The sequence below is a fragment of the Poecilia mexicana genome, unplaced genomic scaffold (assembly GCF_051168715.1).
Source record: "Poecilia mexicana isolate PSO_F unplaced genomic scaffold, ASM5116871v1 scaffold_14, whole genome shotgun sequence".
Classification (NCBI taxonomy): Eukaryota; Metazoa; Chordata; class Actinopteri; order Cyprinodontiformes; family Poeciliidae; genus Poecilia; species Poecilia mexicana.
In genome coordinates, this window is record NW_028263383.1 from 16,489,923 (window position 1) to 16,614,711 (window position 124,789).

At 40.9% G+C, this 124,789-nt stretch overlaps 4 protein-coding genes across 4 annotated transcripts; 2 read left to right on the forward strand and 2 right to left on the reverse strand.

The window, feature by feature from the left end:
- The first annotated feature begins 2,435 nt into the window (after positions 1 to 2,435).
- ssc4d (scavenger receptor cysteine rich family member with 4 domains) lies at positions 2,436 to 16,253 on the forward strand. Its single transcript, XM_088012277.1, has 10 exons — positions 2,436 to 2,568; positions 5,541 to 5,573; positions 8,425 to 8,463; positions 8,820 to 9,122; positions 9,213 to 9,278; positions 11,092 to 11,406; positions 12,097 to 12,165; positions 12,575 to 12,649; positions 14,112 to 14,426; positions 15,582 to 16,253. The coding sequence occupies exons 1-10, from the start codon at positions 2,436 to 2,438 to the stop codon at positions 16,070 to 16,072; spliced, it is 1,839 nt and encodes a 612-aa protein (XP_087868403.1). The 3' UTR covers positions 16,073 to 16,253.
- Positions 16,254 to 19,794: 3,541 nt separating this feature from the next.
- Positions 19,795 to 34,722, forward strand: ywhag1 (3-monooxygenase/tryptophan 5-monooxygenase activation protein, gamma polypeptide 1). Its single transcript, XM_014989046.2, has 2 exons — positions 19,795 to 20,043; positions 32,483 to 34,722. Exons 1-2 carry the CDS (start codon positions 19,957 to 19,959, stop codon positions 33,137 to 33,139), a joined length of 744 nt encoding a protein of 247 aa, XP_014844532.1. The 5' UTR covers positions 19,795 to 19,956; the 3' UTR covers positions 33,140 to 34,722.
- An 8,339-nt stretch (positions 34,723 to 43,061) lies between these two features.
- On the reverse strand, positions 43,062 to 47,495 carry hspb1 (heat shock protein family B (small) member 1). Its single transcript, XM_014989045.2, has 3 exons — positions 46,997 to 47,495; positions 44,378 to 44,441; positions 43,062 to 43,605 (listed from the first exon to the last, which is right to left on the reverse strand). The coding sequence occupies exons 1-3, from the start codon at positions 47,376 to 47,378 to the stop codon at positions 43,449 to 43,451; spliced, it is 603 nt and encodes a 200-aa protein (XP_014844531.1). The 5' UTR covers positions 47,379 to 47,495; the 3' UTR covers positions 43,062 to 43,448.
- Positions 47,496 to 49,378: 1,883 nt separating this feature from the next.
- srrm3 (serine/arginine repetitive matrix 3) lies at positions 49,379 to 95,158 on the reverse strand. Its single transcript, XM_014989043.2, has 13 exons — positions 92,967 to 95,158; positions 80,225 to 80,326; positions 72,318 to 72,419; positions 71,817 to 71,897; positions 71,417 to 71,485; positions 68,481 to 68,516; positions 68,249 to 68,299; positions 67,325 to 67,432; positions 64,580 to 64,742; positions 55,856 to 56,124; positions 55,003 to 55,254; positions 54,786 to 54,911; positions 49,379 to 51,158 (listed from the first exon to the last, which is right to left on the reverse strand). The coding sequence occupies exons 1-13, from the start codon at positions 93,254 to 93,256 to the stop codon at positions 50,888 to 50,890; spliced, it is 1,920 nt and encodes a 639-aa protein (XP_014844529.2). The 5' UTR covers positions 93,257 to 95,158; the 3' UTR covers positions 49,379 to 50,887.
- Positions 95,159 to 124,789: the final 29,631 nt, after the last annotated feature.

Sequence of the window (124,789 nt, forward strand, 5' to 3'; positions counted from 1 at the left end):
TTGCCTCTCTGTCGGCGACTGTGTGCAGGGATGAGCTGGACCGCACCTCCTGAGAGCTCCACCTGAAACTGGAGATGCTGGGATACCAGTAAAGGGTTAGCTTACATTGTCTTTGTGTCTTTCACGCTCCTCCTGCTTCTTTTAAGCTTAGACAGGTACAGGGCGTTAGGATATTAACATACAATGCTGTGGTATTTATTGTTTTACGTAATCCCTGTCACTGAAGCCAGGTACTTATAGTCATGCAGCCCTAAGGAGATGAAAGACCTAAAACACGTAGTGCTGGATACTGGAGTTCTCTCTTGTGTTTGTAGTTTTTAATATTTTCTGTGGGATTTGTGGATTTAAAAAAACTTCCTGCTGGTTCAGCCCTTTTGATTTTGTTGAGGAGAAGAAACCTATTTTAATCTTCTTTATTTTTCTATTTATTATTTCGGGTCAAGATTAATACTTTTACAACAGGTATGTATTGTTTTTGTAACTTGAATGTAATACAATGAAATTTTGCTCATGAGTCATATTTCTGGAACTGCATTTTCTACACTAAACTTATTTGTCATAAAGTGAAAAAGCCGACCTGGAGTGACACAGTCTAACATGCTCTTTAAACAGCTGTTCAAATTCTGATTTCTTTTTATTTATTTACTTATTTTTTGACAAAAAGAAGAGATTATGAAGGATGTCAGAAACCCAGTTGCTTGATGCGCTGCCAAAGGCACTGATTTTCTGCTCAAAATAAAAGAGGAGATTCTTCCCGTTAACGGTGGCTGGCGTTGTTGTTCGTCGGTCTATCTCAGACATTAGGGGGTATTTTTGTGGGGCCGAGATCTTTCAGCTATTTCTCAGTGCAGGGAAGTGAGAAGGGAGGGGAAGCAGAGCCAACACAAAAGGCAACATTATTCCCCAGCGGATCTGCGCTACATCCCACCATGAATGGAGTATTGAAAAACATAACATTGGGGACAAGATTGTTTTTCATCCCTCATAACTGAACCATTTGTCCCAGAGTTTCGAGTGGTGCGCTCGTACAGTTTCCAAGGGAGGCAGCCTCGGTTCTCGAGCGCCGCGGTGGTGTTAAAATCCCCCACCTCCCGATTGGACGTTCGATGCCTTTGACTGTGTTGCCTTTGGGCTTCTGAACCTCATGTTTTGAGACAGTTACACACTGGATGAACCTGGGTGAAAGCTGTTTGCAGTCCTTTTGCAGCAGCTCCTTTCTACAGACGCTGCTTCCACAGGCTGAAGATAAGCAAAAAGTGCAGTGGCAGAATATTTTAACATCCTCCTCGCTTCTTCCTGCTTTCCGAGACGAGAGGCGCCCCCGCGGTGTCATCGCGGGCCTAAGCGTTTCGGAGGATTCTAGTGACAGATTGCAGGAAGCAGCGTTTATGCCCGACGATGGGGGACCACAGAAAGCAGAAATGTCTTTGTGTGCTACCTAGGCCCGGAATGTCCACTATCTCAAGGGGCCAATATCAAATTCTCCCTTCATCATCCCCTAATACGCATTCCTGGATAAGGTCAGGGGGAATTCTGCACGAGCGGAGAAACAAACAAGCCAGGGCAGGGCGCTGAGTTTTTGTGAATTACAGCGTGTCTCTTGCGGCTGTTCTCAAAGGTCGCTCAGATGTTTGGGTTTTAAAGTGTCCGCAGGTGTTAGCTTTGGCACAAACAGTGGATGTACATCAGACGGCAATAATTGATGGTTCAAACCTAATCAATAAAGTGTGTTGCACTCCATAGTAGATCAGTTGAAAATGTGTATCAGATATATAATTTTTTCCCCCGTTGGATTATCAGACCGCTGCACCCAACTTTAGAGCATCCTCTTGACGTTCTGAGGAAGTCGCTGATGTTACTATCTGACTGATTACTGAGTGATCCCTATGAATCCTGACATTCCCTTTCCGAAGGAAAATCCCCTGGAAAACATGGACAAAGGTATCGGCCTCTGATTGTAACACAAGCCTTCTCCAGCTGCTGGTGTTGCTCAAAACCCCAAACCTCTTCCCCTCCAACCCCCAACCCCATTGGTCAGTGCAACTCTCCCTCCAAATCTGGGTTTGAGGGTGGCCATTTTGTGCACGTTAGTCCTGATTGGATCAGAAGCTGGTGGCTGTAGAGATGCACTCAGAGATCTTTTAATGTTCATAAAGTGATCTCTGGAAATGGCATCTCTTCGAGCGGACTGAAACGACCATCCAAACCCCGCTACATCACAGTGACAACAGCCGCAGGCCGTGCCAGATAAAACAATCCAATACTATAATCAGACCACTCCAAACCAGGACAATAAATACTGATTGTTTTTCAGTTGTAGAAAAGTGTCTGCCACGCTGGAGGCTGTTGCGAGTCTGGAACGCATGCAGCTCTGGACTCTGGGTGCCCCTGATGAGAGTAAACTGAGAGTCTGTAACTGTGTGTGTTGCAGCCAGATGGTGAGTCAGACAGCCATGCGAGGCCAGCGTGGGGCGGAGAGCGAGTGCAGGTGCTGGAACCCGGCCGTTTGGCTCCTGGTGTCCCTGCTGGCTTCCTTTGTGTTGGTGCCGCTCGGCGTGCTGAGACTAGGTAGGTCTGGTGGGGGGCCTGGGGTACTCGGGGTTTATCTAAAAATAACTGGCAGACCTAAAGCTACTTAAATATGTACCAACATGATATGTAATAGAGGTAGCAATATGGTAAAGTATAGTACAACTTGAACATTTGTATTTTGATTTAAACGTCACAGGTGTCTTATGAAATCTTTAAAATGGAAAAGACGTTTTCAGAGAACATTCTTTTCTAAATGATTCACTGTGGTGAAGATTTAAAGAGTCAACACAAAAAAAGCAAATCTCTCCTCTTTTCATGTGTTGTTTGCCTGCAGTGCTGTGAAAAATATTCCCCCCCATTACCGATTTCATCTGTTATTGCCGTTTTATCACGTTTAATTGTTCACATGATCAATAATGAGTTAATTTAATAAAAGATTAAAGCTATCCAGACCAAGCGGAAGTTTTATTAAAACTGAATTTCACCAGTCAGACTATCCGCTGAGATCAACAACCCTGTGTGCTTTCACAGAATCCAGTCGAGTTTCCAGAACCAAATGGGCGTGGCTTACAGCTCACTGAATTCACTTGAGCAAGACATGCGGGGGGTTTCCCCAAAGTGAAATCCCCAAAGAGGCTGGGTTCTATGTTTCAATGCTCTTCCATTGTTTTAAATCCTGCTAATGCTTTGCATATAGGTGCAGTTCTCACATACACCATCCTTTACATGCAATTACACATCAGATTCTGCAGAACAACATATCTCTAAGTTCGTCACTGGAAAATTGTACGGTGCCTTGCTTTGTGCACAATGTGGACTTATGTTGGTTCTGCAGGTGTCTTCACTCTGTACAATATCCCTATGTCACATTTGCTCTGCAATTCCAATGTATACTGGCAACCATGTGAAACTACCAAGTCGCATCAGGGTCGTAGTGTTGGTGTCGGGACCTTAGTTTGATGGCAAACTAATGAATATGCGTAGATCACAAACCAAACAGAGGATAGGGCTAAGGTCATTAAAGTTAATCTGTTTGTAAAGACTTTCAAAAATATTTTATTTGATAGCCTTAGTGAGAGACAATATTCACAAATGGTGAAATCAAGGAAAAGTTGTTAAGTCTCTTAGGAGAGGTCTGCCTAACAAAATTACTCTAAAAGGTCACTGATGACTCTCCACAACTCAATACAACAGTCAATGTTAAATCAGAAACTTAACAGTAAGAAAAGAAACTTGGCAAAACTAGCGTCCAGTTTTGTCAGTCCACTCTGAAATGGATCAAAAACCTCAACAAAACTAAATGGATGTTTTCAAGCAGCCTTGTCAAAGTCTTGCTTTCGTCCGACAGAGAAGCTGTCGTGACGTTAAACAGTCTATTCATCTCCGAAGCCCTGCGATGTGGCCGGCTAAAACGGTTCTTCAAAGAAGAGTTGTTAGTCCAAGGGCGGCGCAGATAGCTATGAAGGGCTGATTTCTTTTCACGAAACTGCCAGACGTGTGTGGGAAGATTATCCTTGGTGATCGATGTCTGATATTAAAATCTGACTATTTGAAATGTGTGTGATTTAAAAAAAAAAGAAAAAGAAAAAGCACAAACAGAAGCAATTTTAACATTTCCCCAACACCATATGCATGTGTATTAACATTTGATTGTGATAACCAATTCCATTAAATTTGATCTGTTGGCAAGAAAATCAGCTTCTCTGAATTCATGTTAATTACTCATGCAATACTTTTAACTACCTGTAGAGGGAGCAGTTTACCACTTATCCTTCCTGGGTCTTGGAGGATGTTTCTACAGGAAATAACTGGACGGATATTTAAGATTTCTTTTGAAGTGAGACTCATGTCTCTGTTAGTGATGGTTGCCTTGACGACGCACGTGTCTTGGTACAGAGTCCTAAATGAATATTGTTTTACACTATATTCATCAAAACAGACCATAATTCACTTGAGCCTAAGCATAATAAGTATATCAACAATCATAATAAAGATGAATTAAATCTAAAGTTAATTATAATTTTTAGATATGAAATTACCCAGGCAACTCAGTACCATGTCAGCTTCAGCTGAGATTATTTGGAAAATATGAGCAGAACTCATGTTTTAAACTTTGTTTGCTGTCAAATCTTAGGAATATATATCCTTGTAAATTACAACATATTTTATTATCACTATTTTTAACATAAAACCTAATAAGCAGAATGTTTTCAAAGGGCAAGGGGGACCAACAAACTCGGGAATCAGCTACAGATAAATTAAAGTGGTGAACCATAAAAAACTAATAATAAAAAATAATAAAAAAATAATTAAAGAAAATAAATAAATGACAGGAATGATCACTGCCCACAGGCCAAAAATGATAAAAACTATGGAAAACAAAAACTGCCACAATTCACTGAATAAATTAAGTTTTTCAAATTTATTTTAATTTGCCATTAATAACTTCAAATTGGAAAAAAAAAGTAGATTATATACACTTCCAAATCTACAGTCTGGTTTAAACATAGAGGTAACATTTCAGCTACACCGTCTCTTTTTTAGTGTAAAGTTAGAGAATTGACGACCACGCTAAATAAAAAATGTTTTGTCTACTACAACATAAAACCACTGCATAATAATAAAAAAAGTTGGTTCCAAGAATCAAGGCCAAAAACTGAAAATGAATGGGACATGTGAGCTGATTATTTGTGAATTTAGGCCGAAAACACACGGCGGAGTCCCTGATAACGCTTCAGGACCGGTTGTACTTACGGGCGAACTCCCTGTAGATGGGAGCCTTTGTGTCTGTGGGTACTGTCTGCCCCCTGCTTTCCTCTCAGACCTGGCCAAAGCCCTGCAGCCGTTTCAAAAGGGAGACACGATCAATGTCACTCTGTGAAACAACCCATGCAGGGGAAAAACAATTTGTTTACATGCGCCAACATCTGCGCCGTCTGGTTTTATCCTATTGCAGAGTCTATAGATGTGAGCCTTGCTGACTTTGTTTTTCTGCTTTGTATTTCCAGGAGGCATGAAGCTAAACAAACGAACTCTAAGCAGTAAGTAACATTCAGTTATTAATTTCTTTCTTTTTTCACAATGCGCAGAATTCAAAATCTCATACAAGAAAGAATACAAGAGGTGAAGAGTAACCAGCATGTGACACCATGAAAGCTTCTGCTTAGCCGTATTAGCACATTGCTCATGCCTTTGTGTCACAAACAAATAAAGGAGGTTGGGAATTGACCTACATAAGAAGTGGTTGTCACACAAAGGTCATCCTGATGTCTTTGTAAAGGTGTTGGAATCTGAGATACTAATCAGCAGTCAGTGGAGTGTCCTCCATCCGAGTTAAGAAACAGCACTTTTAAATGCACTTGAACCAAGTGAATAAGAACATCTTTGTCATTTTTTTTTAAAGTTACTTGTATAAAGGCTTGTATTTAGGATGCATGGTTAGGGTGAAGAGTTAGAAGAGTGAAGAGTTGAAAGGATTATAGTTTTTGGAACCTGAGGTGTCGCCCTCTGCTGACCATTACAAAGTTTTCAGGTCCAAAGGCCTCATGCCATCTGCTTGTTCACAGCAAAAGAAAAAAAAAAAAAAAAGGAGAAAAAAAGGGGAAAAAGTTTAGTAAACATCATTTCTGGGGCTTCATGTGGTTTTTCAGCTCACACAAACAAAAACATAAACATAATATTTGTTTGGCATACTTTCCATGAGCAGTTTTCTTGGTTTTATGGAACATGAGCTTTAAATTAATGCTCCAGAACACCGCAAATCATAGAAAAGAGAAGAACACCGCTCTTTTGTGAAAAAATGTGTAGAAAAAAACAGCTTTCAGTGGTTTTAGTTCTAAGCGTCAGCTAAAATAAAACTGCTCTTCATTTTCATCTGTTGAAATCAGTTAAACTTGTAATGTGATCTTATTCACTACTTTGTCAATTTAAAAATATCTTTATGCCGTACAGCGCAGACTTACCCTGGACTCCATTAGTCAGTGGACTGAAGGGAAATGTATTGAAAACCAGAACAACTTTGACTGTTTTCATTTAAAAAATGACGATGAGGATGTGAAAAACATGACCCAAGTGTGTGGTATTATAAGCAGCTAAAGTACATGTGAGAGTTTATTCGAGATTTGAGTGTTCATGTAGGAAAACTCATAAAAGAGAACTGCCTAATTAAAATTTTACAAAGGATTTTAATTTTAAAGTTATTTATACAATTAATTTGCTTTCCACAGGAAAGACTGGAACTAGACTGTGTACCTGCTTGTCACTTCTATTTTTATTTATTTTTTGATGCATCTAAATATTTTATAACAAGCCAATTTTATTAGCAGAAAAGGGTAGCCTTTGCAAATTAATTTTTTTTTATGTTGATGTCATTATTCCAACCAAGCAACCTGGCAGTTTAAAAAATATCATAATAAATTACTTAATTGTGACCATAATTTTCTGGTTAAATTATCAAAAAACAAAAAAGAAATTCAGGAACAGATCAGAAACAAGGACACTGACATCCATCAGTATGGAAAAGGTCACATTTCTGAGGCTTTGGGAGTCCAAAGCCTCAGAAATGTGGCTGAAGAAACCATATTATCAATAATTAATAATATGGAACAGTACCAGGAAGCATCCAAACTCCCGAATATCTGCAATATTTATTTATCTTCCTAAAATGTGTAGGAACATTTGAAAATATCAATAAAATGTTAAAATTAGGCATTTCCTTAAATTTAGAAAGTCTACATTATTTGTTTCAGTGTTTAGGTAAAACCTATCTGCAGGTTACTGCAAAAGTATTCAAATCTCCTTTAGACAAAGTCATGAAACTTCAAAGACACACCATGCAACAGTGGAACATGGTGGTGGCAGCATCATGCTGTAGGGATGATTCATCAGATTTGATGAGAAGATGGATGATTTTGTTACTTTTATATATACACATATATACTTGTACAGATTTGATGGTAGGGAGAATAAAATAAAAATGTCAGACTCTTGGTGGCACTATAGCAAACATTCCTCGTTTTATGGAGGAAATTGCCGACTTAGCATTTTTTCCATGCCAGTTTAGTTTTATTAAAGATCCTCATTTCAATCTGGAGAGACTCAGATGGAGAAAGAAGGCGATTAAAAGAGTTTAATGACAAAATGAACATGAAAATAAAAAGTCCTTTGGCGTTCAGGCCCCGGCCGGGGACATGGAGCTGGACTTCGATGAGCTCGATGAACATTCCTGATGCAGCATAGGAATGTAGACCCCCCCGGGGGCTGTACTGGTGGCGGCGGTCGGAGGAAGATGAGGCCTGAGAGCCGGGAGCTGAAGGTGGAGATGGAGTGGAGGTGGGTTGATCGCAGCTGGTGAGCAGAGGAGGCTATGGGTGAAGGTCCTTTTGAACTGAAGCCCAAACGATGATTGGCTGGAGCGAGGCTTGGTCCGCGCCGATAGGTCCAGGTTGCAGAGAGGCGGGCGCTGATTGATGAGGCAGGTGCGGCTAGAGTGTTCCAGACTGAACTTCAGTCAAGACTCCATTAGTCTTTACGATAGTAGAGGCTATTCTTCCTGGGGTCCACGCCACAAACATTACAATAAAATCACACTATTACAAACGTTACAAAAAAAAAGGTATCACAAAATACCTTAAAACACACAAAACCTAAAACACATTTCAACAGTTTCAAAGAAAAATATTAGAAACAAAGTAAGAAGAAAACCCTATAAAGGATCAGCGCGACATATTTAATCTTCAGGGCTCGTTCTGAACAGGCTTTCTGCTGTGGTCTTGGTCCGTGTCTAGCGTTACAGGAAATCAGATACAGTAGATAAAGAGGACATTACCTATGGAAGGCCAATAGCCACCCATCAACAAACAACTCAAGATACCCTCTGACTTTTTGTTTCAGGCAACACGATGCAAACCTTCGAGAGGATGCAGTACCAAGGTGAGTGTGAAGTTACTGCCATAAGGGGGGGGGAAAATGCAGTGCGAAAACATTCAATTCCTACCACGGCAGTGTATCGGTGACTTTCTGACTGAGTGCCAGCAAAGCAGAGTACAGCAAATAGAGCAGTGCTTGGGGCTTAAACAAGCTCATTTTCCCAGCTCTCCATTCTCCTAATCCCTAACTTATTTACTACTCCCCTTACTGGTTTACCGTTTCCCTTAATTGCGCAGGGACATTTCGTCTGTACGCACATGTTCTCAAGCAGTCGCGAGTCTCCTCCTTACCTTTAACAATAGAGAGAGAGCAATGTCTTTGGACACAACCAACTGAAAGCATGTGCCGTCTCTTCAAAGTCCAACTGGTGAATGGACGCACCAGGTGCGAGGGCAGAGTCGAGGTGCTCTACAACGGCTCGTGGGGCACGGTGTGCGACGACGACTGGGACATGGTGGACGCCAACATCGTGTGCCGGCAGATGGGATGCGGGGTGGCCGTCGCCGTGGGCAGCAGCTCTCAGTTCGGACAAGGCACGGGACTCATCGCGCTGGATAACGTGGACTGCCGGGGAAACGAGGCAGACCTGAGTCAGTGTCGCAGCCTGGGCTGGGGCGTCCACAACTGTTACCACTATGAGGATGTGGGAGTTACCTGTAGAGGTAAAACTTGTTCAAACCGCTTTTTAAACAAATAATAAATTACATAAGAAGTTATTAAAAATGCTGCCTTGTTTTTTTTTTTTTTTTTAGAACCTGTGCTCTTGGGGGCAAGAGGGTTTGCAGAGCCCACAACACCCACGGTCAAGTCTGGATTACGTAAGAATCATCTGCTCTGATAAAATTGAGATTGGTCTGCTGCTGGACATAAATGTACAAAGTGTGAATTCCTAAAATGAAAATTCATAAAAATGGTTGAAACGGCTCCAGAGAATTTTAATTCAACTTTATTCTGAAAAACGTGGCTATGCTAGCTGAATGTCGCCTGTCCTGGCCACTGTAGGCAAAAATTAGAATATGCAACATCTACTCCCGTCTAAAAGCTGACAGGACAATAACTTGTGTTTCCCGTCTGATTTTCGACTTTCTTCATCAGATGGCCACTTTGAAAATGTATTGATATTGATCAGTTTCTTGCAGCCAGATATGCTGACAGATCCATTTTGTTTCAAACCTTTTTAGTGATTTTGTGCGGACAAAAGGCCATCTGTTGCTTCAGGTCAAAGCATCAGCTTCTGATGAAACAAACTGTACCTGGATTTAATTCTCACTGCACAAATCTGAGCATGTGGGTATTAAGACATCCACAGGTTAGCATAAAGTTAAGGACAGATGGATCACAGTAGCACTTTATAAATAAAAAGCTTCATACCAAACTACAAACCTAAGTGTATTGGCTATAGACCAGTAGTACCTTTTGTGCCATTTACATCTGTAAGTCTGCAAGCATCTTCCTCCATCTGCTTTGGTCAGCTTGAATCTTTTGCCCTTTTTTTCTTTGAGAACTGCCTTGAGTTCAGCCAGCTTGGTTGGAGAGACTCTTTAAGTCTTGGCAAGTTGTTGGTTTCCTTAGTCCACATAATACTGTTTGTTCATCAGTGTTTCTAACAGCTATGTTTACACAGATTAAATTATAGGCTGCATTTAAAGATTAGGTGACTACTGAATGGAGTTGGTTGCATTGGATTTTATTTAGGAGTATCAGAGTAAAGGCAGCTGAACATGAATGCATACAACACTATCCAGATCTTTAGCTGTATAAGATTTAGAAACCCGTGTAAATATTACATGGGTTTTCATTTACTGGTTTGACTTATGAGCCTGATTAATTTGAGTTTTGTGCTCTGGAATAAAAACAACAATAATAATAAAATAAAAATGCCACCTGCTATTTGGATGTTTGTTTTTAAAATGCAGAATCAGGTTTCAATAGACCATAAACGTGGTCTTGTTGACACAAAAGGCATTCGCCGCTAACTCATCACATTTCTTCACAATAAAAGCTAGACATTTTAGAGAAGTATCAGTCACTGGATTTGGACACATTTAGACAACATCAAAAGGCTTTGGGGATTTGGTGCACTGTATCCCTTTGGACTTCCTCGTGGACGCTTCACAACACACCTGTCTCTTCAGTTTCAGATCCTTCTTATTGTTCGCCGGGTTTGCCTTTGTTGTACTGGCCGTGTTGTTTTCTTTTTTACATTCATTCCCAAGAGGATCACGGAAAAGCAGGGCTGAGTCAAATTCGGTGTACAATTGATCATATGACGTAGTTAGCTAATCCTCTGGTGGCCATCATGAAAGCAAGAGTAAGGAGGTCTTCCAGATTTATGGCACTTGCTACACATGAGTATGTCTATTGTCTCTCTGTTTTGTCTGGGAAGAAACGTAAGGTGATAAAGTTAAAGTTTGGTGCAACAGTAGATGCTGAGGTTTTTTTCTTCTTCTTCCGTTCTGCCCTGAGTGTGTTTTGTCTCAGTTTTTTTTGTACCAGTATCTTAGAGTCATCTTCTAAGCTTTCAGACACAAAATCTATCAGTTTGGCGCTTCAGTCGCTCTAGCATAGAGTAAAATGTTCAGTTAGCGACATTACTCTTTATGGTTTCCTCCGTCGTTCTCTTGGTTTTAGGCGATGGCACTGTCCGCTTGGTGAATGGCATGAACTCCTGCCAGGGTCGGGTCGAGATCTACTACCAAGGAAGCTGGGGGACGGTGTGCGACGACGACTGGGGGCTCCGCAACGCCATGGTGGTGTGCCAGCAGCTAGGCTGCGGCAGTGCGGTCTCTGCCCACACCAACTCCTACTTCGGCTACGGCACCGGGCTCATTCTCCTCGACAACGTCAACTGCTACGGCAACGAACAGGAGCTGATGAGGTGCAAGAGCCTGGGCTGGGGAAAGCACAACTGTGGACACCATGAGGACGCCGGGGTCACCTGCACTGGTACGATGCTCTAAGTTATGTTGGACAGTAAAGTTATTCAGATCAGTGCTGGGTAATGCTCTCCAGTGAGACTTTTGTCAGATTATAAATTACCTTTGAAAACAGCAACCATAAGTAGGTATCAACTTTTTATTAAGCCCACATTTCTGCCTTTGAAATGTTTTTATTGGTCTGATGTAATATTCTAATCTTAAATGTTGTGCTTCCATTGAGGGCTGAGATGATTAATCAGATTTATCATGATTAACTGGTAGCTGAAATAATCGTCAGCTGATTTAGTAATCGATTACTTGTTAACTGGAGTATATAGACCTAAAAAAGGGCCATTTTCAGAAAGGACAACATGACTGTACAAAGACATATATATTAATTTTGCATTAAAAGAACTGCCTGTAAATATGTTACCCAGTTGTAGCTTCATCTGGTTAAAATTCTGTAAAAAGGAAAAAAAATAAAAAAAATACCTCATTATGCATCTTTTATTAATTAGTTAATCCAAAAAATAGTCAGACACACTGATGTTAAAATTAAAAGTAAAATAATCGATTACTAAAATAACCGTTAGTTGTACACCGGTATTGTAGTTGAATCCAAACACAAAAATATTTCTCTTGTTATTTATAGTTCAGTAAATACTTTGTGTAATTCTGTCTGTAAAGTAATTACGTCTTTGTTGTCTACATATTCCAGGATCAACTACGGTTCCGCCAGCAGTTACAGAAGTCCGAAGAATCCTCTTGGAAACAACAGGCACCACAGGTAAATATAACATGAACTGTTAATAAACCACCACCAGAGGGAGCCATTTGTCCCTCTTGACTTTAAACGCAAATCATGGCGAGAGGTGCGGATTTATACAAATGTCTCTCTCTCGACTCACAAGAGTTCACTCTTACACATCTGACCGTAAATGTAATAGCATGAATCCATATATTTATATGTTTCAATTCAGACTAATGATTATTAACCATTATTTAAACTAAATATGAAATATAGAATAAGTTTGTAAGCGAGTTAAGCCAGCTGCTATCTTCCAACCATTAAAATTTCAGAGTAGTTTCACTGGATTAGGATCATTAGTAAGCAAAAAACAAAAACGTAAAACAGAGAAAAATAAAAGAATGAATATACTGATCCTGAATAAGTTTTTTTCCTGTCTTTCCTTCAGTCACAGAGAGAATTTCAACTACGAAGCCTACAACAACTACAACAACAACTGTAACCACGACTACCCAAACCAAAGGTAGTTTTCCATTTTATGTTCATTGTCTAAACATCATAAGTTTGTATTGTAAAACCTGCAGGTCATTTTATTGGATCTATAGCCTATGATACATCATATAGTAGTACATAATTGTGAACTGGAAGGAAAATGATAGGTGGTTTACAAATGTTTTGAGGGTGATGTCACTGTATGACATGGTAGTGGCTGCATCACGCTGTGAGGACAGGAGGACAGAAAAAGAGAAACTGGACAGAGTTGATGGGGAGAGGGATGGAGTACATTCATCTAATAGAATGTCCCAGTCAAAATCCAGACCAATGTCAAAGAAGGAAACTGGGGAAAGACAAGAAAACTGCTCTTTGCAGATGTTCTTCATCTAATCTGACTTGTTAAAAAGTTTAAGAGTGTAAATGACGATTGTTGAAAAATTGAAGGGTGTGGATCAGGGCCAGATTTACAAGGATGTGGGCCCATTGGTTAGAACTCGTTTTGGTGCCCTATCACTAACGAAAACATATATATATATATATATATATATATATATATATATATATACAGTATAGATAGCTTTATAGATAAATTTAGATATAGATTTACATCTATCGAAAATTATATATATATAGATATCTTTATCTAAATGTATCTCTCTATATAAAGATATCTATATATCTATCAATCTCTCTCTCTACATATAGATATAACTCTATCTATCTATCTATCTATCTATCTATCTCACATTACATCATTATTGATCATTTTATCATTATGCTACAGTTGCTTGTAATTTACCCAAGATGGATATGGAGATGCAATGAGCTGGTTTCCTATAAGAATGATAGAAATGATAGAAAACTTGCTAACAAAAAGCCTCAGACCTGCAGCCCACAGGCTGTTCTAGACTCTGACCAACAGAAGTGGCTCTTTGGCTCACTGATATGTTAAATGATGAAATATTGCCCTGTTTTTTGTTTCATTGGTTTTAATTTCCCTGGAGGCAGCAATTTATTCACATATATGTACATTTATTATTATAGATACTTTAATTAAAGATGAATTGTACAAGTTTATGTCATTGGGGCGCCGATGACATGTTCGCTTACATCTCAGAAAGTATGTAGTTGTTCCCCTGGTAGGCTTAATATGTCACTTGGCCAGTAACTGTTTTGGGCCCCCCAAAAGATTTATCATAACTTTATTATTTTCACATTTCTATTATTATTTGTTTATAGGCATAAAAATCACAAATTATCATTACAGCTCACCAGACATGGGCATATGATGCTTCTGTAAAGTACAATGTGTGCAAAACATGCATTTAAGAAAAAAAAATGTAAAAATTTGTGGAGCCACCCAAAGATTGAAGCCCTGCGTAGCTGCCCCAGTAAGCCCTTTCTGAACTCTGACCCAGGTGTGAGTACTTTCCCAAAATTACGCAGATCTGTTCTCACACCCGTCTGTCTGTCCGTCTGTCCGCCTCCAGGCAAACCGACCGTCCGTGTGATGAACGGCAACAGCAGCTGCCAGGGTCGCGTGGAAGTCCTCTACAAAACCATCTGGGGGACGGTGTGTGACGACGACTGGGACATGCCCAACGCCAACGTGGTGTGCAGAGCGCTCGGATGTGGTCCGGCCATCGCAGCCAAGACCCAGGCCTTCTTCGGCTACGGTTCAGGCCCCATCCTGCTGGACAACGTGGAGTGCACCGGCACAGAATCCGACCTGTCCCAGTGCTTCCATCTGGGCTGGGGTCAACACAACTGTGGTCATCACGAGGATGCTGGCGTCATCTGTGCACGTAAGACCTCATTCTTGGGATTTCTATCACGTTACGGTAAATCTGGAGACTTTTTTTTGTCTTTGTTGTGAAATTAGCGCCAAAGCTGATAATTTCCACTGAAAGTGCATATTTCCCCATCTACACAATCATTTCTGCCCGCCTTGCTGAGCTGTCCCCCTGTGCTGCATGACTGTAGTTCTCTGAGGAGGAGACGGCACAGAAAGCATTAAAAATAAAAAATAAAGTGAACGAGTCAAGGCGAATCAGCCTCACTGACTGTCTGCAGGCCAAACATGGCTGCTTTACAGAAAAATCAGAAGCACACAGGCTCTTAACATGCTAAACAATCCCTGGCAAGGTATCTACGGCTTTCAGCAGGTCAATTTAAGATTTCTTAAGGTAATGCCATCTTGAATTAAATTTAAGACCGAAAAACTATAAATATAGGGGACGGTTTGGGAAACGTGCTGCATTGCAATCAAGCATAGTAAAAACTGTGAACCATGATGGAGATAAAAACAAAGCTAGCTAGCTAGATGCCGTCTGGAGTCACAGAAAACAATGAAGATGCGACTCAGACATTTGCCTGACAAAAACCTCCCAGGAGGGGAAAACAAAAGTACATTAAATAGTCCTATAATGACAAAAAATTAAGATCTGGAATTGACATATTTAAGGTCAACTTACAGTTTTTAAATTAATTTGACGTTTTACGCCTTAAAATTTAAGGCATTCATTTTGGACACACAAATAAAAAACTTTTTGAGAAAGTGCAGACACCCACGCCTGGTTTTATATTAAATACATTGGGATTACTTTTTGTTTTTGTGTGCAGCACTTTGTGTGCCATATAAAGAAATTTGATGCGATTTGAAACAAAATCTATTTTTGTTTTTTTAAAGAGTCAGCCGTTTAATCTGGCTCTTCTCTCAGCTAGCAAATTGAATGGATACATGCATCAAACTCATTACAGAAACATCTTTTTTCAGAGGAATTACTTCATCCAAGTGGATCTTTGCATCATAATGTTAAAGGCAACCCAAGAGGCAAACAGTTTTCCATTATTGATCTGTGCAGTAATTAGAGGAGAGCGTCTTGCTAATGCATGTGTGACTTGATATTTCCTGTGTACGTCCACTGGGTGAGAGAATCATTCTCTGCTTTTCTCTTCAGCTCCCCCACAGTTGGACCCCTTGTTTTTAATTCCGATCGCACGAGACTTCCGGGTGACTGAACAAACACCAGCAACCACGAAGCCTGCAGAAGGTAGGTACATCTTCAGGTACCTCAAACTAGCATGGATTACAGCTTCGGCGGCGAATCTGAATCGTCTATATCGAACCGTAGGAGCTCTGAGGCTGGTGGACGGCCAGCACCGGTGCGAGGGTCGAGTGGAGTTGTACCTAAACTCGACATGGGGCACGGTGTGCGACGACGCCTGGGACCTTCCCGACGCCCGGGTCGTGTGTCGTTTGGTGGGCTGTGGAGAAGCCACGCATGCATGGGGCGAGGCTCACTTTGGACCTGGCACAGGAACGATCCTTCTGGACAATCTGAAGTGCAGCGGCACGGAGGCCTCCCTGCAGCAGTGCTCCCATATATCTTGGAACGTGCACAACTGCAATCACTCCGAGGACGCCGGTGTGACCTGCTCCCTGTCGTGATCGCAGCGTGACCTCGCTCCCATCTCCAGCTCTGCTTGGACTTGTACACATTATGTAAATACCAACTTTCACGTCGTCGAAGGAGTACACCATGCAATAATATAATATACACAGTAAAGTTATAAATATTAAGCACTTTATAAATATATGATATGAAGCTAAATGTACACATTTCAGCAAAGCTTTTAACTGTTTTTTTGTGCTAATATTTACTATATATGATCCAAGTATTCAAGTAAGTCCATAAGTCTGTTGAAGACATTGAAGGAAGAATAGAGATATGACAAATGTATGATAAAAGTACAAATGAAAGACTTGGTACTGTATGCTATAAACCAGAAAAATACAAAACGCTTTGTCTTGTGAATTTATGAAGTATATATGCAATCTTTGTGTTCTGCACACCCTCATAAATAAATGTAACTAATAATCATTTATATATATATATATATATATATATATAAAAAACAAAAATAAAAAATGTTCTTATTTTTTGGTATGTATATTTGGTCTATTTGTCAATCTTTCAAACACCCGTCACACATGTTCATTGTTGATCAAATGGACAGAGAACAGGGACTCCCATCTATCCAGTTGTACTTTACAGTGGTTTGCTAGTAGGACTGTTCTTCTACCAGCAAATCAGTTGAAGACCGTCTTTGGTTGTATTACCAGGTTACAACCACAACCTTCTGTTATTTTACTAGCATTTCAGGTGTTGGAACAACAAAAAGTAGAAGTAAACTGACAATGACGGGTGGTTGTCCAAAGGTTCGTCCACGCTGGGGACAAATCTCAGAGTATGATGCTGCCATCATCACCACACAACAAGTTTCTTGTGTTCTTGTAAAAAATTGAATAGTTTTCTCTTCATAATGGCTGTCTTCTTGCCAGTTGCTAAAGGCTGCTAAGCTGAACCCGTGGATCTCTGCAGCTCCTCTCCTTTACTTCTCTGATCAACGTTCTGCTCGTCTGGCCTGCCTGGTCTGTATGATGGACATTTTTGGTAAATTTGCACATGTATCAGTAATTTGATCATCAATTAGATTATCGATTGGTTACTTGAGGTCTTCAAAGTTTAGGATGTTTATCTATAACCTAACCCTGTGTTAGACTTCCTCCTTCCTGTCCTCTCTGCTCTGTTCCTTGATGGCGGTTTTTTTTTTTCCACTAATGTTCTCCAACAAACATTTGAGCCCTTCACAAAACATCTGGATTTATACTGAGATTAAATCACACACACTACATAATAACTAGGAGACTTCTAAGGGCAAACAGTTGAACTTTGATTTAAGGGCATCAGTGCAGTTGTCACTCCTTATAGACTTTTGTGGAAAATATAGTTTTTAAAGCATGTCTATTTTTTTTGCACTCAAACTATGCTGGTCTTTCACATAAAAATCCATGGAAAATGTGGAAAAGTTTAAACAATAAAGACATTTTATTTCACCTAAATCTTAGGCTGAAATCTTCAGATTTTACTTTTATCTGCTGTAGTTGTCGGTGAGTGTGGTGTGTTTTAACCACACTTAACGCTGTAAAGTGAACTGGATATTTTAAGTGCATCCAAAAGTAACTGTAAACATTTTTGTAACAATTGATCATTAATATTTTATAGTAGTAACTGTTTCACAAGCTGCAAAAAAATGCATCTGCTGTATTTTAGAAAACTGCAGTGAGCTTCAAAGTTTAAAATGAAGCATCATATACGTTGCAGTAAAGTCTGTACTGTAATCTCAAGCCAGGACAAGAACTGTGTCAAGAGTCACATTAGCAGAACTTTACCAGTCAGCTTGGTTCCCAGTTTACAATAACTGGGACGTAATAATGCTGTGCTATAACATATTCAGACACTTACACTGTCTAACTGCTGTGTTTTAATAGTCTGTGTAGTTTTTACCCAGAAGTTGGAATTTCTAAGTTTGAAGCTGAAAAACGCCCCAAACCTAAAAAGAGCTTCTGAAGTCATAAATGTGAAACTGCAATACGTCAAGGTGCATTCCCAACTGCGTTTACAATTTCAGATTTCCATGTCAGAATTGCCAACAGGAACGGCCCCCAGAATCAGGTCCTTCTACTTCAGAACCTGATTCTGAAGTAGAAGGACCCATTACCTCTAAACGCATTATGGCTGCCATGAGTACAAATCACCTGGATGGCTCCAGCTTGAAACAGTTTTTTTAGGCTTGGACACTTTGTATCTGTACGAATCAGTTTCCCGTCAACGTCCTGTACAACTTCTGGTAGCTAAAGCCTTGCAAAAGTATTTATATAATTTGAACATTTTTAGATTTTGTCAGGTAAAAAAAAACAATTCAGACTAATGTAAAGTGATGGATAATTGTGAAGTTGAAGGAAAATTATTGTGTAGTTTTCCTATTTTTTTAAGACCATAAATCTACAAAGTGTGGCATGCATTTCTATACAGCCCAAACTGACTGCCATGAGGGCTAAAATAATCAAGCTGAATGCACTAGTGAGCCACTTCTCCTCTTCAGTAAAGGCAAAAATTAATGTGACAAGTATTTTATTTATCTTTTCAAACAATAAACTAAATCACGCACTATTGTTTTTCAAACAATCAAAAATAATTAGATTTTTCTAGGAGTTCTGTAAATCAGTTTAGAGCCACAACATAAAGAGAGCGAGGCATTCAGGTTCTTGATATTTTTTTTTCTTTGAGGTTCTGGAGGGTTAATTGTTTTTTATTTTTTAGCTTACGTCTGAGCGTTGCTGGATGTTTGTGGTTCGAACATGCTATAAATTTAAACAGAGCAAAACATAGTTGATTTACAAGACATTTGTCCTGTACTAAACGTTTTTAAAGAGTACTTTAAGAAGATTTTATTTGCCTGTAAAACTTGTCATCCTAAAAGAAATGACTTCCCTGTAGTAGCTTCTGATTAGTTGGGGGAAACTGATTGAGGGGCTTGCCCAGGGTGGCAGCAGGGGTCGCCCCTCCTTGCTCTCTGCTACTCTGTGAATGCTCAGGTGAGTTAGCATGGGCACCAATGATGGAGGGTAAGATTTTTTTTTCCTGTAAAAGTCGTTTCTCAGCCATTTGCACATTGCTGTGAGTACATAAGGATGATTGACAGCAGTAAGACCTTCCTCCTGGCTCTGATTGGTTGTTTCTGGTCAGGTGCCTTTCCCCCACCCACATGGTAATAAAAGCCCAGGTAGAAGGTGAGGAATATCAGTCTTTTCACAGATAATCTGTCTTATATTAAACTGTCACGACATGGTGACAGTTTTAACAAATATGTAAAACAACAACAACAAAAAACAGTTTAATAAAAGTTACATACCGCAGCTCTTGGTCAAAAAAAAAAAAATCGGAACTAACTCTGGTAGGAATAATGACGTCGGGACTGACGTCATTATTCCTACCAGAGTTAAATTCAATTCCCAATCTTTTATGAGGGTTTTAGGGGCTTTGGGTAGTTAGCATCTTTAAGAAATCCAGTCAAGTTTTATTTATTCATTTATTTAACAACGAGTACGGCTGTAAACTATTCATATTCTTCTTCATATCGCAACAGGGGCGTTCATTAGACAAAACCAGGCTTTGCTTTCCTATAACAATAAAACCTGTGCATATTGGTTGGTGAGAAGCGCCTCTGTGGAGGTCTGTACCCCGTTCCTTCGGGTTCAGCTGCCTGGGTCGTTACATCACTCCGTGTGGACACGCCTTTTTGGGTGGTGACACAAGCCAGGGAAAGTGCTCGTGTAGGGGGAGGGGTGTCCCGTCGGCAGGCACACAGACAGCAGGCAGCAGCTGCGGCGACAGCACCCGGCACCGTAACACTGCGTTCAGACATCCACATTACAACTCTCAGCTACGACCATACACGCAGCGGGCAGCACCAAAACCGGCCTCTAAAATGGTAGACCGCGAGCAATTGGTGCAGAAAGCCAGGCTGGCCGAGCAGGCGGAGAGGTATGATGATATGGCAGCTGCCATGAAGTCGGTAAGTAGCCCTCAGCCGTAATGACCTTTCTTCTTTCAGTCCCATTTGGTGCGGTAATTACCGGACACGTCCGAGCCTGGGTGTGTGTGAGTGGGAAACGTCTCAAAGCCGCGGGGCGGCTGACCGAGCTCGCGGGGAACGCAGCCCACCGCGCTCCGGTCTGGCACGCGTTCACCTTACCGGATCAGCCAATCAAAATTGGTGTATGAAACTTATGATCGAAGAGCACATTTATGAGGAAGACTTGCCGCAGAGAGCGGTAAATCACAGCTAAAATCAGATCTGGGAACACATCATATTGAACGGGGCTATAAAGGCCCGTCCCTGTTCTCTCCCCCACCCCCTCCACCTCCACCCCACCCTCTCTCTCTTTCTCTCTGCATATCAGTGATCTGATCCGCTATAATGAGATTAAAATCAGTGATTTTGTGTAAATCTGCGGCTTTTTGTTGGCGCTGAGCTGCGTTGGATTGTGGCTGTCTGAATGCGGACTGTTTGATCTTGGGGCGGTGCCTTTTCCAACAGGATCCTTCACACACACACACACACACACACACACACACACACACACACACACACACACACACACACACACACACACACACACACCCACACACACACACACGGGCAGGCTGGTGTGATTTAAGCGCACTGAAGGAGGAAAAAAGCTCACACTGAGGCAGTGATGTGATCCGATCGGTGTCTGTCCTAATCTATATAAAGATATTTGTCATTGCACAGAAAGGGAATCAAAAGGATCCCATCGAAAGATGCGCATACTGTTGCAGGAGAGGGCGAGCTATAGGTGGTACCATGATTATGCGATGATGTGACATCGTAGGATTCGCTGATGGTCGTGTTCCGGTTTCCACGCGACATAATGAGCCGTCCATTTAGCTAGAAAAGCCACCGTTGTCTTAGCTGGACGGGGCCCGGGCACTCGTTGCCGCTGCGCATTTTGCGCGTAGGGGGAAAAGGGCAATGCAGGCTGAAGGTTGTTCGCAATGGATTTGCGCAGAACACATAGGAACCTGTCAGACGTGGGTGTCGGTGGACCGACGCCTTTTTCGCCAGATTTATCTCAGTGCAGCCCTCCCCCACCCCCCTCGTCCTTCCTCTCCACCACCTATCATAAACGCTGTTTTTTTTTTTTTTTAAAGGATGCTTTGCGGCAGCCGCATCCCTGCGTCCCGGACCTCCTCCTCCTCCTCCAGCAGGTTCCCACACAGAGGCGTGCCGCAGCATCTGCCAGGATGCAGCAGCACAGGCCCGCCAGTGCACCATTTCACATGCAGCTTTTTATCCCAGCTGCTGCTCACCCGTCCCACACCCCCAGCACTGAGTTCACATGGGAGTGCACAAAAAAATAGGAAACTCTGTGCCAAAGCTCTTTTTTTTAAAAAAAAGTAATAGTCACAATAGAGTTCTGCGGGATCCCCAGTTTTATCTGTAGTTAGTGTGCATCATGTTGGAGTATCTAGAGATGGGGACCCTTCTCACCTTTACACAATGAGAGACTAATTTGCAAAACAAGACCGATTTAGAGCAAAGAATGAACAAATATCAGCTGAGGCTTCCAGAAGTCAGACATGAGCTGAAGTCCATGTTGCTTAAAGGACCGGCGGCTCCACCCCTTCCCATTTATGCCGAGTCAGAGGGCCAGAGCTGCCCCTCACCCAGCCAGTCTCTCTGCAGCACAGAGCAACGGGGCGTGTCTCCTGCCTCGCCCATCACTTGAAGGGAATCCCTTGCCACTGCAGCCATGGCAAAAAGCCTCGGTGGCAAAGGAACCAAATAACCAGGTTGGTGGAACATGCTGCACCCTCTGTGCTCTCTGAAGTACGAGGGATTAGGACCAAGCCCTACTAAAATGGGTGAGGATGGGCTGATGTCAGTGCTGGACTTTAACCACTGGCTTTACAAGATCTGGGTGAATTAGATCCGAGATATTTTCCTGCATTGGTAATTGTTCTAGCCAACATTATTGGGTTTTGAGGGCTGTTATTTATTATAACATGCAGCAGTCAGTTTCATAAAGTTAAAAGCTAAAAATTCAGAAGGCACCCTTAAAGGAATAGCAAAGTAAAGTTATGTTAAAAGGTTATAAGAGTTTAATGTCTTGCATACAGTAGATAATATTTTTTTAGTAAAATAGTGCATTCTGTTTGTACCAAAAAGTTACTTTTTCCCAGTTTGAAATAAAACGATAAAGTCCATGAGTCTGGAATTACAATTAGATATAAACTGAGTGTGTAAAACTGAGAAAACTACAATGTCGCCGTATGGCTAAAACTAGTTGTCGGTTTCAAAACCAATCTCGTCCACATAGATCCCGTTCTAGAAATGTTTTTACCACAGAGAACAAAATGTTATTCCCCCTCCAGCCACATGTAAGTGATGGTTAGCATGGAGTATAAGCCTAAAGTCTCCACGTGTTGCGCAACAAGACAACAGATATGCCAAACGACAAAATGCAAACGGAATCGTTTGTGTGGAACGACTATGAAGCTGCGCTTCTTTTCTGTGCAAAACTACTAGACAAATATGTTTTGTACATATGGGGTTGTATGTCAGGTTAGTGGTCAAGCTAATATGTCAGCGATTTAATAAAAAAGGGCGTTTTTGCTGTATTAGTTCACTGACACGGGGCACAAATGGTTGAAAAATGTTCTGTTTCAGAAAAAAAAAACATTCCCATGTGGGCCTATTTTGCTGCTAGCATTTAGCAGTGTAACATTTAGCAAATGCTAGCAACCAGAATATGTGCAACATCGGCATGACTCTCAAATCTGAGCTCTGATTCAGACAGATTAGCTGTTCTGCTCCAGGAGGCTAATGCTAACGACAAGTGTGAGCGACTAGAACCAAAGTAAATCACGACCATCTTACAACAGTTTAACGTCTGAAAGGTCTAACACTATTTTACAAACATTAAAACTGTTGTCATGAATATTATTCTCAGTATATCTCACTTTGTCTTGGGTCTTCTTGAGCTATCTGCTAGCACAATAAGTTAGCTAAAGCAACAAGGTAATAACTAATTTTAAGCTTTTGACAGAAACTCCCTTTAAATTCCACTTTCCGCTAATGAGATTTGATTTTAACACTCAAAACATCACCGTATCACACAAATTATAAAAGAATTAGGCCCCGAGATGCATCAATGACATGATTAAACACTATAATATAATCGGTATAGTGACAACATGTAGTATATTTCCGATATTTCAGCATATCTGGCTGTTTTTTAGGTGCTGCTGTTTGTTACAGTTGCATTGTAGTGATGTGGGGATCAGGTTATCCTGACTGGTACAAATTTCATTTTCTGTTTCAGGTCATACTTACAACTCCAATTTTTACAGATTTTAATTTATTCTAGAACTAAAATCCAGTATTATTATTATCATTACTAAGCTTTAAAGAGTACGAGTTATTGATCACTGAAAAATTGGCTCTGATTTATTGATCGGTGCAGCTCCGTTTCTGCAAATGCGATAAAATCCCCTCTCCATTTCAATGCAGCCTTGCTGAGTCCATTTGACAGTTAATTCATATAAAGAGCTTCCAGTACTACAGTACACATGTCTAAGAAAGCCATTACATCATACAACCCACATGGGCAAAGAGCAGCAGCCCTTTCATGCAACGACAACATACGCTTGTCAGAGCAGAGTTTTAAAGGATTGTTTTCCTCAAGTTGTGCTAAAAGCGTGTCCCTGTGATTGCATCATGTGGCCCCCTCTGTTCATTTAAAGGCTCTTATTAGTTTCCTGCTATTGATCAGTGGTTGCATTCATCACAAGTAGCCAAATCTAGCATAAAAACATACTGTACATTTAGGCAGCTACTGGTGATAAGATTCTGTTTATCTGACAATTACCAGCCCGATCCCAGCGTCCATCCAGTGTTTAACCAACAGTGCTTGAACGCCGTTTTAATGTGCTGACTCCATTAGTTTGCATTTATGCTCGCGCTGCTCCTCTCTCTCACACACACGCCGTGTTGCAGAGCTTTGTCTAAGAAAATGCATGTCCCAGATAGCCAGGACTTCCATCATACCTAATGAGCTGCAGGCATTCTTCTATAGAAGTAAATTCTTTTTTCTGGTGCATTAGAAGATTTATTGAGCTGCATACATTATATAAATGGATATTTAATGTAAGATGAGCTCAGTGTGTTGATTAGGTTTTAGATAAATACACCAATAGATTTGTGCACAGTCAGGCATATTAAGGCCGTAAATCAAGGACAAATATATGTTTTATTGATGCTTTAATTTGCTGCCACGTATAAAATCATACTGTCAGCATTTATAAATATATCTCTGCAGCAGATGTGACTGATCTTCCCAAGTCAACACATATGTAGCGGGTGCTAAAAATACGTCCTTCAGAGCAAGCGGGTGTGAATGTTCAGCATTGTTCAGCATTACAGTCTGATCCATACAGTAGGAGATGACATCAGCTCACAGAGAACTGGGGGTCGTGACCTGTGGCATTTTATTTTCACTCTTAATTATAAAAAAATGGTAGCCATTTAAATTCAACAGAGCATAATTTTGAAAACAAAATATTTTGAGAAAAGCACAGATTATGTTGATACCAAATCGAGTTTTTTTTTTTTTTTAGGGTTCTGAATCTGTTTCCATTTCTAAGGAAAAACAAACTGTTTTATCCAACAAACAGAGCAAAGCTTGACCACAAGTGAACATGATTACTGCAGCGGTACTAGTTCTAAGTCCATCAGAAAATGAAGAAATCACACCGTCTACATTTATTCACCAAAACATTTGTCTTATTTTTTTTACCTATTCAAACTATGTCAAAGAACTTGGCGTTTTGCTTGTTTTAACCGAAAACTAAAGAAAAGTTTGCATCTAATGCAATAAAAATATGCATTTTATGCAGAATTAAAAAGCATTACAGATGCAGCGATCAGATTTTTTTCCAGCTGACACCAAATATTTTCTTTCCTACTCAGAACTACAACATAAAAATAGAAACGAATGTTCTTCAGGTTCTTTAATAGAGGTTCTAATTTAGAACATGAAATGAAAGAATTGCAATATTTTGCCCTTTTATACTTTAAGCATGTGTTTCAAGGCTCTGAATGTAATTAAACTTACAGGTATAAACTTACAGCATGCTGTTGGCTGATGCCATTTTCAATCATATTTTTCTATTTGCTTTATTGAATGAAGGAACAATGGATATATCAATATACCTTCATTTAAAGTCTGACAAAAGTAAGAATCTATTGTCAGAAATCAAATTATTTGTCAATTTAATGTCTTTTAATTAAAATACAACTTCTATAAATTATTCCCCCCCCCCCTAATTCTTACAAAGAACGTTGTTCAAGTTAATAAAAGCATGTCGGCGTTCAGGAAATATCCAACATGCTGCAACAACGTTTTTCCAGTGAATGAAGACGGTGTAGTTAACATTTCCATTACCCTGTTGTCATACATGATCACAATATGAAAACTATAAAAACCAAAACATGAAATAAATATTAAATGGGAGATTCCTTTTCTTTCACAGCTTTGCCTGCCTTCATTTTCTCAGTATAAAGGGCCTATAATCTCTCTGCACTGGTGACGTGTAACTCAGAAGTCTCATTTGGGCTCTGATTGCTTTTGCTACCAGCCATGGCTGTTATTTATGGACCCGTGATAAGAAGCTTGTTTTTTTTTTTTTTTTTGCACTTTTCACAATTTCATTTCATCTCGTATGCAGTAATTCCATCAGCGAGCATCTTTTTCTGATTCCATCCTTCAGTCTGAGGGATGGATGTGTCAGACTTGGAGTTCCTCCTTATAACACAGAACAACTCCGAAGTCTCAGTCTGGTTATAAAAAACAGCCAGTTTCGTCTCAGGAAGTTTCAGAGTGGCTCAGGGATTAGTTTTGACTCATTGGTGAGTCACAAAGTACTATAAAAACACCCACTGTTTCCACCTACATACACACCATCATCAAGTTTATTTGACAAGATGTAACGTCCCAACTTCCATAAGCAGCGGTTTAGCAGCTGCTTATTTTCTCTATTTTTTTTTGTCTTTTCTCGTACACAAACTCAATCACCAAGAGACGCAGTGGAAATAATTGTGGCATCCTCAGGCTTTTCCCTGACACACCTACCCAAACCAATCACATGAGTAGTAACTATAAATATCCCAGTTGATATCTTTTCTTCACCAAGGCATAAATTCTGTACCTTTTTTGTCTGTATTTTCTCTTAATACCATGGAAACTGAAGTGCATCTTGGCCTGACAGTTCAGTTAATTCAGTTCATGTACAAAGAACAATTAAAAATAATTTAATCTCAAGGCACTTACAAAATATATCAGTTCAACTTTTATCTATTTTGTCAAATGGTGAAAATTTCTTATCCAAGGAAGCCCAGCCATTTGGATAGAGGCACTGAATTTGCAGCAATCCCTCATATTGATCAAGCTTGTGGATTAGAAACAAATAATTTCCTTTTAACAGAATGAACCGCATTCTTGTTTTTGTCATCTTCGGCACCTTTCAAACATTCAGAGCTGAACGTATGTGTAGAGGTGTGTTTGTGTTAAGTGGGTGCATGCGTGTGAATTTGCTACCTGGAGGTGCAAAGTCGTTTAGAAGGGTGAGAACAGTAGAAAGCCTGCACTAGTGAGCACCTAATATCAGCAAAGGACTGCAGAAGGCAGCAGACAGACATGAGGCACAACCCAAAAGCCTCCTCACAGAGGTATGTTATCCAAGGAGCAGCAACTCCTGGGTCAAAGAGACACTGAACTAGAGAACTAGAGCACCAAAACTTTATCTTGCACAGTCGCCTTCTTCCAGAACCAAGTCTTCATGGAGGCCTACTACCCATGCAAGGCACCAGCCCATATAATGGTAGCCAGAAGTCAGAAGGACCATGGGAGGGGGCACATTACCACCTCATATGGTGAGCTAACACCAGGGAGATCAATAGGGATCTCCCTGGTGAGAGGGAGGCTCCACCAGAGCCCAGCTTTATCCCCATGTCTCTCTCAGCAGCTCCTGGAGGCAGAGGGGCCCCCAACAGAAATCCATGGCATGGTCAGAGAAACACCACACCAAGGAGGTGCTCCACATTTTTGAAAATATCTTACACATGATCTGAAACTCCAAATTTCTCCCTTCAAAGCAACAAATGCAAAACAACAAAGTAGACATGAATATAGCGTGTAGCAGGGACGCACACTCTCCAGCAAACAGGAACAAGTATCTTGCCTTCCTCTATACCAGTCCACAGGCCTACTCAGGCATTCCTTCCTTTAACGAACAAGCCCTTTTTGTGTCTTATGGTTTGACTCAAACATTAGTTGTAATCACAGGAATAACTACCGTTGCATGTGGTATCATAGCAACAAGGAGCCGGAGAACGCTGTTCTTACCACCGAGCTCTTTGTGGCTGATTCGACTAACCCTATTCACGCCGTCAGTGACGTCAGGTCGTCCCTGGCGCCTTTGTGCTCCGCTGCTTGAAAAGGGGTTTGCAGAGAGGGTTGTCACATCAGGTTAGAGTAGAAGAGGGTGCAGAAGCAATTGAGCAGGGGAAAAAAAAAGGGAATGCATGGAACACAAAGAAGGGGGATCTGTGGGATTGTGGCACGCCTTCATTATGCGGAGAGAAACGTATTTAATGAAAATATAAGGAGGCATGCTTTTAGTGCTACCCCACTTAGGCACTACAGGGCTTGCTCGCACTAAGGGTCATGCAGAGATTTGTAATAGAGGAAGCTATTGATTGTCCTGCCTGGCCTTTGTTTGCATTAGCATGCAGATGTTTGGAAGTTTGACTGGCCAGTGTCGGGATGAGTCACGGCAGAGCAGGCGCGATTGATGATTTGCATGGGTGAACAGAGCTCCATTGTCATCCCGGCACCGCAGCTTCCGTTGGGGCCTTCTGCTCGCCCCACAGCCCTCTGGAACAAAGGCAGCCATGTTTGTACTGATCAGTTGTTCAGGCATTGTTTCCCTGACCTTTGATTCTCCAGAGCTGACCCAAACATGCTGGTTACATTTGCTGCAGGGTAGATAATCAATGGCTCTAACTGCATTTTGATGGGTTGAGGTAAAGAAGTGCTGAGGAGGCGTTTTAGGTAGAACAAATGAAGAGGGGTGAGGAGGACTTTCTCCTTAGTGTTACGCAATTTGTACCTTCTTACTGTTTGCATTTCCTCACACTTTGTGTACAAAGGTCGGCATATTTACAACAGTTGTAATTTTTACAACATCTTAAGAAGTAGCCGCCTTTAGACAAACTAATGTAACCTTCCAGAGCTTTACGAGTATCTCTGTCCGGCAGGCTGTGTAAAAGATTTTTGGAGCAACTTCTAAAGGTCATTAAAATGACTTATTTCACCCAGTTTCTTCTAGCATACATTGACACAATTTTACACTTACAAAGTAGTTTGTTCCTCTCCAGCCCGGTTGGTCTTGTAATGGAGAATGAATGGTAGATTGTTTGCTTTGGCAGATTTAAAAAGAATTACCAGTAAAGATGCAACTAGAAATGACTAATCAGTGGGTTTTAGCTTAAAGTAGTGACCAGGCAATCAGAAACTCAAAAATCTTAACTTTTTCAAATTAGAAAATGAATCTTATAACAGCAGAATGATGCAGGGTTAGAAACCATCCAGGGGTCGGAAGGAACTTCAGTTCTGAGTTCTTCTCATGAACGTATTAGTTCCCTCCAATTATTCTGGCTTTCTCCTGCAAGTTAGCTTCATCTGCTACTCTGAATTGCCTCAGGATATGTGTTTATGATTGCATTTCTCTGTGGTGGACTGGTCATCGTTTCTTTCTGTGTTTAATTTTTGAGAACTGCTTCTCAGGTCATTTAAGCTGCAACTGTTTCAGATCTGCAAGCAACACAGAGTTATAAGTAGAATAAATGTTCTGCACTACAGCCAACTGCGGCAAAAAAAATTAAATGTAATATTTATTACTGTTGTAGAAGGATGTCAGCGGTGTGTACTGTTTTTATTGGTGTTTAAAGACGGTTGATTTTATGATCGACAAAAACGCAGTCATGCTGCACTTCTATTTGTATTTTTTCAGCCATCGTTGCACTGGATAAGTTTAAAATGTTCATTCATCATTGTAGTGATTTAAGTTAAGCTACTAAACGTTTCTATTAGTGTTGGCAATAAAACATATATTGGGATAATGTATGCGACTTACTAAAGATTAGCAATACAGCAAGAACATTTACCATTTACCGATTTACCATTAGATGTGTTCAGTTGTAAAATCATTAATTTATTTTGCTGTAACACTACAGTCACAGGGAGCCGGATACATTTCAACCGTGGTCTGCAGGTGATAAGTGGGGCAACACCCAAGACGGTACCTGGCCCCATCACAGAACCAACAGAAGGAACAGCTGCTTACCCTACACTCACACCTAACCGTGATTTACAATCTCCAGCTGACCTAACAGGAAACCAGGAAAAACCCAGGAAAACCCAGGCATGCGTGGGGAGAACAATCCAACCCGAAATCCAAATGGCGTCAACTCGTGCTCTGCCATCGCACCCTTTTGAATGCTGGAGTAACTTTGAATCGTATTCTCTAAAAAAAACGTTCATTGGGTTTTTGAATTTGTAAGGAGGACTGGTTGAGTTGGTTAAATTGGAAAACTGTTCTGGTCACCAGCTGGTTGGCGACAAAAATTATACAAACAGAAATTATGGGCTCACCATCTGGTGAATATTATTCATATACAAAACAAGACAGAAATAGATTTCATTAGAACAGTGGTTCTGTGCTCTAAAACTGCTGTAAAAAACAGAACTTTGATATGTTTTATCCTCACAAATGTACTTTTACATCTTGTTTAGGTTATTGGTGGACTGTGCCTCCAAGTTGTTTTCCAAAGTGTGTTCTTTTGTTTTCTTGGTTTGCTGTTGAAAAGGAACGATCAGTGAAAGTTGCTCCTTTCTAAAATCAGACAGACTTCTTCGGTTCCTTTGTGCGACTGGAAAGGCAGTGACCGAGTGGAAAAGGTTGCTTGTGGTTTCACCATTCTCACTGATCCCCACCCACCATGCTGCAGCCTTCGCCTCATCATCATCATCATCTGCTCTCTCTCTGCAAGCAGCTTGTGGCCACTATCTCCTTCAGAGATAGAGAGGCTCTCAGAAACACAGCAGATTTTGCAGTTACCATGGAAACTAGATTGCATCACAGCTTGCTCTTTGCCCCCCCACCCAACCCCCTCTTACAATTTAAGCACAACTCAGACTGACAGCTTCTTTATGCATCAAAAAGTCGAAAGAATAGCAGAGGTTGATGGGTGTTGATGAAGGTAAAAGCTTTTGTATGCCGAGAATTTGTTCAGCTGACATGATTAGTCAGATCCGTTTGTATCAAGAGTCACTGTTGTAGCTGATGGAAGAGGGATTACCAGATGCTGTGAGTCTTTCAAGACAAATTATGCTCCTGCTTCCTAAGGGACTCGTGCCCATAAAATGTCACCGCCGCTTCAAGTTGTTCACAGTCATCTTCTAGAAAGACGCTACAGCGCCACCATGTGTTCAGGACACTGCATGAGGATTTCTAAACCCCAAGACAAACCATGTGTGTGGGTTAGTCCTCCTTTTTTGTTGAAATAGTACGAAATATTAAATTGATCATTTTCTAATGTTGAACCACTCGTGGTGACATCACTTTGGAGTAGCTGTTTCGTTGGTTCTGATTGGTTCTTTTATGATTGAGACACTGGAACAATTATTCCCACTGGCTATGGATACTGTACATCTGTAAGGATTTTTTTGCTCTTAGTTATTTTTTACTTTCAGACGGTTGCATAACTATGGTAATTAGGTGTTGTTTTTACAGCTGGGAGCAGCTGATTAGAATATCAAAAGCTCAGATAACACCTGAACTGTGAACCCGTATCCCGTAGAAGTTGAAGAGGAGGGTCCATGGATGCAGAGCAGGACTAAAGAGTAGAGAGAGAAGCAGGAAGTTTAAACCACCTCGTCTATCAATCAACTTTTTACAACTAATGAGATAATCGATTTTTTTCACCTCTGCTTGGAATAAATCTGAGCTCCTTCACTTTTTATACATAACCATTTACAATTCTACATTGTGAACAGTTTACCTTCCAGTGAAAGCATTGTGAAGAGAAGTACCATGTGACTAAAACGGGAAGAAACAACACACTTTATGCTCAGAAAGGGTCTACAATGATGCCCCTGCTGTACGTCCTCAAGGGGGTAAAAAAGGATTAAATCCTCTAGCCGAATACAAGCCGGTCAAAAACCCCAGCAGCAAATAGCCAATCATGTGTTTCCATAAAGGATGATGTCAGATGCAGAGATTGTTGTCATGAGAATAATTTGGCCAAAACAATGTAGTTCATAATTGTGATGTGGAAGGGCAAAATAGATTTTTTTTCTTACAACTAAAAACCATACATGCAAACATCTGCTCTAAAACAATATCTCAAATTTGAAAGAAACAAGGTACCGTTCAACCCATTCATAGTCATAAACTCTAATAATCACACACCATTGTTAAAAGAAAGTCTCATTAGTAGTTTGCCATTAAAACAATGTAAGGTGACTCAGCAAGCATGTGGAAAGATGAGACCCATGTATATTCTCAGCCGTCCAAGTCATGTCTCCTGCAACAAGTTTAAATCAAAGGCAAGTGGACTTTCACTCACCGCTAGGTGTCAAAACGTCTTCAGGGAAAACTGAGGAAAAATTCAGGTTGCCTTTGATTTAAACCTTTGTGTAAGGAAGAGCTCAGTCTTTTTTACCTGGCATACAAAATATTGTTTGGTAGATTTAACAATCCCAAGTCGCCCTGAACACACCATCCATCCCTACAATTAAAGATGGTGGTGGCAACACGTGGACACTCTTCTTTGAAATAGACAGCAAATGGTTGAAATCAAAGCACATAAATATGTGAGAATAAGTAAAAAATAAAGACCTACAGGAATTTGAATCACTTAACTGTAGAACTAGCTTTTATATAGAGAGATTATAACTGATTGTTTTAGTAATTGATTAATCTCATAAAAAAAAAATTCGGCACATTTTACAGATTTTCACGTATCCACTTAATTCCTTATTTGCATGCATGTTTTAATCGGTTTCAAATATTGTATAAAAAAGGCTTCATTCCTATTTTGTTTTTTTGCCTAAAATGCAGTAACAGAATTCCTTTAGTGAATTGGGTAAAACATATCAGACAAAGGTGTAAAATATATATTTTGTACAATTTTGGCTTAATTATTACTCTGAATTTTTTTTTTTCAGCAAATGTTTTTTTTTAGTCCGTACACTGCAATTATCAATTACCTCAATAACTGATTCATCACAATTATTGTTTCAGCTGCATTACAGATATTTTGTCACATTACTCAAAGGTTAACGTCTACATGTTTTTCCTTGCAGGTCACAGAGCTGAACGAGCCGCTCTCCAACGAGGAGAGGAACCTCCTGTCCGTGGCCTACAAGAACGTGGTCGGGGCGAGACGCTCGTCCTGGCGCGTCATCTCCAGCATCGAGCAGAAGACGTCGGCCGACGGCAACGAGAAGAAGATCGAGATGGTGCGGGCCTACCGGGAAAAGATCGAGAAGGAGCTGGAGACGGTCTGCCAGGACGTGCTCAACCTCCTCGACAACTTCCTGATCAAGAACTGCAACGAGACGCAGCACGAGAGCAAAGTCTTCTACCTGAAGATGAAGGGCGACTACTACCGCTACCTGGCCGAGGTCGCCACGGGCGAGAAGAGGGCCGCGGTGGTGGAGTCCTCCGAGAAGTCCTACAGCGAGGCCCACGAGATCAGCAAGGAGCACATGCAGCCCACCCACCCCATCCGCCTGGGCCTGGCCCTCAACTACTCCGTCTTCTACTACGAGATCCAGAACGCCCCCGAGCAGGCGTGCCACCTGGCCAAGACCGCCTTCGACGACGCCATCGCCGAGCTGGACACCCTCAACGAGGACTCCTACAAAGACTCCACTCTCATCATGCAGCTGCTTCGAGACAACTTGACGCTGTGGACGAGCGACCAGCAGGACGATGAGGGAGGCGAGGGCAACAACTAAAGAGTCCAAAACCTCATTCTGCCAAATCAACACAACACGTGCGCTCACAAAATGATGACAAAAATAGTAATTGTTAAAAAGTTCTTAATTTAAACAAGAAAAAACAACAAAAAACAAAACAAACAAAAAGAAAAAAGATGGGAGGGTGGGGGAACATCGGCTACCGTTTTAGCCGACGGTACCGACGTGGCTGCTGTTCTTTATTTTTCCACAATTAAAAGCGAAAAGATCGTAGAAGGAGGGAAGACGTGTTTAGTTTGAGAAATATGCTATGATTACTTAAAAAAAAAAAAAGAGAGAGAGAGAAAAACACCCAAGAGTGAAACTCCTTCCACAACAGCCTCTGCAGCATTTGCTAGAATACCGACTTAGGTCAAAGAGGTTCGTCGTCCATCGCGGTGTGAATAACCGTCATACTCACAACCGCCAGAGACTGATCTAATCATGCAAATGAAGCGGAGCTGTCTTAATGTATTCGAGCGAGAGGGAGGAGTATTCAGAAATTCACTCCTTGATGCTTGAGCAGCAAGAAAACGAAACAAAAAAAAGAAAAAAGAAACGGCGCAAACCTTGAATGTCATGGCCTTGCTTAGTGAGAGAGAGACGGCGAGCGATAGCGAATGAGAGAGCCGACGGGTTCTGGGGAGGAACGTGGCCTCGTTAGGGATGTTAGAGTTTGTGGCGTAACTTCAAAGAAAATGTACCGACATCTTTAGTTGCGCCGCTTCGACGGTGGTTGAGTGAAAAAGCAGGTTATTTCTGCAGTTGAAAACGTAGAAAAAAAAAGGTTTTTGTTTGTTTGCTTTGTGTCAGGTATGTGTCCAGCTCAGTCACATGGTCAGTCATACTGTAACTAAAACTGCAAACTTATACAGTAAAAAAAAAAAAAAAAAAACGTAGTGCAGCTTGTCCCTCTCATGTGCTGATGTGCTTTCTTAAATAAATGACCTGTTTTTGGACACCTAACTCTTATTGTCAGTATTGTCATTACTGTAACATCTTTCGATTGGCTCCTTGTGTTTGTGGGGAAGCGATTTGATCCAGACGAGCAAATCGAAAGAACACTGACTGAAATGTCTGTCTGCAGGTAACGCCGTCTTTTCTACGAATCGACGGGATCTCTGAAAAGTCGCATCCTGAACCACAGACCTAAATAACGAACTAATTTGTGAGCAGAGCACACACGCATTGTTAAAGCGGAAGCTGTACGAGCAGATTTGAGGTTTGTGGATTAAACTTTGTTTTCGGTTTCTTCTTGGTCAAGAAAATGCACTTGCCTACTATACTGTCTCTTCAGTGTGAGATGATAACCGCTCCAATATTCTCCATAAAAAAAAACAATATTGTGCATGCTGGTGATGTATTTATACAGTAGCTTCGATTTATTAACTTATACTGTAGATGTTATGTATTCATATGAACATGGAATTATTAGACATTAATCAGATTATTTTCTATTTATTTCTCTTTTTTGTTGCTATTGTTAGCTAGACCTTCTTTTAATCTGTGTTTTCTTTACTCCATTCGCTGAAGTGCGCTATACCAAAACAGTGATTGTTAACAATAAATTGATCTGTTATGGACATCGCTATGGTGACATGCATTTCTTGGTAAAAAAGGGGGAATTATAGTTCTTACTTACATTCCTTTTAGAGTATGTTTTCAGCTAATTCTGTATATAATAGACTGGAAGATCATTGTAAATGATGATGGGGCAGATGTTGGTAGCATCCTGCATCCATCTCCTATAAGCATACAGAAGTATTTGCAGTAGAAAAGCAGGGGCTTCAGAAATAGTTCTTGTTCATAAATAAAGATATACTTCAGATTTAATATGATTTACAGAGCAAAGCATTAAAGTTGCTTGTAATTTCACTCATAAAAGTCAGAAACCATTTCTTGAAACTCACTTAAAAGTGAAAAAATATGACTGTTTCAATCAGTGATAGCTTTTGAAATGGAGGATATGACTCACCACCCAGAGCTGCATGGGCCAGAGGGGCAGCACAGGGCTAAAATAAAGAGAAATAAAAAAGTTTAGGCAGTTGCACCCAGGATGAACTTTCAATTGCATTGGCATTACCAGTCAGTGGAGAGTGGGAGGCTCCCCAGTGTTGTACACACTGTAAGGAAGTGCATTATGCTGTAGCTGCTTTGTTGCAGCTTTCAGATCTGCTCTAAACCAAGGAGCTGTTTTCATCTTATTTTACAGTGGAGTCCAAACTGCATCTGGTCTTCTTTATTCTAGATAAACCCGAGCCAGAACAACATTCTTGCAAAGCCTGTCTATAGAAATTGCATGTGCAAATTGAGAGACATAACACAAGCACACAAGTTTAGTCTGATTTAAACAGACAAGTAAAAGAAAATACTATGCATGTCAAAAATGTTGTTTCCTCCTAAAATATGGATTCTACATTTACCACCAAGAAAAGGTCTGATTAGTTCAAGAAAGCTTAAAAGAAAATGGTTTCTGTGAGGTTACAGTTCACAGAATATTGCTAGAACAGAATGAAGACTATCATCTTGTCAGTAACTTTTCCTAACTGAAATAATTACAAGGAGAGAACTGCATGGCTGTTCTTTTACAGGTTAGACCAACGAATTCTGAGTGGATGTGAAAATGTTACTTTTCTATTATTGCAGTGATGGAGAAGCTTTTGTCTGTTTTTCTTATATATTGGTACCTGTGTCTTTCCAATATGTATACAATATTCTACTAGAATATTAGTAGAATATTGGTACATTCTACCAATATTTTATTGAAAAATAGTAAAACTCAACAAACCAGTTTGACTGATGGTTTAACTGGTGTATGATAAGGTGTTCAAAGATTAGTGCACAGTAGATTATAAATCTTCCATTCATTTACAGAAACTCTTTGCATTCCCCTTCCCCCCAACCCCCCTCCAATTTACTCCATAATAAATCTTAAAAGGGGCACGTACACATTATTTACCATTTTGGGGAAATGTGCCTTTTATTTCAGTAGAGCAATCCAAATTCTACATGCTGGACCTTTAAATGCCTTAAATATACAAGCTTTTTCTGAGACTTTCTATTCACTCTGCGTTCAAAATACGAGAACGTCCACTGAAGCCATGACTCAGACTATTAACGACTGACAGTTTTTGACTTGTTAAATTAAAGTGACAGAGACAGTGCTGTACAAACCTTATTTCTAAACATTCTCTAATGTTTGAGCTCATTAAATTGAGAGGAATACATTATTTCTTTGTAAAGCCACTAAGAATCAGCACAACAATTAGCACTGGTTTTCCGACTTGCAGCTAAAGCATGCTTGGCTCAGTTGGGAACAAACAGTCTTGTATACCATCTTTCCATCCATTGTCCATGAGGGGCTGCATGCTGGTAGCTAGCAGTAATTGGTTAGCCTCAAAAAGGCTAAAAAAGAAAAACATGATAATAAAGGCTGGCTCTGGAACATCTGGACATTATTGTGACAAGGATTCTTCATAAACCAGTAAAGTTATGGTCAACCCTGAGCATCCTCTGCGTGACACAGAAACGGTCTCTTTAATCAGATCTGCTGTAAAACAGACGGCTACAGCAGCTGCTTTCTAACCATCAGCATCTACAACACTTAGAAGAAAATTGGATAACATGAGTTACAACCTTTAATTTTTCCTCTGGGGTTAATAAAGTATTTTATATGGTGAGAGGCGGTGTACACCCCAGGCAGGTCGTCAGGCAGCACAAATACACACAGGACAAACAACCACGAACGGCAAAGTCATGAGGAATGTAATCAGTTCAATAACATAAAATTATTGAATGCAGTCATGTGTTTTGGGGTGACTTGTTCCTTTTACCCAGCAGTTAATTTGGTTTATCCTTCCTGTTCAGAAGTTTTGTTTGCTTTTATTGACACTAATTTTGTTCCATACATGTTGCCAAGTCCAAGCAGCCAAAAATTTTCAGAGAATCTACATCAAGTAAAGCGTCTTACTAAGAAGTGCACATTAACTTTTGCAGTCCTGTCAGGATAAAACGGGGAAAATATCATTTTGCTTCTTTTTTAACAGTTGAAATGAGGGCAAATTTTTTCATCAAAGGGTGTCAATTTTTATGTCAGTACGGTAAGCAGTTAAAATTACTGTGGAAGAACAGATAATAAAAAAGTCAAACATTTTAACAACAAAAGATTAATTCAGCTACTTAATTTTTCCCCGACATTGCAGACTCTTGATAGATTTCCTTAGAATATATTTTTTTTCCGAAACTAAACATCGGAGCAGATAATTCACCTTCCTCTGAGGAAAACAAATACGTCTTTTCAAACCAGGTAATAGTTCCCTGGAATAAACAGAAGATTGTGTCAGTCAAGAACCGTAATTTGTCAAATTAACTTTTCCACTCAGCGAGGGAGCGGTGATTATTTTAAACGGCTGGTGGACATTAATTGGTCGCAGGGTAATTAGAGCTGCTGCCACGGAGAATAAACGAGATGCCACCTGCTTTTAATCATTACAGCTGCACAGGGGTGCAGATGTCACGCGTTTAATTTGGTCATTGTATGATTAAAATTTATTTATTTAAATCGTCAGGACATGATTTGTTGACAATTGAAGACAGTGAACCAAAGGCAGAGGCGTCGAGTAAATGGCGATATTTATGAAAAACGATGTCACTTACAAAACAGCCAGAAGAACACAAAAAGGACCAGGGTACATGAAGGAACATGACGGGGTTGAACCAGGAGGAATGAAAGCAGGAGAGCTGAATAAATACTAGGAGGTTAAAGGCATTAGCTAACGACCGGAGCTAATTAGCTAATGAGTAGCAGGTGTGAGGGTAGAGAGCGGCACCAGGGGGCGACAGAGAGCATCTAACTGTATTTAAACACAAAAAATAATTAAACATAACCTTATATATAAGAAATGACCGAACTGAAGCTAAGCGGAGGACAGAGCTAATAAAAAAAAAAAAATAAGAATAAGGCTAACAGCTACACGAGATTCTTTTTGCTCACAGTCATCGTTCATAGTTTTGATCATTTATCTGTCACAACAAATTTGAGTCTCGTAAAAATTATGGTCAGGGTTGTCCATCATTTTCTTGATTTATTTGCACGATCGTCTCCAGAGGTTTTATATCTCTGTTCTGCTAAAGCTCGCCTTCCACCTTCTACGAGCATCTTCTTGCCGTCTCTGCACACTCTTTAATAACTCATTAGTGCTCCCCCTGGTGGATCGGTTCTTCCTGTTCAGCACCTCATTTCAATGAGAAACTGTTACAAAACTAGAATATGGAGGTTTGTCGCTCTGCAACTATTAGACTACCAGCTTAGTTTTATTTCTTAAGTCAGAGAACAAGCATCCTAGAAATTACTTGTCCTTCGATTTAGGAGGCAAGATGGAGGCTCAAAGTGTTTTAACTTAAACCTGAGATAATCATATTCACCGTCCCCTTCTTTAGCAGCTTTTTTTAGGTCGTCTGCCACCAGAACTCCAAAACTACTTCTGTGTTTAAGTACAATGTAACTTTCTTCTTTCTCCTTTTATATAATTTTATGGAATAAGTGCAAAGCAAATCCATCCATTCTGGTCATAATAGTATAAAGTTATTCAGTTGGTTGGAACTTTTGCTGGACTCCAAAAATGTTCCTGATTCAGTTTCTTAGAAAAGTGAGCTGGTTAAGATAAGATAATACTGTTTGATAAGTGCTTTTAAAATTCTAATTTAAAAAAGGTATATTTTTTCAACTCTATTCCTTATCCCATTATCTAAATCCATCCATACATACTTTCCATATTTTTTTTATCCATCCATCCACTCGGATTTTACCGATTTGCATTACATTCATGGTAAAATGTAATGCAAAAAACTATAAAACCGGGCAGCTTGAGTCAGAGAAAGTGTGAAATTTTAATTCTAAAATCTGTGAATTGGTTGTGATTCTACTGAATTGCTTTGCGGGATTGTCTAGGTGAGTGGCTTTCTGGTAGGAATAACATTAATGTCAGCTTTAGAGCGCTCCATCACTTCCTGGGTAGGATTTAGCCAGGCACTGGAAGGAGGATTCACACACTTTATGCTTCAGCTGGTGCTTGCCTTAAATTTTTCTCCTCACCAAGTATATAAAAAAAAAGGCAATCACAAAAATTTGAGGAGAATAAAAAAACTCTCCAAAACTTTAAATATCACTGAATTAATCTCAGGTTGACATTAGGCTGCTGGCTATTAAGCTCTCTCTAGTAAGCTTTATATTGGAAGCTCCTCCTATAAGACAAGCTATCATTACTGTTCATTCACCATAATAAAATTACAATCAAAACATGCAGAATATTGGCAGCATCCTATTAGTACTACAATCTTATCAAATTGTCACAATTTGTCTGTATACATCAAGATTACTCTAAGATTCCTAAAATTACTCAAGACTACTACAAGAGTGCAATGACAACTTCTCCAGCACAAAAAATAATAAATTAAATTAAGGTTTTGAAATGGCCTAGTCAAATCCTGAGTTAAAATTATACTTAAATTCTGCCTTGGGTTGACTTTTTCTACATAAAATGGCTGAAATAAATGAATTTCAAAGAGAAGTGTGGCCTGATCTGTACAGATTGATTGCAGACGTTTCTGTGACTCGTTCATAGGTGCATATGAAGGGAGGTCTGTGCTGTTTGCACACTATGCTCTCTGTTGTTACAGAATAACATTTTATAAAAAGCATTTCTGGTTTGGCTGAGTGCAGGAAGTTGGGATCTGAGACGAATCCAATTAGCAACCTTGGATCATCGGTCTGCTTTTTTACACAGAGCACTCCCCCGGTTTACGGCCCGGATGGGTTCTGGATGGATGGGAAACGCCATGAATAATGCAGGCCTGCATTAAAAGCGGGGGGGGGGGGGGGTTGTGACTCACAGAGGAGGAAAGGTTGACATGCAAAGTGGTTTTAGAGTCGGGTGCCTTGTCGTAAGCCAGAGTCTGTCTGGTATTCATGAACTCAGCATAAATCATAAATTATACGATTCTCCGCTGGTAGGTTGATATTTATTATGGCTAATAGAGTCACGCGTTGTGAAAACAGCTGGGGTTGGTCTAATCTTAGCAGATCTGTTGCTCACTACATGTCAAGAGGCATGGAGGGAAAAAAAACAAAAGAAAAAAAATTTTTTTTTTTTTCCTGTGATCTACTCTTTGTAACCAACCAACATGCTGGAAGCTTCGTGCATAGCAGAGCGCTCTATAAATAGATACCCTCTACCCCCTTCCAGCTTTGGAGTCAGGAGTCGAGTTAGTGAGTGCATTAGCGAACAGGCATGCAAAGCGAATAACTGCAAGTCAACGTGGAGGAAGAACAAGAAGTGATGGAAACAACCAATCTAGCGGTGATATCACAGGCTGCAGGTTTTATTTCACTCAGCGCTGCGAGACGGACAGCACAGCTGGCTCCACTCATGCAGCCCCGCATGCGATTCACTGCAACACACAGATCTATGGTAGCTGGTTCTGTCTCACTATATGAGGCCAAAGCATACGGGGCTTCTTCTCTAAAGAACTGCTGCAGAACTGAACCCATCATTTGCGTCAGCATATACGGGCACTGAAAGGCTCCCACTGTTGTTGATCAGAACTTTGACATTTCACTCAGGTTCTGCTTGTTGGTTTGGTGACGATTAAACAGGATATAAATTAGGTCAATAAATTAGAGGAGATAGATGGAAACACAATGCGACCAATTCCTGCCATTCTATCGCTAGTATCTTGTTTGCTCCTCTACAACTTTGTCACAATTTGTTACATTGAAACCACAAACTGAAGTGTATTTTACTAGGATCTAACATGGCAGATCTAAACAACATATACTTGTCCCTGTACAGTTCTGACTTTAGCCAAGATTGTATGCAATTAGGAGTATCGCGAAAATATTTTTTCACCTTCACAAATGCTTGACATGTCCCTAAGAAGTTGCTCTTTGCTAACGGTGGTGCTGTGGAGATTTATTTATTTTTATTTTTCCAAGAAAAGATTGTTCTTGTTAACTAATCCTTTGTTAACAAGAACATCTTCCTGTCGTAAAAAACAAACAAGACTCTGCTTTACATCACATTCATATACCAGGGATGCAGTCATGAATTACTAACTGGGACATTAGAGTCGCTCTCTGATCATCTTGAAGAACGAGAAGGTAATTCAAAAATACTTTAGTTGCATTTACTTTGTTGGAATTGTTAAGCATGCAAAAAAAGTGAAACAAAGACAAAACGTAGTTTTTCTTTCAATAAATGTGCTAAAAGTGACAGATTGTTCATAGAAATAGAATGAGGTTACGCTTCTGCATTAATAGAAACATTTAATTTAAGGCTTTTTACACATCATGGGTGGTGTGAGAAAGCAGAGCGGTGCAGTGCATGAGTCAGTTTTTAACGTTTTTCTCAGAACCGTGATAACCTGAACCAAAGTGAAGTTCCTCTGGAACGAGGAAGTTAGATTTTATGCAGCTGAACCATATATGCATTTGTCACGAACTTTCTTTCAGCTGCATCCATGGTTGGTAAAATCATTTAAGCAGAGAGCAATTCTCCATCAATTATGTATCTCTCTCCCTCTCTCTCTCTCTCTCTCTCAACAGACAGACAGACAATTTATTAATCCCTTCGGGATTTTCCCTCAGGGAAATTGTAAACCCCGTCTCCCACACAGCAAAGATGCATCAAATACTTAAATAATGTTTTTTTTTAGTATTATAACAGCCTGATTCTTTAGTCCCTCTGTTTCTGTTGTACTCCTGTTAGCCCTCCTTCCAGCCTCCAGTGAGGAGTTGAAGAGTTTAGTTGCAGAAGGGACAAAGGACTTCCTCAGTCTGTTGGTCCTGCACTTTGGAGGAAGCAGTCTCCCACTGAACCTGCTGTCCTGACTGCTGCTGACAGTGTGCAGAGGGTGGCTGGTGTTGTCCAGTTTCCAGTTAGTCTCCAGTTTCTGTAACGTTCTCTTCTCTGCCACTCTTGCCAGAGAGTCCAGCTTTGTACCGACCGCTGAGCCCGTCTGATTTGTTTCTCCAGGCTGGAAAGGTCTGACTTAAGAGATGCTTCCACCACAACACTCCACAGCGTATAACAGACTGGTAAAACAACCCCAGCAGCTTTCCACAGATGTTAAATCTCAGCCTCCTCAGGTCAGTACATCCTGGTTCGGGCCTTCTTATAAAGCTGCTTGGTGTTGCTTGTCCAGTCCAGCTTGTTGTCCAGCCACAGGGCAAGATATTTATAGGTCTGCACGACCTCCACCTCCACCCTTCCTATCAGAACTGGTCGTGGACTGCCTCTGACCCTCCTGAAGTCAATGACCAGTTCCTTTGTCTTGGATGTGTTCAGCTGCAGGTTGTTTCTGTGGCACCGGCCACAAAGTCCCTCGCCAGGCTCCTGTACTCTTCTTCGTTGTCTTTGATGCACTCCATGATGGCAGAGTCATCAGCGTACTTCTGAATACGACATATGTATATACAAAGACATTATTCTTATGCTACTGTTATGCTTTAGTGTTTACATCTTTCATGCATTCACAAAATATCTGAAAACGCTGTTTTCCCATTGATTTTGTTTCTTATCTGGAGGTTTTGTTTAAGTAAAAGACCCTAATCTTAAATCTTTCAGAATAAGTAGCTTTCCTGTGAATGCTTCACCGATGTGCGATCGTCTGGAGCAGCCTCACTGACGCTCCGTTATTAAGTCTGTAAAACAACCATCAGGATGCATCTTGCTAGGTCTGAGTCACTCACAGGGCCTGGTTTGTTTCATTGCTCTCTTTTGCATGACTGACCATTGCATGAATAACTCAGTGAGAGGAAACTACAACATCGAGAGGCTTGATGTTTCTGTTACTATTAAACACAGCTCAGTGTGACTGATTAAGCATCGCAGTGAGGACAGAAACAGCCGATGCACAAGAGACCTTGTAGGTTTAACTTTCTTTATTTTCTGGTTCAGTGGCTTAAAAAACAAACAAACAAACACATTTTCAGATAAAAATCGGTTGCTTTCCAACCCAGTGACACAACGTTATTGGCAAGGGACACTATCAAGTGGATTTGAAGATGCAACAAATAAAAGCTAAAATAATCTGTGAACAGGATCAAGCTGAGATGAGTCCTTCGGAGTAGTGTGGTCACAGATGGGAGAGGAAAGCAGGGGCATCCCACAGACCCAATTTGGAAGAAACAGTAAGATCCCCCCCACTTATATTTACAATTACCGGTAGACAAAACTCTTATATAAAAGTGTGTGTGTGTTGCTGAGTCACTGGCATGATGATTGAGAGAGGTCAAGGCCGGCTCTTCTTTCTACTTCTTGGCCACGGCTGCTGAGCTCTCCACGTTTACAGGAATGGTGGTCTCGGAGTACTCCAGGGCCGGCTTGTTGATCGGAGCCTCCACAGTCAGGACGCCCTCAGGGGACAGGGAGGACGTCACCTTCTCAATGTTGGCAGTAGGGGGCAGACTGGAGGGGAGCAAAAAGGACACAGTCAAGTTTTGGGGTCTCAAAAGTACTGAATCTTTTCAAATTTTGCCCCCTTACATCCCAACCTTCAGGGTATTTTGTTTTATTTTATTATTTTTTTTACGGATGAAAATCATGTGGGATTGGTGTCATCCCACTTTATTCTGCTGCCCCTAAATAAAATGCAGAGCTATTAAATACTTTTAGAGGTCAACAACATACAATATTATGCAATCCTGCAAACAAATATCTTTGTCAGAAAACTAACTTTGCAGTACAGTGAACTTTAATCACACCAATAAAGGGCTACAGATACTTCTGCGCGGTACCTATTTAAATCATTTAAAAAGAAATGCAGAGACCTTTGATACAAGAACAACGAGAGCAGTCAACACTTCACTATGCAATATATTAAAAGCAGTATTGTGTTACAGCCTGCAGGTGGCAGCAGAGCTCTGATAAACTATAGATTCGCACAGTCAGGTGTTGTCCGCCAGGAGGCCTGACATCTAATAAATCAGTTATAAACTCGGACAAATCTAAAAGTAGACAGACTTTACAGCAGCAGAGGTTCCTTTTATTTTAACTAAAACGATCAGTCTTTAAAAAAAAAAAACACCCATGAGCTTTGATTTTGTTGTCGGCTTGTTGCTTTATATATTAATTATGTCGTTATTTTAGATTACAAAGTAGAAAAACAACAACCTCGAAACAAAACAGGTTAGTGCTGAATCACCCGGTTCTTAATTACTGATAGTTAAAAGTTACTTACGTGTATTTTCTGGTAAAGCTTCTTGACACAAAACCATGTTCGTCCTTCCTCTCTTCATGCTTGCCTGTGAAACCGACAGCATAATTAGCATTTCGTTAGCTTAATTGTGTATTTTCACCATGTAATTAATGACATTCAAATGGTAAATTCTGTTTAATTTTGCTATTCAGACAGTTTTCCTAGTATTGAATGAAATCTACAAACCATGTCTTCACAAGGAGGGTTGAAGACATAATTAAGGAAATTAGCGTAAGCTGTATCTCCTGTTTTTAAACCATGAATTTATGAGATTAGTGCGACAGCCCTGGTTCTTCTACAGCTGCGAACTTTAAAACTTGGTGATAGAAAGATGTTTTATTGCCTATGTAGCTCTTTTAGTTATATGTCAGTGACCGTACCTAAACTTAACCTTTGGAGTACTCTGGCATTTTCTGGAGTATTCAGGCTGAAGCTAATGGAAGCTAATCGATAACCAATAATTCACTAGCAAATTCTCTCTAAAAAACCGAGTTACTAGGGGACATTTTAGCACGTAAAAGAGGAATAGAAGGAGAAAAAACTACACTTTGAGGGTTTTTGGTGGTGGTAGTGGAGGTTGAATTTAGACTTGCTATTTGTTTTAGTGTCTACACTATGCTAACACATTGTTGTAAGCAGGATTTGATCTCTTAATTAAAGGTCTGTCATAAAAATGATGAAGAAGAAAACGTGAGCTACTGCAATTACATTTTGGTTAGCACTTTTATTTGCTTTGTGTTGAAATGTCACAAAAATATCTACTCCAGTTGGTAAGGCTACAGGCACTGAATAGTTTCTAAGCAGAACTGAAAAGGACCTTTGTCTTGAAAGGTTCTCAAACTGTGGCACCTGCACACCCTTTTGGGTTTTGGGTTACCTTCAGTGGTACTCAGAAATTGTATTGCCAAACATTTACAATTTTTGAATACAAAACTGATTAATTGTTAAAAGGCAAGAAAAGTAATTTAAGAAAAAAACCCTTCAAAAACTGCAGTGGAGAATATTTTGCTAAAACAGGAGCAGACAGGATGCAGAACAGTGTCACAAGCTAATCACTAGCAAAATAGGCTGGTGAATGTGCATTTTTTAAATTTTATGTGTTGAAGCTATGAAACTCACATAGTGCAATCTCTTGAAAAGATTTTGTAACGTCAGAAGAAAGTAAGCAACTTATTAGAGCAGCTTTTGCTATCTTTTTAAATGTGTGGCAGCCATATTGGTTTTTCAGGTCAGCCCAGGTGAGAAACCTTTGACTTTCTTTTGGAAATTAACTTGGGAGGAACTTCCTGTTTTATTTGTCGAATATGGAACATGGAAATGAAATGCAGAATTACACTAAAACAACATTAGAGTAACCTTATACTGCCAGTGGAGGAGATGATGTTTTGGCCTTAATTTCATTTCTGTCAAAAATATATTTACAAAATTAGTACAAGGTCTGAGATTAACTGGTTTAGTCCTTAGCACTCTAAGGAATGTTAGATATGACTATTTTCAATAGTAATATTCATCTCATCTTGTTCATAAAGGCCTTTGCATTGTTATTATTACTATCAGAAGAAGAAAAAGTGGTTTTGACATTGCATGTCTGTCTTTGTTGCTTAAACGCTGCCCCTCTTTCATGTTTGTTTACTGTAAGGAGCAGATAAAGGCTGCTGACCTCAGACTCATATCTTCTCAACAGGACCAAACTGCTTGATATAAACACACAGCTTCAGCTCAGCTTCTTTAGCAGCCATTAGTTGTGAACAGGCCTGCACCAGCTGAGGAGATAATACTTTAGTGTGTGGAAAAACAATTCTAATTAAGCTGATGATGTGAACGTTTAGACATGAGGTGCCAAATTCCCCTCGCATTGAATCACATGCTTTGTTTATCTCTGTTTTCCTGACCCGGTTCAGTGTCTAACACCAGCGAGGCTGGCAGTGAGGGAGTGGGATGGGATCCAGCTGTCCTTTTAAAGTAGCAGAGAGCCGCCATGACTCACAGCTAAGTCGCTTTGCTATGAGGATGGTCCTTTTGGTAATGCCATACCAGCGGCGAAGGGTACAAGGCTTCGGAGATCAAGGTTATTACAGGATCTTACATCAGCTTTCAGTTTGCTTTAGTGTTTTGGGATGATGGAAGGGGAGTGAAAATAGCTTTTTCCATAGCTGACCTGCTTAACTGTCTACCACAAACTGCATATTGTCTATCTATGGGCTTCTATCCCTCATGTCGGGGGGGCAGAATACATCTTGAGACAATATGCTGAGGTGAAATCATGACAGGGTTGGTTAGATATTACAGTTTTGCTCTGCATATCTGTTAGTGGTTGCAAAAGTTTCCTCCCACAAGTTGAACTGTGTGTTGTGATGTATTTAGAAGCATATCGGCCAAAATGCCCCTCCCTTCCATTGGGGCGGGGTGTCCTGAGACAATATCCTGAGTTCTGCTTATCCTGCAACTGGAATCTTATCCCAAGTCTTAAAGGAAAGTATTGTCCTCCTGCAGTTTAACCTCTTGTAATTCTTGCTTTTCCAACTCCTCGCATCTTTCTCTGTGAAGGAAACTTTTAAAACAAACATGCTCAAAAGAAGGAAGGAAGGAACAAGTGCTCACCAGAAATTTCCAAAACGCCGTCCTTGGTCTTCACCACCAGCTCCTCAGGTGAGAAATGGGGGACGTCCAGGGAGATCTTCCAGTTGTCCTGCGTCTGCTTGATCTCGGACATCCCGCTGCTCATCTGCCGGGACAGGGTCCTGGCTTGGTGGGCCATCATGTGGCCCGGGTGGTACATCATGGGGCCATGGGGCATCATGATGTCCGGGCCCATGAGCGATGGTCTCATGTACCCGGGCCAGTGGGTGGTGGGGAACCCAGAGAAGTCCTCGAAGACGGGCGGGAGGCCGAACGCCTGGTCGAAGATGCGGCTGGTTTGGTCCCGGAACGGGTCCCAGCTCGGGGTGCGCTGCAAGGTGAAGGGAATGCGTCTCTCGGCCATGCTGGCTGCGGTCAGTCAGAGGAGGTGTGTCTGCAGACGGAAAGCTCCCAACATGCTCCCTGCCTCTCAGCACAGCACCTTTATACGCTCTGAGATTCCAGCCCCCTGCCGTCAAAACATCCCACCCACTCGAGCCCCACCGGCACACCTCCCCCAAGATGTCTTGGAAAGTGCTGGAACCTCTATTTGTGGCAGACGCAGCATGTAAATAGAATCCAACAGGAGGGCGGTGCGTAGCGTCAGCTGCTGGGGCCTCTGTGGAAATCCTGTGAGTAAACCCCTCCCCTCTCTGTTCTTCTGAAAGAAGCTAGAAAAAGCTGGAGGGAAACGGGATTGTTCTGGGAGGAACTGGATAAGTTTGCATTATTGACTGAGGGACAGAATTTACCTGCATAAACTGCAAATAAATAACAACAATGAAGCCTTTTTAAAGCTAAAATATAAAACATATCAATGGAAAGAAAAAGGAGGGATGCATCGTATTCATTTCCATTGCATTGCTCTACAGACTCAATACACTTTATTCAAAGTTTATGTTGTAAACAAACTCAAAGTAGTGCATAAAAATTCACCTAACAAGTGTTGGTGGAGATGACAGCTTGCGTGTTGCAGTATCTCACACAAGAACTTTATTTTGTCCAACAGAAATCAAGGCTTAAAATCCACCAGTTTACGCCTAACTTTGATAAGTGGAACAATGACAAAATGTAATGTTTGTTTGACAAAATTGACAAATATATGCTGTAAAACTTTAAGAAAACATTTCCCCACTGTGTGTTAACCAGTTCTTCCGGTCAGAATTCTTTGAAAATTGCAAAGAATGACACAGAAGTGGACCCACCCCAACCGCCCTCTCTCAAACCGTGACCTATGACCCAGAGGAGGGTTTGGTAACAGCTTATGGCACTATTACAGGATACGAAGTGATGGCAGCTATGATGACCCACCTCATATCTGTCTCTCCATTCCAGGATACATCTGGAAAAAGTTTATTTTGTCTTGAATGTAGGTTAGTAACGGCCATGAAGAGCTTGTCCTGTGTATTATTACACTCAGATATAAAGAGTTTAATCTATAAACCTGGTAACTGATCCTCATTGGAGCGTTCGACCTGCTCTGGACTGAGGCTTCACAGAACTGTGGGAGGAAGGGATCTCCAGTAGCAGTCAGTCTTTCAGTGGACTGAAGAGGCCTCTGACTGAAGACTGCTGCATTATTACAGTCTCATGAAATGCTAACAGCTCAATTTCTAGGCAGCAGAGACAATATTCTGCAATAGGGACAATATTCATCGTGGATGAAACCATCTGTTGTTGGTAAGATCTACTAATCCTCCTCATTTGCTTTTGCTGCTCCCCTTTAAATATCTTTATGGTTGTTTGGTAAAAAAGCCGGACAGAGAGACGATGGAGTCGGCGATGTGATCCTCACCTTTTATGATCCTTTGATTTGACCTGTTTGAGTTTTTGATCTTTTGTTTTATGTAAACCTGAACATTTTCCCCCCACATTGGGTTTCAAAATGTAATATAATTAAAAACACATTATGTAATAATCGACATGACATGTAATTCGCCAGAAAGCATTGCAAAATACGTTCAGGGATTTTATTACATTTTGCATTGATTTTTACATAATGCACTTTAATGATATTACATTTTGAAGCCCATTTTTATTACATCATAAATAATTCATTTTGAGTTTTTCTAATCACACTTTTCATCCTCAGTACCTTCTTTAGCAGTTTGGGCTTCGGTAGCAGGGATTCCCCACCGTTTCCTTGTCGGACTGCTCTTCAGGCTGAGAATACCTGCATGTTCGCTCACTACCACCAACTAGCATGTGCCACGAAGAAGAGGTAATCAGCATAACGTTATGCCTTGAGAAATGTAAAACAAAAGAGGAAATGCATAACGCAAGAGTTTGATTGATTCCTCATTTGTTTATTACCATGGAGCTCAGTTTATACAATACAAAGAATGATCTGAACAAAAGGGGAAATGATATACTTGACATACCGGTTGGGTTAAGTCTGCTTACACTAAGAGCTGTAAGGATGAGAGGAAAAAGACTCCGCGAATGGAAAGGAAGACTTAAGTGATTGTATCACCGGTTTACTCGCTGTCCTACAGACGATGCTGCAGTTGCCGTTTTGTCATGGTACATCTTCAGTTGACGGACGTAACTAGCCGACCTTCGGGACGGTGTAAATATGACGTGGAGTTTTCTGTTGGGGATCAAAATGCTCCACCAGAGCTCAAACAGGAAGATCGAGCTTCTTCTCTCATTCAGTTGAAGCAAAAAAAAAAAAAAAAAAAAAAGACGGGCCTGGAGTCCAAACAGGCTTGTTGTAGAATAATTCACTAAGCATCCAGTCTGCACTCCCGTTTCAAAGTCAGCCCTCGTTCCCTTGTTTTTTTACTTCATTGCTTTTTGGTCAACCACTTGTATGTAAACCAAAACGGTCTCGTTTGATCACATCCTAATGCATGATCCATCTGCATTAGCGACAAAATGTAGAATAAATTAAACATCAAATAAATAAATAAATAATCCAATAAATAAACATATAAACAGGATAAACTCGAGATGAAAACATACGTGTGCCTGGACATAATCTTGCAGTTTTCCTTTAGAGCAGCCCGAGATAAGGCTACAGAGCACTCGCTGATCTTTGAAGACGAGGTTTCCGCACACACACACACACACACGCACACACACACACACACACACACACACACACACACACACACATACAGATTAGTAGAAAGAACATGGTTACGGGAGGAGAGTAAAAGTACGTAATACACACCTCCCTTCACACACTCAATGGCACCCTTCTCAGTTTGTAAATCCTCTTCCAGGAGAATCTTTTACCGCAGTAACATGCTAAACACACCTGCTTAAGCTAAATGGAATATACAGTGCATAGTTTACAAAGCCAGAACTTATCAGAGTTTAAATCTATACAGGCATATCTATACAATAAAAGTTATAATCATAAAAAAGTTGTTTTTTTGTTCCCTCGTTCATCTGTCAAGTTCTCCTTTGTTCTAACTTTTGTTGATCTCTGCTATTCAATGAGAAGACGGGTTTGAAGGGATGAGCACAGGGGAAAAAAACATCTGGAAGGTTTCCTTTTGGTAGGCTTTGTTTTCTATTTAGCTCCTGTTTGTTTTATTTTTTTAGAATATATGTTTCTCTATATTCACGAAGAATGTGTTTGTTTACCAACTCCCTTCTGGTGGCGGAGGATGAGACGGAAAGTGCTAACTGATGGTGCGATTTGTTCCTTGGGCTCAGTCAATGACTTTTTTTTTTCTTTTGACGTGTGGAAATTGTTTTGTCTGTGTGATACATGATCGGAGACGGTTCGATCCAAACGAATGTGCCGTAATAAAATACATTGTGTCTTTGTTCGGGCTCTGTTCTGGAGACGGTGTTGTCCCTGATGGAGGAGTTTGGACTCTCTGGAGGGAAGACGCGCCACGTCCCTCTGCCTGCCGGCGTTCAGAAGCCCGGGCTGTCGTAGCTGCTGCGGCTGTAGTAGCTGTGGTGGCTGCGGGAGCGGCTCCTGCTTCGGCTCCAGCTCCGGCTGCGGCTTTTGCTGCGACTCCGGCTCCAGTTGCGGCTGCGGCTCCGGCTGTGGCTCTGGCTTCTGGTGCGGCTGTAGCTGCTGTAGCTGCTGTAGCTGCGGCTGCGGCTGGACCGGGACGGGCTGCTGTCGTAGCTCGACGACGACGGACTGGGCCGGTAGTACGGGATCGGCCGCTTCCGAGCGCTGGTGCGGAGGGGAGGAGGGGCGGGGACAGAGACGTCAGACAAAGACAGCAGTGTGACAAGTTAGAATGAGGGAGGTGTTAGGATATTAAGATGATCAGGCTGTTATCTGCGACGTGATGCTTTAGAGACAAGATCAGCAAGTCAAAGTTAGACCCCAGAAGCGGTAAACGAGTGCAATTTCTAGAAGAGATGAGCTTTGTGGGTTATAAAAAGCCGATCATCCACACACTCAGCAGCAGGAAAATGCATCGTGTTAGTTAAAGCTTGAATAGATCGAGTTGTTAATTGATTTCCTGTAAGGTAATCAGCTGTTATCGCCCCAAAGAACCGCCTGTCTGTCTCCATCACCCAAACAGATCAACACCACGGGACGGATAAATGCTACCAAGGGGACACACAACATGTCTGCCCCTCCATTTTATTCCAGCAGAACTGTGGAGTTCATTTTAGTTACAGGTGGAGCATTCACTCCTGACTCAAACGATCCGATCGGAAACTGGAAATGCTGATAACACTTTTCAGTGTGGAAGTTCTTACTGAAGCTTGACGACTTAAAGCGGTCTGTTTTTAAATATCAGGTTCTTTAAGACGCTTTTAGAGTTGTAATAGGGTTGTTGATAGGCTGTTATGTTAAAACAAGGATGAACATAACATTGTTTTTTTTTTTCATTCCAGCTTCAAATTTGTTTTGACAGAAAATGCAGACAGCGTTCTGTATTATCTGGTAAGCACACACACAGTCCAGTTAGTTATGCTAATTGGGCTAGTAGTGCTAACATGTACTAAAGCAGCTTACAATGTCAATTTAGTAATTATTTTGTATTTTTTATAAAATAAAATCTCCTTTTAACTGCACATGTATGATATGATGTCAGGCATTTTCAATAAAATATTTGACTAATTATTGTACTGTCAATAATAACTAAAATAATTACATTTTCAATTAAAGCCAGATTGTTTTTTTTTGTTTGTTGTTTTTATTTATTTATTATATTGTAAATGTAGTTCCTCACAATATTCCAGAAGATCTGAAATATTTAACTGCACAGAATCTTTGGTTGGTGCATATCCGAATTAGACATGGATGTTTGCTGAACAGGGTTCAGACTAACATTCGTTTGCAGTTTATTAATGTGAAAATATTGCAACAAATAGCTAACAGAATGAACTCAGAAGCATTTCCAACTGTTTTTAATTGCCTGTCGTTTTATATTAACTCCTGAGTTTGACAACATTACACATTTATGGGAAAAGTCCAGGCAGTTCTGTGGTTTGAAGGAGTTTATGTCGGGTCAGAAGATTTTAAGAGGAATCATAAAATAAACGTTCAACAGAACCTTCATCTTCTGAGTAAATAGACCTTGATAGCATTTTAATGTTTGCGTCCCTGCGCTGCAGCATTAGTGCGTGATGTCAGTGGGGTGTAGCGTCAGAACCGAACTGTGAGTTTCAGAGATGTGATGAAGAAAAAGAGGAAGGACAAAGAAAAAAAAAATAAAAATACAAGATGAGTCCAGGTTTACTCAGGGGAGCTCTGATGGTTTGATGTTCAGCTGAGCTTCAGGGGTCAGACTAGCAGGGCTCTGCTGCACAGCAACTGTTACCAGGGCAACAAGCCTGCGGCATTTGAATTCAGCAGCATCCCGTTGTCTCCGTGCAAGGACCTTTAGGACTGAAGCAAACATGACAAGGTACACTCATTTCACTCATTAAGTCCGTTAATGCTTTCACATGAACAGGGAGAGAAACAGCAAAGTGGATTTAACAGAAGTGGGGGAATCTTCCTTTCTTCCTGCACAAATAACCGATTACAAGAAACTATACAATAAGTAGGACTTATGAGAATGAACAAAAGAATACTTTAAAGCAGTGGTTCCCAAACTTTTTCTTCTGCACCCCCCCAGTGGTTTCCAAACATTTTCTGCGCCCCCCATTGATTACAAATGGCTGTTTGGTTGAAACGAGGCGTGTGAGGGGGGGGGAGGCGGCATCGACTTCTTTGGGGGCAAAATGAATGTACGTAGCTGAAAATAGACACCAACATCGGTAGCCTACAAGGTACTTGTTAAGCTTAAGGTTCTGTATTGATATTAGCTAGTAATCTTTTAGCTAACATTACCTGCATCCAACAGCTTTACTCAACTCAGTCGGTTAGTTTGGAGGGAAAAACTGTGAAAAGTTCTTTGCGTTTTGCTGCCGTGATTCTAACACAAACCTACGTAGCTCCGCACAGCAGCAGCAGGTCTCCTTCACAGGTGTAAACCCAGCGCGAGCGTCGTAGCGCTCATGTTGCGTTTAAAGGCGGCTCGGAAAAACAGGTTACAACATGTTAACAACGGATTAAACAGTTTTAACTGCTGATAAAAGTGACAGAGGACACAGATATGGGAAGTGTGGAAGCCTCTACTGTATCAAATTGACATAGGAATAACAGAGAGTTGGCCATTCTAAGGTAAAAACCCAGCACATACAGTGTTCATGTTTTGTTTTGTTTTCATCCAGACGGCTTCCTGCGCCCCCCCTGCAATGACACGGCGCCCCCACTATGGGGCGCGCCCCACAGTTTGGGAACCTCTGCTTTAAAGTGAAGAAGAAACCAAACGTATGGCAGATGAAAACTATGCCAAACATGTTTTTCTCAGTAAAAACATTTCTAATGTTCCTATTGGGATTAAATTCACGGCAAATCTCTGCAATCAAATTGAACCAAGAACTCAACATTGATCCATAAATTATGTGTAACAAATTGTAATCACATAGAAAAAATTATAGTACGAATGAGGAAAAGGCATAGAAACCCAAGAAATCAGCTGAAGTCTGTCGGTATTCAGAAACCATTCCTGCTGCTATGTGCAAATCAACATTAGCCAGTTTAATTTTAACTGGTGACCTATGAAAAGTTTTCTCATTACCAAAGTATTACATAGAGTGGTATGTTTGGTGAGGTAAAAGAAAAAACTCCTACTGTTGCAAAACATACTGACCACAGTGGCTACAGCTGCGTTTCTAAACCTCTCAATGCCCCAATCTGCACTGCTGGGAAAACACAGTTTCACCATAAACCGGTGGTCTCAAACCAGAGTTTGTTTTTTTCCCTGATGTGGCATCAGGAAAAAAACTATGCATACATTAAATACATATTTTGGTTCAGTCAGTCCTGAAGCAGTTGGTCTATTTTTTAATTCAGTTCAATTCATTTGTATTTATATAGCGCTAATTCAGAACAAAGGTCGTCTCAAAAAAAAAAATAAAACTTTCAATTCAATCATACTTACATTCTGATTGATCAAATAGCTCAGTATGATAAATTAGGGTCTCAAAGGTTTCTAAGGACCCGTCAGATTGAATCATTCACTCCTCCTGGACATAGTTTACAGTCTTTCCTTTCTATTTGTATAATTAGGCAAGGTGTCTGATCTATGCCATCCATATCCACTAAAGATTAACCTGAAATATTATGTTGAAAAGTCCAAGTTTCCTCCTAATTCCTTTTGCATGGCGTCTCTTGAAGCTGCTGAACACACTGGACATTTTAACACATGAGCAGGACATTTTATTTAACGGCTGTGCATGTTGTTGTTTGATAGAAACCAGGATGTTTACTCTGGTGATAAGAAGGCGTTACCTGGTGATCCTCCGAGCCTCCATGAAGCTGGGCGAATCCCTCCTTCTCTTCCTGATGGGCGAGTAGCTGCGCGAGCGGCGCCGAGCTCGGCTGTCGGTGTCGGAGCGGTTGGCGCTGTCCTTTTCTCTGCATGACAGACAGTCGGCCGTCAGAGCGGCAGCAGCGAAACGAATCTAGACGGCGAGTCCTTGGTCCCGACGGGCCCGCTGGGTCTCACCTGGAGACGTTCTGTCTGCTGTGCGGGGACTTGACCTTGCCGGTGCCCTTGTCTCTGGAGGCCGAGCGCGAGGACGAGCGGCCGCTGCTCCAGGAGCTGCTGCGCTGCCGGATGTTGGCTTTGCTCCGAGACTCGTCGTTCTTCCTACTCGACACGTGTGAGTGGCGTCCCGGAGACACCGACGGGCTCTTGTGGTGCGCCGGACCGCGGTTAGAGCGGTTGTGACGCTTGGAGGAGTGGCCACCTTTTGTCCTGAGGGAAAATGCAACAATTTAATTAATTAATTTTTTTGGGTTTATGAATGTAAATATGTATTCTGTTTTGTTGACTTTTGTGTCTGAAATAAAATCAATAAATCAAATGAAACACACAATCGACACTTTTTAGCCACAATGCAACCAGCAGATCGATCCAAAAATGTAAATGGTTTTTCTCCTTTTTAACTTGTGCATTGTTTTCTTGTAAAAAGCATAAAAAAACAATATATTTACCATAATAAAATGCAAATGAGAAATTTTCCAAAGAAAAAAATAAAGTTACATTTTTGTAGTTTATGTAGTCCCTCATTTATCTTAAATAAAATTAGACATACATTTTCGGGCATATTTTTCACAGAAAATGTCATTTTTCAACCCTTCATTAACAGTTGTTTATGCTGCACGTCCATTCCCCCCCACAGATCTATTCCATTAAGTTGTGAAAGTTTCTATCCTGGATACTTCATTTTAAAATCAAGACAATTAGGAAATTATGAAAATGCATAACTCTGTTCACTTCTTTCCAGAATGCAACAGATTTTAACAACCCTGCGGAAGGAAGGCTGATCAGTGAGAGAAGCGAGAAAACGACTCGCCTTCGCTGATGACGGGACGTCCTCCCTTTGTGAGCGTGCTTGTGCTGGGAGTGGGCCGAGTCGCTGCTGTGATCGGGGGAGTGGGAGCTCCTTCTCTGGCCGCTTCTCCTCCCTGACGTCTGAGTTAAGGAGCTCCCGACAGCTGCAATCTTGCCATCCACACTCCCAGCCTCTTCGGCTTGGTTCCTGCTGGGGGCGCTGTGGAGCTTTTGCTCTTTTAGTAAAGTGGACTGGATGCCTGCAGAGCTTGCATTCAGCAGACGCAGCTTCTGCAGAGAAATTATGACCAACAAAGGAAAAAAAAAGAAGAAGAAGAAAAAAAGAAATAGGACAAAAATAGCATCAGAAAGTTTTCAGGCTGGTGATAAAGAGCTACGGTTTACTTGCCAAAAGAAGGTAAACATCTAAAAGAAAAAAGATCTAGGTTTTCTCCATATGGCTTATAGATAGTCCTCTATGGTGCAGCGCATGCAATACTTGACATGCAAAACCATAATGAGTTGGAAAAAAAATAAATAAGAATCGCAAAAACAAACAAAAGAACTAGGAAGAGAGAGGGAATAAAGAAAAAGTGAACCAAGTAAGTTTTAGAGCAGAGGCAGAAAGTACAGAGCTACAGATTCTGGAGAATAGAAAGAGGACTTCTTCAGTTTTTTTTTTAGTTTTTTTTGTAATGGCTAAAAAAATAAAAATGAAACAAAACAGGAAGAGAAGACAACTTGACGAAACATCACAGAAATGGAAGGAACAAAATAAATATCACAATTATTGAATCAGTTGAATCAGAAAACAAACTGACTGCTACTCAATTTTCTCTGTGTGTTTCCTGAGAACATTTGCTGAGATGTGAACAGCGACCCATTTTCTTTCTTTTTTTTTTTTAATGGTTACTCTTGTTTAACTCCCTTCTGGTTAACATCCACTTACCAATAAAGTGGTATTCCCTCCTTTAGTAGGTAAGGTATGAAGAAAAGGGAAAAGTGGGGCAACATAAGTGCATCATTAGATTCACAAAATGCAAGAGAAAAAGACACAAAACCCTTCCCTGCCAGTGACTCATGAGACAATGCATGGAAATCAAGAGAAAAGAACTGAAAAGCAAAGAGGAGAAACCACAATGTGCAGGGAGTCCCTCACACAGAGCGTAAATCCTCCGGACCCTGGCGCTTTCCTAAAAATCCCGCAGCAGCCGCCTGGTTCAAAGGTGAAATAAGACTCTCTCTCTCTCTCTCTCTCTCTGTCTACAGAGGACCTGAAATGTTTGGACGTTACCTACTTCAGCATCTGGGCTCATGAAGCCCCTTAAACCAGGACTTTAATTCTTACAAAAACAGCCGTCTTTATTTCCAGAGAGCTGCTCCAGCAGAAAGCTGCAGAGCATTTCATCCAAGATTGCTGGAGCTGGCAAACCTCCATTGTAGTGATAGAAGAGTAAAAATGAAACCTTTTTAATTGAAAAGCAGTTCTTAGAATAAAAAAAAAAATTGTTGCAATACACTGTTTACAAGGGTAAGGCTGGTTTTATTACATAAAGTTCTGCAAAAGTATCCAAAGACCTTCCACATTGTGTCATATCACAAACATAAACAGTTTATATTTGCTTTATGCGACAGACTAACACCAAGTAGTGCACATAAAATGATTTTCGGCGGCTGATCAGATCAACATGTTTGTGGTGTTTCCTACATGACTTATTGAAAACTGCTTGTCTGTTTCTCTACTTGCTCTGTTTTTGTAGTTTGAGTAGATGAGCAGGTCTTAGCCAACTTGCCATGTAGTGCAGCATATTACTTTAAAATATTACAAATGCAGAAACGAGCATAATAGTTTGCATGCTTATGTATTTGTCATGTTTTCCTCTTAAATTTCAGGATGACCGCTGTTTTCCAAAATGGCTGCCGTTTTTTAACCTTTTAAAGTAATTATTGGCATAAAAATGTTACCTATTTTCACAACTTGGATAAACTTTATGCAACATTATATGTTTTTGACTTTGGCCGTGATATTCATACAACTTTAAATTAATAAAGTTACTGAGCGACAGTCATCTTCATGGTTAGCATTAGCTTCCACTCATTTCTTATATGTTTAACAGGTTAGCATTAGCAGAGCTACGTTTCTTGTCGGTTAGCTGTGACCACCACTAGTAATATCAACTACTTATTTTAGTGCAAATATATAATATTCTTCACTATAACCATAAAGCAAACAGAGAGCAATAAAATATATTTAATTTATATGGTTCAAAATGTGCATAACCATGTGTCGTTTGGCACCAAACACATTCATTTAGTTCCAGGACAACCACGGTGTCCGTCTTGAAAAGTTGTCTAGCAACAAAAATAACAACATAATTATTTTTTATGGGTCCAATTATGCATAATTTGACACTGAAAGTATTTATCTGTGATAACTGTGGCGGCCATTTTGAATTTTTCAGTGGCTAATTGTTTTTTTTTACTTGCTTTCCCTTCTACTTTACAGTCATACACTATGATATAATACACTGAAGTTTGTGGCTGTAATATGACAAAATGTGGGAAAACTTATTTATTTATTTTCATGTGAACAAACCCATTGAAAGAACCAAAACGAACAAATAACCCATCATGTTAAACCAGTCTGAAAGACATATGTCCAAACTAAAGCACCTATTAGCTGCTGTTTATCCGTGTTACCTTATGAACAATGGTTCTTTCCATCAAACACATCTCGAACTTTCTTCACTAGAAACTCTGATGATGTTTTGGTTGTTTTGGTGTTTGCTAATAATAATAGAGATGCTAATATCAGGCTTCAGCACTGATACCAACGTCAGTTTGTATGTAGCTTGATACTCTGTGAAAGTCAGATCCTGTATTTAAGTACAGATTTCTTTCCTACTGCCATTAATATTATTTTACAGGTAAAATATTCATGTTCATATCACTTACTTAATAACCAGATTGAAATCATCTAGTAACAAAAGACCTTTATCAAATAAAAGTTTAACAAAAATGACATAAATAACTCTTCTTTAAGTAACTGGTGTCCTGAAAACGCCTGTTTTGAATTTGAAGGTTTTGTTCAGAGACAGTATTTGTGTTTGCGGTGCTATGGGGTCACAGCCATTAGACTTTTATTATCTTAATTTTTATTGTCATCACAATAATGCCACAAAATATCGCAATAAAATTCAACCCCACACCCCTGTGAAGATTAATCCCAAACAATACTATGAGTTTTTAAAATAATTTTCTTAAAATGTACTTTGTGGGAAAAAATATTTTACCAACAAGGACTATTATGGCTTTGAAAAAAAAAAAAAAATCTGGAGCTTCTTTAAGGGCTGAAAGCATCAGAGGATCCATAGGGACCAACTAAGAAACACAAACATTAGTTTTGGTCTTTTCAACGGATTTGTTCGTCGGAGGAAACAAAACGTCGATGTCGACATTATCCTTTAAACAGTGTCTCGTGTTTTAAGCTTTCAGCAACAATAAAACCTAGATTAGAGATTCACGAGGGCGCTTAGTAACTACAACTCTTAATGGACTCTGCTATTAAGAAAAAAAAAAGATAGAAAGAGAGCAAACCTCCAAAGTGTGTTTCATATAAAAGCAAATTTAGCAGGATCTTCAGCATGCATTATCAACGGACTGAACAGCTCAGTAAAACTAAAGATAGGACAAAAAGCACCGACTGATTGCTGCAGAAAGAGAAGCCGTTCTCCACGGGAGAGAAGACAACTAAGCGGCGTAGTCAGAAAATATGCAACCACTGGTGATTGTGATGGCGGTCAGAAACTGTCGGAAATAAATAAATAAATAACTAAAAAAATCAATATGGAGGAACTCATAAGACGAATGTACTAACTCACCAACAAACAGAGAAATGCCAGACAAACAGAATGCATTCTACCAAAAACAGAAAGTAAAGTATAGTAAAGCAATGGGACCTGGAAGATAAGAGCGGGATAGTGGACGTCTGGATGAGGTTAAGGAGTAAAGAGAAAAACCAGAGCTCTATGTAATCCAATCTCTCACGAGTCAAATCATAATTGATGAAGTCAGACTGATTTAGTTAGAGATCATTGGTCAACAACAGAAAGAAAGAGGAAGAGAAAGAGAGAGAAACATTGACGTCACTCAGGCTAGGGTGCTTGTCACATTCTCATCTGCATAAAGATCACGTGCGTAGGCAAAGCGTTACCTACCTTCCATTTCAACCAGTGACACGTATGCAATATCAACAAAAAAAAGGAAAGAAAGAAAAAAAGAAAAAAAAAAGGGGAGAAAGGAATGTTCTCCGCAGCGAAATGGGAAAAAGACAATGACCTCTTTTAGTATCACAGCTACATATTTGAGTCCAGAGACTGAGGAGGAATAAAACAAAACAAAAAGTCAAAAGAAAATAGAGGAAAAAAAATAAAATAAAAAAGAAGAATCCAGATGGAATTCAAAAGCAAACTAAAATCAGAAACAAAGAATGAAACTAGAGACTACATGATTTGCTGTCTTTTTCGCTTGTACAAATGCAGCCATATTTGTATCAAAACAGGGGAGGACAGAGGGACAGAGTTAATTAGATTAGTGGAGCGAGGGAGGAGGAGGAGGAGGAGGAGGAGGAGGAGGAGGAGGAGGAGGAGGAGGAGGAGGAGGAGGAGGAGGAGGAGGAGGGCATGCAGAGCTGGCTGATGTGAAAGAGATGTGGGAAGAAAAATAACGAGAGTGAGACGTGAGTCACGCTGGACGCAGATGAACAGGTAGCAGAGGATGAGGAGGAGGAGGAGGAGGAAGTCACTGCTAAGATGGACAAACTAAAGAGTCAGCACATTTCAAAGGGACCCCAGTCACATTTTGGCCCCGGGGGCTCCTCCAGCAGCAGCAGCAGTGAGCCAGATCAGGATGTTTTAGATGCTGGCCCAGCTCCATTACAAAAACCCTTTTTAGCATTTAATATGTTTAAAACTATAAGCAGGACTGCAGCAACAAAGAGCAACATGCTCTCCAAAGCTTACACCTCAAATGGCTTGGGTCCCTTTTCAACATCATCACTCGTGTTAATAAAGGTATTAGATGCCAAAGTTATTTGAGGCTGTGTTGATTTATTTATTTATTTATTGTTGTTTTTTTTTATATATATACTCCTTAATAAGGAGGGAAAACAGAAGTGGCTCCTTTTCAGACCCGTCCGTCCACCAAGCAGGAGGCAGAACGCCGTGGGGAAACGGGGAGAAGCAGGAGCAAACGGGTTGTTAGTCCCTTCGCAAATTAACAGTGTTGTCTTTGAAAACGCGGTGTCATAAAGCACTTCTTAGAAAATTATAAATTATTTGTGAATCTCTGTGGGTTCAGTCTGCTGGTCTGATCAGAAATTAACCCTCTAGTGCCCCCCTGTGGCTGGGAAAGTGTCACACACCCAGCTTCCGTAAGAGGACAATGTGAGGCTCACATTTCATCTACCAAGCTAAAAAAAAAAAGCCAATCTGCTTGCATGTTTCCTGTAAGGTCGTCCTTGATGTGATGTCATATTTCACCAGATTATGGGCTGCATGTCTGCCTGAACCACCAGCTGCAGAGTTTAAACAAAAAGAATCCATTTCGCCTAATGATTCGTCTCATTTCCACTTTGCAAGCATTTCAAAAACATTGTAGCAATAAAACTTATTTTTGTGCATCTACACATCCATCTTTCTATTTACCTTTGGCTCCTATATGTAACCAGTTTTGCACACGTAGACACTGGCACTTTTGCCCGTTCGTTTTTACAAAATGGCTCAAATTTGAAGTCAAACCACTAGTTCTCAGCTGTATTTCAGTCTGGACTTTGACTTTTTTTCCACATCGTTTTCCAACATAACATCCTAAAGAAGACAATGTATCTGTCTTACTTTTGCAAGCGCCTTATGCTGGTTTTCATTTTATTTTAAGTCCTCCAACTGTGTCTATTTGTCAAAAATGAGAAGTTTTCTTTTTCAAAACATCTGATGGTAAAAATGGTTCTTTGCACAGCAAAGGCTTCCGTTACCTGATCGGACCAAATTCTAATAAAATGCGTCAGAAGTTTGTGGTTGCAATGTGACAAAATATGAGAAATTGTCAAGTGTATTTCTTGCTATTTGTTGCAGAATCTCTTATTTGAAAATGTTTTGGGTTTCTCATAAAGGGAGGAGCGACTGATGAGCAGTTCTATTTGTTAGCTGCTTCTCCAAGTTCTGCCTCCTGCATGGTGGGTAGACGGCTCCAAAGGGACACAAACTGTGCTCATAGAGAACCAAAGAATCACACAGCTTCAGAAATAAAAAAAATATTTAAAAGAAAATCAAACATTGGTTAGATGAAGAATCTGTCGTTTCAGTCAGACACTGTAGCTTTTTTTTTTTAAACTCTTCTAACTCTCGGCTGTGTTACATAGTGGCAGCATCAGATTATCTATTAAAGATGCTCCCAGAAAAATCGTGACCAAATCACATGCTCCTCTCTTACTCCATCCCCACTGCTTTAGAGACTTTTCAACGCATGAATTAGAAAGCGACCGGCACCTGCCACCTTTTGGAAACGTGCACACTGAAATGGTGAGGCGCAGTAGCGGTAAGGAGGAGCATGTGCTTAACGCCTGGCGGAGCTGTCGGATGCCTGGAAGAGAAGAGGAACTATCTCCTTTAGAGGAAAGACAACTGCATTGACAAGAAGAAACTATGACACGTACCCAGTTAACCTACTTGATCCAGTTCCAAAGCATATGAGCGCTTTTTACATAGACAAGACAAGAGAGATTTGGGCATTTATTCACGGGCAAATATTATGTAAACCAAGAAGGGGGAAGAAAACATAAAAACAGCAATGAATGAAACAAGCAGAGAGAGGAAGAGGGAGGGCGGGGGGAACAGGGATCAGATGAGACCTTTAAGACACATGCAAGCTGGAGTAGAAAAACGGGGATTTCAGCTCTCAGGACGAAGTGTTTACAGTGCGTGCAGCCAAGTTTAGAGACATTTTCATCAAAGAAATGGTATTTCACAATCAGCTGCTGTTGGATCCCCCCTGCGACTGAGGCCTTTTAAATTCATTCCCACGTCTCCTGGGAGCCCGCTGCAGCTTTAATGATCCGTTTATAGGAGGGAGGTGGTTTTCAGAAATGAACGCAGGAGTTTAGAGTTCATTGGAGGAAACAAACAGGGACCGGTTGTCTGATACGTGACTCTTTACGCTTTAGGAGCATTCTGTGCATATTTGTTTCGTTTCACACAAGCTTTGCATTTACTGTGTCACATCTGAATAGAAAATACAAAATGTATTTTTCCTCCTGCAGATTTCTGCTGTTTCATCATCAGACAAACAAGGTTTGATATCAAAAATTAAAAGTAATCACATATTAACGTCATAAATGATTGAGCAACTATTGCAAACATTCACCACGACGCTTTAGCTCCGTTTCTAAAAGAGTTGGTATGTTGGGCTGCTTCTCTTGTCTCGAACTTTAAACTAAATTCTCATATCTTTCTCATAAAATCAATGACAGAACTCAGCATTCAGAGTAGCTATAACTATTCTCAAGTGTAATGTAGCCATAAGCAATGTTTAAAAAATATTTTGTGCCAATAATTATCAATTTAAAGACCCACTTGTCCACTTTGCCTTCATTTCATACCTATCGTTTTGCTTTTCTTGGTACTTTTAAACAGCAAAGTTTTATCATCTCCTTGTAATTGTTCAGCAATTTGTCTGAAAGCGTATTTCAAATAAAGTGTTAGCCTCACTGCATTTAGAGAAGTTCAAGACTCAGTGCAAAGAGTGTTTATGTCAGCTGATCTGTAGTTACATTTCCTCCATCTCTCCTTGTCCTTCTCTGTCACATAATTTTTTTTTTTTTTTTTTGCACGCTCTCCTTACTCTTTGAGATCTGCATGTTTTATTTAGTATTTATCTGGGTTTGGGTTCCACAGCAGAAGCAGTACCCCTCATGGATGTGTTTGCTGTTCCCTGTAGTAAAAACATCGGTGAAATGATTCATTTAAGAGAGGAAAAAAACTGAGATCTGTCTATAAAAACATATAAACATATAAACCATAAAAATGATTTACTCTCCCATTCTGCATTATCTGTTTTTTTTTTTTGTTTATTTGGAAACAGCGTTGTATTTTCAACCATTAAAATATGACACAGCAAACTTGTTTATTTTCCTCCAATATTTTTAAGACAGCAGCTGCTTAATTTAGAGATTATTATTCACCTGTTTATTTGGTGCAATTCGTTCGTGTTTAAATTTACCATCCAGGGTGTCGTACGCTAGTGTACTGACGAAAAGCACAGGAATCTTCCATCTCTTTGCTCCCCTACTGTGTCACTGGCAGAACACCGACATAGAAACAAACAAACAAAAATAAACCCAAAATCTACCAAAAGAGACAAAAAAATAAAAAATAAAAAAACAACAACATGATGGCAGAAGAGTGAAAGAAACAAAGCAGCAGGAGCAGCAAGTTTCACACATAGGGCCGTCTACATGTCAAAAATATTTGTGTAAATAATCTTCAGACCTTGTTTACATCCCAGAAAAACCTGAGAAAAGTTCACAGCTAAATCTTCCTAATCCTCGCGTCTAGCTGACGAGAGCTGATGTGAACCAACGCGGGAGAGCAAGTCGAGCGCTTTGCAGAGACTGTGGCAGAGACCACTGAAGGTGTGGTGGGTGGAGGTCGGGGTGGGGGAGGGTGGGGTCAAAGTAGAGGAGATTACATACATCATTCCCTTTCTCGCCCTCGGCGTGTGTGAATCTGGCCGCCTTGCCGTTGCGGCTCCGCCGGGTGTGGTCCCCGTTGTGCCACTTGGCGGGATTGTTCGGAGCCGGAGGCGGTGACGCGGCCGACGCCTTCTGCCCGTCCGCCTTGTGCTTGGAGTTCAGTCTGGAAGAGAAAACAAAAATACAGGCTGGTTTACAAACTGCTTTTCACTACTGGACAAAAATATAAATGAATTAAAGCATGTAAAATATTCGGGTGGAGACAATCACAACTACCTGCTTCACAAAATGTCAGGAGTCAGATTTTAGCAGTTGTAGGATTTTTTTTTCTTTCTTATTCTTCTTATTCTTCACTAGTGCCAGACATATGCGTTCGTTTTGACTGTATTTACCCAGAATGCCATGTGCTACAGTTCGCTTCCTACTCTTGGAGCGGTTTCCGGTCCACTTGGCATTCACACATGCAGCAGAGTTTACTTCAACCGAAGTGAGACCTACGTTTTTAGGCAGAGCAGAATTTGCTTGCTTGGGTCCACATCAGAGTTTAATCCACACACCTCCCAACCGGACCGGACTCCAGACCAAGGGCGTAGGTTCGGTCTAAGTTTTGGTGGGGACCTTGGTGGGGACCTTGACAACCCCCCCCACACTCCCCCGAAAGCACAGTGAAATGCCCAAGAGCACCGAACATTTTTGAGAAGGGGGGGGAAACCACATTCAGTGCTGACCTTACTAAACACCGGACTTTACAACAAATGCGTTGCGTGATAGATATCTAACTTATGGGTCCACTCACTGTACTTACAGCCGACGTAGCGAAATAACTTCTAATGTCTGTCCTTTTCTTTTTTGGTGGCGACATGGTCTCGGAGACTCAGAAGGAGACGCGTGTGCCCAGCTAGCCGCCGCCTTTTGCAGCTAATCAAAGAACGTCCGACGATTCAACTGACTCCCCCATCCCCCACTCCCCCCACAGCACCGTTCCGACACGGTCTCGGAGGCTCATAATAAATGTCAAACTAAGAAGCTTCCGTTCCGCGCACCGCCTGTTGCTGCTAATCAAAGATCGTAGATCCACGTTCTTTGAGCCAATATGGCAAAAATTGGTCGGGACTTTTTCATATCCCGTGAATATTGGTCGGGACATGTCCCTACCGTCCCTACCCAAACCTACGCCCATGCTCCAGACACACCAACCAGAGTTCGACTGAAGCGAACCGAACGGGGATGGTGTGAACGCGGCCCGAGAGCTGAATTTTAAAAATACTTATTTCACAAGGTTGCACAGTGAAGCGCAAACTTTCCTAGTGCAAGGTGCAGAAGGTGTTTGAATTTTTTTTGGAAGCATTAACAAAAAACAGTGTGAATGGGTGGTGCAAAAGTACACACTTTCTGAGTCAGAGCATGCAGAAGGGAATGCGGCTTGTCCAAGAGAGGCACAAAGATTTAACAAGCGCTAATCTCAGAACTATAATTAATTAACTCTCTCCTGGTTTGTACATTTTTCCAAAAGGTTACTCAAGTAAATGCAACTGGGTAAATGTAGTTAGTTACCACCCAAGTCTGGTCATGACACAGTGGGATGGAGTGCAGTGGCTGTCAACCCCAGACAAACCGAGGGCCCAGTTTGCATCAGTTCATGTGAAAATAACAGGACATAATGACGGCTCACACCGTGTTTCAAACAAGCAGCACTGAGCATCCAGAGTATGAAGTGTTCTTGCCAGAGGTGTACGGATTTTACCACAGTGTAAGATCGATTATCGAGCGGATTTTAAAAGGCTTTTTGTTGAAATCAAAGAGGTGATCTATGTCAGCTTAAAGCTGGAATTGGAGGCAATGAGAGGCGTTGTTACTGGAAATGAAGGGCAGAAAGGGCTGCTGGAACAGGTTTGCTAATGTTTCTGGAACATCAGAGTGGAATTTCTTTTACCTGACTCATATTTGTGTGGCGTTCAGCTCCAGAACTTCTTGTAATCATAATTATGCAGCTTATCAGTGTGAAATTCTAGCAGTATTTATAAAGAAACTATCGTCCACACACAGACACTATAAAGATCTTAATTGTAAGAGCCTGCTGGCAGACATCAGCTGCTCCACTTATTTAAATGGAGCTTTTAAATTTTAAAACAAGAGATCAAGGAGCTCTGAAAACAATGAAAACAAATAACAGAGAAAACGCTCAGATCGTCAAGCAGTAAAGCTAAAAAAATCCTTAACCTGAAACCGGACTCTTTATTATTGTCAGATAAAGGAGAACTCCAACAAACTTTATTACACTCTAGCAGAGTCAGTAGAAACAGAAAAAAACAGAGGCAAAACTTACTTTGTCACTAAGAGCAGAAAATATTTGAATTAACTTTTGTGAAGGAAATTAAAGCAGAACCTGAGAAAAGGGGAAAAAATGAGACCAAGACATTTTTAATTGGAATACGGTCAAAGAAGAGAGTGAAACACTGAGTCCAACATGGGCTGAGCAACAACGTGACTGACACTGAATACGTTTTCATCAAGCAGGAATGCGCAGTGAGATATTGCAACCATTCAAAGCGCATTATTAAAAGACACGTCGAGGAGCCCAATTTGTCTCCTAATCTTTCCCCCGAGGGCTAAGAGTAAATGAGAAAGAGAGCGAGAGAGAGACACCGTCGGTCACCAGGGCAACCGCCCAGTCAGACCAATTTCAGAGTGCGAACAAACGGAGCGTGTGTGTGTGTGTGTGTGTGTGTGTGTCAAAGAGTCTACCTGGAGGGGGATTTGGAGGTGCTCCGAGTGGAGGACAGGGAGACGCTTCGGGAGCTGCAGCAGCTGCCCTGACGCTGCGAGCCCCTGCTGGGGGTGTCACCTGGCGACCTGATGGACGACAGCAGATGGACAAACACGCGCACACACACACACATGCAGCGGAACGTGTAAGCATGCATACATCATAGAGACACACACACACACAACAACGCACACTCAGTCATCAAACTCGTAGTTTCCAAAATGCTTCACGCAGACCTAAACACATCCAACGTTGTTTTACTCACAAGATGGAAAGAAAAGATATGAATATGCACTTTATATTTGAGTTTGAGTCTTTAATTATGAGTAATATAAATGTATGCAGGCCTGCAGTTACAGCTGTTCACGTCTCTACAGGACACATGAACTCTCTACGCCCATGTTCTCTGCAAAACAGTTATTTTAGTAATCGATTATTATTATTAATAAGATGAAAAATGTTGAACATTCTGCAGATTTTTTCATGTAACCACTTTTTATGCAATATTAGAAATACATTGAATAATGCAAATAAACAATTCAATTCCCTTTTAAATAAGTAAAAAAAAAAACACCTTCTAAAACCTAAAGTGCAATACTTTAGCATTCCTTTAGTGAATTTGAATCAGGTAAAGGTAAAACTATGAAACATATTTACAGACAAAAGTGTTTTCATCTTAAACGCAAAATGTTTAAATATATGTTGAACACTTCTGGCTTCATTGCTGCTAAAAATGTTTTTTCAGAAAATGGCCTATTTTGAGTCTGAATTCTCCAGCTGACGATTAATAGATTACTAAATTAGCTACCACTCATTCTGCCTCAGTGTTCGTTTGTGTGCGAAATCGTGGAAAAGAAGAAGAAAACAAGGTGTTGAGTGAGTAAAGTCCCTGTGTGGCTCACCTCTTTTTCTGTCTGTTCTTATCTTTGTGCTTGTTCTTCTGGCTGCCTGACCTGAAACAAAAGTCAGACAGAAGGAAAGGATGCCATGTAGATTTAAAAACAATACATCACTTCCCTTTCATTCCCATGCGAACAAATGGTAATTAATGAGAGAAACGTCATCTGAAGAAGACTGGGTTGATGAATGCTAATGCAGCAGAGTGACAAGGTGGCCAGGTGGTTTTTACTGTACCTGTATCTTCTCTTTTTCCTGGAGTCAGATGCTGACCTGCAAAAACAAAACTTATGTTAGATTCCAATAACAGTAAAATGTGACACAGATTCCAGGTGGTTCGGAGGGGATTCCAAACCCGTCTTTTGGAATCGGTTCCTGGATAAATTTAGACAAGTTTGGAGCGCATTTATATCCAGTAATACATTTCAAATTCATATAAATTCACATTCTTCAAAGAGTTACTGCAGGTGGTGACGGTTGTGGGCAGGAAGGATCTTTTGTAGCAGTCTGTAATGCAACGAACTTGAAGAAGCCTCTGACTGGAGACACTCAGTTTTTCTAAGACAGTCTCATGACGGTCAAGGTTGTCCATCGTTTTCTTGATTTTACGTAAAGTGAAGACTGAACTTTTTGGGTTGCCTGCAAAATGCTTGCACTTCACATCACTCTGACCACACTATCGCCATGGCGACAGCGGTTGCCAGTGAGATATTTCGCAAGGAAGGAGAGAGACAAACTGCTGTTTGTCGACGTGCTCAGCTGTTAGAAGACTTGCATCTGTAATTATGGACACAGCGAGAAAAAGATTTTTATTTGAACACTGAACATCTGTTGTAATAAAACAAAGTATTGAAAAGCTTAAAGCATACGATAGCAAACATAAATCCACTTGGACGTCTGAATGTAGATGATTATTTAGGAACTGAATTCTTTCATTGTTACAGAGTATTTTCCTTGCAAACTGGGTCAGAACCCATCCAGGTGTTTGGTGTGTGAAGCCTCAGTTGTTTTAACTCCACAGCTGCTGCATTTCGTTTCTTCACATTTTAGTCACAGTCGGGTGTGAAGGGTTTAAATAAAGCCCGGCCTGGCCGTTCTTCTGTCCTCAGCATTAAGACTGACACACCGGCCCCACATCAATATCACCTTCCTTCATTGCAGTTACCATGGTGATTAGTCGGGCAGGTCTGATGTTTTATTTTTATTTTTTTCCCCTTAGTATCGCCCGGTTCACCTCCAGCATGCGGCATGAAGAGTGCTGGCTTGCTGAAAGGGCAGTAATAAAGCTGTCACAGTAACATATGTGGCTGATGTAAAACTCTGAGGACCAGACCAGCTTTCCCCGGGTCGGTTTCTTCCTCAAACACCAAAACGCTGTGAGAGTGAAGCCGTTGCTCATAAGAAAGCAGCAGGGCTCTACCAGGACACGACTCTGAGGTCCTCTCCTCATGTATATCTGATGGCCTCAAAATAGGAAGCCTGATGGAGGGGGCTGGGGGGAACAAGGCATGTTGCTCTGGCTCCGTTTGTCCGATACATTATTCATACATCAACATCACCTGCAATGCAGAGCATCCTTGGAGCGAGGACGAAAGAGAGGAGAGGGAATGAGGACAACGGCGGGGACGGGCGGGTTTGGGGGAAGGGGTGTATGGATGGATGAGAGGTGGGAAAGCACAGCGGAGCAGCTCAGCAATTTATAGAAAGGCTCATTTTTCTTGTGTTGTGCGCCCCCCGTACAGGCTGGGTTATTAGAGCAACACATTTAGCCCCACTGCCCCCCCGAGTCAGGCGGGCAATGAAGCCGGGTGGAGGAGGCCTCTCTGCAATTGCTTATTGCCGTTACCATGTCCCAAGGCGTTGCACAAGTTGCTCTTGATGAGCTCTTGCTCTTCTTTGGTTTCTTCCCTCCCTCCCTCCGTCTCTTAATGTCTTTACGAACGCCTCCCCCTATTCTTCTTCCTCCCAGCCTCCTACCTTTCATCTCGTTTTTCCACATTTGTCTCCCGACTTCAAGCTGCTGTCTTTCCTCCTTTAGGGTATCCGCAGCTTTCAGCAAGTCAAATTTAAGACTTTTCAAGAGCTTTTTAATGCAGCGGTTGGAGGATCTTGCTGTATTATAATTTAGCCTCGAGAAAATGTGAAATTTCTGGGGTTTGTTTGTGTCGTCCACTTTTGTCGTTGCTATTGCCATGTGTTCGGTTTCACTCTGAGTGACAGTGACTTTCGTCTCTCACTTTCCTTTTGTCTTTTCCATCTTTTATCTTACCTCTCTTCTCCTTTTTGTATTACTGATTATTCTGACATGGAAACAGCTGCCTGTCTTTTAACATAAACATTTTTTTCCCTCTGCTTTTATTTTTTTTCCCCAGGTAATTTCTCTGTCTTACTCCCTTCCTCTCTCTCTCGCCTTCCTCAGTAATAATTGATACTGCGACAAGTTGCACACTGATCCAAAATATAGAAAAGATGGAAGATAAAAGTAAGAAGAAAAGAGAATTATTTAGATGCGTCTCTGTGAGAATAATTTAGGTTTCTGATGAAAGCAACCCAGTTTCTGCAGCTCTCATCGTTGTTGGGGTAAAAATGTGGTGCAGCCTCGAGTCTTTTCTCTGAAATCCCTTTTTTGTGCGTTCCTGTTTCTGAATGTAACTGGTGTTGATTGTAAACGGAGTGACTCCTCATCGTCTTCAGGCAGCATTTTCCTTCCTCTTCTTCCTCCTCAGCATCTATTGTTTCTCATCGAATAAATTTAATTTGTAAGTACTTTTCGATGACGGTTTCCTTCCATGCGTTATGTTCCGTGAGCCAAACCGTAACGAATGTGTTGTCAGAGACGGTCCTGAGTTTGAATGTGCGACGCCTCGGTTTGTATCCCTGATGAGCCTCTAATTTGTCAGAGCTCGGCTCCAACAATCATCAGAAATGAAAGAAAAAAAACAAAACGAATGGGATTGTTTTACAAAATGACATTGATTTATCAGAAGCCATTAGAAAAAAACTTATTTTTCCAAGGGCGGAGAAGAAGTCCCTGAAGTATCTGTCCGGTCGGATCCGGTTCCGACCACCAGCAACTCAAACAAGCTTGAGGGAAAAAGACATGCAGCCGTAGCACCTTATGAATCCAGGCTTTCTTGTTTGTTTGTGACTGATGACACCTTGTACACGCTCACCTGTCTCGCTTGTGCTTCTTCCCACTCTTCTTCTTCTTCTCTCTGCGAGTGGGCGAGGAGCTGCCAAACCTGTTGATGAAGAGAAGGTGAGGGAGGCAGGTATGACACCGGAGTCTCAGGCTGCTGATAGATTCTTCTTTCCTCCCTTTCTTTTTTGGCTGACATTGTCAAAAAAAAAAAAGAAAAAAAGAGGAGAGATATGCGCATACTTATCCCATCATTCCCCACCTCCACGGTTATGGTATCTGATGACTCATTTGCAATATTCACAGAAAAACGATTAGGATTTCATTCCACAAAACCATCGAGAGTAATTGCACCATGAGTAATTATCCCTTCAGCAAGCCTGGAAAAGAAACAGGAAGAGGAAGCGTCGTTAGGAGGGGCTGTTTCCACTCACCGACTCCTTCGACGGCCAGACTTCTTCTTCTTCCTTTTCTTTGGGCGGGGGGATGGAGAGCTGGTTGATTTCCTTTTCATTCTGAATTGGCCGGAGAACAAAAACAAAAACAAAAACAAAAAAAAAGGAGGCAGAGTCAGGCGGTGCAAAAGCATTTACTGGTGATTGTTATTATAATCATTTTCAGTTCTCAGTATTAGATTATAGTTATTTGGTGTTGCTTTGGCGCCTTGGTGATGACATAACAAATGTAAATTTTTCTCATTTCCTCAGTCCATTCAGCCAAATTGCAATAACAACGCATTACGTCTCTGCAATGAAAGCAAATTGCTTATAAGAAACTGAACTTGTTATTTTCTGAGTGCAGGCCGATGGCAGCAACATTTTGCAGGGTTAGGCTGAATGAATGTTTCTGCTGGGTTTCCCATTTCATTTTCTCCAAAGAAATTCTCAGAAATCTTTTGTAGGAATGATTTGATTCCCATTCCCTCGTTAGCCCACCTGTCATCGCTGTGGTAGTCCTGTTCGTAGTCTCCGTCTGCGTAGCCGACCGCGTCTGGGTCGTCTTCGTACTCGTCGGGCTGATAGTGGAAGTGGTTCACCCTGGAGGATCAGCAGTCAAGGATCATGAAGTGAGCTTTCCAAAAACCGTCTTACTGCTTTACTGCTTTAAACCGACGCCCAAGTTTGCTGTGTATTGTGGACACAACAGAAGCGGAAACAACAGAAAAGCTAATTTTATTTATGACTCATGTTCGTCAGCGGAGAGAGCAGACTGAATGATAAAGTGCAGCAACATGCAAACTGTGATAATCCTCCCAGAAACCAACGCAATATTAGCAGGCGAAGTACACTATATTTATCATAACGTATTGCTCACTGTTTGTGCTATTTAAAGTCTAGAGAAGTTAACTAGGGGTCAGATGATACCAGCAGCCTCATAGTGTGTGTGGTTGCTGCCTCAGACTTTTAACACCAAGGATAAAAACACATGAAAAAGAAAAGACATTTTCATGTTTCCAAAGGTGCAAAAGAAAATGTGTGCAACAATTATTTACTCATAATATGAGCATTTCAATGGAGTTGCCTGGAATTACGGGTAATAAAATTTTGTTAAAGCTCCTGCTAACTACCAACACTCCAATAATCCTAATTATCCTATTTTATTCTATAGTTTATTTTAAGTTGGATCCCATTCACACCTTTATTTCATTCCCTTTATGTGTGGCGGAGAACAAAGACTGCACATCAACCTGGCTGAACCTTCCTCTGGGTGAGGCATGGTGGAGGCAGCAGCATGCTGGGGGCAAATGTTCTGGGTAAGAAAAGCTGAATACAGGACAGTCCTAGAAGGAACCCTGTTAGAGTCTGCAAAAGAGAGGTTCGCCTTTTAACAAACTGTAACTGGTCCAACATATCTTTACATTTTTAATGGTCTAGCTATTTTCAGATTTTTATGTATAATTTAATAAAACATGTTAAAGTTTTTGTTTGTACAAAATGTGAAAAACTGTTCCGGTATGAATACTTTTGTAGGTCACTTTGTAACTCTACCGCAAAAAAAGGTCCCAACAACATAAACCCGTTATGCAACGTATTAATTTAAATTTTATTTCTTTTACTGTGGATGAAGTTTTGTTTCTTATTTCCCCTGACCCCACATCTGAGAACACTGCTTTCCAATTTACGCCCAGCTTGTGGGATTAATATCTTCCAACTCTTCTGACACACCGCATTGTATTTTCTGACAGATGGCTGCAAACTCCTTCCTAATCCTTCCTGCCTCAATAGCCCCGATTTCCCTTTAATGCCCCCGGTGTAATTGACCCAACCTGACCTCACCATGTCAATGCAGTCGTAAAAAAAAAAAAAAGACACACTCACCCATTTCTGTGACACAGTCTTGTCCCATTGTAATTAAAAAAACCATAATTGACTTTTTTGAATACGTTCAGTGGCTGGATGTGTACAAGTTATCTCAGAGGGATGAGGACACAAACGTCACCTTGATGAATTGCCGCCCCAACCAGCGGGGGAGAGAATAAAACAAGAGTGGAGTAATGAAGAGAAGAAGCTGAAGCGACACGCCGAAACAATTTAATAAAGCAAAGGATAGCGATTCCTAAGTGACAACATCAAACGCGCTCCATAAGACAAACCTCTATATCAGATCTGAATGGAAAGCAAAGAAATCTAGATAATATGTGATGTTGGGTATCTAGAGGGGGAAGGCAGAGCGGTTTGTTAGGAAGACACGAGGCAGCAGAGCCCTTAATTGGCTGAGCACGGATGGGCCCAGCAGGGATGCTGTGAATCAGCTAAAAAAAACAAAAAGAAAAACAACTTATTTTACCACGACAGTCTGGTTTAAATCTCACTAATAGGAAATGAGAACGAAACCTACAGACTGAGACAGACGGCCGAGAGAAGCAACCAGCTGTAGGAAATATGGAGGTTTCACAATTGATATGATTGAGTTTAAATGAATGTAGATTTAAAGCTGGGGTGTGTAACTTTTATGAAATAAAAAAAATACATTTTTTTGACATGCTTGTTAAAACTGTCACTATGTTGTGACTGATAGGTTAATACAAGAGTCTGTGAAAATAAAATCATTCTTCTCTACCTCCTCGCTGAGCTATTATTGTCGTCCACAGAAACGCAGCCCGAACCAACCGATCAGAGACGGAGGAAAGGTCTTAGGGCTGTCAATCAAGCTCGTGTATGCGCTGGTAAAAAAACACTAACGGTGGAGAAATTACTTACCGTTTCAGGAAAACTGTTCATCACATGCTAACTAGCATCTGCTGGGGTGAACAAGCCATAGCATGGCAGAGAGAAAGGGTTCAGTCTTAGCAGTGTGTTCACAAGCATGATTGACAGCATTAAGATCCTCCTCCTGGCTCGGATTGGTTGTCTCTGATCGAGATGTTAGTTAGCAGTGAGAGAACGCAGACAAAGTTTTTTTTTTTTTCACCAAAGTTATAGCATAGAGAATTTACCGTCATGTTCGAAAAAACCATTTGAGATTAACTGAGCTTTGCAGCACGGTGCATTACACTGACAGACATAACCAGCAGGAGATGGACAGAAAGGGATGGGGATGGTCAGCAACAATAATCAGGTAAGATTTGGAGTTTAAACAATACTCAAATGGCACGAAGGGGTCCGCAGTGTTCAGAAAATATCACAAATACTCCATTTATTCCAGGCAGGAAGAATCAATGATTCCACATTTCTACATTCTGACCTGACCATCTGAATATCACAGCATAAATAGACTCAATGTTTCCCACCGTGGATATTTGAGCTACTTCTCCCATTCGATCATCTCAAACAAGTCTGCCAATTCTCCTCTGACCTCTGACATTATTTTTTATTCACAGACCTGCTTCTCGCTGGATATTTTCTCTTTTTCGAGCATCCTCTGCACTCCTGAGAGCAGGCTGTACGTGAAACTCCCAGCAGATGAGCAGTTTCTGAAACACTCAGATCAGCCTGTCTGGCACCTTCAACCAGGACACGTTCACAGTCGGCTGGTTCTTTCCCATTCTGATGCTCGATTTGAACTCCACCACGTGCAAGATCCCTTGATGCCCTCAGTTGCTGCCCAGTAATTTGCTGATTCGCAACTTAAAATTGAACCCCTGCACATGTTATATTGACAGGCGGGTGTCCGTTTCCAGCAGAGCGGATATAAAGGGGGAATCATCCTGTGTGAAACGTATACCAAGAACAAAGCATGTCAAGTTTTCTCGGCCGTTAACTACAGAGTAGAAAGGTAAGGCACAGTAAAAATCAATAAAACAATGTTCATTTAAACCACCATAATGTTTTGGAGTTGCACATCTCTCTCTTTATTTCTTTTTTTTTTTTTTTACCAGATCATTACTCTGATTAGAAATGCTTTACATGGTTTGTTTGCAGAAAAGATTTGTTAATGGAGCAGCTCCCCTCTTTGCCCTAGAGTTGTTTTTTTAAAAAGAGGTAATCGACTTTGGGCTTCACTCTTTTGGACCGGTCCGTAACACCATCCTCCATCACCAGCTCATCTGGATTTAAACTAAATTCAGGATTCGTACATTTTTCCCACGCACTTTTCATGATACGCTTTTGAGATGAAAACAATACAAATCAATTAAGAAAGAGATTCAATTTATTGTTACATGTTACAGAAGGTAAATAAAATCTGAAGACATCTTGTCTTGTGGCAATAGAGACAAGAGAAGCTAAAATATGACAAATTTTATGTTTTGAAAATTCTCCTATTTTCAATAACTGTAACATATAAAATATAAGCAACACTTAATTTCAGTTACACAGATTAATAAGTATTAATTACTTAAATAAATATTCATTAAGACAATCCAAGCAAATCCTGTAAGGTAAATGATTTTCCTGCTCAGATTAAATGCTTAAACATAATATACAAAGATACTTAAAAAAGAATCTCTAAAAAAAATTCTTACTAAATTTTCTGGCTTTTAGCAAATAGAAATAATTATTTTCAATTCTAACTGACCTAAAATGAGAAATGTTCAATCTGATTTAACTTCAGACACTGATAAAAAAATAAATGTGTCTGTGTCTTTAAACTGGGTGTATGAAAATATCTGGTTTCAACTGTAAATAATGTTCTCCAGATTTAGGGTTTAATCAAACTGCACTTTACGACAAAGTATCAAGCACTTTCCAAACCTTGGAAATTGAAATGCAAGCATTTTCAAGGATTTCAAGCACCTGTATGAATCCTGTAAATTAGGATGCTAAGAGAGTTTTTGTTTTGTTTTTGTTTTACTGCAGGTAGGTTATAAACTTTTTAAAATCTTTGGTAACACTTTATTTGACGGGGTGTGCATGAGATTGACATGGTACTGTCATAAACATGACAAGAGCGTGAAGGAGTCTTTATGAATGTTCAAGGCTGTTATGTCGTGTCGTTCGGTAAATAATGACACTTTTAATGTAAAGTTGTTTTAAAAGTTGCATTAAAAGTCCCAACTTTGCATGATTTTGTAAATAATGACACTTAAATGCAAAATTGGCACTTTTAATGGACTTTTAATGCAACTTTTAGAGCAGCTTTGTATGAAAAGTGTCATTATTTACCGAATGACACTTCATGACTGCACTCATTCATAAAGACTCCTTCATGTTCATAACTGGTATCATGTCAGTCTTATACACACCCCATCAAAGTGTTACCAACTTTAAAAAGCTTAAGCTACCCGTTCAGGGACACATCAGATGAAGTATGGACTACAATGTGGTCTGTCTCTCTGTCCAGTGAAGAATTAGCTGTAAAAGTAACTATTTGCAGCAGGATGGATTAACTTCCACAATATGTCACTGTGTCCTTCTACAAACTGAAATAAGCCGTCTGTGTGGCTTCCCGCTTTAGGCCAGGGAGGCAGCATTGAAACACACTGCCAAAAAAAGCAATTAACAACAATTTAAACTATCTAGTGCCGCCTGTGCTCAGTCATTAGTGATGAATCAACTAATTCCCCACCCAGTTCTTAATCTCCTAATTGGTGCCAGGCTCCAATATGCGGGAGACATCTGTCTAGCCACACAGCCGCCCTGTTAGGCAGATGAACGAGCATCCCCCGCGCTCGGTGCTGCAGCGGTGAGGCGAGAGGTTTCCTGGTTCAGCCTTTGTCCCTGGGACCTGGCAGTGATGGACTGTGACCGAGGCCCTCCTCGGGGCCGCAGCACAAAGTGCATATCTGTGCTCAGACAGCCGCTCGGCCACTGAAGGATCAGTCCTGTTCTCAATGCTGCCCAGAGTTACAGTGTGTTATTTTGTGGTGGAAGTCGGATTCCTCGACATTCGAGCGGTGCTAGATCTTGCTCCTGCTGTGATTTGAAGCCCCTCTGTTTAACTACATCTGAAGTACTGAGCTAGGTTAGCTAGCAGGGACTATGCAAAACGGCTGAACTGTAAAGTCACATCTACTACGCCATGTTTCTGTTCTCAAATAAATCCGGTCTCTCTCTAGTATTTCATCCGACAGTTGTTCTGCGAAGCCGATGCTGGGTCAGCTTGCACATTAATCCTGCACAGATTGCGCAGATTTCGTGCGTAACTCGGAGTTACTCAACGGCATTCATGCTCTCGCTTCCCATCCAGTCTTCGGAGAAATCAATGCAGACAGTAGTAAGTATGAAGGAGGAGGCTGCACATCTATCCCTACAGCAGGGTTTTTTATGAGCCAGTGTGTAACAGTAGTAAACTACTCTATGGGGCCCTCGCCTCCTCCCAGTTACATAACTCACTGAAAAAAAATTATGGGCTCCCCTTAACTGCTACTACTGAGCAGAAATGCACTCAAAGCAAGAGCGTATTCAGCGGTGAGGTTGTCGGGATTCGTTATTTAGGAACTTTGCATACAAATATTTTAATGTGTAGCATTATTTTTTTCTGCTCGGTAAGAACTAAATGATCTGGGAATCTCTCCAGGGGTCACGGTAAAACAAGCCGGTGTTGGCTGTGCAAAGAATATTGGAATATTAAAACGCTGCAATATCTTTTGATAAGTGAAATCTGTCGGCATGTTGCTTCCTCTGGTGAGATCAGCCTGAGCGACAAAAACAAAGACAGATGTGATATCTCACATCTGTCTTTGATACATTTAATTCGAAGTAGTTCTCAACTAAGACTGTTCATTAGATTGACCGACAAAACGCAGATTTAAAAAAAATTATTGTCTCTGCTTCAAAATCTACTTTTTAAAGTTTAAACTTAAATTCGTTTGACAGTGAACAAACTCTTTAAACACGGTTCTGAGATTAATGAAGCAGTTATTTTCTTTAGGGAAACATAAAAAAGCCTTTTTGGCTTTAGGGTCATCTTAGAGATCAGCATAAAATTATGCGAACGCTCCTGGACTTAAATATTCTGTCCTGATAAATTCTTTGGAACCTTGATTTGCAAAGTCTTTCTGTCGATTTTGTATCGGCTCATTTCATGAGAGTGAGACACACATTTTCTTAAGAAAATTTTCTTATCATCGGTTTTGTTTGCAGATGAACCATTTCTGGATGTGGCCGCCTACGACCTAAACTCACCTCAAATGTAATTGGCAGAATGCTACATACCTTTGTCAGTCTTTGACTTTTACTTTGGCTGGGCCATAAATGTCAATATATTCACCGTTGTGTAACTTTGCATGCAGCAAAAGCCACTCCGTCAGCAGTGCTCCACATCTCAGCATCTTCTAGGTAAATGTCAGACACCGGATGAGGTGCAAAGGAGGGAAGAATCATTAGCCGTGTCTGAGAGACAGGATGCATGAACTTCACTAGTTCATAAGTTCACAAACGGTCGGTCAGGTCGACTCCGCTCCGCCGCCTCTGAATGTGTGATGGACTGGCTCAGAAGGCCGCCATGCCTACACCCCTGCTGTTCCCGTTACTCGTGATTCGGAGGTGCCTTTTTCTGCGGTGTGTTCAGAGTACGCACACTGTGACTGTCTTCGTCTAAACTCCTTTGCTCCAGATGAGACCAGCTCCCTCTCAGCCTTCTGCGCAAAGTTCGAGTTGTAAAACATGAAAATGAAACAAGCTTTACCATTTTTTAATAAGAAGTGTTCAAATATCCAATCAGATACTTATATCAGAAGCTTGCTAATCAATATAAAAAAAAAAGTGCGTGGTGGCTCAGTAACTTCCTAGCGATACAAGAGTTTTAAATCGGTCGATATCGATTATTAGACAGGTTAATTGTTTTGATTATCTGAAGTACTGCGAAACTGGTGGTGGGATCTTTCCTGTTTTATCAACGGTATTCACTCCACACCATTGTTTTTTTTTTTAAGCAGTTATGAGGCGCGGTGGAGAAACCTGAAACTGTTGCTGCACAATTTTCTCAACTGGCTGTTGCTAAGTAACCAAAGAGTGAGTGAATTAATTGATGCCACCAATTGTTTTTAGCTCATCACGAGACGTTGAGCAGCTAAAGCCTTTCCTCTGCCTACATCCCCCAGAATGCTGTGGGGCTCTGGATCGGAGTTCAGTGAAATTATTCCACTGATATTTTCTGCTAGAATAAAATAATCCGTTCAGTTCAAATAAAGATTTAATAATACAATCCTTTCACACCGAATAAGAATGACTCAAATGCGTCATTAAAAGACCATATGACATTCATATCCACAATTAGCGTATGAAAACGTCTGAGTCTAACTATAAAGACGGGTAAAAGAATACTGAAGTAAGATTAGGACGTGCCCTCTGATCAAATAACACATCTAACTTTGCTGATTTGATTTTTTTTAACCATTTCTGCACTCATTCTTCTGTAATGTCCAACATTTTCCTACGTTTTCACAATAAAATGTGCAGCTAATAAACAGAGGAAATAAAAAGACACGTCTTCAGAATAAGCTAAATGTAATGTAACTTACATGGGTTGTGTGTGAGCGCCCTCTCTGGTGATAACACCCTCCTTGTCCATCAGCATCTGTCTGAATGTGCTCACTTTCTGTCGGATCTCCTCCTCGGTGTACCTGAAGGTGTGAAGAACAGAAGTTAAAAAACAACTACATATTTATCTATTATTTACAGTTTTGAATGTGGAGCTCGTAAGCAACAGCAGCAGCGACTGCAGCTCAAGCATCGGGAAATATCATCCAACATATTTGCCAGATGTTTCCGTGGTAGTTGCCACATCTCCTGCTTCCACACAGAGCCACAAAAAAATGCCAAAGAAATCCGTCTCGATCGACCAATAACTAAATAATGAGTCAGTGCTGTCCCCGGCCTGCACAGCGCGTCACGTTTTATTCTGAGAGGAGTTCTCCACAATCCACACAGAATAATGAAAACCACTGCAGAGGTACACAAGAAGATTTCTATCTATCATCTCAAAAAGTTCAAGCCAGTTGTGGATGCCGTAGAATTCAAAAAGGCTTATTTATATTGCAGTTCCATGGAGTAAAAGGAATAACAAATAAAACAGTTGTTGGTAAATACAATCCATCTATGGAACCTTGAGCTACATTTTTATTTTCTAAGATTATGTGTGTGTTAGCACAGCAACCTGTTCAGAGCAGAGCTTTTACGACTAAATCGTCAACGGGACCATAACTCAACTTACTGTGTTGCATTTTGGACATTTTAGGTCATTATTCTTCTCACTAAAAATTTCTACATAACCAAGCATCAGTGCCCAAAAGTACACTGAAACTTTTGGGCAAATAAAAGTTACCCATAGCTTTTATTTTGGGAATATAAGATAAAATTGGCTATCGCTAAGCATATCAATAGCCAATTTCAATATGGCTATTGACATTTATAAAATTTTCAATATATTTTCAATATACATTCACTGAGAACAGGCTCGTCAGGCTTTTTTTGTTTTTAGAAAAGCTTGAAAGAAGCACATTAATCCTACGTCTTACGTACACGTGATATTATGCACTGAACTTCTTCTTTTTTTAAGGTTTCATGTAATGGGAAAAGTGTAAATCAACTTGGTCATCCTGGGAGCTGTGAAGTTCGAAGAAGGCTCATGAATAATTCAGGTGCAAGCTGCGTGAGCTGAACTTTGAAGTCGTCCTGAAAGAGTTGCACATCATTGCCTTTAGCAGGTATTGGGTTTGTGTTTGTCCTGTTCTCTGGCTGACGCAGACAGGAAGCCCTCCTGATTCCGGTTCTTTTAGATGCCTGTTGCGTTAGATGGCCGTTTGCCTCTGAGCAGCTCACTGCGCAGGACCAGAACACGGCGCTGCAATCAAGCAGAGATCCAAGGAAACCTTTTTTTTCCCCCTCCAATTTAAAATTTTAAAGATAATCTGCATGGTGTCCAGATATAAATGTCAAAAGTATTCATTTCTCCGGGATTTCTTCATATTCTCGCTTGTAACTTTAATTTTGGAAATAGACCAACATAATGTAGCATTTAATTGAGAAGTAGAAAGAAAAGGACAGATTTTTTAAATGCAAAATTATTTTGAAAATAGTGACATATATATTTTTTATTTAGTTCACTTCCATCCTTGAATTTTTTTTAACTTTTTTTTGTAATTACACCCACAAGGTTTTGGAGCACGCCCCTACTAGCTTTGCACATCTAGAGACTGAACTCTTGTCTCTTTAATATTTTCTTTTCTTATAGTTCGATTTTCAAGTCTTGCCATGGATTGTAAATGGTTTTAAGTCGCACTGCACAAACACAAAATCCAATAAACACAAATACAGAGTATTTGTGGTGCAATTAAACTTACTAACTTACAAGAAACCTTTCAACAAGATATAGGAGCTTGTTTTAAGTAAATAATTCCTTATTTTTGATTTTAAAAAAGTACTAGTTACTTCACTTATGACATTTTTTCAGTGCTATAAATGAAATAATCTGCATGTTTACCTAATACATTTTCATCAATTTTAAGTAATTATTGACTTAAAACAAGTTCCTACTTCTAGCTGAAAAGTTACTTATCAGTGTTGCCTCATTTCACGTAGTACAAAAATACTTGGTACAATTCTGTGTTTTTGCAGTGCTGGATTTTGCGTGGGCCATTTTAACACATGAAGAATCCCTCAAATGTCAAATCTGTGACACCTTTCAGGCTCCATCCATCTTCACATCACCTAATCAACCTCCCTGTCACTGAGTCATGGCCGGTGTCAGTTCTTAACCACACATGGCGTTTTGCATACATTTCATAATCCTAACAAAACTCATTGAAGACTGGGGTTGTAACTTGTAGCCAACATTTTTGCACAGGAAAGATGTGCAAAAGTGCAATAAGTACATTGGAAAGGATTTCACAGATATATTAGCCGACTTGTGAATTAGCCAGCATCTCGTATCTGCATAGAAACGACATTAGTCTGAGGGGTGGTTGCTTTTCCCAGGATGCAGCAGTGGATAGCTGGTAGCTGTCGGCACAATGGCGATGTGGAGAATGAGATTAAGAGAAGGGTGATGGCCATCAGAAATAGCTGAGAGATATTTGAGCTGAGGGGAAGCGGGACGGTGCGACGGCTCTGTCCCGTCCAGCTGTGCAACAATCCCTCCGCTCAGCAGCCGTCAGCTCAGCACAACGGAGAGCCCAGACCAACACTTTATATTCATGGCTTTCTGTTCACAGTGCAGGAGCCATCACCATACATTAGCCGAAGCTCTGCAGCCGTCACCCTGCTCCGTCAGATGTTTCTCCGTGGCTCGAAGAAGCTGGTACACAATGCTGAATATTTAACTCATTGGTTCTGGCCAAACACTTACCATGCCTGTGAGATTTCTGCCTTTATGTTGTAAGACTTTAAGCATTTGCGACGAGCGCTGTTGACAACAGCCCATCAGAAGCGAAGATGGGGTTTGTGGAGTTTGTTGACACGCAGTCAACAGAATCCGTTTCCTCTTATCCTCCTCTCTCCTGCTCAAGTGCTTCGTCCTAAACAATGACGTTCAGCAAACGCTGGTTGTGTGCGACAAACAGAAAGTTGATGCGTGTTCTAAATGCTACTGGATTTAAAGCCAACAGCTGAAACCATTTGGATATATTTACTGTATAAAAAGAGAAATACAAATTTCTCTGACTGTCGGACATTTAATTAGACTCAACCTTTCCTGTTCTAACTCAGGAAGGGGCAGAGTTGGGTAGTAACTAGTTACATTTACTTGAGTAACTTTTTTGGGGAAAAAGGAGTATTTTTACTATGCTGTACTTTTTACTTTTACTTGAATAAAATTGCTGGATAGTCTACCCACTGAGGCTAACTTCTCTGGATGGAGCTTGTTTAAACCAAAGATTCACCAGACAGAGACACACATCTGTAGTTCTTGTTAAGTTTAATATATTTTATATTGGAAAAACATTGAGTTGGAAAAAATATTTTGTAATTATTTTTATGAATTCTTCTTATTAAAAAAAACCACCTACATTTGCACATAACTTTAAATTTTGATTATGTAATTTTGAAATATTAAATGATTAATGTTTTGATCAGTAGTGTTGTACTTAAGATGTGTTTTTTTTACCAAATACTCTTTCACTCGTACTTGAATAATTTCTTGGATGGATAATTTTTACTTTTACTTGAACAAAATATGTTGAAGCAGTGCTACTCTTATACTCTACCCACCTGGGAAGAGGCACCCATTTTTTCCCGTATTTTCTAAGAACTTGAATAATGATAGAATTTGTTTCTGAAAAGTGACTCAACTTTCTCTTACATCACTGCTTTGAAACAATCTGTGAAAGCTGAAAAGGGGATTTCGTGGGTTTAAGGCTTCTGACAGATTAATTTGAGGCACATCATGCTTTGTTGTGAAACATCATTCAGAAATCAATCAAAATGCCGTGCTCATATCCTGGTTCATCCTTGGTTATGAACATAACTATCATGAAAATGACCTGCCATCATACTCCTCAGGAAGGAAACGGGTTTGAGACAAACATGGTTCGATGCAAAATGTTTGTGGTTGCAGCATCATGGAAGTTGAAGATGGGAGCAAGTGGTTCTCCCATGCAGAGAATACATTAAACATTGATCACAAAGTGGCTTAAGGTCAACAAAGTCAAATGTTTTGGAGTGGGTGCCCATCCTAAAGGCCTGAGCTAGTGCAATTGATGGGCAAAGCTGAACAGGTGTGTATGATCAAGACGGCCTACAAACCTGAGTCAGATTCACCGTTTCTGTCTGAACTGATGTGAGAAGCTTGTGGAGCGATACCTAAAGAGTTTGACCCATATCATATAGTTTAAATGCAGAAAAATAGATTACATGTCTGTCTACACAAAGTTTTCAAACATCTACTTTCCCCTGTATAGGCCGGCAGGATCCTGAGCCAAGTATCTTGGGAGCATTTCAATTAAAGTTGGACAAAAATACACGTTGAGCTCTAAATTAACTTGAGTAAATGGCCACATATGGATGTTTGTCAGATGCTATTAGGATATGCTCCCTGGATCAACACATCTCTCCAGCGCATGTTTAATTAGCACTTCTTTTAGCAATAAAGGTATCCGCTTCCCCCCAAATGTGCCATCTGTTCTGCTCTGAAAATGAGCAATCCACAAAATCACATACAGTAAATCAGTAAACTATCTAACTGCTCGTGTCACCTGTGTATTTTTAAAATTGTGTAAGTACCACAAAGGAATTTAGTAATTTTACAAAGGCCAAATAAGTGATTCAAGTCTCCGGGGATCTGGAAGGACGTTGATCTGAGAGAGGTCTTCTGTGCCTCTGTAGCCATGAAGAATTACCACGATTAAAGAACTTGATTAGTGTAATTAGACATCTTAGAGCGCCCACAGATTTCCCCCATTAACTCCCAATCCAGAAAAATGAATAGTTGAGGCCTCCAGACCGTTCTTATAATAATAGGCATCGATTCGAGGAGCGCGGGGGCAAAGCTTGCGCTCATTCAAACCGCCAGTGCCTGTCTGCGATTGAAGTCTGATAAGCTATTCTCTGCAAGCTGTCCCCAGACGCAGCTGTGCACCTATGAGATTCTGAAAGCATCAGTTGTAGTTAGCGGGGCTGAAAAGCTCTGGGAACACGGGAAGCCGAATCCGACCACCCCCGTATTTCTATTTCATGGATAGAATTAAAACGACCTGCCGAGCGCTACAGTAAAACTGTTTAACTCTCAAGTGGAGAGGATTTTCAATTGATGCTCTCCACACTCATAGATTTTCTAGTAAGATAACAGACCCTGGGCAGACCTGACAGAGAAGGTAGCAAAGAAGGAGCTAATCTTTCTCTCCCTTTAGAAAGCTGCGTCTTCACCTTGCCAACAGTGCAAGCTGATCAATAGCTTGGGCTGCACAGTCTACAGATCCCGACTGTCCGTCTTTCCTAAGACCTCCTTTAACAAAAGAACCGACAACCGTTTTGTCTAGCATTGCCCCCGCTCCTTTTGTTTTTTTGTTTTTTTTTTACTGTCCAGGGCACTTTGTGGTGACAAAACGGGTCTTTCTTTTTGAGAAGAACTCCAGCAAAACCTTCAGTCGTTGAGAAAACTGGCTCCTCAGTTTCTGACGCAGGCTTTAGTATGGAAGAAAACCTCCATTAGGGCAGAGACAGCTATTTGCTCTGGCATCAAAGACTCTGAAAGCAGCCTTCTTAATAAGATCTGGGCTTCTCACTTGTCAGTTGTTGCAGTTCAAAAGCATATTCTCACATGTCTCTAAAGCAATATTCAGCTATGCCTGTATGGATAGACTGTCTCTTTTTATACTCTTGTGTATCATAATGTACCAATCCTGTGCAAAGCAATACAGCTATGAGGTGTCTTGTTTAGGGAATACACCAATAGTCCATAACTGTGTTCAATCCATCAGTCAAAAATGCAAATAATATGGCGCTACTGCAAACCTAATAAGACATAGAGGTCCCTTAACGCACACATGGTGGTGGTAGCATGACGTTGTGGCTGTGTTTTTAAGTAGGGGCAAGGAAGCTGGTCAGAGATACTACAAAGGACTTAACACTTGATTTCACCTTCCAGCGGGACAATGCAGCCTGCCGTTTAGTTGGAGCACAGAAGAGAGCTCATCAAAGAGCCGGGGAAAGAAACGGTTGGCACACTGCAGGAGCTCAAACCATGAACTTTCTTTAAGTCTCAATCAGCAGATAAAAACACCCTTTAAATAATCTGGTCCTGCACACAAGGGGGAACTGCTGAGTTAGCGGGCCATGTCTTCAACACAAAACGCCACGCTTTGTTTAGCGCCTTGTAGTCGGCCCGCTGTCGTGTCCTGGAGACGAACACGACAGCGTGTCCCCGGGGTTATGTTCCTCCTTGCACAGATCGTATCGTTCCAGACATCTTTTATAAATGGCCTAATGTATGCAACCTTCAGTCATACTTAATCTGCATTAACGGCAGTATCACCAGCAGCCGCGAAGCACTCAGTGCAGAAATGAATGAGGGATGCTGCCAGGCTTTAGATAGCTAAATGAACAGACTCCTTTAATCGCAGAGCCAGTTTAATTGGCTCCCATGGTGAGGCCATCACTCATGACAGACCATTTATCCTGGTCGTCTCACAAGAGAGAAGCAGATCGGGGGTCCGCAAGGGAGGGGCTGTAAAGGGAAGAGGAGTCTGTCTTAAAGAACATGGCAGGCGTCCAACTTGTCTCCAAACCCAGACCTTCACCAGGACCTCCATCATCAAAAGAAAAACCTGGGGTGAGAAGGAAGCCGAGTCCTCTGTCTCAACCCCTCAACAACTGAAAACACAACACAGCCTCCATTTTTATTATGCCTAATGCCTGGCACTGTTCTCCCTCTCTATCCCCATGTTTCATCCTCCTCTTTATCCCTTAATCCTGCGCGCGCACACTTTTATTTAAAGAGGCACATTAAAAACTGGAGAGGCAGGGGGATCCTTGCTGACCCAAGCTGGCAAATGAGTGCTTCCCTTTCCACTGCAGCCTAACAAGACGAGCCGAGTCCATCCAGAGCTCGAACACTCTGCTGAGTAGCTGGAGTCCTTTCTGTGTGAGGCTGCGGAGCTGGTCAGCCAGGGTGTCTGGTCGGCTTGTATTCTGTCATCATTAGCCAAGCTGCTCTCTGCCACTGCAATGTTTCACCAGACAGCATGGCTCTTTTACATCGCTCTGAACCCAGGAGCTGGAAAGGAGTGGACCTTGACAGATGGGGAAAGTGCAAGTCCCCCTCCCATGCATTTCCCCCCCTTCTCTGGCAGCCTTAATGAGGCCCCGTTGCCTGACAAGAGCATTCATGCTCAAGGAGAAGGAGGACAAGTGAAATCAATGGACAAAAACTAAATAGAATCCACCACCGCCCTTCTGTCGCTCCCCATATCTGTGCGTACCCTCTAAAAATGACTAATTAGCTTGACATTTATTCAATTATCAATTAATTCTCTCTTAATATATCGTAGGATTAGGCAGTATTCTATACTTGACAAATGTGATGGAAGGAAAATGTCACGAGGCATCTGTGGGAAAGCAACCCTTTTCTACTAAGACAGGATCACAGGGCTGGTCATTAATTATGGACTCTGTCAGCATGTAGTTCAACTCCAAGCTGCGGTTATTTAGGCGGCACGGTGTGTGTGTGTGGTGTGTGTGTGTGAGTAAATCCATCAGGGAGAAGTGCTGAAATGGTGGATTACCGCTGACTGCAGTCTCAAGCATTTCCGTGGTTCTTTCTCAGTTTGTGTTGGATAATAACAGAGCCCCGGTTGGCCATCGCTCCTCACTGACCGTCTCCAACGGCAACATCGCCAATTAAAGTTTGAAAATGTGGATGGTAATGTGATTCTCAAGGGTTGACAGTACAGCATCATCCTACATATTAAAAAGGTCAAACACAGAGCAAAAAAGGCTTTTTTTTATTAATCGTAAGACATTCCAGCACGTTTTTCTTTCTAGGACCATATTGGAGGCTAAGATGTCATGAACACTGAGCTTTGCAAGATTCCCTGATGTTCAATGCCTATAAAACATATTCACTCTCTGAGATGTTTTACCCCTTCATTGTTTTTGCAAAACAATCAAGATCAACAAAACGGATTGGGTCACTGTCTTGATGGAAAATAAATGTTCTCTGAAGCCGTAGTTCTCTTGCAGATAGAAACAAATCTTCTAACCGGATTTCCTTATATTTCATTGCGTTCATTTTACCTCAACTTACTCAGCTTGTGAGAACGGTCTAATGCACATGGGTCATGTTCCTTCATTTCTTGATGATGAATTTAACTGAACTCCAGTGATGTTTGGTACCTTAGAGATTTTTTTTGTATCCATCCCCTGACTTGTACTTTTCAGCAACATTTTCTCTGATTTTCTAGGAGGTTTTTTCTTTTTCTTTTTTCAGACTCAGCTGTCTTTGTACCAAGACACACTCAATGCACTCATGTGATCTCCAGTCCACTCTTTGTGAGACTGCTTGCACTAATTGGCTGGACCTCTGTTGAGTTAGGTCAGTGATGTTAAAGGGGGTGAATATTAACCCAACCGCCGAGATTCACAGCTCATCTCAAGAAATTAGGCAACAGCACATTAATTAGCTGCTTCCTCCAAAACATCTTTGGCCTTTGTGGAAGAAGTCACCTTTTAAATTTAGCTAAAAAGCTGTAGTAACTGTCAAAGTCCAGATCTAAATCCAAATGAAAATCAATATCAAGATCTGATGTGGCAACTCGTGTCGATCACATACATTTCTAATACAAGATGTTAAAGTTTGAAGCTGGTATGTGACATTATGTGACTTTCTGAAGAAGTAGAAGAGGAGGCGGGGTTAACAGGAGACCCTCTGTGACTGCTGCTGATTATAAAAACTGCCAGCTACGTTAACCGTGGCCCTCTGGCCAGACAGGAAGCAGCACCGTCTCTGCCAGCATAGGCCCCAGAAGCAAATTTCCAATGCTAGTAAAAATAACTGTTACACTTAAGTTTCAGGCAGACTCCCACAAGAAATAGTAGTTTCATTGCCAACCATGTGTAGAATGTGTAAAAAGATTAAAAAAAAAAACAGAAGAGGAAAAAAAAAACTTGTGATAACATTTTTATAGCAGGCGCCTATAAATAAACACATGATAAAAACAAAATAGATGCAATGCACCATTTCCTTACAAACATTCTGTCCCTTGTGTTTACTTCACTCTACTGCAGTAATTTGCCTGTTTTTTTAAGCTTTCCTTCCTCTGTGAAGATGAAAATGAGTTTTGGCAGGTAACAGGTTCTGGATTTAATATTTTCGCTGCTCCTCGCGAATTCAGCAGCTGTAAAGAAATAGACCTGTCAGTGTCAGGCTCTCTGCTACGGCTTTCATTGCCTTGCACTCTTGTAATAACAGAAACGCAGAGGAAAGAGAAAACAACTAATTCTCTGAAAACACAAATGTCAGTTAGAATCCAAACCTCCCTGCGAAACACACCGACACTGCAGGGAGCGATGCGCAACGTGAACAGAGCGGCTGCGGTGTTGAAGAATCGGTTTATTCCTCATAAGAAAATAAGCGTCCAGTTGAGTTCCTGCATACGTGACCTTTATCGATCCACCCTTTGCAACATTTCTCCTGCTGTTTTGCTTTAACTAAGCTGTCTAAAACCTTTTAGGCTTTAATCCACTCTGCTGTTGAAGCATTTCACAAATTACTTTGTTGCTTTAGTGAGTCGTGTGGGGAAAGAAAAATAAAACATAATGCTAAGACTTGGATTATAAACAGATATTAAGGCCAGCTAAGCTCATGTTGGTGGTTTAGCAGGTGGTCAGCCTGAACTGAATAAGGGCAAACTGGGCACACACCCAGGGGACCCATCGTCTTGATTAAACCCAGGACAGCGCTAACAACTGCGTAGCGGTGCAGCCCCAAGTCCTTTGCCAAGAATATTTACCTAATCTAAAAAAAATTTTTAAAAAATCTCCCTACTGTTTTGGAATAAATAAATCTCAAAATGGATTCTTCTCTTTTTTTGTAACTGAAACAACGGCAACAAATTGATCATAATTCCACATCATGAATAACCCATCACTAGCAGATAAAAGCTAATTATTTGCACTGATTCTGGCTTTTCTAGCCAGTTTCTCTGTATTGATAAAAAAAAAAGTCTGCAGAAAAGTTAAATCAAATGAATCACAAATGCAGTAAATCCTCCCTGGAGCTCCTTTAAAAACCATTTGTGACTAAGAACCTTTGTGCTGGAGGAGGAAGAGATCCTGAAGGTTTCGGCTCACATCATCAGCTGAAAGACTTAAATGAGGAGATTTGAGAACTGCTACAACAATATTCCTCCCGTGGCGTGTGCATCTCTGGAGAGTGATAGACTCAGTCGTGCATGAGCGAAACTTTTTTTTAGAGACAACTGTATGATTTTTTATCTCTCACACTCTCAGATTCTCTCTTTTTTCTCTCTCTCTCTCTCTCTCTCTCAAAAATATGATAAATAAGAGCAGAAGTCTGAACTCTGAGGATGAATTTATTCATTTTACCTTGGTTGAATTGGGTCTAGGACTAGTTTTTGTTCAGGACTGTAATGAAGGTCTTCATTACTTGGCGGCACAACACTTAAAATGTGTTAAATGATAAAAGAAATGCATGATGAAGGAAATGAAACAGATACAAATAGATTGAAATGTTTATTTATTGTGTGTTTTCAGTGGCATCTCAGCTGGAACTGATCATGTCCTGTTAAAATACAACAAAGGAATAAAATAGGTATTGATTGTTAAAATGTTTGAAGGCTTTGTATGGGTGTGGCTTACCTCTCTCTTCCTCTGCAGGGTGTTCAGGCTAAAAGATTCCCCGGGGGCCTGAGCACCTTTTAAAGGTTCCGGAAGAGACCAAAGCAGATGGAAGAGGGGGAGCAGTAGAGCTATACATTTTATATATTTAATGTTGGATTTGTATTTATATGAATAAAAAAGGTCTTTTAGAGATGCTTAGAATGACTAGAATTTGATAATATATATTATTATGAGGATTTAGTTAGTTTGTCAAACCTTGTTTGTGTGTATGTATTTTGTTTTACCCTGTTTATGAATTGGAACAGTCTGCAACTATAAAAGGCTGCATGTTGGCCATATTGAGGTGTTGCTGCTGAGACCCTAAGACACTGTAAGCAGGGTTGTTTGTTGTTAAATGTTGGTGAATAAACACCCAGTGGGGTTGCACAGTTTCTCTGTCTTTTGTCATCCTCAACTCCACTTTGTGACTCCGACCCCACTTCTGACACCACTTGTTAGGATGGCCCTTAGCGGCTGGAGGAAGTAGGAGACTTGAGGCAGAGAAACTGTGCAACCCCACTGGGTGTTTATTCACCAACATTTAACAACAAACAACCCTGCTTACAGTGTCTTAGGGTCTCAGCAGCAACACCTCAATATGGCCAACATGCAGCCTTTTATAGTTGCAGACTGTTCCAATTCACAAACAGGGTAAAACAAAATACATACACACAAACAAGGTTTGACAAACTAACTAAATCCTCATAATAATATATATTATCAAATTCTAGTCATTCTAAGCATCTCTAAAAGACCTTTTTTATTCATATAAATACAAATCCAACATAAAATATATAAAATGTATAGCTCTACTGCTCCCCCTCTTCCATCTGCTTTGGTCTCTTCCGGAACCTTTAAAAGGTGCTCAGGCCCCCAGGGAATCTTTTAGCCTGAACACCCTGCAGAGGAAGAGAGAGGTAAGCCACACCCATACAAAGCCTTCAAACATTTTAACAATCAATACCTATTTTATTCCTTTGTTGTATTTTAACAGGACATGATCAGTTCCAGCTGAGATGCCACTGAAAACACACAATAAATAAACATTTCAATCTATTTGTATCCGTTTCATTTCCTTCATCATGCATTTCTTTTATCATTTAACACATTTTAAATGTTGTGCCGCCAAGTAATGAAGACCTTCATTACAAGGACAAACTAACGTGACACTGATGGTGTCATGTGTCAAGTTTCTAAATGTTTCATTTGATTCTTTGGTGGTTACATTGCTCATATTAACGGGAGCTGTTCTCTGTCTGCTCATGGTTTTCACTGGAGCGCACTGTAATTGTGAAAATAAATTTCAAAAGTTTCTTACAAATAAAAAAAAAATGTAGTGGTAATGTAGTGGTTTTTATCTGTTTACAAGAACAGGTTATTTGGTCATTGATAAACAAAACAGGAAGTATCTTCTGGCACATTTGGCCCATAATGGCCTCCTTTTGTTATTTACATACTTAAAAAAAATTACAGTCATAGTTAAAAATGCTGCGTTATACATTGCAAAAAGCAGCAGTCTCCCGTTTTCTACTCAATTTATGAACACCATTTGCAACATGGTTTATGAGCATTGCCATGCATTTATAGATCATTGCCTGATGTTCATAAATCCTGCGCAAAACAATTATGTAAATTTGCATTGCAGCTAGGATCATAAAAACTATTTAGTTACGGGAAATGACTAAGAACCTGAAGGCTGCTGGTTGGCAATCTAACCTAAATCCCACAGTACTGTCTTTGGATGGCAATTTTTAACACAAATAAATTAGTGAGTGTATTTCAGACGAGAGAATTATGTCACTACAGCTGCTTCACCTTATTTTTTTTTTGGTTTGTTTTGAAAACCTCCTACAGCACCAGTTCTGCATAACATTGACAGAAATCTTCACTGTTAACAGTGTTGGCAACTTCTAAAAGGACTCATCTACTCACCCCTGCTCCTCCATCATTTCTTGGAGCTCCATACATTTCAGCTCCACCCTCCTCTTCCGCTCGTGATCCAAAATCTCTCTATGCGGCTTCTTCACCAGGACAGGCTCCAGTTTCAGCTCCTCGTCCTCCTCTGTACCCGCCTGGCCCTCCTCGGTTTTGGCCTGCAGCACCGCCGTGGCCGCTGGCCCTCCCGAACCTGCCGCTGTTCCAGGTTCAGTTCCAGGGACCACAGGTTGGGCCACTGCGTTTACACCATCCTTAGGTGACGGCACCCTTGTCGCATCGTACATGACTGCTTAAATCTGTGGAGACAACGAGAAAAGCAAAGACATGAGCCCAGTGGAGTTTTAGAAAGCTCATGCTGTGCTGAGGATCTGATGTTTATGAGAAATATCAGTTTGACTAAACAACCTATTAAACAATATTTCATACATTTACAGTTTGTCCGCAGGGAAACAGCAACCGAGAAATGTTTTGGAGATTGTACGGGTGAAGAGGTTGGGATGTGATTCAAATGTCTTTGGACAGGCTGCAGAGCTTCTGCTTGAACTGAGCAGTGTACTCTGCAAACTTTGCACATGTCAGCTTCGAAATGATACCAAGAAATGCGTGTCCAGAAAGAACAGGGGCATCAACTCGGGCCGCATGAGTCAACAACCCTGGAGCGCAGGACGACAGGTCAGGAAGGAAAGATCTGCTGGAGCGTAATGAAACATGGTGCAAGACAAATGGCAGCAGGAAGAGGGGGGAAGAAGTACGGGAGTGGAGGGTGAGAAACAGCTCACCGACATTGAACCTGTAGGAAATAAACAAGTGACAAATGAATGTGTTTATTTTGGCGTGACAGGATGAATGACTGTTTTGAATATTAATTTTTTTTTTTTTCTGGCTCGTTTGCTCATGAAGTGATGAAACCGTCTCTTCCATGTATAGAACGGCATCTGGTGCCAGCGCAGTGTGGCTCCTCCTCTGATCAAGATGGATTGTTCTTTTAAGGTCGGTACAGGTAGGAAGAGAGGTGGAGGTTTTCTGCATTGGAGTCTCAGATGACACCCAGCGCTGCTGTTCCTCTTCTTCTTCTACAACTGATAGCTTCATTTTTCACAAAGGAGACATGAAAACAACCAGGAGATGTGCTTCATCACTGTCAAACATGGAGGAGTCAAGAGAGGATGATGGCCAGAGCTTCGGGATGACAGTCTCTTCATCCACTTAGACCGTGAGCAGCTTGTGATGTAGAATCAGCCGGTTGTGTGCTTTCGGGCTGCAGGCGGTGGTCTTTGACTAGTTAATGGGGATGTGTTTGTGTTTTCAAGTGCTGCGCCCTGCTAAACGATCCGTGGATGCGCGCGTAGCGACGCTGCTGTCGGCTGACGGAACAGGTGGCGGGACAGCAGGAGGCATCATCTCTGAATCTATAATACAGTAAATCAGCACTTAATATTCCACGACAGCAGTCAGTCATGCACATGCACTTGGCTGCGGCAAAAGAGAGCAGGCAAAAGAGCTCTCGTTTATTGGGTGGGGATTTTAAGATGGCATTCAGGTAGACTGAAACGCGGTAGAGAATCTGTGACAAAAGTGAACAGATTTTACATTTCAGTTCAGTGAGAACGTCTCTGTCTGCAAATGGAGTTTTGTGTCTTTAGAGGGAGTGTTTCTTAACGACTTCCATGGGAAATGAGATCCTCCGAATGCAGCAGAGTGGGACTGGACTGGACTCGTTTTTTTTTATTTTTTTTATTTATTATTTTGTTTTGTTTTCACAAAAACTGGGCTCAGAAAGGTGGTGGATCTTTCTGGGAACTTTGAAACCAAAGTGCTATTGAATGTCCTCTTAAAGGAACGAGCCAGTTATCAAGAAAGGTTTTAAAAAGTTAGGATGTCAAAACCAGGAGCATTTTTAACTCTGTTCCTACAGCCCTGATTCCCAGGACTTGAGCTGTGTTAGCCAACTTATATGTTAGTTTACAGTTTATTCCTACAGGTCTGCAATTCTGGACCCTTATGGTGGGTTCTCTCTGTTGACGTCCCCTGCAGCTTTCAGTAATGAAACACCAATTTTACATACTAGTAATCAGTCTCCCTTGCATTTTTGTCTGTCTGTCTCCTTTGTCAGATCCTTCTCTTTGTAATGTCAGCTGCTTAAGATCAGTGTATGACTGTGTGTGCGAGATCAGTGTATGACTGTGTGTGCGTGTGTGTGTGTAGGTGTGTGTGTGTGTGTGCGCGCGCGCAGGTGTGTGTGTGTCTGCGCACGCGCGTGTGTGTGTGTTCGCAGTAGGATTTTCAACTTTGTTTGGTGTACATTTCTTTTGGAAATTTACATCAAACTTAACGTGAGATCTTTACAGAGTTTTAGAGAAGTGATTTATCTGAGAGCCATTAAACAAGCAAAGGTTACAATGCAGTCCGACCAGCCAAGAGTCGAAGAAGTTGCATCCAACACCATTGCTGAGAGGGAAGTACAGCCACCCAAACCACCCAAGCGCAGGAAGAAGAAAGTGTCATTTGCAGTCTGGTGGGCGCTGCACGAAGCTGCGGAGCTAAAGATGTCTGCTGAAAGTATCAAACAGCAGGACTCTTCATTGGTGACTGAAAATGAATCGAGCGCCAAAACACTGGAGACAGTTGATCCAAAAGGGGACGGACAGCCACCAGAGAGTGAGTCCAATGAGAAGAACAAGGTACCATTTCAAACCTGGTCGGAGGAACACGTCCCTGCTGACCAAGAGATTTCTGCAGCTAATATCGAAAAGCAGAACGATTCACAGGTCAGTGTAGAAGAGGGCATCGCTGGAGTGCAGGAGACAGTCGACATAGCAGAGAAGGAACAGCCCGCTAAGTCTGAGGAACAGCCAACAAAGACGACGCGTAACAAGAAGAAAATGATACAGTTTCACATCTGGTTGGAGAAACATGCCCCCACTGATCTAAGGACTTCAGCTGAAAGTACTGGAACTGAAGGAAACACCAGAGAAGGAGGAGTCCTCTACATTCAGCACTGAAAATGTTATCAAGCAGGACACTTCTCTGCCTGAAGAAGACGGTGATCAGGAGGATTCCTCTAAGAAGGACATTTGCAAAGAGGAACAGGTGATTTCTACAACAGAGCCGGTCACCGAAAAGAAAACCGTTACAGAAACACAGAAGAAAGTGGACCAGAAAGGGGAAAAACAGTCAAAAACTAAGCACATCAAAAAGACTCCACTGTTGTGGAAATGCTTGCATCGATCTAATGTTTTTTACTGAAAACAGTGACATTGATGACGGTCCTCTGCCGGTAAAACAAAATTATCAGGGAGCTTTGCCCGGCAGCGGAAAAAAGACATTGTGGAAAATGCTCCCCAACTCAGAACCTTGCATAGATGTAAGTTTTTTTACTGAGAATATTGAAACCAAAAATGTTTCAATGCCGGCCAAAGAACGTGATGAAGTAGCTTCTTTGAAAAAGGAAAGTTATTCTAAGAACACTGCAACACAGCTGGTCACCAAAGAGGAATCCATCTTGAAACCACAGGAGACACTGGATCAAAAAGGGGAGAAACATCCATCTCTGGGTAAAACCAAGGACAACATCCAGACAGAGAACTTAACTGAGGTTCCTGTTGATCAAACATCTGAAAAAGTTCAAGTAGAGGGTTTTACTGAAATTCAAAATTTGCCCCACTCTCCTGAAAAGAAAAGTCAAGCAAAATGTACCTGTCAAGCCAAATGTAAGGAGTCTGAATTGGAACATATCGAAGTTCAGACATACTTAATGAAACAGCTTGAAGACATGTTCGATGTAAATAAACTAAACGCTAAACTTAAAGAGCAGAAAGATCTGATGAGGAAAGTCCTCTCAGAAAGAAGACAAAGGAAGAAGTCAATTGTTTCTGTTGCAATTCAAGCGGATTCACAGGACACAACACAGCAGAAACCTGTCTACCAATCTGCTTCGGTACAAACAGAGATAAATGTACAAGATACCGGGTCACAAATAAAACCAGTTTACCAAACAACATCAACGCAAACTGAGATGGATGCACTGGAATCCAAATGTCAATTCAAACCGGTTTATCAGACAATTTCAACCCAAACTGAGCTATTTTTATTGTTAAGAAAACAGCCGTCTGAAAAACAACTGAATGGACATCAGGATCAGCAGACAGAGGTATTCAAGAGATCCACAGGTGAGAACAGGAGACAGTCAGTGATGAAAGCTGCATCTGACTTGGAAACCCTCAGCAATGAAAAGGTTTCTGGACCAAAAGGCGAACAGCAAGACATGCCAGTACCAGGAATAGTTGGGGATCAGACAGCTACCATCCAAAATGAGAATCACGCAAATGAAACAGTCATCGGTAAACAACAGCAGGCAATCGAAGGAGAAACGGTCTCCAAACCACAACTAAATGAGGACCACCACAATGAGAAAAGACCATCAAAGAAATCTAAACGTAAGAACAAGAGAAAGGCAGCAGAGAAAGTTGTGTCTGATCTGGAGACCCTCAATAAAGAAAATGTTCCTGGAAAAAACAGTGAACCAGAAGTTTCAGTACCAGAAATTGTTGGGGATCAGGCAGCCATCATCAAAAACGAGAGTCATACAAAAGAAACAGAGATTGCTCAAGCACAGCAGATCAGTGAAGAAGAAACAGTCTCCACACCACAACTAAATGAGGACCACCACAATGAGAAAAGACCATCAAAGAAATCTAAACGTAAAAACAAGAGAAAGGCAGCAGAGAAAGTTGTGTCTGAATTGGAAAACTTCAACAATGATAAAGTTTCTGGAGAAAAAAGTGAAAAACAAGAAGTTTCTGTACCACAAACAGTTGAAGATCAGACAGTGTCCATCAAAAATGAGGTTCCCACAAATGAAACGGTCATCAGTAAACTTCAGCGGGCTATCAAAGGAGAAACGGTCTCCAAACCACAACAAAATGCGGACCAGCAAGATGAGAACAAACTATCAAAGAAATCTAAACGTAAGATCAAGAGAAAGGCAGCAGAGAAAGTTGTGTCTGAATTGGAAAACCTCAAAAACGACAAAGTTTCTGGAGGAAACCGTGAGCAGCAACAGGTTTCTACCCCAGAAACAGTTGGGGATCAGATAGCCTCCATGATGAGGGACATTCATTTGATTGAAACAGTGATCTCTACCCACCAGCTAATCTCTGAAGAGTTAACAATCTCCGAAATGGAACAAAATGGGGATCAAAAAGTGAAGGAAATGTCATCAAAGAAAGATAAGCATAAGAACAAGAGAAAAGTAGCAGTGAAATCTGTCTGAACTGGAGACCCCGAATAGTGAAAAACATCCTGTAGAAAACGCTGAAGAAGAAGAAGTTTCTGTACCAGAAACGGTCGGGGATGAGACAGCCACCATCATAGTTGTTTTTTTTCGAATCAGAAAAAACCCCCCACATTTATTAATTAAAGGGAGAAAGAAAATGTAAACAATGTCGAACAAAATGAGCCTTTTAGAAGTTTAAACCTATACGAATTGGGACATTTTTTTCAAGTATTTATCTTTCTGGTCAAGATATATGTAAATCTTGACCAGAAAGATAAATACTATATATGTATATATATATATATATATATATATATATATATATATATATATATATATATATTTGTATATATACATATCTATCAATCTCTCTCTCTCTACATATAGATATAACTCTCCTATCTACCTATCTATCTATCTATCTATCTATCTATCTATCTATCTATCTATCTATCTATCTATCTCATTACATCATTATTGATCATTTTATCATTATGCTACAGTTGCTTGTAATTTACCCAAGATGGATATGGAGATGCAATGAGCTGGTTTCCTATCAAGCTGTAGGAATGATAGAAAACTTGCTAACAAAAAGCCTCAGACCTGCAGCCCACAGGCTGTTCTAGACTCAGACCAACAGAAGTGGCTCTTTGGCTCACTGATATGTTAAATGATGAAATATTGCCCTGTTTTTTGTTTCATTCATTTTAATTTCCCTGTAGGCAGCAATTTATTCACATATATGTACATTTATTATTATTGATACTTTAATTAAAGATGAATTGTCCAAGTTTATGTCATTGGGGCGCCGATGACATGTTCGCTTACACCTCAGAAAGTATGTAGATGCTCCCCTGGAAAAGTACCACGGTATTGTGAAGCTGTGGTATTTGTATTTAACGTGATCATACTACCTCTACCCTGTAAAAAAGCATTATGTATGTGTGCGTTCATGTACAGAAGAAACCAATATCTGATGTCCTGAGGTCAGTAAAAGTCGGATCTGGATCGATATCTCAGGAAGGGGAGAGGAGGGACACAAATAATTAATTTCATGCCGGACATCACTTCCTGGCCCTCTGAACAAGCTGTAAGCAACAGATCCCACCATATGTGCCCATCCGACCGTTGAAGGCAGGTTCCGATGTAATGAGCTACAATGAAATGAAGATATCATCAGAAAATTCGAGGCCACTTCTGCGCAACAACAGATGCGGGCTCGACGCCGGTTGTGTCAAAGCGTGCCGTTTAACTCGAGCGGTCTCATTACTGCGTCCCACATTCATCTGTCTTTGTTCAAGGGACACGGGAGGAGAAACCGAAAATCTGTTTCCTTTCAAGTTGAAAGAAAAAGAAAAATATGAGCAGAAAAGCCACGGAGCCACACAGTTAATTGTGTTAAAGTCCTCTACGGGGGCTGAAGGTTCTCTCCAGCTGCTGCAGTCATGCTCTTCTGCTATTATAATATCTTCTGCTGCGTGAGACAATCACAGCGTCTAATCATCCTTTACGAAACATGACATTTTTTTGTCTCAATCGCCAAGTTTAACAATAAGCTATTTCATATCACAAAGAGATAATATTACAATTCAGCATTCAGTAGTCTGTTTGAGGATGAGGCGCTGATTGCTGTTCTAAATAAAAGATGGCCTCGTTTGATAAAAAGACGACGGCTGTGCTCAGCCTTTAGTTTCCCCCCCTCTCTGCTGCCGTGTCTGCGGCGTGCAACGTGCAAACAAAAGCCCGTACGTAACAGCCAGACGCAGTGGGTGTGCCAGGTGCCGGTCTTCAACCGAATGTTGAAGACCGGCTGTAATTTCCATTCAAGCATCGTGATCTTTCAATTACACGGTGGCTGGCGGCCCACGCGGCGCTGACTGATCTGATGCACACAGTGGATGGATCACACACTTAAAACTCCATTAATAATGATAACAGTAGCTGTGGTCACGCACTGCAAAAAAATCAAATAAAATCCTAGACACATTAGAGAGCTAATGTTGCATCAAGTTAAAATAACATGAGAGAGGAAATTGCCTATACTTGTGCCATGGTGTTTTGGTTTTCTTTTTAAATGGGGGAAATAATCATCTAAGCAATTCGTTAGCAACGATTACGGGACGTTATGTTATGCGGCTAAAGACAGAAACTTGTTGATCTGGAATAAAGGATGCGTGTCTATCATAGGACTGAATGTAAAGGATTTGTTATATAGCCTTCAGAAGATTGCTCCTATTAGGGCTTAAACAATTAATCGGATTAATCATGATTAATCGATTATTAGGGTTAGGCAAAACTGTACAAAAAAGTATCTACGGTACATTTAGCATTTAATATGAAAACCTTGTTTATGTGTAAACACACATCCTTTGCTGGAAACGATCAAGTGGACAATAAAGGAGTGTTGTTATTGCATTTTACGCAATGAAATGTTTATTTTATTAGTCACAAAAGGGATTTAATTATTTGTCTATCTGCATTTTTATATACTTTTAACATTTCATAAATATAAAGCAGAATTTCATTTTGTTTCCACTGGGCTGCATCTATTGTAAGCCTGGATTTCAGGGTGCACTTCTCACCCTTCTTTTACCAATTTTTTTAGACTTTTACTTCAAGGCTGAGAAGATTTCTGGTCACATATGAAAGAGAAACGCCAGCTAAAATAAAAGTTGCCATCCATTCAGTGATTTGGAGGTGACAGATGTCCGGCTCCAACCCTTCACTGTCAAACTCTTCCTCCAAAGAAACATTGAATCATTGTTACTTCCACAATAATATGGCTGAAAAAAACATGGTTGCCGTCATTCGGCAGAACCTGCTCCCTCCATCTAGCTTCTTCCTCCAAAACCCTGGATAAATCTCTCAAATCGTCACTGAAATCCTCATCACTTCCTGCTCTCCTGTGTACTCAGACTTAGTGGTTTACGGTTTGATTTACCCTGAACAGCAACACTTTGTATTTATAGCATTCCGTGAGAAACATTTATTATTAAAAGCTTTCGTGAACACGGAATGAGAGCACAGTAGTTCATCTTTTTAAATCACGCAACTGGTTTCGTCCCTCAAAAATACCGCGCAGTAAATATAAAATGCATCAGTCAGACGTTTCACAATGACGCATAATGTTCCTTCTCTGAGCCGTTGGACCGGCTCCATCAGAGCTCCTCTGTATTTGCGCATATGAACAGTGTTTACAGGAGGAAACCCTACGGCAGGCTTCTTTAAACAAAGAACGTATGTACGACCATCTGCACAGTAAGTGCTATCCTGATGGACCTGCGTTTGCAAACACGGTTTACTCTAAAACATAATGAGAATATAGATGGCAGTCAGCGATAGTAATGGATGCTCTCTACAATTGAAGTCTGTGACCACACAGCAGATTTAGGAGTGTCATCCATAATGCAGATCTAAAGTCAAATGTCACTGCTGCTTGATGCAACAGTAGTGTCACATTTGAAATAAGTTTCCACCCATAATTCCCTTTTCTTGCCTGTTTTACTGTCTATTTTACATGGTGTCACTTTCCTCGTCACCCCTCTCTCATAGGCCGCTCGGTGTTGTGAACAATGACTCTGACGATTGAGCCTCATTCAGTGGTGAATGCCCCTCAGCCGTGATTACAGGGTGACAGTAAAAGGGCTCTGACCTTAACGGAGACTTACGCGGTGAAGCTACAGAAGCCGTTTCTTCTGGATGCAACGTGTGAGCGCTCCCACCAAGTAAATCCTCCCCTCTCTCTCTCCCTGTGCCTCCTATCTCCCACTTTCCATTCCACCTTTCTTCTCTCTAAAATAATCGGCCCCTCTGCTGGAAACGTGTGTTTCGTTGTCAGCCTTTTGGCACCTGCAGGATTTGTTTAGCTCCCACAAGGTCACCGGTCTTTATTCCAAGCACGTTAGATTGCTGTTGGGTGCCAGGAAACAAACAGCCTCAACTGTTTGTGGTTTTTTTTTTTTTTTTTTCTGTTACTTTCCTCCACAGCTCCATTTTTTTTGTAGTAGTCAGATGCATGGTGCATACAAATTTGAGCAGGGACTCAAAACCACAGATGTGCACTGTGACCTTTGGAGATGTTTGAATCTAAACACGCCATGTCTGCTGCATATCAAACCTTTTTCTTTTTTCTTTTTTTTTATTTATTTTTCATTGCACACAAACAGCTTTTTCTGATTTGGTTAATTCAGGAGCAGCTCGTCATTTCTTCATTCACCTGACTCTAATGAAATAACATGTTGGAATGAGATCTAATCGTGGCTGAAACGGGCTCCGGATGGAAGCCGGAAGCGTTGTGGGGAATTGGTGCAGAATCCCACTGATGGGTTTTAGAACAGCAAACGCCTCTGAGCAAAAGCACTTTAGGCAACGTTGGGAGTCAGGGTAACAAAATAAAACATCTTGAATCAACATATCCACAATTAATTAGTAGGAATCAGAGCGATACGGAGCGAGTGAGGGTTAGAAAAGCATTTGGAAGCCTTTGATGTTTGTTGGGGGAAAAACATGTAATTTTGGATTGAAATGCGGAGAAATCCCTAAAACTATTTTACATTTCATCACGTCACAACCGCAAACTACAACAGACAAACAGAGTAGGACATCAATCTAAATGACACATGCTGCAGTTTTTGAAATTTCTTACAAATATAACAATGAAAAGTGTGACATGCATGTGCATTCAGCCCCCACCGTCTCCCTGCTCCGACCCAACCCGACCCGTCCATTGTCATTCCTGCCAAGTAGCCCAAGCCTCGTCACACCGGATGGAGAGCTCCTCTGAACCGCAACTTCCAAGTATTTCCACAGATTCCCGACTGGATTTTGGTCTGGAATTTGACTGGGCCATTCAACCACACGGATGTTCAGTGTTTTTACTATCTTGCTGGAAGATGAACCTTAAAACGCTACACGAGCTTTGAGCTTCAAATAAGCAGACAAATTGATGGAATACATGCTCCACGTCAGATATGAAGCTATGCTCTTCTGACCCTGTAATTCGTTTTGGCTGCCTTGTAGCATAACTCCAGCCTAGCATATAAACTCCAGTGAGCTGCCATGTGCAGGGTCTCCTGGGAGAGATGATTAGCATCAGAGAGCTCCTGATGTGATTAGAGGGGTCAGTGGCAGGGGACGGATGGGCTCAGCTCAGTCTCCGACTGTCAAAACAAGACACAGAGAAACACAGCTTTGTCACTGCACTGAGTGGAGGCCATTCGAACGGGGAGACCATCACACCGCCTCACCTGACCTCGTCTGTGTGATGGCTGTAAGAGCTTTGATTTTAACGCTATGTGAATTACATTACTTGAAACAATCTAGCAAAAGTGGAAAATTATTTTTGCTATTGGAAGGTATTTAAAGTATATAAAACTGGTCAATTTTCAAATTGTTTTTAAGCTTTTATCTATATTTAAATGTGTTATTTTTTCATATAAAAATGAAATAAAAAGTGTCATAAGGTGAGACTATGAATTGTATGGAAAACAATGCATGTTCCTTGGGCTTATGAAATGCTTCTGCAGCCTCTATAGACGTCATCATATTGGTCATCATTTACTTAAAAAAAAGATTTTTCTTTTTCCCTTAATATGTATAGATTTCAGAGAAATTTCCTGGTTTTATCAATTTCTCTTCTTGGAATTGACAAAACTGATCTTAACTTTAGTCAAACAAAAAGATTTTTGGTCCTTTCATGCGACATTTATAAAAAATGCAAACATGTATTTCTAGGATATACATGGGTGGTTAATTTCTACATTTGTTGACTGTATATTTATGTAATTATGTGAAACTTTGGTTTTCCCATTGATCGTTGTGCCTTTCCTCAGCCAACTGTCAGATTGGTCAAGATATTGTTGATATACCTCTATTTTTAATTGCACATTTGTTACATCAATCGTAAGTCAAACAGCTGCATAGATTTTGTGTCTCAGGAGGGAAATCACTGAGGGAACTGTAAAATTTCTGCACTGAGTGCTCAGATGAAGTTTATCGTCGTCCTGTCATGAGACCCGGTCGATGGCGGTGGGACTCCTGATCAATTAACTGCAAACACCGACATAGATGGATGTGAAATCAAAATGGCTCGCTCAAATTGACATAGGGAAATGAATTTTGATTAAGCTTAGTTTAATTTTCGGCATTATGTCAAAAAATCAACACCAGGTTGTTAACGCATGTACAAATGAGTGGCATCCTAGAGCAGAAATGTGCATAAGGATGTCAAGACAAGACTTTCAACAAGTGAACTAAAGCTGCTTTAGTGGGGCATGATGTAAGAGAAATATCAACAATAAATGTGTGTGTTCTCTCGGTATAATAGAGGAGCTGCCTCCAACAGCGTCTTCTATAATCTATAGAGTCTGCTGTATAGGATAAAATTCATTTTCCAATAAAATAAACAGCATCTACCAGCAAGACATTGCTCACTCCTATCCAGTTGAGCACAGGTCGTGATCGCTCCTTTTTCAAAAATATTTACTGACTCAAACACAGTTCAGAGGAAAACATCAGTGGAAAGTATTCCTAGAAATAAAATGTAGATACATTAAATGTAGAGAATAGATTTGAGCATTTATATGCTCAAATCTATTTGAGCATGTAAATGCTCAAATAGATTTGCAGAAATACACTATACACAATAGGTTGGTGCATCAGAATGAAATATGTTTATGAAAGCTGGGATGAAATGGAATTGGTATCGGCTACTGTATTGGTATCGGCTACTGTCTCGTATCGGTTACTGTATTGGTATTGGTTACTGTATTGGTATCGGTTACTGTCTCGTATCGGTTACTGTATTGGTATCGGTTACTGTCTCGGTTACTGTCTCGTATCGGTTACTGTCTCGGATCGGTTACTGTCTCGTATCGGTTACTTTCTTGTATCGGTTACTGTCTCGGTATCGGTTATTGCTATCGGTTACTGTATTGGTATCGGTTACTGTCTCGGTATCGGTTACTGTCTCGGTATCGGTTACTGTCTTGTACCAGTTACTGTCTCGGTATCGGTTACTGTATTGGTATCGGTTACTCTCTCGGTTATCAGCGATAATGGTCTTGTATTTATTTACTTGGTATCGGATTGATGCCAACATATGCAGTATCGCACACCTTTAATAGAAATGATCCCGGAGCCTTTTAGCCTAAATAAAATATTTCTACCTTTGGTTTGTCTTTGTACAACGTCTCTAAATTGTTTTCTTAGATATTAGCTGACGTTGGTTCCCTTCTTTGTTTCCTATTAGATTTTTCTGAAGGGACACTTCACTGCATTTTGCTCTGTGGGGCATCACTGTGAAATCTTAAAAAAAAAACAAGCATTCACGCATTAAACTCTTTTTAGCTGGTTTTGCATGGTGGATCAAAAAATGTACTGTACTTCTTCTCTGCCCATGATCCCATTAATTTTGACGGTCCCAATTACACCGCTACAACAACACAGTGGAAACTGACTGCTGTATCCCAGTTTCCACTGAGCTTTAGTCTTTGTCTTGTGCACTTTCTGTGTTCTAGCACACCTTCAATATTGCTTCATAAAATGGACTTAGACCTTTTTGACATGTTGTCTGTAAGACACACAAATATGGAGGCTCACATTCATAATTTAGAATCGTCTATTAAGCCTGATATCTTGGTCTGTGGAAGGGAAGCCGATGTAAAGTTTTCATATATAAAGTCAACCACAGCTAGGAGAGAGCACTAAATATTACGACACGGCTTATCCACTTCACTTTAACATCTAACAATGAACTTTATCATTTGCACTTGCCTGCTCAGCAGATAAAACTTAAGTTGCCTTTTATACATCAATGGCTGGTTTAACCTTTGGTCTCCAGCCACAAAATTCAATATTCACCCAAGCAGTTTCTGTACAATGTGCCGTCCAAAGTGCCATTAAGGAACTCACTCCAACAACAAGAAACTTTAACTCTGAGTGATGCTGTCAAAGTCCAGAGCAAAACCCAGTTGAGAATCCATTGTACGACTTAGAAACTGCTGTCCCCAGACGCACTCTGCCCAATAAGATATCCATCCATGAAAATTTCAACAAAATATCACTTTATAGGATGAAAATGAAACTGTACTTTTTGCTCAAACAGAAAGAGAGAGTTTCAGAATGTGTGCGAAAGAGGCTTGAACTCTTCTTACTCCGGTGGCACAATGAGCTTCAAAGGAACTTCCCATTTAAAGTTAGTGGAACCCGTTAGCCTGGACCAGTGGTTGGCTTTAAGGTAGCCGGGTTCACACAGGAGTCACTGGTGTGAGTTTCACATCCCAGAGACGTTTTCACCTCTCATATGACAACGTGAAGAACCTAAAAGTGCTTGATTTCTCCCGTTAAATAAATCCTACTTAAGGTTATTTACCGTTGCTGTTTTCTTTTCTTTTTTTTGCAACCACCTAAAAAAAAATTAAAAACCCTTCTATAAATATTTTCCTTTAATTATATTAACCTCATTCTTCAATTATGAAGCATCTAGTGATCACAATTTTATATGTTGAGCTGTAGATTTGATAAAAACAAACAAACAAAAAACCCAATGTGTTTTCATCACAGCTGGCTTTTCCGCCACAGATTTCAGGCTGCTTTTTTTAGACACCACTGTGAAGAATGCTCACACAATATCCTGCAGTACTACTATTTCATCTTGTTTGTACTCCTGCGTGCTTTGAAAACATCCGAAGACACGGTTTTGATATGGATGAAATCTTCCTCTCATCCACCTCCCTGCTGTTTGTCGGGCACAGAGCCAGCCAAAGTGGGAGCCGGCTGAATCGAGTCAATGCCTGCAGCAATCTGAAGCTAATCTTCAGACTGCTGCAGAGCCGAAATGAGGCTGTCCTCCTTTCTACCTGCCCAGACTGCTGCTGCTATTGAATTGACACGGCACTCAGGAGGACGGAGCGATCAGCTTCCTGATACGAAGTGATGGCTGTCAGTTAGCAGCAGACTGCCGGCCCCTGACGCCCTCCGTTCCTCTGAGACACCTGCAACAGAAGAAGCTTCACTTCGGCTCAGCACAGCGCCCACCGTCACCCCACATAACATCCGCCGTCTCCTAATTACGGCGAAACAACAGCAAAAATCTCTCGAAACTTTCCAACAATGCCCGTTTCCTCCCTGAGGGAGAAAATCCACCGAGGACTGTTTTGCTGAGTGCAGCCAAAGGTTTGATTCTAAATACAGGCGCAGTCTTCGCCTAACAAGCACCATCGTCGCCAGCAGACAGCAGCCCCGAAAACAGCTATACGTGTACGACGATATTTACCCCATCATAACACCAAACTCTGCTTTACTTCGGATTTTACTTCTAAAGCAGAATGGGTGATTTTTTATTTGTGGCTGACCTATTTTACTTGCTTGTACCAGTCATATAAATACTATTTAGAGCTTGTTAAAGGGGCAGTGTAATGTAAAGTTCGCTTTTTTTAAGCGTTACATCATGTTATGACGTTATTTCCTCATCAAAAACACACCTGAAGTGTTGCCACAATTCGTTCATGCATGTTTGAGAAATCCTTCAATTTCCCGTGGCAACCATTCAGCTGTGCAAATCGTCCCAAGGGGGAATCGAGGCGCAGCTCCTCCTCTTTTCAAGACGGTGAGGACAGTTTACAAGTGACCGAACTCCTGCCCCATCAGCTCCTCTAGGCTAGCCAGCAGCAATTAGCAAACACCTGGTGGAACTGCACATCTGCTGAGCTCATTATGTAAGCTACTTCTCAGTAAAAGCGTTGTTCAAGAGTTAGTAGAGGAGCGATGTTAAAAGCAGAGTTTCATAAAAAGCAGGGGTTTTTAAAGAGGCGGAGGCCCGACTTCAAGATGTTAAAGTCAAATTGAACTTCTTTTAAGTTATATTTGCTATACAGCATTTTCATAAGTACTGAAGGTAACATAGTTGATTGTGCTCTAAAATGCCACTGGATGCCTGGAAAAAAATAATAATGCACCTTTAAAGAATTTGGTTTAGGCTCTGCTAGCCGATTTTGCTTTTCTTTTAAATGAGTTTAATTTCTTCAAGTGAGAAGAGACTTTAGACGTTTCCGGATAAGAAGCGAGTCATTTTGTTAAAAATCAACAAACTGAGCCAGAGTTTATTACGATGACTCCACTTAACCCTGCTTTATGTAACAGGACCCAGATCTGCATAATTTCAAACCGACCAGAGATCCACAGTTTGAGATTTCATCTCAGGATAAAAGTGAAAACAGAAAAATTACCTCTTTAATCTGAGTTTAATATGACTCAATCACAAAAACTATACCATATATAGATGCTTTAAAGCACTTGTTTTGTTTTGTAAAACCAATACATTTTTTAATGAGGGATTCTTAGTTTCTAAATAATTTTGCCAAACTCTTCTCTCGTCTCATGAGCTCAATGAATGTCTGGTGAGTCCTGTAACTCGAATATTACCCCGGAGAAGAGAATAAATGAGTGGCACCACTGCAGGCTCCACAGAGAAGAGCTCCAAAGAGGCACCAGGGAGTTCTGCTGCAGGAGTGCAATTCGGTTTTATTTTTGGCATTTCCCATAGAAATCATCTACACTTGTGAAAAATAGCATAAAATATCTTCCTTGTTGTAAATATATATATGTTGAGGAGCAAACTCATACAACAGCCTATGATTGTTACTGTGTAGCTGTAACCGACTGCGGAGGCACAGCCCTTCAGATTAGTGAAGCTGTTTTACTGTAATGCTCATCCACTGCTGGAGCGTAACATATGACTCAAACTGGAGCGCAGCCAGCAATGAATTTCAGTCCTTATTAAATCTGACGTGTTGACTGAGACGCTGCATCCTTATTTATAGCTGCAGCATTGAGTGTCATGTTAATATGTTCGGCTAACTCCGGCGCTAATTGGATAAAGTCTTAACTTTGACATGTTTACAAGCTTAATCTTGAGGGGGGGGGAGGTTATTTCTATGAAGTTTAATGAAAAACGGGGACACGTTGTGGGAAGTGGAAGAACATTCGGAGCAGGGTTAGCATAAAATGTGGAAATCAGAAGACAAACAGAGCAGCAGAATCAATACTCTTCTTTCAGGATGTGGTGTTGTTGCCGATTAGGTTTAGAGTAGGAAACAAGCCACAGCTAAAACTATGTGCAAGCCAGTGAGAGTGGGAGATTTTAAACTGGTGGATTTCAGGTCAGAGAAGGGCAACCACACACCATCAACAGAGTCTGCACACTTTGTAAAAAAAAAAAAAAAAAAAAAAAAACACCTGACTGCATATGCCGGCTTTTGAAAAGATAAAATAACACAAGAATTACACAATATCTGATTAAAACCGCCCAAACTTTCCTAATAATAATTAAACTTAGTGTACTCAAAATTATTTTTCTTATTATGCCAGGGCTTAAAATTTCAATCTGGCGCCCCAAATGTTTAAATGTCTGCAAAGCACAATTGTTTTTCTTGTTTTTTTAAGGGGGTTTTCTGTCTTTTGTGAGGCTTTAAGGCAAAGTTTCCAATCAAATATCTCCCCAAATCAATCCAGTTTTATCATACAAACAAATTATAATGGCTTGAATAAAATAACGTATATCAGACAATATATTTTTTACGTATTAATCTGCAATAATGATGTTCTTTAGCCATACCAATGCATCCGTCGACCCTAAATCAACTTCCATGTCGGTTTCTGTTAAAATATGCCTAACCCAACAATCCACCCGAGTTGCTGACCTGATATGCTAATGCAGACTGGCTGCATCTGGCCAGCTTTGAGAAGTCTAGCCGAATTATCGTCGTCCTCTGAGTCACGACTCTCACAGGTCAGGAACAATGAGCCTGCATGCTAATAAGGAAGCTTAAAGCGAGTACAGAGAACACTAAGGTCATGCACCGACAAAATCACCAGGATTACTGGCCAAAGATATTTATCGCTTTAAAAAAAAAAAAAGGATGAAAGGAAAGTGAACTGTTTGCTAAGCAACACAAAGATGATGAGAGATTTTTAAAAAAAACGAGAAGGGCAGAGAGAAAAAAGGCAATTAAAGAGAGGAGAAGTGTCAACAAAAAGCAGGATTCAGGTTTACTGTTGGTGACGCTCACACATTACCTTTACAAAGTTAACCATGACTGTCAGAGCCGAAAGGTGCAGGACTGTCTTAACACGGCGCTAAACTGAGAGCAGCATGCCAGGCTGCTAAGGTGAGAAAGCTCAAGTCTGCAGGCACACTGAGGAAAACGGTCACACCGTAACACCTGGAACGCCAACAAAACTACCACAGCACAGCCTGAGCATAAACAGCTGAAGCTGCGTTTCCATCTAATTAGAGAAAAGTTATCTATTCAGCAGAAAAGCTCAGGAAACTAGCGAGCTGGTGCAGAACAATTGGAAAGAGCTCTGCGGAAACACTCATTAGAAAGCCATTGTGTGAGATACAGAAGCCCAGCCCAGAGGAATCCCGTAAACGTTACGCTGCCACAAATCAAGGAGCCGTGGGGACAATGTGAAAAATGAAAAATAAGGTGATGCATGTATTCACTGCATTTCCAAATTCTTCACACATGAAAGCTATGAAAAATAGAGGACAGCTGGGGGACGAAGATAGCACGTCGGTCTGCAGCGTGGAAACCAGTCAGAAAAACTGAAAGCATCCAGGATTTTTTTATTTTTTTTTATTCTGAGTCACATACAATTTCATTCAGTCATATCTTTGAGTCAGAAAATATGAAAATCTTGTTTTAGGCATAAATGAATCACAATCAGTCAGTTCTTTGTTTTTCAGAGCAGATGAACATTTTTAAAAAGACAATTCTGACAAAACAAAAACATTAAAATGGCTATAGACGTGACTGAAATCATGGAGAAAAATACTTTGTCGATGTCCTTTTACGCATACAGAAAGTATAGAAAACAAAGAGAAACTGATTAACGATAAACGACCAAAATATTTCTGTCAACACATAAAAATGAGGTAAAATAATTGGAGGGAAGTAAAATCCATCCATCCATCCTTGAGTGTACATATTTATCCAGACACAGACAGCAATAATTATTTCAAAATGAAATTGGATGAAAACCAAAACTAACATCAGGGAGAAAAAAATTTATTACATTTTAGTCCAAAAAGAAAAAAGAAAACTAAATTATAATTATAATCACTCAATAAATTTGACAAATCAAACCATTTCAGTAGTAAAGGCCTGACTGCTAAGATAAATTTATGGAAAGACAATGTGTGCAAGCTAGCAGATGTTTAAATAAATAGACAAAGCACCAAGCATGCTTTGCAAGATAATTACCAGCTTCCTGTGATTCTCTACGAGTTCCTCTTAATTCTTGATTGGGTGTTTGAGCACTTCATTCAGCAGGCTTTGGAAAATCAATGGTTATCTCAAATCCAAACTGTGATCCATCATTACTCACCCTCCTTATTAGAACTTGCAATGAAGTGACAATTATATTTCTTGGGACGCGGCGAGGCAGCCTTTTCTCTTCGTCACGTCCTAGGTGAGTTTTCTTCCCTCCTCAGCAGGTCTCCAAGGCAACCGCAGCATTCCATCTCAAAGTAATTTGGACAGTAGCACTTCAATAAATTGAGCACACAGCAAAGCCTTGAAGTGGAGGAAAAAGACACGGGGCCAAGATGTCAGTCCATTAAGGTGCGTTCCGCTCCGCGTGCCTCTTCGAATCACAAAGCCGGTGTTTGAATGCAGCCGCGGCTGTGATTTATGTGATTGGGCCGGTTTGATCATTTGTGTCTTGCCTACAGCCTTTTTTTTTTCTTTCCTGTGTTTGTAGCAGAGATTATTGTATGGGAGTAAGCGGAGCTAGTGTTGGCCACACACTTGTTACGGCGCACGCGGCAGACCGTCGTCGCAATCCTCCGGAGATGACTAGCGTGACCCAGCAGCGTATAGGTTTCCATTTCACGGCTGACTGCGCGCGAATGCAGTCAGCTATAGGGATAAACAGGGGTGTAATTTGCGTGCACGCTGCAATTAAAGATGACGGCTGGTGATAGCTGAAATCAAGTCAGCTTCCATGACAACAATGGAGCAGACAAGCTATGAAAGAGAACAAGTGTCACTGTGGGAGGATCTCAGCGTCGCACGCTGCCCTTTTCCTCACCGAGATAAGACGCACAAAGTTAAACAGAGGAAATCGCTTCGGCTACTGTTTGCTCATAAATGTGTAATTTATCCACAGCGTGGCGACTGGACTCTGCAATGCGCCACCTCACCTAGTTTTTTGTTGTTTTGTTGTTTTCCTTTCGCTGTCAAGACCTCCGCCTGTGTCACGATAAGGAGGAAACCTCTTTATAGCACTGTGACACACAGTGATTAACGAACACTAAAGGGCAGAAAGCTTCTGCTAAATCAAGGTCAAACTGCTAAAAGCCCCGTTCTGACGAGATTTATAAGTAATGGGCCCAGTCATCCAGACACGCTGTGAGCAACTACAGACCGACGGCAAACGAAGGCAGTCAGAGAAAATGAATCTGACACTGATGTTGACTGAAAGCAGCGAACTGTAGAGGGAAGGGTTAGATGAGAAACTAAGCGACTGATAAATGACTTGGACGACAGACACAACCTGTGGGAGGAAGCCGGAGTATCCAGAGAAAACGCATTCAGCTCACAGGGAAAACATGCCGTGAACTGGATTTAAACCAGCAACAGTTTACTGAAAAGATTAATTACTTCAGAGTAAAATCATTCCTCCACGTAGAATGTAACATGATCTAGACCCCTAGGCCGGAACTAGTTTTTGGTCTACTCAAGTTTCTTTTACATCATTTTTAACCTTGTTCACATGACAACAGTTTCCCAAAGTTCCTCACGAACAGTCGCTGTGTTTCCTCCTAAAATTGTGCAAATTGAAATGACAAAAATACAGAATTCCCCGAAAGGAAATGCGTCAAATTTGAAAACAAGTTTTTTTGTGCCATACCGAAACAGATGTATTTCGCAAAACTGCAATGGAAACACTTTATTTTTTGCATCATACATGATAAATAGCTCAACGTTACTACTGGCAAAAATTACAAAGAAGACAACAGGAAGTATTAGGAGGCTGAAGGTTTGTTTTTGTTCTTTTTCAGACAATGTGCAGCTAGTTCCACCAGAGCTCTCACCGCAAAGCGTAGTTCATGAAAAGTTTTGTCATTCTAAAGTGTTGAATTCATAACTCTACTGTAAAATCACTAACTACAATTTTCACAAAACACTGCAGAAAATAAAGGGTTTGTTGCTCGATAGCCTGAGTAAGATGCCAACTTCTGCTCTGATAGCTGATGAGAGCTAGCGCCAAGACTTAATAATGAAAATATCTCATGTAACTGTTTACATCCATCACTGTCATGATTTTTAATGACTTATCGCGAGAACAACCTTATTCACGAATGGAAACACCACAATTGTGAGATTCTGTTATTTTTAAATCGGCTGAATAAAGATTCGAGCACATTTATAATAGAAGTGCAGCTGATGCACCATGTTTACTGAAATACATGAAGAATTAAGAAGGTATTTAGTATTTGTTATATCTTGTGGTTATAAATTCTAGTGGTAGATTATGGTTAAAGATATAGATTTTACTTCTTATTCTGTAGTGTTTTGTTATAAATTAGCCATCTGGCTATAATCTCATGTAAAAAAAAAAAGAAGAAAATAAACTTGAACTTGATAACTGAGGGGTTGCTTAAGTCAGGTAATGTCAATCACCATTTTTCAAATAATAACCCATTCATAGCAACTTTTCACATAAATTATTTTGAAGAAAGAAAGAAAAGAGTTCTCTTTGTATGTCGAGCAGTGAATGAGGATTACAAATTTCTTCAGATTAGTTATTCAATGTTAGTGGCACTACTTTCCGTGAAATCAAAATGGAAGCAAAAAATGTGGCTGTTACAAAACAAACGTGTTGTACCGAGCATTTCACATTCTATCAGTAACAATCTCACTCCAGTTTTTAAAAAAGTGTCCATCTACAATCAACCACCTGCACTGCGTCAAAATTTGTACCATTCCACCTAAAATTAGGGCCATATAAAATCAATGCAATGGCCACAAATGGCCCCCAAGCCACCCCTGTTAGAGGTAATTTATTTGACAGCGTGGTGGGAACTCGGTACCAAAGGAAACACTTTGTGAAAATAAGAGCATGATATACACCTGGCTCCGTTTGATGATATGAAGACCCACATGCTTCCCACAGCGACGATGACCATTGTCCTTTACTGCCCTCCGAAGCTCTAAACGATACCAATGTTCAGCTTTTATACAGACTTTTTTTTAAAGACAGATGTTAGCCATTCAGTTTCACTTAGGTTGTCAAGGCGAGCTGGGTCACCTCAACCCGTATATGTCCGTCTGTCCTCTTACATCTCAATTTGCAGCGCTCCCGGATGGGCAGCAATGCATGAAATGGCCCTGGTCATGGCAAAAAACGAGATAACACGAGACAAACCGCGACGCCTTGATGAATGTCCCAACTCTCACGGTCGCCTTGATTTCTCAACTCTGTCAGAGAAAGCTGCATAGCTGAGCAACAGAGCGGGACACATTCCAGCATTAAGAAAGACAGACACTCTTATTGAGGTACATGTAAACACAAATACTGTAGTTCTTTGATGTTCACGACATCACTACTTTCCCTGGCAGGATAATAAGAGCTGAAAAGCGTTTACCTTTTCATAGAAACGGCTGATGATGGGGAAAAAAATCTTCAAAACGACTTAAAATCTGCTATCAGGATTATAGCATTCCAGTTTGATGACAAACAAGAATTGATGTCTTCTTACAAAGATTAGGAAGCAAATCATTCTGTGCATGAGTTGAACTTAATAGTGAGACAAGGTATGACGTATGTAACCGTCAAACTCTAACTCCATTCAAACTAATCAGCATCCTGTGTCTTTTTTGAGTCAAATGAAGCATATTTCTTAAAGTAGATAACCGTTACAACCTGCAGTTCGAGCTGTGTGCCTTATGTCACCATTGTTAATGCACTCAGTAGCTGCAGCTTGGTTAATTATGAACACCACAGTCAAAGGGACTTGATGTGACAGTGGTGTCAACATCTTGTTTGACATTTCATCAGAACAACAAAATGAGTCACTGTGCATTCTGTGTCTTTTTTTTTTTGCTCTCTCTAAATCAGTTTGTTAGATGCAGGAGTTGAATTAGAAGAAAACTCACATTATGGATTTGAAAGTATTTCCGTGGCTGTCAAATTTGTCACTACACTTTAATCTCCCACAAATAAAAAAAATATTTATGAACAATGTATACCTGCATGCCTTTAGTATGTGACAAAGAAATAGCTGATTGAATGATTATTTGTTTATTGAAAGCCCATGCTAATATAGTATTGACGGATTAGTTGGTGACCCAAAAGTGACCATTATGTATTATACAGCGATATAGTTAGGTTTCAAATTAAGTGCTTACACTTGTTTAAATGGGTAGTTTGGGATCATGTGATTCATACTAAATGTAGACTAGAGAAGACAAGAATGGAAACACCACCCATTAAAGGGATGGTATTAAGTATTTTACAGGGATATAGTGCCATTTTATGGCACTATCAAGTAACTATGTTACCTTCAGTTGTAGTAAAAGTGATGTATACATCAATCATGACAAAAGAAATCCAACTCCTTGAATATGACACTTTGAAATTGGGCCTCTATCTCTTTAAGAAGCTCCTGGTCTTTCTGACACTCCGCCTTCAGGAAGTCATCACAACAACATTTCTGCATTATGCCATTTATAACTGTTATTGTGAATGCTGGACTGAGAAGTAGTTCATATGATAAGCTCAGCAGACATGCAGCTCCATTGCTGCTGCCACTAGTCTGAAGGAGGTGACGGTAAGGAGAGCTCAGCTTGGACTCTGCAGCTCCAAGAAAGATCTTTGTGGAAATAGGCGCTTTGTATGAGCAATTAGTTAGGTAACCAATTGGGTACCTAACCAATTGGTTAGGTACTCCTAACAACTCAAGGATTCCTCAAACATGCATGAAATAATCAAACCAACACTCTGGATATGTTTTTGACTAGGTAAAAACATAGAAACATGAAATAAAGCTCAAAACTTCAATCTTACATAGTGAAATTTAATAATTGTTCTTTAGTTTGAGAATGTTTGAGAAGTTTGTTTGGGAAGAGTGACCCAAACTACCTAGTGACAAATGCCGAGATTGTTGCAACACAATATTAAAGGAGTGTTTTGTTGTCTGTGCCATCTTCATTTGAAATATAAATGATTAAAGTCATAATAGTGGACACCATTGTTCTGTTTTGTTCAGTATAAGGGCCTATATCTGTATATGCTTCCATTGTGGGCATCCAGCCACACTGTCTGCTGTTCTTTGCTCTCATGTTTGGCAGAATATAAGATTGGTAAATGCACGCCAAGTCTTCAGGGAGCTAGTGACAGCAGCAGAGCCAACTTGTCAGCACTAGGGTGTGGCAGAGCCATAACACCCTCTGTGTGTTGGGGGATTGGGAGGGGTTGGTAGTGGTGGGGGCGTCTCTATAAAAGGACTCTTAAAGGTTAGGTGAGTTGGCTCCTTCTCCTCCAGTGGGCTCCCACTCGGCGCCACAAAGGTTAGACGGAGCCCTCGGCCGCAGCGGAGGTGGTGTGAGAGTGCTGGAAATGTCACCGACACCAACGGCGCTCCAGACGAAGTCGATGTCGACGCAGCAGCTGCTCTGCAGACCGCCGGAGTCTTTGTCACGGAGCCATTTCGACGTGGAGAGGGGTTGGAGCAGTGAGGGGATGGTGCCCCGTGTTTATCTGCCTGTTATATGCACAGCCACCTGCTTGGTTCTGGTGCTGAAAAAAATAACTCAAAGCATTCTTGGAAGGCCACAGCAGATCTGTGTGTGTTTATGACTCCTTACTTAGACTTCAGTCGTAGCCAAAGCGATATAAACATCTGCAGAAACAATAGTCCCCAAGCATTAGCAGACAAAATGCCTAACCAGATACAGAATCATCCTTTCAGTGTCACTTCCCGTCTGTGTTTCCCCATATGGGCAGCAGCCATGATGGGCTTATTAATCCCCTGGGAGGACAGAGGATGAGTGTGTCCAGGCTTTCTGTGCGTCTATCTGCGCGCGCCACCCGTCCTCTCCTCCCCCCTCCTCACCCATTGCCATCTGTTTCCTGCCCAGCACTCTGGCTTAATTCCTTGCTGCACCCAGGTCTCTCCTGCTCCTCTTTTCCTTTTCTTTTTGGCATTTACATGTAGCATTTCTGAACATCAAACATCCGCGAGTTGTGCCACACGCCTGTCGCTCTCGTCAGTTACAGCGGCTGGAAAGCGGTTTCTGGTTTCCATGGAGAGTTCAACGGGACCAGAATATAAGATATTGAGTTTTTCAGTCCCGATTTTATTTTCTGTTATTACATCTCGTCTTGCAGTTACTAAATGCACATGTTTATTTCTGAGTGATGTATTATTATTATTGTACGCAGGGAGTGGAGATGCTGCAAGCTGCTTTTCTAATCCCCAAAATAATTTGGTTCCCCTGATGCATCTCCTCGGGGCTCTGCTACTAATCCAGCAACAAGGGGAAGTGTGCTCTTGACATTTTGGCTCTCATGGGTGTTTTGCTCAAATTCTGCCAGTTCTCTCATTTCAACCCAGGACAATCCCTCAGCTCTCCTCTGCTGCAGACGTGTTACTGGTGTTTAAAGACAACAGGGCTTCAGATTAAACCGAGCTCTACTGGCAGCGACGATTAATCACACTCAGGCTCACTCCGCCCATTTCTGTCCCTTTGCAGCTCAGATGTAGTGTCAGATTCCAGCACTTACCCCGACATTAAAAAGATCACACACTCACTTCTCTCCGCATTCGCTGCAATGTCGTCCGTCTCACGTTTCCCACTTTGTGTTTGTTAATCATATTTACAGCCAGACAAATCCAGCCCTTTTACCGTCTGTCCAGTTCAAAAAGCCTGAACACCTTCAGCACTCAGAATGGCGCTGCAGATTAATCCCAGGGCTGTTGAGAGAAAGAATAAAAGCATTTTTTCTCTTCAGCTGCGTGACCTCGTACACGTTCAGACTCCGGATCAGGGCTTCAAAACAGCCTACAGACTTCATGGCCCGCAATTTTTTAGAAGCATGCCCCCATCGAGGTGGATATTCCTGCTTCTCTCAAATGGAAGAGGCATTGGGCATGAAATTTCCCCTGACAGCTGACTCCCTTTAAACTCAGTAAAAAGATCTGGTCTAATCAATCGGACGGGGGGCCTGCGACAAAATTCAGACAAGAGTCGGAGGAAAGGGAAGGAAAAGAAACGCAACGCCTGAGAGCAAAACTAAAATTCTTAATTTAATCAACAACAAAACCACTCTAAATGTGTAATTACTTTTACAAGGTTATGAAACAGGTGAATATTGGTATTTACGCAGCATAACGATGGCGTCTATTGACCATTTTGTCTGGACAGAGAGGAGAGAGGACACAGAGTTTTCATATAGCAGAGCTTTGGAGGAAAGCAGGGTTTAAAATGCAACACATCTCCGTCGCTCCCCATTTTTCACTTTAGTGAACAAGCCTGAACCTTACTCTCAATGACAGCCTTTTGCGATGCCTATTAAACCGCCTGGAACGCTTTCACGTTTTGTCACGTCACAACTGAAAACGCCAATGAATTTTATTGGAATTTGAAATGACAGACCAACAAAAAGTAGCGTAAAGCTGTGAAGCAGCTGCAGTTAGAGCAGCAAGCTCTTTTGGACGAGTCTGCACCAGCTTTGCACATCTGGAGGCTGAACCGTTTCCCTGCTCTTTGCAAAATAGCTCAAGCTCCGTCAAATTGGATTGAAAGAGCATGTGAGCGTCAAATTTCAACTTTAGACTTTGACAGCTCCATTCCAACTCCTGAATATGACCTCATCTGGTCTTTTACTTTCCTACTGAACTAATAACGTTCTTTTGAATTTAATTATTTTGTAGTTATTCTCTGAAACATAGTTTCTTTTTGATCTTTTTCTCTCTACAAACTGTGTTTTCTTATACGAGAAGAGCCGTACCATTGTCTCTGCTCCAAAACAAAAAAAGGAACTAATAACAGCACTGCGGAGGATCAAAAGCCTAAGAGGCCTGAACTGCTGATGTAAGACTCCTATAGAGCCTGTAACTTCCCACTTCTGAAAAAGTCAATCTTCACAATAACACTCCTCCAAAATGGGAGCCAGCAGAAATCCTCTAACAGCTACTGGGAGCCCTTAGACAAAAAAGGGCTGCCAGTGTGTCTGTTTTATCGGATTGGTTAATATAAGTGGGCCCCTGTGGTAAACAGCAGCTCTGACTCAAACAAAAGAGCAGCAGTAAAATGTACCACTTTATCTCAATCTCCGAGATGAAGCCCCTGCCTCGTATCACGTCTCCCTGACAGGAGAGACTGCAGTCTCTCCTCGCACCTCTGCGCCAGCGTGCAACAAACAAACAAACAAACCTATTTCTAATTCTGCTAGTTATGGTCCACAGGGAGAAGTGAAGTCAAATATTCACGTGAAAAAACAAGCGGTTGGCGAGGGTCCACGAGCCTCTGGTGGTCTGCAGGGTAAATTACTGTAGCCATGGTGCTGGAGTTTGGCCTTGCTGTGTTTTTGTCCTTGTTATTTCCAGCACACTCTCTCAGCATTACTGTCTCCTGTTGACCGCTTCATTACTGCAGCGCCTCTTCTTTTTCATCCCAGGTACTCTCTAGAGCCCGATACATGCAGATAAACTGAATATTATTCAGAAAAGCAACCAAATCACTGCATCTGTGTTAAACAGCCACATTAACATAATACATTTTACTTAAACTTAAACTTATGATTGCAGAAATGATACTGCTGACCAGATTAACAGTATTTCTACATAGGAGAACAGCAGAAAAACCACTTGATGTGTTTTCCAGTTGCTTTGTTATAGGGATAAAGCCTGAATTTGGAAGTACAACAATCCCTGATAAATTGTAGAGGGTCTGAATAATAAAGATATGTTTATTTTAATTCTAAAATTGTGAAACTACTTTGTCAGAAATGAATTAAACTCATTTACCTACTACATTTATGTAGATGCACACACAGGACAAACAAAAAAGTCCAGTGATCTTTCTTTAATTTCTTGTATAGTTGTTGTCCAACACAAATAAATTAAAAAGAACAGACTAGAAAAGAAAAGAAAGGAGCTAGAAGAAAAGAAAAGATGAGAAACTTCCTCTGTGGGAAATTCTGGTGTACGAGCAGCAAAAAGTAGTTAGTATTTAATGCTGGAGCAGCAAAAACATGTATATTTAACTGCTGAACAAAATCCTTGAAAGAAGTCAATATATTCTTAGCTTGGAGTTCTAATGGACACTTGTGAAGCACAAGAAAATTACAAATTCACCAGCAACAAAGAAGAAACTGCATTTAAAAGAATCAAAATATGAATAAGTTTCTGTTTGAAAAATAATCAAAAGAAAATAATATAACAGTCTCCCTGTGTTTCTTCTTTTTTTGTTGTTGGTTTTATTAATGGACCTGTTTTAAATTTTTATTGCACTCCCTCATATTGGAATCAGCTCAAGATTATGTGCACAAACAAAGGATATGACCTTGGTTTTAAATGCTCACAGCGTACAGACAGAAAGTATAAGTATTTACAAATTAGATTAAATAAAATAAAGGATAAAACAAACAGAATGTGCATGTATGTGTATGTGAAACCTTGTGGTGTTCTTTAAAGGAGCATGTTATAATCTTATTCTCTCATTAAAAACATGCCTGGAGTCTTGCCTTGTTTCTTTCATGCATGTTTGAGAAATCCTTAAATCTCCCATGGCAACCACTGAGCTGTGCAAAACACCTCAACGCCGCTTTCGAGATGCAGCTCCTCCTCAGAGTTACAGTTTTCAAGCTTCCAAGCTCCCACCTCACAGACCACCTCTCTCCTGGGACCTCCCCCCCCCTCAGCTCCTTCAGACTAGCCAGCAGCAATTAGCAAACACCTGGTGTAACTGCACATCTGCTGAGCTCTTCATACTTCTCAGTGCAACGCTGAGGAGCCATGTTGTGATGACTTCCTGAAGATGGAGGGTCAGAAAGAGCAGGTGTTTCTTAAAGAGACAGAAGCCCGATTTCAAAGTGTTAAATAAATTACAAAGTCAAATTTCTTTGATGGGGCTGCACACTGGTGCAGTAGGTAGCACTGTTGCCTTGCAGTAAGAAGGTCCTGGGTTCGATTTCCGAACTCGGGTCTTTCTGCATGGAGTCTGCATGTTCTCCCTGCACATGCATGATTTCTCTCCAGGTACTCCGGCTTCCTTCCACAGTCCAAAAACACGACTGTTAGGTTGATTGGTCTCTCTAAATTCTCCTGTGTGTGCATGGTTGTTTGTGTTGCCCTGCGATGAACTGTCCAGGGTGACCCCGCCTCTCGCCCGAAACGTTCGCTGGAAACAGGCACCAGCAACCCCTCCCGACCCCACTAAGGGACAAGAGTATAAAGAAAATGGATGGATGGAATTTCTTTGATGTCATGTTTGATACATTGACCAAAATAATTGGTCAGAGTGACTGCTTGTGGTAGCTCAATCAAACTGATCAAAGGAGGAGACGACATGAGATGCTAGGACAACATGAGTAACGTCTCACCATGCCTAATGTAAATGCAACGCTCGGCAGATGACATGCTTCGCTAAGATAACCTTCTTTCAGATGCAGAAATAAAACAGTCCATGTTACCTCGTGCCGATCTGATACAACTGCTTAGCTCTAACGCTCATCTTGGATTTTTTTCCCCCCTCAGAGGGTCTGCTGAGCAGTAGATAACGGGCTCAGTGGGGGCTACCACATTTCAGGCTCCTCTCTCCTTGCAAATCAGTCCAATATCAGGTTTGAATTCACAAACTTTGCCTGGGAGACGCTGTCTGATAGAGCTCCTAAATAATTCACCAGCCACTATCCTTGGCTGATATGTGTAAACTCTGTCTGAGGAGATACAAGAAGGCTGCCCGGCTGTCTGAGAGGGCAGAGTCACATAGGGCTTTTAGTTCCTCTCCTTTACAGACACTGAAAATACATCCATCTGTGCTGTTCTTCACCTTCGTATTCACTTTTTGTAGAGGACTCATTGTGTCTAATTTAACTCAAGTGCACAGCCAGGCCTGTAGAAATGCTGCTGGTAAAATCAATTAAGTTACAATATAAAAGTCTGAAGCAGAATTGATTTTTGTTTGAAAGGAATAGACGAGGCTTTTGAGAAAAGGTTCAATCAAATATTTCTTAAGACTGTGTGGCATGATCCAGAAACACAAGCTCTTTTTTTTTTACCCCCTTAATTAGCCGTCGTACGTAAGAAAAGCTCAGTATAATTATGTACATGTAAACTGATGAAAATGTCTCCTGGAAATTACCTTTACATACAATGGCAGCAAAAAAATAAATAAAAAACATCCTTAGCTATTCTTTTAGACACTTATTTAAAATAAAATATTACAATATCTGTCAACTTATTTGCCCCCCGCAAAAAAAAAAAATCAATCTTGAAATATAAAACTAAATCCTGCAGCTCTGTTATATTTAATAAATGCCTAGTATATGAACTGAAAGGAAACTGTCCAGGGTAAATTACCCTGGATAAACCAATAATTAGTATAGTTTTTAAAGCTTGAAGCAGTGAGGCAAGTTAAAATATTGATGATATTTCAGCGCATCTGAACACACAGTAAATTAAGTATTTTTCCATTTCTTGCCCAAAAAATATGTGATAGTTGAACCTTTTGTTCCATTATGACACTTTCTACCTTGGAAGTTTTCTTGTGAAAGAGCTGAAGCCCTGATAGTTTGAGCCAGATTTGTAGATTCAGATAATTAAAAGCAATCACTGTCTAGACTTTCCTATTGAAGCGGGAAAAAAAAAACAGAAAAAAAACACACACAACAAACACACAAACCCCTAAAACTAGTTTTGAAATCCTTTTAATAGATTATCTCTGACGTGCTGAGCTTTGCAAAGCGCCCATTTCTTTGTTCAGAAACGAAAACACATTAATCCTGCTTTAAACGCAGGTCAGATTTTTAATTGTTAACTTTATGTCTCTTAGAAATTTGCTACCATCTTCTCTTATATGAATGCATTCTTATTTGTGCTCTGAATAATAACTTCGATATGTGGACCTGAGCGTTTTTTTTTTTTAAATAAATATCTTCTCCTTGTCACCATTTCCTACTGATTTCTCCATATCAATCAATGCATAAACGCTCAGTAAGTACTGAGGTCGTTTACTTAAACAGGTTACCATTCACAGAAACATCTGTTTACAGGGTCTAACACGGCAGGAATATTCAATTAACTTTAACTTATTCATGCAGAGACAGACTGACTGTTTCACCCCATCCCCCGTCCCACCAGATGTCTGTTTGACAGGCTGTAGAGAGCAGACTAGCTGCTTTGAGCACACACACTCCTGACCACAAGACACAAAAAGCAGTGCCACTCAAAACCCGCACGCAGGTTTCGGTTTTACACCGAGGTCCCTCTGCTACCAGAACCCGCTGGTGCGCACCAGCTCTGGAAGCAGGCTGCTAATTCAGCCTCGGCCGGCTCTAAATGGCAGAAAGAGCTGCGAGGATCGCATCCGGCTGCGCTGATGGAAAATTCCCAGAGTGCTCTGCAACAGGAAAAGAAAGCAAAAGGTCAAGAGTCACCAGACTCTTTTGCTCCCAGCATCACCTTTTCCTGCTTCTATTCCTGTGTGTCCTTGGCTGTTTTTTTTTTCTCCTCCCTGTCTCTCTTCAGCATGTGGCAGAATAAAATGGATTCTGCCACATGCTGAAGCTCAGCACTGATGGCATTTGGTCTTCTGCACCTGTCACTGAAAACAAACGATGGCGACACAAAGTTCCTGCAAGTAATTATAAGCGCTGTGTTTGCATAACGGCAACTGCTTGCTCCAAATGGAAGCTGCGGATATGCAACATGATTCAGATTAAGCGCATAAAGCGCAGACGGAGGCTGTGGAGAGATTATACCAGCCTGCTTTTGTAAACAGGGGTTTTAATGGCTGAGCCAGCGAGGTTAGTGTTCTCCAAACAGGCCATTACTGGAGCTCTGTCTCATTTCCTCAAGTGACAGATGCTCCCTGAGTCATCATCTTATCTCTGGCCGATCCTCTTCTCCACATCACCCACTCAGGATTATGACAGTGGCAGAGGGGCTGCCGAGAGGATCGTTTCTCCCACTCACTCTTTTGTTTTATCTCCAATATCCATCGCGCCGGAGGGCCCTCTGAGGAATACTGGCAAACAAAAACAATCGACAGCCATTTACGGCGGCGACGTGTGCAATAGGGCATCATCACGGCATTCGCAAACAAAGTGTTTTGGTGACATGCGCCTATAGATCTTCTGAAGCAGTTTGGGTCCTGTGCGTGGATTTGAGTGGTCCGTTTGACACGGATTTCTTAGCTAATCTGCATAGACAGATTAGCTAATTTTATCTTTTCTTTAACAGCACTGTAAAACCTTTAAGCACAAACAAACTGTTGTGCAGTGGAGGAACAATAATGATTCCAATAGA

Bases quoted from the DNA above. Each gene is read 5' to 3' on its own strand.
- ssc4d (XM_088012277.1), top strand. From the start codon at position 2,436: ATGGTGAGTCAGACAGCCATGCGAGGCCAGCGTGGGGCGGAGAGCGAG. The intron at 9,279-11,091 runs GTAAGAATCATC...TCTTGGTTTTAG, and splicing joins CACGGTCAAGTCTGGATTAC to GCGATGGCACTGTCCGCTTG. The intron at 11,407-12,096 runs GTACGATGCTCT...TACATATTCCAG, and splicing joins CGCCGGGGTCACCTGCACTG to GATCAACTACGGTTCCGCCA.
- ywhag1 (XM_014989046.2), top strand. From the start codon at position 19,957: ATGGTAGACCGCGAGCAATTGGTGCAGAAAGCCAGGCTGGCCGAGCAG. The intron at 20,044-32,482 runs GTAAGTAGCCCT...TTTTCCTTGCAG, and splicing joins TGGCAGCTGCCATGAAGTCG to GTCACAGAGCTGAACGAGCC.
- hspb1 (XM_014989045.2), bottom strand. From the start codon at position 47,378: ATGGCCGAGAGACGCATTCCCTTCACCTTGCAGCGCACCCCGAGCTGG. The intron at 44,442-46,996 runs GTGAGCACTTGT...TCGGTTTCACAG, and splicing joins CGGCGTTTTGGAAATTTCTG to GCAAGCATGAAGAGAGGAAG. The intron at 43,606-44,377 runs GTAAGTAACTTT...GCTCCCCTCCAG, and splicing joins AGCTTTACCAGAAAATACAC to TCTGCCCCCTACTGCCAACA.
- srrm3 (XM_014989043.2), bottom strand. From the start codon at position 93,256: ATGTACGATGCGACAAGGGTGCCGTCACCTAAGGATGGTGTAAACGCA. The intron at 67,433-68,248 runs GTGAGCCACACA...GTCGTCCATCAG, and splicing joins AAGAACAGACAGAAAAAGAG to GTCGCCAGGTGACACCCCCA. The intron at 51,159-54,785 runs GTAACGCCTTCT...CCTCCGCACCAG, and splicing joins GAGGCTCGGAGGATCACCAG to CGCTCGGAAGCGGCCGATCC.